General features: G+C 47.5%; 11 protein-coding genes and 1 long non-coding RNA gene across 32 annotated transcripts; 5 read left to right on the top strand and 7 right to left on the bottom strand.

Annotated features, from left to right (window-relative positions):
• Positions 1-331: 331 nt before the first annotated feature.
• nudt17 (nudix (nucleoside diphosphate linked moiety X)-type motif 17) lies at positions 332-3,879 on the bottom strand. 4 transcript variants are annotated; one of them, XM_023964375.2, is made up of 9 exons: positions 3,756-3,879; positions 2,869-2,969; positions 2,356-2,472; positions 2,100-2,283; positions 2,001-2,026; positions 1,836-1,928; positions 1,644-1,742; positions 1,437-1,570; positions 332-864 (listed from the first exon to the last, which is right to left on the bottom strand). In XM_023964375.2, exons 2-9 carry the CDS (start codon positions 2,941-2,943, stop codon positions 699-701), a joined length of 894 nt encoding a protein of 297 aa, XP_023820143.1. In that variant the 5' UTR covers positions 2,944-2,969; positions 3,756-3,879; the 3' UTR covers positions 332-698. The 4 variants fall into 4 exon arrangements, with proteins under 4 accessions (XP_023820143.1, XP_023820142.1, XP_023820141.1 ...); XM_023964374.2 differs by having other exon boundaries at positions 3,595-3,833; XM_023964373.1 differs by lacking the exon at positions 3,756-3,879 and adding an exon at positions 3,531-3,749.
• A 575-nt stretch (positions 3,880-4,454) lies between these two features.
• si:dkey-7j14.6 (membrane-spanning 4-domains subfamily A member 4A) lies at positions 4,455-9,294 on the bottom strand. Of its 2 annotated transcripts, none has more exons than XM_020710532.3 (7): positions 9,154-9,294; positions 7,709-7,939; positions 7,471-7,572; positions 6,482-6,538; positions 6,186-6,368; positions 5,989-6,108; positions 4,455-4,976 (listed from the first exon to the last, which is right to left on the bottom strand). In XM_020710532.3, exons 2-7 carry the CDS (start codon positions 7,910-7,912, stop codon positions 4,899-4,901), a joined length of 744 nt encoding a protein of 247 aa, XP_020566191.1. In that variant the 5' UTR covers positions 7,913-7,939; positions 9,154-9,294; the 3' UTR covers positions 4,455-4,898. The 2 variants fall into 2 exon arrangements, with proteins under 2 accessions (XP_020566191.1, XP_020566192.1); XM_020710533.3 differs by having other exon boundaries at positions 9,147-9,260.
• Positions 9,289-11,746, top strand: LOC144984629 (uncharacterized). The gene is made up of 2 exons (XR_013648443.1): positions 9,289-9,482; positions 10,521-11,746. It is a non-coding gene; the product is annotated as an uncharacterized LOC144984629 (long non-coding RNA).
• Positions 10,699-24,554, bottom strand: LOC105356063 (semaphorin-4A-like). Its single transcript, XM_023964489.2, has 14 exons — positions 24,221-24,554; positions 18,659-18,810; positions 18,523-18,585; positions 17,648-17,746; positions 17,485-17,575; positions 16,393-16,515; positions 15,668-15,795; positions 15,415-15,596; positions 14,870-15,002; positions 14,448-14,637; positions 14,144-14,259; positions 13,753-13,916; positions 12,604-12,674; positions 10,699-12,512 (listed from the first exon to the last, which is right to left on the bottom strand). Exons 1-14 carry the CDS (start codon positions 24,300-24,302, stop codon positions 11,812-11,814), a joined length of 2,295 nt encoding a protein of 764 aa, XP_023820257.1. The 5' UTR covers positions 24,303-24,554; the 3' UTR covers positions 10,699-11,811.
• Positions 24,555-25,181: 627 nt separating this feature from the next.
• Positions 25,182-48,141, bottom strand: adam15 (ADAM metallopeptidase domain 15). Of its 7 annotated transcripts, XM_023964487.2 has the most exons (27): positions 48,025-48,141; positions 47,578-47,661; positions 47,315-47,392; positions 43,361-43,452; positions 38,822-38,898; positions 38,672-38,750; positions 38,532-38,608; positions 35,739-35,967; positions 34,593-34,658; positions 34,180-34,251; positions 33,937-34,106; positions 33,776-33,860; positions 33,437-33,585; positions 33,150-33,327; positions 32,868-32,960; positions 32,589-32,784; positions 32,284-32,392; positions 31,980-32,175; positions 31,679-31,756; positions 31,400-31,511; positions 31,164-31,317; positions 28,335-28,443; positions 28,090-28,158; positions 27,238-27,306; positions 26,988-27,053; positions 26,607-26,755; positions 25,182-25,771 (listed from the first exon to the last, which is right to left on the bottom strand). In XM_023964487.2, the coding sequence occupies exons 2-27, from the start codon at positions 47,651-47,653 to the stop codon at positions 25,711-25,713; spliced, it is 2,889 nt and encodes a 962-aa protein (XP_023820255.1). In that variant the 5' UTR covers positions 47,654-47,661; positions 48,025-48,141; the 3' UTR covers positions 25,182-25,710. The 7 variants fall into 7 exon arrangements, with proteins under 7 accessions (XP_023820255.1, XP_023820254.1, XP_078789787.1 ...); XM_023964486.2 differs by lacking the exons at positions 47,315-47,392; positions 47,578-47,661; positions 48,025-48,141 and adding an exon at positions 45,985-46,541; XM_078933661.1 differs by lacking the exons at positions 27,238-27,306; positions 47,315-47,392; positions 47,578-47,661; positions 48,025-48,141 and adding an exon at positions 45,985-46,541.
• Positions 47,984-65,364, bottom strand: dcst1 (DC-STAMP domain containing 1). 3 transcript variants are annotated; one of them, XM_020710526.2, is made up of 15 exons: positions 65,193-65,364; positions 63,637-63,711; positions 63,434-63,562; positions 54,896-55,035; positions 53,940-54,111; positions 53,702-53,845; positions 52,949-53,070; positions 52,722-52,879; positions 52,544-52,643; positions 52,383-52,472; positions 50,680-50,806; positions 50,480-50,596; positions 49,565-49,707; positions 48,255-48,356; positions 47,984-48,141 (listed from the first exon to the last, which is right to left on the bottom strand). In XM_020710526.2, the coding sequence occupies exons 1-15, from the start codon at positions 65,362-65,364 to the stop codon at positions 48,046-48,048; spliced, it is 1,887 nt and encodes a 628-aa protein (XP_020566185.1). In that variant the 3' UTR covers positions 47,984-48,045. The 3 variants fall into 3 exon arrangements, with proteins under 3 accessions (XP_020566185.1, XP_020566186.1, XP_078789794.1); XM_020710527.2 differs by having other exon boundaries at positions 52,422-52,472; XM_078933668.1 differs by lacking the exon at positions 49,565-49,707.
• Positions 65,365-65,448: 84 nt separating this feature from the next.
• dcst2 (DC-STAMP domain containing 2) lies at positions 65,449-77,376 on the top strand. 5 transcript variants are annotated; one of them, XR_013648442.1, is made up of 16 exons: positions 65,449-65,582; positions 68,080-68,333; positions 69,457-69,627; positions 69,799-69,900; positions 70,169-70,363; positions 70,541-70,606; positions 70,674-70,887; positions 71,270-71,427; positions 71,590-71,754; positions 71,827-71,994; positions 73,635-73,735; positions 75,443-75,621; positions 75,791-76,002; positions 76,728-76,821; positions 76,951-77,118; positions 77,196-77,376. XR_013648442.1 is itself a non-coding variant. In XM_020710523.2 (16 exons), exons 1-16 carry the CDS (start codon positions 65,473-65,475, stop codon positions 77,347-77,349), a joined length of 2,379 nt encoding a protein of 792 aa, XP_020566182.1. In that variant the 5' UTR covers positions 65,449-65,472; the 3' UTR covers positions 77,350-77,376. The 5 variants fall into 5 exon arrangements, 3 of the variants coding, with proteins under 3 accessions (XP_020566182.1, XP_078789793.1, XP_020566184.1); XR_013648441.1 differs by having other exon boundaries at positions 75,782-76,002; XM_020710523.2 differs by having other exon boundaries at positions 75,443-75,573; positions 75,875-76,002.
• A 999-nt stretch (positions 77,377-78,375) lies between these two features.
• s100v1 (S100 calcium binding protein V1) lies at positions 78,376-84,232 on the top strand. The gene is made up of 3 exons (XM_004078428.5): positions 78,376-78,646; positions 82,448-82,576; positions 83,340-84,232. Exons 1-3 carry the CDS (start codon positions 78,635-78,637, stop codon positions 83,508-83,510), a joined length of 312 nt encoding a protein of 103 aa, XP_004078476.1. The 5' UTR covers positions 78,376-78,634; the 3' UTR covers positions 83,511-84,232.
• A 793-nt stretch (positions 84,233-85,025) lies between these two features.
• On the bottom strand, positions 85,026-87,377 carry LOC105356061 (macrophage mannose receptor 1-like). The gene is made up of 6 exons (XM_020710531.3): positions 87,320-87,377; positions 86,739-86,803; positions 86,293-86,661; positions 85,721-86,122; positions 85,556-85,653; positions 85,026-85,275 (listed from the first exon to the last, which is right to left on the bottom strand). The coding sequence occupies exons 2-6, from the start codon at positions 86,776-86,778 to the stop codon at positions 85,132-85,134; spliced, it is 1,053 nt and encodes a 350-aa protein (XP_020566190.1). The 5' UTR covers positions 86,779-86,803; positions 87,320-87,377; the 3' UTR covers positions 85,026-85,131.
• Positions 87,378-88,314: 937 nt separating this feature from the next.
• trim33l (tripartite motif containing 33, like) lies at positions 88,315-97,834 on the top strand. 4 transcript variants are annotated; one of them, XM_078933659.1, is made up of 14 exons: positions 88,315-88,479; positions 88,736-88,789; positions 89,223-89,358; positions 89,633-89,759; positions 89,832-89,948; positions 90,033-90,147; positions 90,356-90,502; positions 90,609-90,720; positions 90,833-92,973; positions 93,052-93,260; positions 93,841-93,949; positions 94,032-94,088; positions 94,417-94,539; positions 96,431-97,834. In XM_078933659.1, exons 2-14 carry the CDS (start codon positions 88,739-88,741, stop codon positions 96,728-96,730), a joined length of 3,744 nt encoding a protein of 1,247 aa, XP_078789785.1. In that variant the 5' UTR covers positions 88,315-88,479; positions 88,736-88,738; the 3' UTR covers positions 96,731-97,834. The 4 variants fall into 4 exon arrangements, with proteins under 4 accessions (XP_078789785.1, XP_023820245.1, XP_023820249.1 ...); XM_023964477.2 differs by having other exon boundaries at positions 88,317-88,479; positions 90,833-93,260; XM_023964481.2 differs by lacking the exon at positions 88,315-88,479 and having other exon boundaries at positions 88,590-88,789; positions 90,833-93,005; positions 93,084-93,260.
• Positions 97,835-99,584: 1,750 nt separating this feature from the next.
• On the top strand, positions 99,585-101,571 carry LOC101164589 (ras-like protein family member 11B). The gene is made up of 4 exons (XM_004078427.5): positions 99,585-99,827; positions 99,947-100,000; positions 100,079-100,146; positions 100,515-101,571. Exons 1-4 carry the CDS (start codon positions 99,725-99,727, stop codon positions 100,923-100,925), a joined length of 636 nt encoding a protein of 211 aa, XP_004078475.1. The 5' UTR covers positions 99,585-99,724; the 3' UTR covers positions 100,926-101,571.
• A 2-nt stretch (positions 101,572-101,573) lies between these two features.
• Positions 101,574-115,322, bottom strand: plin6 (perilipin 6). Of its 2 annotated transcripts, none has more exons than XM_011485857.4 (8): positions 115,113-115,322; positions 112,550-112,582; positions 110,380-110,578; positions 110,189-110,271; positions 109,719-109,956; positions 108,054-108,235; positions 103,785-104,051; positions 101,574-103,469 (listed from the first exon to the last, which is right to left on the bottom strand). In XM_011485857.4, the coding sequence occupies exons 2-8, from the start codon at positions 112,571-112,573 to the stop codon at positions 103,086-103,088; spliced, it is 1,377 nt and encodes a 458-aa protein (XP_011484159.1). In that variant the 5' UTR covers positions 112,574-112,582; positions 115,113-115,322; the 3' UTR covers positions 101,574-103,085. The 2 variants fall into 2 exon arrangements, with proteins under 2 accessions (XP_011484159.1, XP_011484160.1); XM_011485858.4 differs by having other exon boundaries at positions 103,785-103,970.
• Between the last annotated feature and the right edge of the window lie 643 nt (positions 115,323-115,965).

Below are 115,965 nucleotides of genomic sequence, written 5' to 3'. Positions count from 1 at the left end.
CTCTGAGAGCCTCGACTTTCTGAACTTCTTCCCTTCAGGATGACTGAAGGCTCAAGGCCCTGAGATCCACCACCTGCCTGTTTTCCTGCTCTCCCTGCACTGCTTGCTGCTGATTACCTGGAGCAGGTGAGTTCCTTCAGTCAGTCTGTCAGTCAGACCACACAGCTTGGCGGTCTGCTGGATCTAGGGGAACCAGGACTGAGCAGCCCTGCTCTGGACCCTCCTCCAGTCCATCGCTGGGCGTCTGTAAAGAGGCTGTGATGTCATAAACGTCGCCATCTTGGTGGCGTTTCTGCTGTGTCCTTACAGAAAGGAGGGGCTGAGACGAAAAGCAGGTTAAAGTATAGATTTAATGTCATGACAGAATCCAGGAACTCAATCCAATCTGTGTGATTTCTGTTCTAGAAGTACATAAAGTGATGAAGACGAGGCCGCCTCCACTGGACTGATGGATGAAGAAGAGGGTTCTGGACCTGACATGAAAATGCTGGAGCTGATCAGAGGTCTCTGCTGCCACCTGTTGGCGGCCTAAGGTACTGCACGCGGTTCTGGGACGGGCTGAGGTCACACCGGGTCACTCAGACGCCATTCCTCTGCTTTTACCGCTTTAGAAAGCCCAACGCATTCTTGACATCACTGTCTCCTGATTTATTTTTCAATTGTATTTTAGGTGGGGGTGGGGGTGGGGGGGGGTCTGCTCAGGGTGTGCTGGCGTCCAGGCTCCTCAGCCACAGGTCCAAAGCGTATTTGGTTCCGGTGCTGACCCGCTCCACATCTGGACCGCTGGAAGGGACTCGACCGATGAAGACGGACGGCGGCAGCAGAGACTCGCTGAGAGATCCGTCTGCAGACACCTCCATCACCCTGGAAGCATGGGGGGAGGGGGTCACAAAGGTAAAAGCAGAGGAAACCGGACCGCCTGACCCGCCTGACCCGGATTCTGACTGAAAGGTCGGGTTTTTTTAAATCATCTTTCCTTTCTTCAAAGCTGCTCCACCATCAGGTTTCTGCGAGGATCTTCTAACATCAAACGTTCTCCTCCAACAGGAGAGACAGATCCTCTGAGATCCAGGAGGATTTAGATCCTCTGAGATCCAGGAGGATTTAGATCCTCTGAGATCCAGGAGGATTTAGATCCTCTGAGATGCAGGAGGATTTAGATCCTCTGAGATCCAGGAGGATTTAGATCCTCTGAGATCCAGGAGGATTTAGATCCTCTGAGATCCAGGAGGATTTAGATCCTCGGAGATCCAGGAGGATTTAGATCCTCGGAGATCCAGGAGGTTTCAGCTCCTCATGTGCAGCCTGAAGTTCCTGTTTGGTTTTTGCTTCGTACCCGCCTCCTTAAAGCAGAGCCTCTCTTTCGGTCGGTTCTTTAGAACCTGTACCGTTTCGGATGTTCTCATCCCGGTTCTCCGGTGAGGAGAGAACCGTACCTGAAGCTGCTGGGCAGCTGGTCCACGGGAACCTCGCCGTCTTCTCCGTCCACGGCGGCCACGATGGCCCGGGCGAGCCGGCTGTCGACCCACACGCAGGCGCTGACCTCGGCGGGGGAGGGGCTCAGAGACGACTGCATGGGGGGGAGAAGAGCGGCTGACGACGGGAGCTGGAGGTGAGATGAGCAGCCAGAGAGCAGGTCTCACCTGGAGCTGCAGGTGTGAGTGGGGGGAGAGCAGCAGCAGGTAGACCACCACATGGTGTCTGTGAGGAAGACCTCTGGACAGCAGGGGGGGGAACACCGACTGAGACAGAACACCAACAGCAGCGTCAGAGGGGGGTTCCTGGATCCGGACTCTCCTCCGTCAAAACGTGTGGGGACAGAACGTCCCGCGTACCTCCCACAGTCCCAGGACTCGAGAGGACACCCCCTCTGGATCCAGCCGGAGTCCGGTTTCCTCCTGGAGCTCCCTCAGACCCGCTTCCAGCATCTGCACACAAACAGCAGCAGCCCGTGAGGCGCCGCGCCGTCACGCCTTGCCGCAGGGCGGGACGCGGCTCACCGTCTCCTCAGGCTCGACGTGTCCTCCTGAAAAGCGACAACAGTCCATCAGAGTTTGGCTTTGACCACAGGAAACGATGCTCCTGCGGGGAACGCAGACCTGGAGGAACCCACACGTTGGGAAAGATCCGCAGCTCCTTCGCCCGCCGCGTCAGCAGCAGCCTGCGGTCGGCCGTCTGCAGCACGACGGACACGCCCACGTCCACCCCACGCTGCCGAACGTCCGGCGGGACGGCGGCCGCCTCGGCGGGCGACAGGTGCTTGATGGGACAGAAGGACGCCCGCTGATGGAGGGGGCAGAGGTCAGGGAGCAGCAAACCCAAAACGGGAGAAGGTGAACATTTTCAGGGTCCCACCTTCAGAGGAACGCGGCGTCCTTCATCTCCTCGGGACAGGAGAAACTGGTTTCTCTGCAGAGAGCAGCTCACCTGCACCTCCTCATCCTCGCCGTCAGAGAAGTGAGCCGTCAAACTCTGAGGAGCAGAACGCCAGACGAGAACGCGTCAACTCCAGAAACGGAGGGATGAGGTCATCATGAAGTCTTCAGATTAGGTCAGCGGGTTAGTGTGTGGGTGAAGGTTCTGGAGGCCGGCCCGGTCCGGTCCGCACACATCTCTAGTGTTGCCCGCCTGAGGCTGCTCTGGTTCAGTCGTCCTTTTCATGGACGTCAGCCTGAACGGGTTTGGTTTTAATCCCATAATCTGAGGCTCCGTCTACAAACATCCTCTGACCACAGAGACCGTCTTCCAGGAAAAGTTTGAATGTCAGCTGCTCTGAGGAAATGTATGGACCCCCCCCCCCCCCCCCCAGTGTGTTTGGTTAAAAACAAACACACTGGCACCTGGGGGGCTCTGTAGAAACGTCCTGACCTGCAGGAACGGGGCCTGCTGGGGGGCCCCGCGCTCCTTCCACACGTAGACCAGGACCCTCCGGACCTTATCCATGCCGCCCCCCCACGTCCTCCTGCTACCTGAAACCACAAATCATCAAAAAGCTTTATTTAGAGAACAGATCTTAATGGAAGAACTTCTGCTCTCAGCAGAAACGAATCCAGTTTGCATGTAAGAAAACATATTTCACCAAATTCTGACGTAATTAAATGAAAAGTAAAATTCTGTTTTCATTTTTAAAACTTGTTTCACTAAAACCTACAAATAAATATGACAAAAATACATATACTAAAATACACTAAATCAACACAAATTCAATGCTGCAGCGAAATATTAATTAGTTCTTTTGTTTTATGTAACAAAGGAGTTTATAACGTTTAAGTTTAGTGCAAAGGCCTAAATTCATAAAAATCGTATAGAACTGAACGTAGAGCGTTTGGTTATAACATCAGCATCAAAGCCACAAACGTCTTTTTACTCATTTTCAACTAAAAATGCAAATGTTAACAATGAACGTGTCAATAAAGTTATAGCAAAAAACAGCCTAAACACAGCTAGCAGGCTTTAGCTAGCTCTATGGGCTTTAAAAGCGGAATATATTCAACATGATCGTAACAGAAGTATTCTTTAAACACACAAACGTTGACAGCTGCTGCTATAGTTCGAACAGATCATATGGACCGGGTCGGAACCGGGAAAACGTACGAAGCTTGAAACCACAGCTGCTAACATCCGATCCTCATATCAGCAGAGGGAACTTCACTATAAAAGCCGCCGCACTTCCGGTTTCCGTAAAAGTTTTTTTTGTTTTCTGTCAATTAAAAGAATGTTCAGGTCGCATTCATGCTGATCTTTCAGGTCCGCACCAGTTTGTTTTTACTTTTTGTGGCTCCGTCCTGCCTCACAATATAGAAAGCAAAATGGAGCTGAGCACAGGCGCCTCCAATCCAGCAGGTGGCAGTATTTCCTCTTTCCATCGGTTCATCACCCACGAAAAATAATGAAGGAGGAAGAGCTTTTGGGCTGTAGTGGAGAGTTCTGCATTTTGTCTTTAGAGCCCCTGTTTGCACTTTATTGTGTTTTTTTATGTTTTTGGCAGTGATTTTTTAAATAACTCTGAAGTGTGTCTGAGCACGGAACCAAACAGTTAGTGATGTTCAACCAAACGCTAAACGAACCAACCAACCGTCCATTTGACCTCTGGTCAAATGGACGGTTGGTTGAAAAAGGTCGGTTGAAAAAGGTCAAACAAAACGATGATGTTGAGATGATGTTGAGATGAGCGGCTTTGCCAGCAATGAACGCCGCCACACGTCAGCGTGAAGCGACAAACGCCGCTGACCTCCAACCTCAGACTCAACATCATACCTTTAAGTGTGATGAATAAGTTCCAGTTAAAGCTGTGAGCGGCGCTGGATGGCCCACCCCAACCCTCACACACGCCCCTATTGCTAATGACGCTGGAGCCCACCCAGCTGCTGTCAGGTGTTAGTGAGGGGGGGGGGGGGGCATCGTAATCCAAGTGGACCTTCAGTCACTGAGGCTGAGAAAAGATGAAGTCAGTCTGTGCTTTGTAGTGGATTTAATCACAGAAACAAGTTAGTGACGAGTTTGGACCTCAAACATGGAGGCCAGAGGAGAAATCCAGACACGCAGAGGAGGTCTACATGGATGGTCCCCCCCCCAACCCCCCCACAGAGCGCAGGAGGGCAGGTGATGGATGAGAGGAATAACGAAGCGTCAGAACCGAGGAGGTTCCAGCATTTCCTGCTGACGGTTCTTCTTCACAGCAGATGGACGAGGAAAACGTTTGACCCTCTGATCTTCTCCAAAACCCTCCCAGGGTCTCGTCTCTTGGGGTTCAAACCTTTTCCTGATGGAAAACCTTCAGAAGAGTCTGAGTTCCAATGTGTCAAGCTTTAGACACAACCCAGCTGGATCTAAATTACCCAGAAAGCATTGCAAAACACAGTTAAATGACACAACACAGAGGGGGGGCTCAGGGCCTCTCAGGCTGAGTGGGTGGGGGCGCCGTAGGGCTCAGATCCGTCGGGTATCAGCAAAGCGGCGTCCCCGTTAGGCTCCGCCTGCAGGTCAAAGATCAGAAAACAGATGTGAGCAGCTGTCCGTCAAAACGTTTCTGTTCACGGCGGAGAAAACGCAGGAGAAGCGGTTCCAGCTCTGGACCGTCAGAACTCCGGACAGAACCTCAGCCAGCAGAACAGATCTGGTGGAGGAGGTTCTGTCCCGTCTGGAGCGGCTTCCTGCAGAACTTCTGCTGAGGGAACAGCTTGACCCGCTTGCTCCCGTTCCCAGCGGCGACTAGATAACGAGGTCAGTCGACCCCGCCCGCCGCCACGATCCTCAGTGACGGAATGATCTAGATGGGGGGCGGGGCTTCTAATGAAAATCAGATTTTGTATTATGATTTTAACCCCGCCACTGAACGTTAAACGTTTCAGAAACTAAAGGCTCCATCAGACGCTGCGTGGCGTTCCTTCAAAAGCAGCCGGGTCAAAAATGGAACCACAGAGTGAAACTTTCATGATTAAAATGTTTCTCATGGTTTCCGATCTTCCATCAGTTCCCTTGTTTAGCTCCGCCTTTCCCATGACTGTAAACTCGTCACCCGTCTGTCATAGCTCATCACTTTTAGACACGTCATGCACAACCACCAAATGTTTAAGACTGGTTTGATTTTTGGAATGTTTCTCAGCTCTTCCTGTTGCACAAGGAACAAAATGGTGGCAAAGGCCTTCACTTCCTGTTTAGTATTTGGGCACAGGAAGTGGAAAGAATTTGGATTTCTTTGGATTTGCCTTTTGTTATGATTTGAGTTGTTTGTTTATTCATGTTTGTCTTTATTTGCAGGACTTTAACTGAATGATTTACAAAACATGTCTATCTTGTGTTGTAATTATTTGAAATGTTGGTTCAAAATGGCTTCCTTCCTGGGCGTGGCCAGCCGATTAACTGGATTGCCAAGGTGTGAGACCAGCAGATAAAGACCTGGACCTGAACTGAAGCCACTCTAGTCACATGACGTAACCCTGTCGATCTTCATGTCTACACAGACGGCGCCGCCACAGCTGCTCTTACCGTGATGGAGAGCTTGTGGCGTCTGATGGCTCGTCCAGCGAGAACGCAGACGGTGACGCAGACGCAGACCTGCAGGACCAGCAGAACCAGGACCACGCCCAGAATTCCGTACAGAACCGACTGAAAGGCGTGGAGATCAGAGCGGTTCCCATCAAACAGGAAGTAGTTACGAGGAATCAGCTGAGGGATGAACTCACATCCAGCGTCCTGTGGTAGCTGAGGCACCTGCGGGTCCACTCGTCCCCGCTTTGGGGACCCGTTTGGGACGGGTCACCGCAGGACAAGACCGAAGGAACGGCGGTCAGCAGGAAGCAGTCGTAGATCGCCCCGGCGAGGCCGAGCAGGGCGCTAAAGGAGTTGGTCAGCAGAGACGCCCTGGCCTGCAGGGAGAACGAGAACTACCAGATCAGAACCGCAACGCCGGCAGAGGTCAACTGATGATGTCATCACCCACATCTCAGGGCGCGGTGAGTGTTATGTTCAGGAAACTCACCAGTCTGACTGACGGCCGCCGTCCTGATGCCACGGCCAGAGAGCCGGAGACCACGAACTGCAGCAGAGACACGGGTCAGACACGGCCCCCACGGGTCAGACACGACCCCACGGGTCAAACACGGCCCCCACGGGTCAAATATGGGTCAAATACGGCCCACACGGGTCAGACACGGCCCCCACGGGTCAAATACGGGTCAAATACGGCCAACACAGGTCAAATACGGGTCAAATACGGCCTATACGGGTCAAATACGGCCCACACGGGTCAGATACGGGTCAAATACGGCATACACGGGTCAAACACGGCCCCCACGGGTCAAATACGGCCCCCACGCGTCAGACACGGCCCCCACGGGTCAAATACGGGTCAAATACGGCCCACACGGGTCAGACACGGCCCCCACGGGTCAAATACGGCCCCCACGCGTCAGACACGGCCCCCACGGGTCAAATACGGGTCAAATACGGCCCACACGGGTCAGACACGGCCCCCACGGGTCAAATACGGCCCCCACGCGTCAGACACGGCCCCCACGGGTCAGATACGGGTCAAATACGGCCAACACAGGTCAAATACGGGTCAAATACGGCCTATACGGGTCAAATACGGCCCACACGGGTCAAACACGGCCCACACGCGTCAAACACGGACCACACGGGTCAAACACGGCCCACACGGGTCAGATACGGGTCAAATACGGCATACACGGGTCAAACACGGCCCCCACGGGTCAAATACGGCCCCCACGCGTCAGACACGGCCCCCACGGGTCAAATACGGGTCAAATACGGCCCACACGGGTCAGACACGGCCCCCACGGGTCAAATACGGCCCCCACGCGTCAGACACGGCCCCCACGGGTCAAATACGGGTCAAATACGGCCCACACAGGTCAAATACGGGTCAAAAACGGCCTATACGGGTCAAACACGGCCCACACGTGTCAAATACGGACCACACGGGTCAAGTATTGATGTTCTACGTACAAACAGACCAACGCCAAACGGGGCGTAGTGGATCAGGAGCGGGGAGAGGAGGGGGGTCAGGCTGAAGAGGACGGACAGCAGACCGATGAAGATCTGGACGACCTGGAGACACGATGACACACAAATAATAAAACAAATGAATTTCAAAATAAAGCTTTCCTTAATAATTAGCATTGTCAGCTGTTCTACGATTAGAACCGCTCCGACCCGAGACCCGACCTGAGAATCGGACTCTCACCCCGAGGCCTTGAGGCTCCCTGCGCGCAAATGTGTCCTTCTTGATAGCGGCCTTGAAGGAGGTGGGAGGAGCCTTCACTTCAGGGGGAGGAGCCTGTTGTTCAGTGTTTCCCGGAGTCTGGAGAGAAATGGAGGAGGCATCCCGAGGAATGACTTGAGTGATGACCATGAGCTCACCGATGGTGGTGACAGACGTGGACGCCATGATGAGAGCCTGATCCCGCTGGGAATTCTGGGAAAAAAAGAACAAATGATGACACGCAAAAGCGAGGACGTAACCGTGTTCTGGGTTTAGTTCAGGATTTATTTGGCAGAGTGAGACCTCTTGTTGTTTTGTGAATCTTTGTGTTCTCTTCTGAAAGTGAAGCTGGATTTTTATCCTTAAGAAAATAGAAAACTTCTAAAAAATTGTTCTGATTTTCAGCAAATATTTAAACCCACAACTCCTCCAGACTTAGGATGACTCAGCAGGTTCTGACCTCTTCTTCAGGACCTCCGTTTGGATTTTGGCTGTTGGATCATTTAAACCGGTTTGGTTTGGTTCTTTTTCTTCATAAATCTGAATCCTCAGCACCGACTGTTAGCAGGAAGGTTCCTGGTTCAATCCCTGTAACCCTAGAATTGACTGTCTGAGAACTAGACTGAGTGACTCCGCCCCCCGGCATTCCAAACAGGAAGTGGCTCCAAGAAGCTACAATCCTGTCGACAGAGGCCTCAATGAAAGTAGGTGGAGCCTGCTGGCCCCACGTTCAAAACTTTTTATGAATTTGGTGTAACAAGCCCACTCCTGATTGGTGAGAGTGGTTGCCATAGAAACGATGACTCAGACCAATCACTGCTTGCTGACGACGTCTGGCTCCAACATGGCGGCGTCCGTACAGAAAAAGAAATGGTGACTGATTTGACTTCATGTGTTTGGAGCAGGAAGTGACCCGTTTCTGTGGATGACGTCACACGGTCCGGTTCCCACAGACGGTGAACGGACCCAAACCAGGAGGAAAAGGATGATGAAGACTCTGCTCCTTCAGATCCTCTTCATCGGATTCTGTCACTTTTGTTCCTGTTTTCTATTTTTATTCAGCATCTTCTTATTCAGCCAAATGTTTGTTTTCCTGTTCCAGAGCCACATCCCATGATACCCACCACCCCCCCATCACCTCCATCACCCCCTTCATCTCCTGAAGTCCACAGAAAAACTTCCAGAAACTTCTTTCTTGTTGGAACTAAATCAAACTTTTCTGGGTTTGGGATCAAACTGCAGGTTTACAGTAAATTAGATTCAACAAATAAATAAATGTCGGACTTTTAAATCGGACGTTACGTTCTCACAAACCAATCAGAAAGCAGGTAAAACACCTGGATGAACTTAGCGCGCGCGCCAAAATAAAAGGTAAAAATCTCCACAGACGGAAGTGGAACCTGCGGCTCTTTCTCCGCACCTCTCACCTGGGAAACGTCTCGGAGCGGATCACCTGCCGTGAAAATGACGGGTCCGTTTTTCTTTCAGTCTGTTTGTTTGTCTAAAGTTCAGAGTCCGACTGTGCTGCCTTTACTGACCGGAGAAAAGTCGGAATCCCAACAACCCCACCTGGAGGACCGGAACACAAAAGCTGATGTGGACGAAACATTTGTTGATTCTGGAACAAAGATTTCTTCTTTATGGTGAAATACGTTTGTTAGAAACAGTTTCATAATGACCACAAACCAGTTACGTTGATGGAAATGGTTCCTTTGAACGGACTAGCGTTTGATGATCAAAGCTTTACCTGCATCAGGTGAGTTTTCAGGAATCAGGTTTTCAGGAAAGACAGAGTTTCTCTCCCTTTTCTCCAAAAACATCATTCCCTTTTTACACTATTCTGTCACGTGCCACACTTTAACCTAAAATAAGCTTTGCTGACGTGTTTTAAAGATTTGTTTAAGCATTTCTATTTCTTAATATCCACCTGAAATACTTTTCTTTTCAAGCCAAATCTGTGGAAGTCTGACTGTTCCTGAACGCAGCACCAGGAAGTGGCAGCAGAGTTTTCCGGAAAGTTTATTGACGCCAATAAAAAGAAAAGAGGAAAAATAAACGTAAACTATGTGATATCTGGGCATTTTAAAGAATAATTGTTAATATGATATTTTACTGTAGAAAGTCTGAGCGAGAAAATGATGAAATAAGTTTAAACTTTGCAGAAAACAAAAATGGTAAATTTATGACTTACATGACAAAAGTCCACAAACCAAAGAACCAAAATAAAGTTGTAATTTCGTGAAAATAAAGTTGTACATTTACAAATTAATTTAGAAAAAGCGCGTTTATGTCCTTTACAATGACAACTTTTAGAAACCTAAATGCATTTTTTTTAAATGTGTTTTTTTAAAGTCACCCTTTTCCTCATATTGGGACGACTTTGTTCTGATAAAAATATTTTATTTAATTTTTCTCATAATTTTAGGTAAATGTCTTTTCTTCTTCTATGGTGGCCCTAAACTCCGTTTTAACAATCCAATCATTTGAAGTCATTGAAAACAGCTGAAATGTTGCGTTTGACCAGCAGGGGTCAGTGTTTCCCACAAACACGTTTGGGCTCTTTTCACTCTTTAAGCCTCATAAACTGATAAAGAAGAAAATATTTACCTTCTTATTTTTTTTGAATATTTTGACAGAGTTTTATGTTTTGATTTTTAACATTGTTGACGTGTTTTGATGTCTCCTCTCTCATAAATACATCTATATGAACATTAGTCAGAGGAAGCCGTTTCCTGATGGAACCCTTAGGGGCAAAGGTCAAATCATTAATCCATCATTTTTGCTCCACTTTCAGATTTTCACTCAATGAGCCGATAAACAAGCAGACAGCCGTCAAATCTGACGATTTCGCTCAGAAAACCCGAACAATGGTGTCTCGTCCGGATGGCGTCTTTCTCTGGAGTCGCTGAAATCTGCTCGTCCATCAGGAAACATGGAGGAGCAGTTCTTGAAAGAAGACAGAATCCCAGAAGGAACGTTCTCACCGATTCAACTTTATTCACTCTTTCAGGACTACAGAATTATTTTTCAGTGTAACCTTGGAAATTAAAGTTTCGACATCTTTTCACGGCGCTATCCTCATTGCTGACACTAGGGGGAGACAAAGTGACACGAAATGTGTCAGAGAATTCCTGCCAAATCTTCTGATGATCCAGATGCTCATTTTGCTATTTTGAACTTCTATCGCTGGATTACAAACAAAGTCTTATAATTGAGTTTAGATTTCATCTGATCTACATTCATCTGTTTACAATAAACACAAAAATACACAAACTGTCAAAACAAAAACAGTTGAGGCGGAACTGAGTCTGAGGTCACGTCTGCATAAATAAAACCAAACATCTCAAATGTGCAACAAAAACATTCATGCGTCCATTTTTTAAGGCTGCTGGAGCCTATCCCAGCCACAGCTGCATGTAGGCGAGGTTCACCGTCAGACGTTCACGCCTGAAGGACGATTTAGAGCCGCCAAAGAACCCCGAGGGAGGAAACCCAGGCGGGAACCAGGAGAACACGCAAAGAACACGGCCACGGTGAGAGTGTTAACCACTACACCACAGCGCATAGCAAGAACCTTTATCACTTAAAAGATTCCTAACTCCAAATCCAATCAGATTGAAACTTAAGTGGTCTGCAGACGGACGGGATTTTCTGCTGCTTTAAAGATAAGAATTCACATTTGTCTTGTTGCTTTAACAAACCCAAACTCTCGTTTCACTGACGGCACAGAAATGAAGTTTCATCTCTGAGGAAAACAAAGGGTTTATTTTGTTAAACCGTTTTGGTTCAGAAATGTAACCCGTTAAATAAACAAGCGTGTCGTCTGCAAAGTTTGCTGGAGTCCAAACTCTGGATTCGTTCTGTGTTTCAGGTAAGATTTAGCTCCACCCACTTATTTCCTGATGTGGGAGGATTTCTTTGCTGTAAATGACCCACACATTTGTTAGATTTGTTGAAAAGGTGAATTTTTCTGTAACCTTTAGAAATGGTCTTCAAAATAAAATAAAAATGGTTGAAAGTCTCTTTTTTTTAGACTCTTTTAGCTGCAGAAACGCCTGGAGGAGTGTTTCCCGTCAGCAGGAGCGTCACTCCCCGTCGTTCAGCTCCGTTGACGCCTCCTTCCTGCTCCCCAGAGAGCTGATCTCCATGGAGTTGTCTTTTTTGCTGCCGTCCTTCACGGGGAGCAGATGACAGGATCTGAGGCCGGCCTTCCTCTGCCTCAGCGTGAAAAACGCTCCCATGAAAATCACGCAGATGCAGACGGCCAGCAGCACAGAAACCACCTGCAGCGCGCCGAGGTAACTCCTCTCCGCCTGAGGCGCCTCCAAGGAGATCTGGCTGTCTGTCCTGAAAGACGGGGGGTTGGTTTTGGACTCGGACGCGGTGGGAACATCTGGACTGGCTTTCATCCTGGGAACGGCTGTCGCCGTGGTTTCCGGCGCCGGATGGTCTGGAGTGTTCTCGGATCCCTCGGGCGTGGGGGTTTCAGTTGGGATGTCCTCAAAGTCCTTCTCCACTCCTGGATGCGGGCCGATGGAGCGAGGGGTGGGCTTCAGCAGAACGGTGTAGCTCACAACCACCTCCTTAAGCCCCGCCTCCTCTGCTTCACAGCTGTAGCTCCCCAGGGTTTGAGCCGAGGCGAGGAAGCTGAGGCTGCCGTCAGGTGAGCGGATGAAGAGCGTCTGGGGAAGAGACTCCATCTGGGAGTGGGTCCAGCTGAGGACGGCCAGGTTGGACGGCCGCTCGCACTCCAGCCGCACAGCCTGGTTCAAGCCGACGCTGACCTCTGCAGAGACGGGGAAAGGGGGACGCAGAGGATTCAGGTCCAGGTCTTTGAGGAGAAGATCCACAAACCGTGGATGAAGAAGAGACGCTACCTCTGATTTCACCCGGACTCCTGTCCTCTGGACAGACCTTCTCCTCGTTTCCACTCTCAAGCTTTTGAATCCTGAGGGAAACACATTGACAGAAAGTACTGAAACCACAAGCAAGTCCTCGTCCCGGCGGTCCTGACCGGTGGACACGACGGTCTGCAGGTGAGAAGCAGGCACGCAGGTGACCTGCATGCAGAGAACATGTTCACGCCCCTTCTTCTACCGAACACATGGCACGTGAGAGAGCGGGAACCGTTCAACCGTGTGTGGACGTCCTACAGACACTGGTTTCACGTGCACGCCACAAGCGTGCAGCATTAGTGGGCGGGGAGTCAGGAGCCAGAACTCACACCTGTGCAGGTAGATGTGACTGAGGCTTAGTGTTTTACCTGCCTTAGGGTTTCTCTACTCCATACGGAACTAGAAAAACGTTTCCCGTCACACAAACGATCCGGTTCCTCCTCATTTTCTGATTCTCTGGTTTCACCTGAACCTGTTCTACAAAACCGTGACAGAAGACAAAGTAGAAAACCACGGCGGCGCAGACATTTGTTTTTTCTCATGGCGCCCCATGTGGTTGGACGCCCCGGCCAAGCGCCCGTCCCCGTCGTTGATGTCCCAGATAATAAACCCAGTCCTGTCTAGTTTAGCTGTGTGACGTTCAGCCGTCTGACCTCAAGACAAAGTCTTCTAAAAGCCAACGCTCGCTCGGCTTTGGACGCGGTTCCGGTCCAGATGCTCGTCAAAACTTGGACAAACCCGAAAACTCTGACCCATCCAGAGTAGCAGCTGAGCCCCCCCCCCCCACCTAATGACAGAAATGCCGCCGGCGACGGCAAAATATCCCCATTTTAGAACTCATCTGCCATTTACGCAATAAATTCCAGCAGATTTTGATGCGGAGAAAAAGGGCGGCTTTGCGTCAATATAGACACTTTAGGAAGCCGCTGTTCTGAATCGACTGTGAAAGAAAGTCAACATTGGAGCTGAAGCTGCGGCGTTGAAACAACCAGGAAGTTCCTCACTGGAGGATCCCGCTGGTTTGTTGTTTTGGGACTCGAACGCTTTTCTGGGGCGGGGCCTGTCAGCGTAAACGTTTGGAACAAGTCCAGGGTTTAAAGTCCTTCCTTTACTGTGACGACGGACACTCACACGTCCTCCTCACTGCCGCTCAGAGCCGTGCAGACACTCCTGCTCTGGCTCCACCCACACAGAGGGTCCCGGGACAGGACACACTGGCTGCAGGTTCTGTGGGCGGAGCATGTGGCCAGAGGTACAGCCGTGACCCCCTCAGACGTTCCCACATACAGAATTCCCTGCAGAACCAGAACAACAGACCACTGATCAGCAGAGACCAGCGGGACGGGGAGAAATTACCCAGAATTCCTTTCCAGAGAGAGTTGCAGCTGCTGTGAGGCTCGGAGAAGATTGAATGTCCAGAACCGGCGTCACCGCAAACATCTGTCACTCGTCTGGACTTCAGACATGTGTCGGTCTGGTAAAAGAGGGCGGGGCCTCTGTTTCCTGTCTGTGCAGGAATTACCTTCACGGAGGACAGAACGACGCTCCTGACCAGCTGAGGTTCGGTGAACAGCTGGACTTCCTCAATGATTTGGGGTTCCGGCTCAAACAGAACCACCTTATGGAGGAAACCCGACTCTGAGGAGAAAGACCAACATTTTGATCAAAGAATGACATTTTTCATTTATCTAATGTATATCTATATGCATATATAAACCAAGCGTCTGGAATAACAGAAACATGCAGACAATAACTGGAAACCCAAAGTCAAAATGAGAAACTTTTTCAGAAATGTTCAGAAAGCTCCAGGCGTTGGTCACACCTACCGGCCACCAGGAACAAAAGCGTGAACTCTTCCCCGTTCGCCGCCCTGGTCTTCATCGCCGCCACGTGGCTGTAGCGATGCTCGGCAGAAACCAGAACCGGTCCGTTTCTGACCGGTTTCACGCTGCTGTCAGTGAGGAAACTGGACCTCACCGCCTCCAGGATGGCGTCCGAAGAGCTCGCCAGTCCGCACTGAGGGTGGAGAAGACCGATTCAGCTGCAGGTGGTGACGGCGTACGAAGACCCGACCCTGACCCGACTTGACCCTGACCTGACACTAAACCGAATCCTGACCTTGACCCGACCCTGCCGGATGCAGGTTACCGGCCCTCTAACACTAAACTGTTCCAGACAGTCACATGACACTAAACAGTCAAACAACTCTCTCAATCAAAGGCGCCATCCACGGATCTGAGGCCGCCACCTTTCCCAACTGTCTTCCAGAGGTCGGAATCCACCGCTGGCTGTTCTTGTCCAGCTTCCTGTAATTCCCAGAGAAGACGGTGGTGATGTCCTGCAGCGTGAAGACGCACACGGCCGACTCCGACTGTCCGGACCTGCAACAGGAAACACCTGCTTCACCCTCTGGAACCCTTTCATCTGGATCAGGAACCCGCACGGTGCTCTCGTACGGCGCTCTCGTACGGCGCTCTCGTACGGCGCTCTCGTACGGCGCTCTCGTACGGCGCTCTCGTACGGCGCTCTCGTACGGCGCTCTCGTACGGCGCTCTCGCACGGCGCTCTCGCACGGCGCTCCCTCAGACAAAGAAAGGATCTAAAAACGTTCTCTGATTTTTGAGTTTTTTCTGTAAAAACATAGAAATCTATGACAGAACAGATGAAAATGGTTGGTTCCTGATCCAGAGATGCTTTTGGAAGTGTGGGCGGGGCCTTTCTCTTCAGATCAGCTGTTCTGTGTTTTCTCCTGGTCACCTCTAGGTGGCGTCAAACACGATTCAGCATTCTTACCACTGAGAGGTAAAGACGCCGTAAAACAGCGTCTCAGAGGAGTCGCTGCCCTCTGGCGGCTGGAGGGTGAACATGTCCCGCAGGACGTTGTGAGGAGGCCGGTTGGGGGGCCGGCAGAGCAGGGAGGCTTTGGCGAAGGAGGTCCACTTCTTCTGCAGGATCCTCCGTCCCCCCACGTCGTCCTGTGAAAGCAGCACAGGGTCAACACTCTCCACCTCTCCTGCAGCGCCGCCGCCTTTTGATGGAGCGCCACCTTGCAGACTTGTGCCACCCGGGGAATCCGCAGCTTCTCCTCGAAGCGGAACTCGTTCCCAGACTCCGTGAAGAAATAGTAGATTTTCCCGTTTGCTGAGTCGGCGGATGAGCTCACGAAGGCCGGTTCTGAAACACAGGAGGAGGATCTGAATGTAGGAGGTCTGGAGGAGCAGCGGTGGCAGGAGCGGGAGGGGGAAGTGAGTCATGTGGGCCAGGCGGAGGTCAGAGCGCGTTAGCTGGCATTAATAAGTGAGGATCTGCCGACTTCATGAGGTCAGCATCAGGAACCACAGCTTCCTTCTCCACCGCCTGACGACCTTTCCAGACCTCCTGAAGCTGAAGCCTCTCAGGTTCCTTTGAGTCCTGATTCTTTAAGATAAAGAAGGTTCTAGATTCTACGGCCATGTTCCTACATCAGTTTCACTTTCTTATGTTTGCTTTAAATCTTATTTTAAAGACAGCAGGAAACTTTACAGCTGGAGTTCCTCAGGGTGTCATTTTAGGCCTCCATCTTTTTTCTTTACCAGGTTGTTGTTTTCCTCTGATGTTTAATGAACCTTGAATCTGCTTTCCTTCAGATTTCTCTCAGGAACATCAGCCCACGGAGAAACGATGTGAACGTGGAAACCTGGTTTCCGGTTGAAACCTGGTTCCTCAGAGCCGCCAAATGCTTGTTCAAGGTTCCTCCTGTTCCTCGCTGACCTCGTCTTCTGGATCACTCACCGTCCAGTAAACTGGCGAAGTTGTCCAGGCTGACGTCCGGCCGCCCGTCTCTGCTGAAGTGACGGGAGATTTGGGGCTTGGTTCCTTTAAAGTCGGTGGTGGTGGCGGTGAACAGCTCGCCGTCTGCAAAAAGCAGATTACAGAAGAGTTCAGATGACTGATGACCGTGTCTGGAGAACTGCAGACACGGTCATCAGTCATCTGACTGATAGGTGATGCAGAAGTTAAACCATTTTAACTGCTGCTGAAATCTACCAACAATAAAAGAATCTTGAACTCCTAACATCTGCTGAAAGCTGTCAGAAGACCTGGGCAAAGGCAGCAGCAGGTCTGTGGAATGAGGAGGAGGTGGAGGAGGTCCGCTCCTACCTCCCATCATCACTCACAGATGATGGGAGCCGCTCACACTAGAGAAGAGCTTTTCCTGAGCAGAAACCGTCGGTGACGGATGGGTCGACCTCTGCACTCGTCTTCTCCATTACCTGCTGCTGCAGAGTCCTTCCTTCTTTAGACGTTCCTTCCACTTCCTCAGCAGTAAGACATTTGGGTTTTTTTGTTTTCTAGCAGCTTTAATCTTCTCTCCAAAGGGTGGTGCGTTCAGCTGAGCGCATCATTCATACCGAGCTCCCTGACCTGCACTCAATCTACAGCAGGCGGTGCTGGACCAGGGCCAGGAAGATAACAAAGGACCTCAGCCACCCCGACAATAGACTGTTCTCGCTGTTGCGGTCAGGAAAGCGATTCCGCTCTCTGAAGGCCAACACAGAGAGACTGAGGAGGAGCTTCTTCCCGCAGGCGATACGGTCTCTTAATCAGTTATCATGGACACTATACACACAAGCCACTTTCACATGTCACTTTTAGAGCATATTTGCACAAATTCGGACATTCTGTATTTATATTTTTATATTTCTATATTCCTATATTTTATATCTATTTTCCTATTGATATTCTTTCTTGTTTGAGGTCGCGGGCGGTCGCCTAAGCATTTCACTGCACATTGTACGCTGTATGATTGTGTGTGTGACAAATAAAAATTTGAATTTGATGCCGCGTTTGATCGGGGGGTGACGCCTCACAGGACACACCCACCCAAGGCGAGGGCGGAGCTCCTCTGGAAGGGGCTGTACGGGCAGCGCCGCCAATGACCGTTGGCGTTGACCATGGAGAAGGTTAGCAGGTCCTAAAGAAAGACAACGGAGTCTGTAAGACGGCGTCTGGAGGATCAGACCAGAGGAGGAGGAGGAGGACCTACGATGAAGGCATCTTGAGGGCTGTAGGCGTAGCTGCCGCAGGCGTAGAGATGGGTGGAGTTCAGAGGCAGCAACGCATGGACAAAGTTTGGACAGTCCACCTGAAGACGGAGAGACAGGAATAGTAAACATGAGACAGGCTTGTCTGGATGCATCAGCATCTGTTCTCCTCATGGATCTTCTGCAGGGTTCCAGCCGGATCTTCTGGGCGTTGCTTCCTGTTGGATGCTAACCTTTGTCTTTGCTAGCCGGTGTAGAAAACCGCTGAAGGGACAGAATCAGGTGAGGAGAGAACTCACAGCTGAGAACGTTTACGGGAGATTATATACGAGCTTTGAAGACCAGAAGAACAGGAAGGTGGTGGACGCATCCACCTCCAGTAAAGAGGGCGGAGCCAGACCTGTATGAGGGTCTGAACTTTGGACCAGACCTGAACTTTGGTAGAAGGATGTCTTGATAGTCAAAAACACACAGACTCCTGGTCTTTGTCCCGTCAGTCTGGACTGAAGAAGAGACGTCCTGAAGTTGAGTCATGGAATCCGGACTTATCGTCCTCTATTTGATGGTTTCGTTTGTCGTCACTCAACTTCAAAACATTTTAAATGTGGGATCCAAAATGGCTGAGAAAACAGGAGCAATGGCCATGAAACAGTTAAATGGCGATTGTCTTCAGATGTTGGTGGAGGTCATCATGCTGGTAGGATCCTGTCCACCACCGGAGATGAAGACGGTCTGATGTCTGTGGATCGACCTCTGAGGAACTGAAACTGCTTCCTGAGAGAGTTTAAGCTCAGAAGTTCACCAACATGAAGACATGATGGAGACATGATCACATTTTGGACCACATTGACCCGGTTTGGCTGAAGGGGAAATTTACCTCCCGGTTCTTTCCTTTCATGCTGCAGTCTTCTGTCTCCTTGGCCGTCGGACGCCATGACACCTGAACGGAACAGCAGACAGGTGAGTCTCACAACAGCAGAACCCGGCGGGAGATCCACGGCTGAATGCCTCACTTCCTGTTTCTGGGTCAGGATTTCTGCCTGACTGACGTCCAACGACAAGATGGCGTCTCGAGCTCCGACGTAAAGGGTGGAGCTGTCGCTGCTGAGGAACAGGGTGGTGACGTTCTGAAGCCTGAAGCTCCGGACGGGAATGTGAGATGAGTCTGCAAACAAACATCCATCCGTTAGCGCACACCTGTCATTAGCTCCGCCCACAGGTGTCACAAGGTTAGATTACGACTAATCCTTCAGTGCTCACTGTAATGTGTTCATCGTTCCGTAGTGCCCTATAGGAGTTCTAGAAACCAGTGAGCATCAGTGTTCACTAGACTGACGAATATAGACCACAATGCATTGTGTTACAGCCACTATTGGCATAGAAGCTTTTTTTCCTAGATAGATTGACTAGTTTTTGTAACTTTTTTCCTCAACCTTTATTGATTAGAACATTGAAATGTTTTCAGAAAACATCATTATATTTTGATAAATTCTGTCCAGATCTGCAGGCGACTAAAAGAAAAGCTGCAACCGAGTTCAAGTCTGACTCATCACCAACTGGCGAGAAGACAGTGAGAACACGGCAAGAACATGGAGAAAACATGGGGAAAACATGGGGAGAACACGGGGAGAACATGGGGAGAACACGGGGATAACATGGAGAGAACACGGGGAGAACATGGAGAGAACACGGGGAGAACATGGAGAGAACACGGGGAGAACATGGAGAGAACACGGGGAGAACATGGAGAGAACACGGAGAGAACACGGGGAGAACATGGAGAGAACATGGAGGAAACATGGGGAGAATATGGAGAGAACACGGGGAGAAGACGGAGGAAACATGGAGAGAACATGGAGGAAACACGGGGAGAACATGGGGAGAACACGGAGAGAACACGGAGAGAACACGGGAGAACATGGAGAGAACATGGAGGAAACATGGGGAGAACACGGAGAGAACACGGGAGAACATGGAGAGAACATGGAGGAAACATGGAGAGAACATGGAGGAAACACGGGGAGACCATGGGGAGAACACGGAGAGAACATGGGGAGAACACGGAGAGAACACGGGGAGAACATGGAGAGAACATGGAGGAAACATGGGGAGAACATGGAGAGAACATAGAGGAAACATGGGGAGAACATGGAGAGAACATGGAGGAAACATGGGGAGAACATGGAGGAAACACGGGGAGAACATGGGGAGAACACTGGGAGAACATGGAGAGAACACGGGGAGAACATGGAGAGAACATGGAGGAAACATGGGGAGAACATGGAAAGGACACGGGGAGAACATGGAGAGAACACGGGGAGAACATGGAGAGAACACGGGGAAAACATGGAGAGAACATGGAGGAAACATGGGGAGAACATGGAGGGAACACGGGGAGAACATGGGGAGAACACGGGGAGAACATGGAGAGAACATGGAGAGAACATGGAGGAAACATTGGGAGAACATGGAGGGAACACGGGGAGAACATGGAGAGAACACGGGGAGAACATGGGGAGAACATGGAGGGAACACGGGGAGAACATGGAGAGAACACGGGGAGAACATGGAGAGAACATGGAGGAAACATGGGGAGAACATGGAGAGAACACGGGGAAAACATGGAGAGAACATGGAGGAAACATGGAGAGAACATGGAGGATACACGGGGAGAACATGGAGAGAACACGGGGAAAACATGGAGAGAACATGGAGGAAACATGGGGAGAACATGGGGAGAACACGGGGAGAACATGGAGAGAACACGGGGAAAACATGGAGAGAACATGGAGGAAACATGGGGAGAACATGGAGAGAAAACGGGGAGAACATGGAGAGAACACGGGGAGAACACGGAGAGAACACGGGGAGAACACGGGGAGAACATGGAGGAAACATGGGGAGAACATGGAGGAAACACGGGGAGAACATGGAGAGAACACGGGGAGAACATGGAGAGAACATGGAGGAAACATGGGGACAGACGGACCGCCTTCACCTCCTCAGGAACCGTCTGCGTCCGGTTTGACGGTTGCAGAAATGCTTTTGTGTTTTCAAGACGTTTTTTGTTTTAAATAAAGTTCAATAAAGAAAAGACAGCTTTAAAGGAATGAAGTCAGAAGTGCTCAGCTGTGAGAAACGCTGTGAACAGAGATGTCTCAGTGATCTTTGCTGTGACATTTACTCAATCTGCAGAGGTGTGGGGGGAGGGAGGGGGGCTTTCTGATTGGTGTGGTCACACAGAAGCTCAAAGATAACTTTGATACCTCCGCCCCCTGCAGATTGAGACCCTAAAACATCTGAACCGTTCAGTTCGACCTCATCCTAGAATAGATCAAGAACCTGCAGAACATCAGAGACGGCGCTCTGAGTCCAGGTTCTGGGCGTGGCCTGCGGTTCTGGTCAGGATCTGCCTCCCCGCTGCTGAGCTGACTGCTGGTAAACAGAGATCAAAGGCTGCAGAGATGTGTTTGCATGCAGACGAGTCTTCACAGGAAGTGAGGCTGTGGCGTTCCGCTGCTCGCTGACCCAAAACTCGCTGACGTCTTTGACCTCAGATCATCAGATCACATCAAAGGACAGAAGTCGTGAAGAGAAAGTCTGAGTTTCTCATGAACTCTTCTGCAGTCAGTCGGTTCTCTGTCTGACCTGAACGCCGCTGCAACACGTGGAACCTCAGGAGCCGCCCGTCTCCCGGCAACAGAGATCAAACGGTTGAATTGACTTGATGTGCTTCTAATCAATGAAGTCCATTCAACCGCCATCTTCCTGCCATATATAGACGCCGCCATGTTGGAACCAGAAATCCTCAGTGAAAATCAGAAAACAGAAGTAGACTGAGCCCTGAAAAAGGGGAGGAGCCACAGGGGAGGACCATCGCCCTCCTCATCTGCCTGGCTCAAGGGTCTGGATAACATCACATGAGTCTCAACCTCAGATCTCCTGGTGGACAGAAGGTTTAAAGGAGATCCAGGAGAACATGCATGGGGGGGTCTGAGACATTTCAGACCCGCTGACATCTTTGTCTGTTGTTTAGTCAGTGTAGTTTAGAACTAATTTTATGTTTTTATCATGAAAATGATCCTCTGAAGATCAGAGAAACTTCCTGAGATCCACCCCTAAGGTCCAGAACCCTATGAAGGTCCTGCCGTTCAGACGGGTTCTGTCATCTGGTCTGTGGTTCCTCCAACCTCTGCGGCAGAAGAGCTCCATCTTTCCTGGTCTTTAAGGTTTTTGTGCGGTGTGGACTCTGGTTTTAGTTCAGCTGGTTTCCTCTGTGAAGTGATCAAAAATCCCCAAATGTGAGAAACCAGAAGATAAAAGTTTGCTTCAAAAACCACAATCAGGCTGAGAACTTGATCCACATCTTTAGTTACGGAGAACGTGGTCAGATAAGAACGGGTCTTCCTCTCCGCCATCATGAGGTTCAGGAAGAACTGACTGAACCATCTCTGCTAAGATCCCATCTGGTTACCAGAACGAATCCTTTCCAGAAACAGGAAACGTTCCTCAGCGGCAGCAAACAGAAGGTTTTTCTGCCAGACTTCCACGTTCTGCTTCTGCTTTCCCATCGGAGCCTCATCCCAGACCACAGAGGGTCTCACAGCTTCAGAGGAGTAAAGCTGACCTCAGAGGGTCTCTGGGGTCAGGAGAAACTCCCACTTCCTGTCGTTCATGGTTTCAACCTCTTCCTGTGTGACTGTTGTTGATGAGCGGGTGGCCAGCTGAACGCCAAGTCTGGATTCTGGTCTGCAAACATCTGCAGGTCACTGTCCTTTCTCCCCTGCAGCTTTAAAGACGGATCAGGGCTGAGTGGCCCCGCCCCCCAGGTGTTCCAAACAGGAAGTACCCTAAAAATCCTAGAGGCTGTGTCTGAATTCCCGCCCTAACCCCTAACTACCAAAAAACTAGATAGTGGCTCTTTGTAGTGACCTGAAGTTCAAAAGCAGGTCAGACGCCAAGCGCACGACGTTTTTGAACGGCGGATATGACGTCATCGATTTCATGTCATCGAAGTTAAAATCTAATCAATATGAGCGTTTTGAGACGGTTATTTATGATTCCACTGTCTGCTGAAGATAAAAACGTTGATGCTTTATCAAAAAATACATTTTCTTTTGCAAAAACTATTCAGACGCAATGCATTGTGGTCTATATTCACCAATCTAGTGAGCATCGACGCACACTGGTTTATCGCAGAGACTTCTGGGAAATTTCTAGGACTCTGGATTTTGGAATCGTAGATTCAGAAAAGCTCTAAAAAATGACAAACGCACTAAATGGTGAAGGAATTCAGACACGGCCATAGACTTCAATAGAGAGCAAACAGCTGTCACTCTGTCGTTCTGTTGGTTGGACAACCATTCTTACTATGACGCATTTTTAACATGTTTTTTTCCTGATATATTTTCTGTAAAAGTTATTTAAGTTCTAAACTGACCAATCAGATGCCTCATTAAAAGTAGGCGGAGCCTGCTGGCCCCCTCGTGCAAACTGGAGGAGAAGCGACCAGAGGAGTCCATTCCATCGTTGCTCCCTGAGGTTCTGGGTTTCTAAATCCTGATGTCACTTCTGCTTCCTGGTTGACTCACTTTCAACACAACTTCTCCAAAAAAACAAAGATGACGAAACCAAAAAAAAAAAACACCCAAACGCTCCGGAGAGCAACTGAGTGAAAACAAAAGAGGATCAGGAACCTTCAGGATGCCGGCGCCGTCGTTCACACGTGAGCGGCTGACAGAGGTCAGCGTGGCGGCGAGGAACCAGCCACTGACGGCGGTTCTCCACCAAGTGGGTGAAGGTTCTCACTCATCAAGAGTCACAGGAAACCTTCTGCCGGTTTCAAGATGTTTTCGTCCAAATGCTGTGACTCAACTTCAAGACACAAACAGGTTTAAAAAGAAGGAGATGTTCTTCACACAAAACCCAATAAACTGGAGGGAAACAGCAGCTTGAACATCTCTGCGTCCTCCTACAGCCTTTAGAGGAAAGTTCCTCTGGAAAAACGGTCGAACTTCAGGCTTTCTACTTGTTCTGATCCTGAAAGCGCTGGAAGGACAGACGTTCCAAATCCAAATCCATGGAACTGATGGAATGTGATTCCTGCGATTGTCTGCGTTCAGCTTCTCACAGTTTCTATGAGGAACATTTCAGACAAACTCAGATCTTTAGAGGAAGACTCTGCAGAAACAGACAGATTCTGCTCTGCTGGAGCCGACCGCTCCGCCTGAAAATCTTCTAATCTTCACTGTTTGGATCAAACTCATTAATTTTTTTATTTAAACGTATCTTTTAAACAAAAAAACTATTTGATTTCTCTAGGAGTTTCCTCTTAGGGCCTCACAGACGCTACAGGCGCCAGCCTGTCACCACCAGGAGCAACGTGGGTTCAGTGTCTTTGCCCACGGACACGTTGACGGCGGGCCAGCTGAGAATTTGACCTATGACCTTTAGAAGTACAGCTTGGACCTCCTGTAGATCCACAGACTTTAGTGAACGACTAGAACGAAGATCTTTAAACTTCTTCATCGACATGTTGGTGTTTCCTGGAGTCACAGAAGATCAAAACGACTTACTCAGAAGGAAGGAGCGGCGAGGAGGAGGCAGAGAGCCGGAGGAGCTCAGGAGGAGGCAGAGGAGGAGAACCGACCCAAACATGACGAAGAATATGGAGAAAATGCCGTGTCAGTTGGTGTTCTGCGAGCGGCGACAGTCTGCACGCGTCTGGAGGAAACACTGAGAAGCACCGTTTCCTCTCTGCTGTGGTGTGATGAAGAGGAAGATGGGGGTGTCTCCTGAGCTGGAAGTGCTTCACCGAAGCACTTCCAGCTTCGCTGAAGAGCAGCTAATGGACAGAAGACACTCAACCAGCCAGCTGAACGTTCTCCACGTCTGAGTCCATTAGAGAAGAACGTGCAGCTCTCCGTGCTCTTTAACCGCCTCGGCCGTAAAGGTTTCACATTTCACTGAGCCATGAAGCTGATAGGAAGTGAAAGTCTGAGCGCCGCCGTCGCTTATCTACTGCAAACATCTCAAACATGTTCAATCTACCATCCAGAGCTGAATGTTCAGACATGGGAAAAGTTCCCTTCAATTCAGCCCAGTGGTTCTCCAACCGTGGGGGGCGAGTGTCCCGGTGGGACAGGGCTGGGGGGGGGACTACTGTTTGGACATTGAATTTTTTCCAGGGTAGAATATAAACAAACGGCGTTTCAGGACCTCATATCCACAGGTCTCACGTCACTAACATGAACCTAATCCTAACCGTGACATTTGAAGAGGTAATGTTTGTTGTTTACTGCGGTTTTAACGTCTTCAAAGAACGGTAATGCTGCCCGGACGGATTGGACACCTACAGCTGCCTTTGTCTGCACCTGTGATCAGATTGGCTGAAGAAAGGAGAAGAGCATGTAGAATGGATGTAAAGCCCCCCCAGTCTGAGAACAAACAAAGTGAATGATCCTTTATCTCATTGATTGAAACCTTTTCTCTCGTTTGTCTTCATTTCTTTTATTTTAAATAAACCAAACATTTCAGTTTTAACGTTGAAAGATCGGCTTTATTTGGACTCGTTCCTCCAAACGTCTCGACTTCCTCTCCACCACATTTTTGACTGCGGTGCTAAATGTGACGGGATTCTGATCACATTCCCACCTTCAGGAAGTCTTTTGGTTGGCTGAAGCCTTCCCACAAACCTCTGCTCTGTGAGGACGATGACGCTGCGTTTGCCTGACAGATGCTCCCACAGGACTCTCTCTCCTGCCGCCATCGGGGGCGCCACAGCCCGAACAGGAACCCGAGCTTCGTCTGTAGGCAAGTTTGATTTTGTTCAGGCGTCCTTGAAAAAGGCACTAGGCTGTCAGCAGGGGGCGCACTGGAGCCCCTGGAAGCAGCAATGTGTGCAGTCTCTGCGCAGGAGCTGCTGAGCAAGGCACTGACAGTCTGTTTATTTACAGTCTGACTTGATGAAGGATTCAATCCAACAACTGACTGCAAAACATAGAAAATCCTCCTCTTCCTCTTTGTCTCCATGGCGTCCAGTCCCCAAAAGGGTCCACACTCACCGTCAGACGGGGGACTCGGCTTTGGGAGGGGCCGGGGGTCGACTTGGACGAAGAGGAGGTCGTCTGCAAAGAGAGACAGGTCAGTGGCTCAGTTTCCACGGAAACGCAGTTTCTTAAAAAGGCTTTAATTTTGGAACGAACATACAAAGCATGAATGAACACACAGGACACAGAAAGTGGTTTATTCACAGAGGCGTTTGTTCACTCTGGTGGATGAAAAGTCACTGATCCGAGGGAACGGCGGCCGTTTATCGGTGATTCACTCTTTGACTCAACAACAGGAAGTTCTGCTCTCTGACCGGCTGAGGACTCAGGAACACGAGGCTGAACCGGAACCAAGTCGATCCTGAGAATCCCAGATCATGACCATCGACTGCATCAGAGAACTGGACTGAGTGACCCCTCCCCCCCGGCGGTCCAAACAGGAACAGCATCCATGGTGGCGTGAAAAAACTGACTGAACTGACTTTATTCGGTTGGAGACGGGATAAACCATTTTCATTGGATGACGTCGCTCAGTCCAGCTCTCTAATACAGTCGATGGTCGTGACTGAAGTCAGAAGAACTTCAGCTTCTTCCAGATCACGCGTGAGCTGAAGACGCCGCTGTGAGCACGCTCTTATTCTGGAAAGAACATAAACCGTGCAGAACATAAATTCTTATGCGTTTCAGATGTAAACGGATGTTTTTAAACTTCTCTGATTTACAGCGGCAACATTTGATGTGAAAAAATCCCATGTGTCATGAAACATTTGAAAAATTACAAAAACTAAATAAAATACCAAAGAAAACGGCTAAAAACAATAAAATGGAGAAAACGTTTAGTGCTTTTGTTTTTCTTTAAAAACGATTTTAGTAAACATAGTTATATATTATTTGAAACATTGTTCGGCCATACCTGCTGGGCCCCGGGGCCGGGGCCACAGCTCCATGGGAAGCGTACCCCAGGTGGGGCGGGAGGCCCGGGTGGGCCGGCAGCTGGGGGTTGGTGGGTGGGGCTGGAAGGCGGGGCTTTGGGGGCACAACAGGTTTGAGAGGAACAGAGACCTGCGAGGGACGAGAACATCTGAAGGTTATTCCAGAGGAACAGAGACGATCCGTCAGATCAATACGGCAATCCATCAATAAACAGCTGATCAGCTGGTCTGAAGCCGCTGCTGTCAAACGTTCATCATCATCATCATCATCCTCCTTCTGCCTCCATCACAGATCAATCACACATCTGATCGATCAATACAATCATCTGCTCTGATCCGGCCTCAGCAGCAGGGCGCCATACCTGTTCAGCTGAAACTGGGTCAGGGGGGAGCGGCTTGCTGGGCGGAGCCGGTCGACTTGCCCGCCCCTGAAGGTTAGTGAGGCAGAAGAAGAGGAAGAGGAGCAGCGGTCAGGAGGAAGCAGAGCAGACAGAAGAAGCTTTCATCTGAGCTTTGTGCAGAACAGTGAGACTCAAACAAACGTCTGAACGTTTCCCTCCGGCTGCTACGCCAGAGGACCGCTACAACCACCACACCCAAACACGGCCGTACCTGGTGGCTGGGGGAGGGGGGGTCAGGGGGCAGAGGCTTGCTGGGGGGGGCCGGTCGCGGTTTAACCGACTGATGCATGAATAAGAGTGAGAAAAAGAGCAGTCAGTGAGAAGGAAGAGCAGCCATGTTGTGGTGACGACCATCAAGGTGAAAGGCGCCGTTTAACAGTTGAGGAACGCCTGCAGGAACTGAACACACTATGATCACTGTGATCACTACTATCACCATTATCACTATACAAACTATTATCTCTGTCATCACTGGTATCAGAGTTTCTGATGGATTTTGTTGAGAAGATAAAAATGTTAAAATACTTTGGTTCTGTTGTGCTGCAAAGACATTTTCTTTGTAAAAACACACGTGTTGTTTTGCTTTCGTGAACTTTAAGACAATTAAAACAAATCAAACCCTCTGTGATCCTTCATATGCCAGCAAATGAGGACGGCTGATACCCTAACTATTTAAATCAACATGTTTGTAAATCCTTGAGTAATTCTGGTGTTTATCTTTAGTAGGACAACAGCTCCCCTGCTGGCAACCATTGAGAACTGCACCCTCCCTCAGATTTTTTAGGGATAAAACAGAAAACATCTCCAAGCGTTTATAAAATCTGTCGTACTGATTTGATTAAAATCCAGTTTTTTTAAGTGTGGTCAAAAGATTTGAGTTTACATTTGTCAAAGTTAATGACATGAAGCTCCGCCTCCAGTTTTTTTTTAATGCTGCATGATTGACACACATGATGCACAACAACAACACAACAAACTACAGCACTCAGACATTCAGATGCAGGCGTCCGAACAGCATGAACACAAATGAAAGCTGAGTTTTCAGCTGCTCAGGTGGCGTTACCTTTGATGGAGGGGTTAGAGCGGGGTCAGGAGGGAGGGGCTTATTAGGAGGGGCCGGTCTGTCATTGGCCTGATACAAGACAGGAAGCAGAGGAGTGAGACATGCAGGAGGTGAGTTAATGAGACGGCAGGAAGAGTGGGTTTCTGGGTAACCAACAGCGTCCGATGCCTTCATTCTGCCACTGATCCTCCTCGCTTTCTGTTCAAAGTAGACATTTGGTCGTAACACGCATTGATGGCCGTTACCTCTTTTTGGGGCGGAGTCAGAGGTATGTCAGGCGGCGGGTTCAGGTGGTATCTGAGCGGTCGGACCTGCTCTCCATTCCTGCCATCGGTTCGCTCTGTTACCGGAGTTCTGGAGGAGTTTTTGAAAAGGTCACATCAGTGGGAAAAGAAAACAGGTTTTTGGTCACATGACATGATCCTTGACCTAATTTTAGTCTTTAAAACACAGCAGCTAAAACAGACACTGCACTCACACAATACAACACACACATTGGTGTAGGGCTGGGCACAGTCACATGTTCATTGACATGAAGCTCCCCCGGGTTAAAGGTCAACAACTGCAGAAAAACCCAACAGAAACTACAGCATAGAAACTGATCTGTTGCCCAGTTCTACATCAAACACCTTTGTAAGAAAAACACTGATGATCTGGATTTGAAACTCAGTGGTTGGGACTTAAAGCTGCACCTAAAACTGGATTAGAGACCCTCACTTCTCCCAAACGGAGAAGAACTTCCAGACGTGAGGATGAGAACAAACAGCTGCATCTTTAAGTCCTGAGAGGCTTTTTCCCCACAGGCATGAGCCTCCTCAGGCCCAACCACAGCTCTCTACAGGGACCACAGAGCGGGGAGGTCCAGCAGTACCTGGAGACGTGGGCGGGGTCAAACTCCAAATCCCACATCTCACTGTCAGCAACACTGCATCATTGGTAGAGAAAGGTTTAGTTTGTTCAGGCCTTTAGGAGCTCCAAAAGGCTTCAGGTGTCCCTGAAGTCAGTAAATTGTCACCAGCATCAACTCTGCCCTTTAATGGTTACTTCTGCGTCTTTCTTTTGTGTCCCCTGTCGCCTGGATTAAGGATTAGTCCTGCATCTGTCAAACAAACCATCTGGATCTGGTCCAGATCTGAGGTCACAGATTGAAACATTCCAAACCAGGTTCTGTCCAAACTGTCAAACAGAACCAGGTTCCAATTTTCAGCAAGTCCTCAGCAAATTTGAAAAGGCTATAATTATTGTAACGATATGTCAGATTCCAAGTGGGGCGTCGCTTGCCTTCAGAATCATGGGTCACTGCAGGTCGTCTACAGATCTGGAACACTAAAGTTGAAATCTTTCAAGATCTTCTTAATGTCGCTGTGAGCCAAACGGGTAACATGTTTAGCAAGCATATACAGTAATCCCCCCGTATTTGCGGGGGTTACGTTCCTCGCCCCCCCGCGAATAACGAAAATCCGCAAATAATTGACGCTGTTTTAAAACTCCCAGAGCCAGAGACTCTGCAGAGTCAGAACCTTTGTCTGCCGTTTGGGTTCATTCCCAGAAGCTGGAGATGATGCGGGGCGTTTGGATGGCATCTTAAACGCCTAAACAATTCTTTACAGTAAAGTACAGATTAAATCGTTTTTCAAAATTCGCGGAATGAGCGCTGTTCTGCGCCTCACGCTTGTGACGTCACGTCATCTGCGGCCACCCGTGAATGGGCGGGGCGCGAATATTAAACCGCGAATGGGCGGGGGATTACTGTGTATATAAGAATGTCAGACTAAAGATGTATTATTGAGGGAATATTCAGAAAAGGTGCAGAAATAAAAAAAAAGACTCCTTTGACAAACAATGGAGTTTGCTTCTCTGCGCCCGTTTTAAGGGGTTTAGGTAATTTGTCATTCAAGGAGATTTTTTTTTCCATTTCCAGGCACTTGAACACATTAGTGAGCAGAAACAAAACTAATCATGTCCAATTCTCCACCGAATGGCAGAAATCACTGGAACAGCCACAAAAAAGAACATCAAACCAGAAGAACAAAAATAAAACAGATAAATAATATATACAACAACATGAACATATAATCCTTTTGGGGTCATATTTTTGTTACATTTTTAAAGACACTTTAAAAGGAAATGAAGGACTGACAGACAGCCGAGATCAGTGTTTTTCAACCTTTTTTGAGCCACGGCACACTTTAACCTTGAAAAAAATCCTGCGGCTCACCAGCATCCAAAAATTAAAAAAGGAGAAACTCATAGTCTGTATTGATGGACAGTTTCTCCATGTGATAATTGTGGCAGAAAAAGCTGCAAGTTGCAGCTGTTTTTTCTAAAAGATGTAATAAAAGTTAAGTTAGTTTTCAGTCATAATTTTCAACTAAATTTTTTAACATTTTACCCTGATAGTTGTTTTTCCACATAATGTTCCTGCTAGAACACAACCACTCTGTGATGATCCCAATGGAGTGTCGGAGGAGCCTAGTAACCACCACGAGGAGGAGGAGGCTCTTCCACACCCCGAGGTTTCGCTTTTTGGAGAAAATATGAAGTCTGCAGTTAGTGTAAGAACCTGAAAGTTTTTTCCATTTCTATTTTTTAATTTTCCTTTTGTAATCAAAGAACTTGGAGAAACTGACCAGCTTTTGTTGTTCTGTAACAGAGTTTGGTGTGAATCGCCAAATGTTTCCCCTCCAGGTCAGTGCGTATGCCACATGACCCAAAGATAACATTAAATGAAGCTTGTTATGACTTTATTTTTCCACTAGGTGGCGCTGCTTACCATGAACCAGAACTCTTTCCCAGAATTATCAGCAGGTAAAGCAAGTTAAAAGTTTAAGAGAACTTAATCAGAAGTGTCAAAGAGCATCAGGGTTCACCAGGTGAACCTGCTTCTGCTGCAGGACCAGGTTTTTAGATTTAACCGCTTTCAAATCCCAAACCAGTCTGGATGTTCATAAAAACCTCTTTAAATCCAGACGTCTGAAGTTTGGTCCTGCATAACCAGAAGGTCCCCAAACCATGGTGAGTAATCCAGCTGAGGTCCCCAGAATGACCATAAACAAACACAGTAGGAGTGTTACCGGTTGTGCTGCCGAGCCTTGTGGAAGGGGCTGCTTGGTCCCAGACAGCAGAGCGCCCGGCGGAAACGGGGATAGCGAAGAGCGAGGAAGAGGAGGACCACAGGGAGGATGAAGAAAAAGATGACCAGCAGGGCGACTCGGACTGGATCCGACCCTGAACACAGAAGCAGGAGTTTTTACTCTGAGAGAGAGGGAAGACCACCTGAGAGAAACTGCAGAGTTTAAGATGGAAGCACCTCCAGCAGCTCTGGCGGGACCGCTGTCCACGCTGCCGCCATGACCCGAGTACCTGCAGTCAGGAGGGGCCCAGCCCACATCGCAGTGACAGTTTTTATTACTGTTGCACACCTGAAACACAAAAAGAGGACGTCCAGTCAAATGTCTGACACCTGTGGAACTGTAAAAAACATGAAGAAAAGAAACTTTTTAAAGTCCAACAATATAAAAACCCGCTTTAATTTAAAGTTATAAACAAAGAAACCATGTTTGTTCATACAGAAAAATGCTTCACTAACCCCGTGACCGTTACACTTCCTGCGACATTCGTCCACGCCAAACATGGACACCTCACGACACTTATGGTTTAAGCAAGCCTGTGAGACGAAACAAAAAAATGTAGAAAACCGCTCTAAAAGTCATATTTAAAGTCTAAACTATAGTCTATAGTCTAAACTTTAAGCCCTAATTTTTGTTAAAAAATGTCATTTGAAGAAGCTGCTAAACTCAACAGATTGAATGTGTAATAAAAGGGGGGGTGTAAACTAAAATATTTTATACGTAGGCTCTCCTCCAAGCCTGCAGAGGGCGCTGTCTGACCTTTCCGGGCCCGCAGGCTGTGCCCTGGGCCACAGTGGCGGGGTCGGACACGTCGTCACCCAGGTGGAAGAAGGTCCCTCTGCAGGTCAGGTCGCTGTCGTTGAAGCGCACGGTAGTGGTGAGGATCTGCGCGTTGCTGCCCAGCAGGGGGCGCTCCCTGCCGCCCTGACACTGGATTCTGCCGCAGTGAACGTCTCTGTGGCAACAGCAAGCACAGCGGGAATGAGATGTCTGGTCCGGCAGGACAGAGGGGGCCGTTTGAGCGCAGATCTGCCATTTTGGAGTCTTCGCCAGGCGTACTTACGCGTTTCCACAGGGGATGTAGGAGCCGTTGGCCAGCTGACCACAGTTTCCATATTTGTTCCCCTGTTTGTTCACAGATGAGAAACAAACAGCTGGAGCACTGGTGGCATCTGAGGAATCAAACCCCAACAACAAAAGCTGGTTTTGGCTCAACGTCATTCAAATGTTCACAGCGAGAAAATTGACAACAACTGGAGACAAGAATAACGGAGACCCTCCTGTTAGAATAACTCCGAAAAAATATTCATGATTCGGTAAATAAAATGACAAAAGCAGTAAAAATGCTGAAACAGTCTAAATTCTTACTGGGCCCCCACAGCATCTGGCACTGCGTGTCCATGTTGGCGCAGACTCCTTCGTAGCAGTAGGAGGTGCTGTTCTCGCAGACTTCGCCGTTCTGGAGGAAGACGTTGGGGGGACAGTGGGGGGAGGAGCCTGTGCAAAACTCGGGCAGGTCGCAGTCTCCGAGCGGCCCGCGACACATCGATCCGGCCGGTCGCAGCTGAAGGGAGGAGAGGACTCGGTTCAGGTGTGGACTGACAGGAAACCCGGGTCCAATGTGAGGAGGGAGGGGTTCTGTCTGACCTTACAGTTCTGGCAGCAGATACCATCAGAGGAGCACTGAGCTCCAGGAACCAGCTGACAGGTGGAGGCGTTGCAGCAGGGGTCCTCACACTCCTGACCAATCAGAGCACAGAAGCGTTAACCGCATTAAACAGTTTTTGCTTCTGCTGATCCCAGATTCAGATGTGGTTCAGCATTTTCCTTTCTGCTGCTCCTGTTTCAGGAGGACATCACGACATCCTAGAACCAGCAGCAGATCGGGTGAACGAGTTGTGCCGGTGAACAGGTTACGGTGACGGGTACCTGCAGCAGGCCGCAGTCACACTCCTCCCCTTTCTCCACGTACAGGTTTCCACAGCGAGGTCCTCCCAGCAGCTGGTCCGGCTGCGGGACGTTGAACAGACACATGCCGCCGCCGTGCTGCAGACTGAGGGTCAGGTCTGTGATGCTGCAGCTGCTGAACTGCTGACCGGGCAGGAACCTGAGGTCACAGAGGGGGCGGGGTCAGGTTCTGGAACTGAGGTTTGAACTGACAGCCTGGCTCTGCAAACTGTTGTTGCAGATCCTGGGTGGAACCGTGTGGTACTGACCCGGTAGACGGTTCCATGATGCAGCCCCCCAGGCGCGGCTCATTCTGACAGGAGCAGCGCCGCTCAGCGGTGTCGTGTCTCATTCCCAGATTATGACCGAGCTCATGGGCGATTGTTGAGGCCACGCCCAGAACGCTGACCAGGTGGTCCTAAGAGGGGAGGGGGGTAGAGAGCAGGTTTAGACCCGTCTGTCTTTGATGTTCCACAGAAACTGACAGAGTCTGGATCCGACAGAAGAGGCTCCATGGCACCAGGGGTGGGGGTCAGCTGATCATGTATTTGTAATGGGGGGGTCGTTGTGTGCTCCTCCTCAGGATCCATAGCGAGCTGCTGACTCACCACGTTGACGCCTCCGGAGCGGTCTCTGGAGCACATGGAGGACTGGGACGCCATCCCCACCGTGGTCCCGTCAAAGGACTCCCCCCTGTGAAGCACAGAGAAACCATGGCCCGGCGTCCCAGCGGGTTCGGGCCCGAATGTTTGCTCGATCGAAGGCTCACATGACCAGCTGGGCGTTGTCATGGCGAAGGCGCGGCAGCAGGTCTCGCGTTCTCCAATCCAGGAAGTTGTTGAGCGTGTCCGTGGCGCTCTTCTCCACCCGGATCTTATCCCGGTCACTCCAGATCTCCAGGCCGGTCAGCGCCACCCGCACATTCAGAGGACGGTAGAACTGGAGGAGGAGAGGCTGTTTGGTTCTGCTGGTTGGTTCTGGACCAACAGCTGAAGCTCATCAGAGGTCTCACCCAGTCCACCTGGTTGGCCACGTCCAGCATGCGGTAGATGATGGTTTTGTTGTTCTTCTGGTAATTCAGGAACTGTGGAGCATGATGAGATTCTGCTGAACGTACGGCCTCATTCTAGCGTCCGTCATGGCGTTTCATGGCTGCCATGAATTGAAGGAGCCCAAAGATAACTGAGCGACTGTATTCAGGAGCAGAGTGAGGAACCTTACAAACACGTTAACCAACGGCCAAGAACAAGGTCAGAAATGGCAGCGGGTTTTTTGTGCCCTAAGTTCTTCTCATGTGAAAATCCTCCGGTTTATCAAACCGTGTCTGAGGCCAGAACTGATCGATCACAGCAAACCAACCAACCGGCCTCTGGGCAGACGTACATCCAATGGTGGTTTCAGTCCCGTTTCCTCAGAATTACTGACCTCCTGATGATCGGCCACCAGCACCAGTTCAATGTACTTGGTCTCAGTCAGGATGTCCCTCTTCGTCTGTAGGCGGAGCAAACAAACAAACACAGGGGGGGGTCACCTCTTTACTCGTAGCGAGTGAACGAATCATTTTCTGCTTTTACATTATTTTAGAGTCTAAAGCTGCGTTCACACCAAACGTTTGTCCAAAAACATGTTTAGAAACTAAACGCTGTGTGGGAGGAGCTACTGTCACGAGTCTGCAGCCTCATGGCTGCATGGAAGCATCGACTGTTTTTCTCATTTACAGACATGGATGATGTTTAGAGATCAGGTATTTTTTAAAGAGTTCTACTAAAACACCAGGAATCCCTCCTCTCATGACATCATGCTACGTCTGAATGACGGACGCTTTCAGCCGTACTCCTGTATCTCTGTGACCCAGTTGGACGACCTGCTGTCAATAAAAAGAATAATAAATAATAAAACAATAAAACTAAAGGAATTTTTTATTTTCTTCTCGATAAAATATGAAAAATATCATAAAGTGTAGGAACAGGACGACCAGGTCCTCCTCCATGTTGGTTTTGAACTATCTGCTGATCACATCATCACGCCACGGGCCAAAGCCGAGTGTTTGATTGGTTGACGCGACGCCTTTTCTTCGCCAAAGTTCAGATATTTGAACTTGCGCAGCAAAAGGTTCATGATTCTCTGATTTTGTCAAAAATCATAACTGTTTGCTGTGCAGCCTGAAACCACACAGACAACCACACTGGACCCCCCCCCCCGATCACCCCACCAGACGCTCAAAACGCGCCGCAGGGCCTCTGATCGTTCTGCACAGTGACTTAACGTTGAAACTGGACGCTCGTGCCGCGTAAATCACGTTTGGGGTTAACGCAGCTTTACGTTTTAGAGCATCTATAAGATCCTCCCAATGAGCTCCCATAATGCAACAGTTCCTCTAATAATCTCATTTGCAGCCTTTGAAGTCCAGAACAAACCACACTGGTCTAAGTCCAGAACCTTGAGGAACACCAGAACTGGTGCTGGTATGTTCGTAGAACGTTAAAGAACCAGAGAAAGCTCGTTAACCTTCTCTGTTCTGCAGTCTTTAGGTCATAAGAATGTTGTGTTTCTGAGTGAAGTCTGTCTCACCCGCCGTGTGTGTGGGGGGGTGTGGATGGGGGGGCCAGCAGTGTGAGATACGCCACAAACTCTGGAGCTGGAGGTCTCCAGGAGGTCGGTGGAGAAAAGCAGGTGGACCTCCCCTTCATCGCCTCCTGCACCACTTCCGCTTCCCTCCTCCTTTCCTTTGTCCCCCTGCAGGCGGAGGTCCTGAGGCTCCACCTCAAAGCTCAGGGAGGAGTTCAGAGCGATGACTCCCCTGGAGGAGAAGTCACACAAGAAGATGAGTTTGGATATTCGCCTCCATCTGCACGCTGACAGCGTTTTGGTGGATTCTCAGGTTCCCTGGAGGTTCTGTTGTTTGGTCTGAACTAGACTTTTACACCTGCAGAACCATGAGGACCATCAGAGGAAACCAGCTCTGGATCAAACCAGGATTTAGGGGAGCTTCTGTCAGTTCTTTACTCCAGACCTGAGGGAAAGGATTCCCATCTGCAGAGGCTGAACTGTATCTCCACGTCCAGAGCTGTAACTGGTTTATGGAACTTTATGGTAACTTCACTCTTCAGAGTTGATCTTTTAGATCTCTGGAAACTAAAGCCAAGCTAAGTGATAAAAGCAGTTCAGTAAAACGTTTCTGCACGTGAATTTGATTTGAGCCGTGTTTGTACTGAGGTGAATGTTTCCATTTAACATCCAACAGATGCACAAGACTTGTGTTTTTTAACACCAAACACAGAGGCCACTGGAACGCGCCGTTAGATGTTTTCACATCAGTCACATGCACACGTAAAGGGGGGTTCTGTACAGGTTCTGAGGGTTTTTGGGCTGTCCGGTCCGTGGAGAGAGGAGCGGCGGCATCTTAAGGCGAGGCTCGTACGGCCACCTTAAGGGAAGCCATTAAAATGGAACGTCCCATTGTTGTGAGTGTGGTAAGTGTATCAGGAAGTACTTGTAAGGATTTCGTCCTTCCACCACACCCTAGTGGTAAGGTGTGAGTACTGGAGCACCAATGCTGCACACACACGTGATGCGTAAGGACGTCCACACAAACTACCTTCTGATAGGTTCATTCGTCATTTCTAACAGTGGACCTTCAGCAGAGTTGGTCCCTTTGGAAGGATCTTTCAGATTTGATGATTTCTGCTTTAGGCTTTTCTCATCTGGAGGAGCGGCCCTCAGACGATGTTCGCATGGAACACAGGTTCCTCTCAGAGAGGAGGGGGTTCCTCCCTCCTGAGCCCGTGAGGGGCGGAGGCCTCGTGTGCAAACGTCTAAAAGATCTCCAAGAAGCTCTAAACCGTAAAAAAAACAACCACTGAGCCGAGAATCTCTGCCAAACTCTTGGATTTAGACGCGATTTTCTCATATTTATGGCATATTTATGTCTCGTTCTAGAAATAGACGTCTAAGTTTGAGAAAGGCTGAAATCTAAAGCGTGACCGGCTTGGTTCACAGCCACAGCACCGAATCCAATAATCTCTCAGGGTCACAGGTTGCTCCACATGAATGGGATCAACTGGATCTGCAGAGGAACATTGAAATCGCTCGTGTCATTAGCCTGAAAACCGCTCAGAACCTGTAAACCCTGAACTCTGGACCTGAGCGAGGGCTTCCAGGTCGGCTCCTGACACTGAGGAGGCTGGTTTCTGAAACGCAGCGGTTCCACAGCTGTCAGCAGATGGTAGGAAACGATGACTCAGAACGCATCCGTCGTCTGATTCGGCCCACTGGCTTCAAACTGCAGGCTTGACTGAAAGACGCAACAACAGAGTCTGTATATGAAGTGACTTAAAGGTTCTTCTGTGATCAAACACGGTTTGATCACAGAAGAACCTATAAGTCAGTTCACTGAAAGACGTTTGCTGTGTTCAGGCCTTCTGTCAGAAACAGAATCTGAATCTTGGTCTAAATATTCTCTTCACATCCCAACATAATGTTTCACTGCAGCAGAGGGATTCGGACCGTAAACCCTGGATGTTTGCGGCTTCCTTCAGCTCTTCAGGCCTCGTTCAGCTTCTATGCCACGTTCCTGAACTGAAGCAGAGTTTGGGATTCAGCTGATTTATCTGCTAAAAAGAAGCTGAAGAATCAAAACCGCTCAGGATGCTTCTGAACAAATTCTGCACCAAGAGAACCAAGAAAAACATCGCATTACCTGCTGAACAGTCATTTAGGAGCATAAATATAAAAACATTTAACCGCCGTAGTTGGAAATGACCTAAACAAGCTGTAAGAACAAACATGTTTACGAGAAAACACCAACTTTTTAAAATAAATGTCTAAAAGGGTCTGAGTATTTTGATAAAAAACTAAATAAATCAGAGCCTCCCACCCTAACCCCTACATAGTGCTCTATATATTGCGTTCTCCATGTTCTAGTGTGTCTGAATCTACAATTCTAAAATCCAGAGCCCTAGAAATTTCCCAGAAGTCTCTGAAAAACCAGAGTGCATCCATGCTCACCAGATCGGTGAATATAGACCACAATGCATTGCGTCTGAACAATTGTTGCCAAAAACATGTATTTAAATGTATTTTTTTGATAAACCATCAATGTTTTCATCTTCAGAAGACAGTGGATCATAAATAATCGTTGTTAAACGCTCATACTGATGAGATTTTAACTTTGTGAAGTCGATGACGTCATATCCGCCGTTGTCAGTGAGCGTGGCGTCCAAATGTTTTTAAACTTCAGGTCACTACAAACAGTAGAGCCACTATCTAGTTTTTTAGCAGTTAAGGGTTAGGGCGGGAATTCAGACACAGTACGGGGTCAGAGGTCAAGAGGACTGATGAGGGGTCAGGTGGGGGGGTACTGACCGTAGACCGGAACAGGTGCTCACAGCAACCCTGGACTGCGGGAAACCTCGCACGTTGCCGTGGTAATAGCAGTGAGTCTGCGGAGGACACATGATCAGCCACAGCTGGAAGAGGAGGGGCGCAGGCGTGCAGCGACTCACCACGGGGTCAGCGGGCACCGACACCCCGGTGCCGTTGGGGAGGTAGAGGAAGACGTTGGGGGGTTTGGGGAGCAGGCGACTGTGGAGCGAGAACACAGGTGAGGTCAGTGAAGGTCGCGGCTGCTTCACCTGCTGAGGAGGGAAACTCACTGGTTCTTCTGCAGGTCCAGCAGGAGGACGCGACCTCCGACCTCTAGCGCCCCCTGCAGCATGTCGGGGTGGCCGTCCTGGAAGAGAGCAGGAGTACAGGGTCAACGGGGCAGAACGCCGGTTCCACATGGAGTTCTGCTCTTCCTGATCCGGTATTGGATCCTGCAGGACTGATGTTCTCCTGACGTTCTGCACAAAGTCCTTCACCGAAGGACCTGATGCTTTTCTCACTGTTTCTGTCTGACTGCATCTGTGAGCAAAGATTTCACCCCCTCCTCCCCCTCCCCCCTCCAATGATGATGACATCACAGCGGGAGAAACCATCAAAAAAACGAAAGAGGTCAGAAAGAAAATAATTTTTCAAAATCCATTAACAAAACGAAAACACACGTGTCGGGTATATCCAAGGCAACTTTAAAGTATTATGGGATGGCCACTGGACCTACGGCTTAGAAACTGAGAAATTTGTTGATTTTCACATTTTCCCACAGCATGGGAAAAAGACAACTTTATCAAATTTCACACACACACACACACACACACACACACCACCAAGTTAAGTCTATGACCACAACCAGTTTTGTTGACCTTTCACCTCCCGAAAAGATCTTGAATTTTCAAAAAAAATCTCCTTTGGCGCCTTCTACAGATGTAGACTCCTAGAGACTTGGATCTATCGCCTCCTAACTCCTCGAGCATCGTGGGACGCTCCTCTGGAAAAAGTGTTGCTCTGTAGTTTGTAGATTTTGAACGGCGTTAGAGGGGCGAGCTCTCAAAAGAGGCGTTTCCCAGTTGCTAAATGATAAATGGTTGGCTCACGCTTAACGATACAATATAACATACATTATAACCATGTGCCAAAGTGGTTCACAAAATCTCTGTTGCTAAGGAAATCCAAAAATGTACTTCTGCCCATTCTCCTCAAAACGACATCGACCTGTCTGTCTCGCTCAGGTGACAAGAACATCAAATAGTTGCTATGGCGATAAAACCAACATCAGAGTTTTTTTTCCCATTAATTAGTCACATGCACATCTGAGGGGGGGCAGGGGCAGAAGGGGAGAATGAGGGCATCTGTCTTTGCTGCCCACCCCCTTTGCCCCTTCCTCACTGAGGGCGGGGCAAAGGGGGTGGGCAGCAAAGCCATACGGCGCCTCTCCCAGCTTAAATTTCCTTTGTTCCCACAAATAAAAGGAACAAAATTAGAAAACAATCAGATTATTCACCATGAAACTTAGAAAACTTGTGACTTTTTTCATTTGTAGGTTATGTAGATGAATATATTGGTACCTTTTTTTTGCTTCCATGTAAAATACATTTTTCAAACACCGAATCTTCATGTTTAACTATTTTCTTTACATTTGTCGTCATTTTCTATTCGCTTGTTCTTTTCTTACACTTTTCTGAACATTTCTCAGTAAATTGTAGAAAAACCTACAGACTTAACGCCAAAAACCACAAAACCAGGAAATCTTAGAGATTAAAGACAGGAGAAAAATCTGTGAGGAGTCGTGTGGATGTTTACGTTCAGAGGAAAACTGAAGCTGTGTCTGTCACGTTCAACCCACCATCTAGTCAGAGTTTGAGGTTTGTTTACAGAAAAACAATATTTCCCTCATTTAAGCCTGATTTTCATTCCTGCTGGTGCTTTAAATTGTTGTTTTTAATTTGCAGTTTCTCTTTTCTTCTTGTTGTAAAGCACTTTGACCTCTTGATGGCGTCGTAAAGTTCTCTGTCAATAAAGTTTCATTCAGGATTTAAATGATTCCCGCCTGTCCTCACATCCGATGGACAGGAATCCAGTTCAGGAAGTCGGGTCACACCTCCGAGGCTCTGACTTCCTCCTCTCTGCTTTTTCTGGGTGTGGGCGGAGCTGAGTGCATCCGCCGTCCAATCAACGTGCCTTCCTGTCTGTTAACGGGGCGGTTCTTTGAAGAAGAGACACTTCCTGTCTGACTGTGTCTGGCTTTCTCCTCTGCAGGAGGAGAAGGAAGCAGGATGAGCCAACAGCAGAACTCCCAAAAGAAGTTGAAGGTTTGAAGGACGTCTTGGTTCTCCGGGTTCTTCTGCTAAAGCCCTCCCCTCAGGATTTCACAATGTTACGATCAAACGATGCCACCAATTCCAGCACCAAATTCTAGACACAACTTAGAAGATGTGGAAACAAAAGACTAAAGGCACAGTGTACACAATGATGACGTATTCAGAGGATTTAGGCGTTTAGTCCAGAGGATCTTCCTGAGTGAAACGCCCGTTCTCTAATATTTCTGTGAATTCCATCTCTGAATCAAAGAAAAATGGAAGTTCAAATGAAATATTAACCAAATAAAAGAATGAAAGCTAAGGGACCAACAGACATTTTTGGACCATAAGGCGTACCGTACCAGGTGACAGAGCGCAAACAAAACAGTCAGAAAATTAAATACGACTACCCAGAAGGCCTAGAGGGGCCAAGTGCCACACAACTGGCCAAAGGGGCTGATGGGAAGTAAGTTTTTCTGAGGAACTGTGTCGTTCTTCACATTCTCCTCTTTTAATAATCAACCTTTGATTATTGCAGAACACAGAAAGAACAAAACAACACTCCCGCCGTTTATTCCATTATGTTGAAGTACGCATCAGTACGCTGGGCTCCTGACTACACTACCCACAATGCTCCAACAGTCCATCAAAGGTTTTAGCACAAAGTCGTACTAAAACATTTGTGAATGTTGCAGGTCCAGGTCAGTAAACAGAAAAACGTCTCTGCTTCAGAATTTCTGAAAATGCATCCGGATCCTGGAGGTTCTGGTAAAGTCGGGTGGAGTTCAGAGTCTTCATCCTCCTCCTCCTCCTCATCAGAGGTCAGTGAGGAGCAGAAAGGCGGCGTGCTGGGTGTAAAACCCCCCCCGAGGCGTGTTTGTTTTCTCCACCCTCTGTACTTTGGAGGGGTCACACTATTGTGCAGCAGGGTGGGGGTGTTTGTTGGCTGAGTCATGTTAAACTGGGAGCTGGCTCTGTGGGTGGGGGTGGGGGGTGTTCAGCATAAAGAACCACAGACTGAAGCTTTGAGGATCCGCTGTAGCTTCTCCTTCCTGGATTTTCTGACTTCCAGCTCTATTCCCTCACAGATCCGAGCATCTCCACCCGTCTCTCCTGGTGTTCGGTTCTCTTGGGTTCGGTTCTCTTGGGTTCGGTTCTCCTGCTGAAGCTGCTTCATCTTCTCTACATTCTGGAGGTTTTGCTGCAGATTCTTCTGAAGAAATTCCTCCGTTTTATAGAATTGCTGACTCAGCCTCTTTCAGGATTATCTAATCCTAATCTTGAATGATTTACACCGCAGACACTTTCTCCCCCAGCAGCTCCGCTTCCTCTGGGCTGGGTGGGGTCACCGGGAGGAGGTGGGGGTTTTCAAAAAGGGAAATGATCTCAGAGTTTCTGTCAGCTGCACAGGAAGTCCTCCAACACCAGCGCTCCTGCAGGAAGCTCTGGTGAAAACCTTCCTCTTCCTTCCTCTGCGCCCCCCCTCGTCTGGCCGCCGCGCCTGACAGGAATGTGAGGCGGACCCCCCCACCTTAATGTCCGATAGGACCCAGCAGCCTGGCCTCTTTGTGATAACAGCTCCTGAAGGCTTCAAGTCCCTTTCTTTAGTTTCAGAAAAGATGAAAAATGTTTCTCATTTCCTGCTGAACCAGATTCCTTTAACTGCATCTAAAAAACCAATGGGAGTAAATAAATGGAGTTCTGCACCTGCTGCTTCAGCATCAGGCTGAGAGAAAACAGAAATGATGGGAAAAAGTCCCTCAGAGGACAAACTCCAGCATGAAAACACAAATCCACCCTGCTCTTGTGTTTGCTTCATGTTGATTCTGTTTTGATGGTTGAATACTTCAGGATCATAACAACAGTGATGCTTCATCGATAATAAAAAAACATTTCCATAATCAGATTTGACCAGCATCTGTTTATAGAATATTACTTAATGTTATAGAAAAAACGCCATGTTTTGTTCAGAAATGAAGTACAACCATCGACTGTTTCAGAGAACTGGATAGAAAATCGTTTATTCCGGTCTAAAAGAGACGGATCCTGCTCAGAAAACTGTGAACTAGACCTGATGACAGCAGCTGGAAACATCCCAGGACTGATGGTTTCCTGGCAGCTGCCGGGCGGTGATTGCACCGACAGCCGCCTCCCTTCCTGGAGCAAACATGTCTCCCAGCATCAGTCTGGATTTCTGAGCATCCCAGCTCTGTTCAGAGTAAATGATCTGCCGGGACAAGCAGCCTTCTTAAAGCATACCCCCCCCTTCCTACTCTGCCTCAGAGGAACCGGCGGTTCATCATCGGCTGACAAAGCGAGCGGCTGCCAGACGCCGCTCTGACGACTTCAACCTCATGTGATCACAGATCCAGGAGCCGTCGCTGCTGAAGCCTTCCGGTTTCCCTCTGGGGCCCCCTGTTGGTTGGGGGGCCCCTGCATTGGCCTGGGCAGCATGAAGCCAGGCCCCTTTGGCCGGTATGAGTGTTTCAAAGCGCTGAAGCAGTGTTGACCTCTGACCTGCAGAGCCTGAGCCAGGCTGCGTCTCCGTCCGTCCACCAGGATGAAGGGGCGGGTCTTCGCCAGCAGGGGGCGCCGCCGTCTGTCCGCGCCTGAGGAAACAGGGGCAGTGAGCTGCCGGTTCCACTGGTAGAACGTGGATGACACCAGAACTTCATTCAGATGATCAACCCGTTTCTCAGGGACATCGCTTTTGGTGAAGTTTGCTTTTTCAAAAGTATTTCTTCATTTTTATTCAAGTAACCGTTAAACTTTAAACACATCCAGCCTAGATGTTTAATTTTTGAGGTAGTTCAGTCTTTATGTATGGAAGCAATTCTGTAGCATAATTCAAAATAAAAGTCAAAACCAGAAATGCTTTTTCATTTTCAAAATAAAGCTGCATCAAATGACTCAGAGCAATCCACCAAAATGCTTTTTCCTTTTCTTCTTTAACACTGCCTATTCTGTCACTTAATTAAAATGATACAGAAAATTGTATTTGACATTTCATTTTCAAAAAGGAGACGGCTTTGTGACGGTTGTGAACTTCTGATGATTGTCCACAGCTTTTCAGGACTACGTAGCAGCATTTCCACCTACGGATGCTCTGTCTTTGGACCGGCAGCCGCCTTCGCATAGCGCAGCGCGAAGCTCCGCGATCTGAAGCTCCCCATCCCCGAAGGCGGAAATGCTGCTACGATCTGAGAAACCATCATGAATTTGTGTTTCCAGAGGTGTCCAGAACAAAATAAAGACTGATGGAATTCCCACATATTTCCATCCAAGATGCTCAGAGTTCAGAGTTTTAAGTTCCTCCACAGCTAATGATTGCAGCCAGGAAAAAAGCACTGACCGCACGGATTTAAACAATTATGAGCCCTTAATAATAATCATAACTGTAATAAAGCACATCTAGAATATAGTCTCCTGCAGCTTCCTGCTGATTTTGCTGTTGGATGACAGCTGGAGAGCCATCAACAGCTGTAGCAGGTTTCACCATGCTAAATGTTTGCTGGTTGGACCAACACGCGCTCAGCGGGAAGCTTTTACGAACCGCGGTGCGTCCGGAGGAGGACCGCGGAAGGAAGGCGTAAATGCTGCTACGTAGTCCAGAGAAGCCGTGGACAATCAGCAGAAGTTGACAACCATCACAAAGCCGTCTCCTCTGCCGCTAACACACAGCTGCTGCTAGCATGAGTCTGTTAGCAGCCGGACACACAAAGACAGCAGTGACGTCATCGCCCCCCCTCCCCTCTGGAAATGCTAGGTGGAATTGAATAATGCGACAATGTTCACAGGCTGGATGTTAAAATGACAATGCAATCCCCTCTTTGCATTTTCATTTTAATTATGACACAGAATAAGCTGTTTTAAATAGAAATGAAAAAGCATTTTGAAATATTGATTTTTCCTCTGAATTTTGAGTCATTTGATGCAGCTACATTTAGAAAATGAAAAGCATTTCAGTTATTTTAATTGTCAAATGTCAAGGGGTGTGAATTCGGACACAAAAGCAGGACGGCAGAAGTTCAAATCAAAAGGATATTTTAATCCAAGGAAGGCTTCTTAAGCTCGTAGAGACCGAGGTCAAACAAGTACAACGATCCGGTGACAAGTGAAATCAAAACAGGAGCTTATATACACACACATAAATGAAAACAGGTGGGTAAACAGGTGCCGGTGAAGACCGGGGTAAGTTACCTAAAGAACCAACAGAAGACAGAACATGAGTTAACAAAATAAAAGCCCGAACCCGGAAGTGAGACAAAGATGAACCGCCCTGGCCCCGGCTCCTGACATCAAATTAGACATTTCTAAATGAATTTTGCTACACATTTAGCAGAGAACTTTTTGATAGTGAAATGTCAAAAACCATTTTCATTATTATTTTAATTAAGTGACAGAATAAGCGATGTTGAGGAAGAAAATGAAAAAGCGATCAGCGGATTACTTTTCTTTTTGAGTCAAAAATTGCAGTTTCATTTTGAAAATGAAAAAGCATTTCAGGTTTTGACTTTTATTTTGAATTATGCTACAGAATTGCTTCCATACTTATGAGCCTACAAACACGTTGTTGATCAGGCCTACATTAATGCTGATGCTGTATCCATTGGCCTGGATTTATCTTTTTTTTTTTTACATGACACGACTTTAATGGTAATCTGAGCTTCTTTCTACATTTTCTTGAATCTTTGAAGATTCCTGCAGCTTTTTACTTAAGCCATTCCAGAGTTTAGTGCCACACACAGAAACTGTTCTTTGTGATTCTTGTCCGGTTGATCTTAAAGTTCAGAGAAAATGTGTTAAACCTGAGGAGGAAATGACGATTGAAAGGTGTTTTTTCAGATTAAAACGCAAAAACGTACAGCATCACCTGTGCTCAGAGTAACTTTGATGTTTACCTGAAGCTCAGCGGGTCATGAAGGTCTCATGACTTTCACTGGATTTACTTCATTTGAGGATAAACTCGTTAAAAATGAATCCTGTATGCACGATAATAATAATGACAGTTGTTGTATCTAAATAAAAATGTGTCGTTTTTTACAATCATTTAACAGTAAACAGATACAATAGTTGCATCGTGAAGTTCATGTTTTCCCGGGTTCCTTAAATCTTTTTTCTTCATTTTTAAATCCCGTTACCTGCCGCCGCAGTGGTGAGACCGTCGGTACCGTCCGGAGCGGACACGCGCCGGTCCTGCGCTGCATTCAGGGACCGACAGGCCGTGAAGGCAGCACGGCCGCTGAGCAGCAGCAGCGGCAGCAGCAGCGGCGGCAGCCCGGCGGAGCTCCTCATCTTCTCTGCGCCACCGACCACCGGCAACAGGTAGCTGCCGCACGCGCGCGTGCGTGTGAGGCGGTCCCTTCCGGCTCCCGTTACCTCGCCGTGAGGGAACACCGGGGCAGCCTCCACCGGAACTCCATAGCGCCTCCCTCACCGGACAAACTGCCTTCAAGCAAAATCGCGAGTCGGGACCGCTGCCAAGCCGGACGGGAGCTGGACTCACTGACCGCTAATCGGTTCTAGAAATGCGGCGGGAAGCTCGTGCCGGGAAACACCGGTCAGAACCCGGAGGACCGGTGTGGTTCTGCGCTGGTCCTGTCTGGACACTGCCGGACCCCGTTAGTCCAGTCTTGGGGCGCTGAAAGTAAGCCGTGAGGGGAACACCCGCATTTATAGGACTTCAGGATGACGTCATCTTACCGACCGAAAGTGGCCGAGGCTAACCGAAGACGATTTCCCCGTGATTCCGGTTAGCTACCAAAATAAAAGCCTGGGAATTAGAAAAATCAGGATGTTCCTCTGAATAATAACCGTTTAATAACATCCTCAGATTCTGAGTAAAACCACAAACATGGTTTTTAAATCTATCACTCTTTCTTCAGAGAACTGAAGCTTTGCATTGCAACTATCTTTATCTCTATTTTGTTTTATTTCCACAAAACATATTTGATGTTTGGGGGATGAAAGGAAACAGAAGAATTTATATGAACGAAAATACTCAAAGATGAGCTAAAAAAAACAATCTCTAGGTTACATACCAATGATAATATCTTTATTTGTTCAAACTGAACTTAAAGGTTAAAATAATCTGTAAATGACGAGAATCCCCAAACCTCCTGAAAACAACTGAAGCAATGAATAAAACACAGACTAAACTAAACTACATGATGGCAATCAATAATGCTGAATTAATCAATAAGCATCTGAGTATTTATCAAATATGAACAGGTGAACAGATGCTGAACGATGTGAAAACGAGCATTGTATTGCTAAATGAAGCTTCTGAGGGAACATTGCAGACACACGGGCTCAGGCGTGTTTCCTGTGAATCAGCTGTTCACAGCAGGAAAGCCGGTGGGGTTCAGGCAGCAGGACGCGTGCTGCTTTCAGGAGGATTAGCGGTGTGTGGCGCCTGAATGAAGCGAGCGCTGCACGTGAGCTGCACAGGATTAGCTGCTGCTTGCTCACCTGTGCATCGGGCTAATCGGATGGAGATCGCAGGCCTGGGGGGGGGGATCAACCGTTGCTTCATCAACAGCTGACAGACTATTTTCAAACACAGAGAGAAAATGTTGCTGTAAACTCAAAGCAGCGTCACACAAACAGATTACACCGATACAGCAGTTGTGGTTTGTTATGCTGTCCATTCTTCTTCTGACGAAAGAGCACTGGATGCTCCATTTAAAGGTTATTCTATAAACTCTCCTCTCATCATTTCTGCTTTTTCTTACCAGAAATTGCTCCTCTTTCAGCAGCAAACCTTGGTTTCTGCTTCCACCTCTGTGTCCTGGAGCCGTCAGCTTCCATTAGTTCACCTGAAGAGAGGATTCCACCGTTGTCATGAGGAACCAGGCTGTTAGGATGAGGTTCTTGGTGTTGGTCTTCATGCAGGGATTCTAATGAAATACTGTGGATCTGTGGTTTGATGTTAGGTCTACAACAAATTTTGTTCTTCAAGAGATCGTTCATGTAAAAAATTCTTCCTTTTAGATTTTTCATCTCTCTGAATCTAAAATCCCAGCAGCTTCATCTGAAGCGTTGATGTCGCGGCTGAAAAATCCTTTTAGCATCCCTTTATTTTGGTTTTGGTTTTATATCAGTTTGGACAGTTCTGGAGGAAAGAAACAGAACCAGAACCGCAGTCGTAGTGTCAGATTTTAATGCCATCAGGCGGCTACCAGCCGCTCGTTTCCCGCTCTTCAGCTGCCGGCGTAGTGCGTTTGTTCAGCGTGACTCGCTCTCTGATTGTGGTGAAGGCAAAAACAGCGCCCCCACCTGGTCAGCCGCTGAAACACCTGCGGACAGAAGAAGGGTTGATGGGTGAGATCTGTGGAGGATACGGACCTCAAACCATGTCCAGGTGGAGCCCCAAGCGGACAAAAAGTCAAGAAAATCTGGGAAGGCTCACCGTCCGGCTGTGTCCCGGTCCAGCGGCGTGCGTCCTCTCAGTCGACAGCGTTCGTCTGTGCAGCTGCAGGTTGTAGAGGAACAGCACCCTCTTCTGCTCCCTCTGACAGACACAGCAGTTAGATGGAGCGGTTTACTGCGACTCTAGGACTCACACACAATCCCACCTCCAGCCAAACCTCTCTGTTACCATGGCAACCACTATATCATCCTGCCCAAAACATGTTTAGCCTGAAAGTTAAGAAGCGTTAGACCTGCAGAGCGCGGCTGTTCACAGACACACGTGAACATCCAAACACTGATTTTCACTCACAGCTCCTTCAGAGAGAAAGGCGGAGCTAAACGCCACGTTTGTGGTCATAGATGAAAAATGCGGTCAAATTGCTGCAGGCCGTTCTGTAAACGCTGACGCTAAACGCTGTAGCTTCACCCCCCCTCGTTCAACACCTCCCCCTCTGCCCACCTTTAAGCCCATCAGCTCAGTTGTCATAAAACTCTGAATAATCTGCTTTCAGGTTTACTGCAGCTCAGCTTCAGGCATATAGTGTGAGTGTTTTCATTCTTAGGAGGAAGTGACATCACAGTCCTGGAATCACTGCTGTACCCCCCCCCCCCCCCGTCTCCAGAAGTGCTGGAGTTTTTGTTCATGCAGACCTTCTTATTTCATCCTGGAAATCCTGCTCTCTGGGTGAGGATGTTAAGATAACCTGAGCGATGTGAAAGCTTTCTGTTCACGACATGCATGAAACCACAGCTGCTGGGCTTTAGGAGCATCTGACAAAAACTGGAAGTATTGCTCTTCACAACCTGTCAGCCTAAAGTAGCCCCTCCCTCCCTGGGGGGGGGGGGGGGGGGGGGGGGCTGAGTGTCAATGTCATCATCAGAACTGCAAACAGAAGCTCTTGAATCCAGTAAACATCTGTGAGCAAATCTTTCCTCTCCAGCTTTAAAGTTTTAAATCAAACAGTCTGTAACTTTAAGTTGATGTTCAAAAAGCTGCAGAGAGTTTGGACCAAAGATGAAAACGTCTTTTTGTTTAAATCTGTTTGGATTCAGAAATGAAAAATAACTGTTTTCTTAGTTTGGAGACTAAAAACTGAAAATACATTTTAAGGATATTACTAAACAAGTATGAATGTGTCCTAAGCAGATCAACTGAATTCAAAGCCGTTGCGACTGACGCCGTTGACCGTTTGTTTTCATCGTTTGGGAACCTGTGGCCCAAAATAAGGATGAGGGCGGAGTCAGGCGAGGTTTCACGTCAGCGAATCAGGAAGAGGACAGTACTGAAGGGGGAGGACAGGTTTGTACCTTTGGGTGGTAAAAGGCTGCGATCGCTCGCCGCAGGCGGTTGGTGTAAACCTGCAGGCAGGTGAACAGCGCCGCCAAAAGGACACAACCGGCACAGCTCAAGTACACTTCAGCAGACAGGGGGGAGTGGGGGGCCATGCAGGCTGCAGGGGGGGCAAAAAAAGGTGAGAGACATGTGACTTCAGACAGCAGCGGTGAAAACGGCGATCGCAGCTGAAGATCTGACAGGTTCTGAGCAGCTGGTCAGCTTCACTTCTGCACCTCCTGAGGTTCTAGTGGGTTCTAGCTGAACAGTATAAACTGGCTTTCCTCCACAGACATTCAGATAATCGTCTCCTCTGGACTCTGAATGACAAAATAGAAGACTGTGGTTTGCTCCGCCCACCTCCCCGACCTCCCAAAAGGACAACTGGGTGGGTCAAGTTGACCCACCTGCCAATCACAAACAATCAAAGGCCCTAAAATGCTCACGTTTGTGCTGAAAATGAACCAAAACAGCTGAATTACCTTTTAGTTTGACCCCTAGTGTCACCATGAAAAAGACAAAAATTATAACCTAAAACATTAACAACCTAAAAGCTTTATTTATCATGAGAGTCAATGGCTCCCTACTGTAACCTGCCTCCAGTGGCCTTCAGAGGAACTGCAGCGCTTCCTGGTTTACCTGGTTCTGAACAGACTTCAGACTTCAGAACCACTGAAGAAGTTCCAGACCTGGATTTACTTTGACAGTTTAGGATAGATGTGGATTTTCAGAATTAAACAAGATTTTAATCTTCTGTTTAAATCAAATTGTTGCAAGTTATCACAACCAAACATTGAAGGAGGCCCAGGTTTCTGAACCATACTCAGAGGCTGCCTTAAGCCCCCTCCCTTCCAGGAGGTGCCATGTGACCTCTGGGACCTTTGACCCACCTTGGTTGTCAGTCTGAATGTTCAGGTTGGATGAACTGTTGAAGGCGGAGATTGTTGTCCTCAGAAGGCGGGCTATCATGGAGTCTCCGCCCACTCTGATGTCCACCTGGTGATGACCTGCAGAGAGTGGGCGGAGTTATAGATTAAGGAGGATCCAAAACTGCGTTTAGTGTGTGCGTGGAACGTGTGTGTGTGTTTACTGATCAGGTTAAACTGGGTGACGGTGTGTCTGCTGACGATGTCCATGACGTGGAAAAGAGCAAAGTCAAAGGAGAGCAGGATGAAGACCAGCAGGGTCAGGGACGCCACCTGGAAGGCTCCCGCCATCTGCAAACGGGCGACACAAACGTTTTCAGGCGAGGCCTTTGCTGTCCCGCTGTGAGAGACGTGGGCATGAAATGAATGTCATCAACGCCTGCTTTAGTTTCATACATCGATGGTCGTGGGAGGAACAAATCTCTTCGTCTTAGGAGAAAACGCCATGTTTGTGGTTCTGACCTAATGTCCGGGTCACAGACGGTAAACGCAGCCGCGAGGGTCTCATGGTCATTGCAGGAATGAAGCACTGATGCTGGCAGAAGAGGCACTGCATCAGGCAGCAGTGGATGCAGTTTATTTTTTCACTGATAGACTGGATGCAGCTTCTGGATATCACCAGAACTTTACAAACATCCAGTGTTCTTTAAATTACCGTAACACTTTAGCCCTTCAGGAAATTCATGTAATTTCATCAGATTCTGAATTAATTCCACTATTTGCGTAAATGGTTCAGGATTTACGGTGCATCAAAGAGCGTGTGTTATTGAGGCGTCTCCTGCGATAGCGACGGTCTTGTCCTACCTTCAACCGGGCTCGGAAACGCCTATTCAAGCGACCACTTCCAGCATTAAGGCTACGGCCGTGTCCCAATTCCCACCCGGACCCCTAACAACTAGAAAACTATATAGTGGGACTTTGAAGTGCCCTAAATTTAAAAGAATCTTAAAAAAGCCATTTGGACGCCACGCTCACTACTTTTTTTTTTTTTAACGGCGGATATGACGTCATTGATTTCACACAGTTAAAATCTAATTAATATGAGCATTCTGAGACGATTATTTATGATCCACTGTCTTCTGAAGATTAAAACGTTGATGATTTATTAAAAAAATACATTTAAATTCCTTTTTTTGGGTAAAAATTGCTCTGACGCAATGCATTGTGGTCTATATTCGCCGATCTACTGAGCATGGATGCACACTGGTTTTTACCAGAGACTTCTGGGAAATTTCTGGGGCTCTATATTTGGGAATTGTAGATTCTACAGCACTAGAAAATGGAGAACGCACTATAGAAGAAAGTAGGACACAACCTATGAAAACACGCGATGCTACGCAAGTACGTTTTTCTGAACTATTGAGCGCGCCTTACAAAGTGAAACTGGTTGAACTTTGACCAATCAGTGACGAATGGGTAGCGTACTTTTCAAACCGTTTGAAAATTGATGATGAAGGAGAGACGGATGATTGATTCTATCTTTCAAATATGGGAATAGAGCTGTGACAGAAAAGGCCCAGAACAAGATTCACCAGATCTGCACCGCTTTGGCATCTCACACTAGTTGTGAGTACATGCGCTAGTATCGGGTAGCGACATTGCAGTGTGAACACCGTATGCTAAAAGCACGTTCTCGTGCCCGTGCTTCTGAACGCCCACCACATAGGTGGCATCAAAGGGTGAAAGCAGGAAGTGTTCTGATTGGCCTGCTTTCCTCTCCATCAAACCTCGGTGGGAACAGGGGGAAAACTTTCTCGTTATTCCTAAACTCAGAAAACAAAAGTTGACTTTTCTCCCTCAAAGTCAACTTCATGTTGACCTCTAACTGCTGATGAAAGCTGCATTAACCGAGCTGTTTTGAACGCACCACTTGTCCCAGCTCCTCCTGATGGATTCTTGGACTCACGGGGTCGATGAACTTCTCCGATTTTTTCAGAGGCAGCAGGAATGGCTTCCCCTAAATGCAGCACTGTAGTTAGACTCTTCATCACGATGGGCTGCAGTTACTGATGATGAGGAGGATCCTACAGCCTTCCTCCTGCGGGCGTCGACCCATCTGAAGTAGGAGGTGATGTAAACGTTGTCAAAACAAATGTCGCTCCTGTAACATCTGACGTAATCAAAGGCCCTGCAGAGAGAGAGGAACAGAGAAGAGGAAGACAACGTGGTGATGAAGGGCAGCTGAATATCTGAGTGGGAAACTTACTGGATGAAGATGGTGATGAAGGTGAGGGACAGCAGGATCTGCAGGACACTGAGGATCTGTGTAGTGGTCTTCATCAGTCCCAGGAAGGACTCTTTGATGGCCTGAGTGAAGTTCTGGTCCAGCTGAGCTCCATCCAGCAGGGACTGCTGCTGCTCCTCCTGCAGAAGGTCACGTTAGAACTCCACTGGGCCTCAGGACCAACGGCAGGAGGCGCACGGGCTTCTGACCTGAACCACCAGCTTGGTGCTGAACTCTCTGGACAGGAGGTCCACAGACACGTTGAGCTGATCGAACAGCTGACCAAAGTTTCCCTCCACAGGAATCTTGTCCCGGCACCACGGGGTCATGACTGCCGGCGAGAACGGAGAGGACGCCCGTCAGCTCTGACCTCCGTCTGCAGGACTTTCCTTCTGCGGTCGCGCGTTTCTCACGTGTCCTTCAACTCTTCTTTTGTTTCTATTCATAGAACTTCAGGTTTGTTTTTCTCAGCAGTTCTGGAGCCTGAACCTCATCATTTGTCTGAATATCACATGGACGTTCAAAGTGTTATTTTTTACGAAACAGTTTAGGGGTTCGAGGTTCCTTCACATTTCTGATTGAGGATGTAAAAAGAAAAAAGTCTGAATCTGAAGGAAATGATCCAAACAAACCAACAGAAATCTTTAGAGGAGACGCTGAAGGAGGAACACAGATGAACAGAAGAAGAAAGAAGGCCCCCCTGCTCTATAGCTTTAACCCTTTATAGTCTTTTTCTCAGACATAGTTTCTGCAGGAGTTCATCAGAAATTCACCTCAGAGTTGTGGGCGGGACAGTTGGCGTGGAGTGAGCTTGCCCTCATTTCCCATCATGCCTTTGATTACACTCTCTCCCACCAGTTTACAGCCGCACCATAACCCCAAGCTAACATTAGCGGTGCAACAAAAAATGGCGAGCAATATTGGAGCTACGACGTCTGGGAGGACCGGTGCAGTTGACTCGCCTTTCATGATGTCACACAGGAAGTGGAACTTCATGGAGACGCAGAGGATGTGGTTGATGACGGGGACGGGGATCACCGCCATGCACTCCTTCCACCTGCTGTCGAACCATCCGGCACATCGCTGCACGCCTTCATTCACCAGGCCTCACACACAGACACACACAAAAACACACACAGAACGTTGTTGGACAGTTTTTCTAGAACGGTGGTGTTTGTGATACAAATGGCTGGACCTTACTGTCGCACTGCATCTTGGTCCTGATGCTGAACTGTTCCTGTGTGCTGTTGGCGCCCCCGCCTGCTGGCGGCTTGAATCGCTCATATCCGTACTGAAGGACCATTTCGTCTCTGATGTTCTGGAACTTCTGGCTGATGCTCCTGGTTTCGGACTCAAACTCCACCTGATCGCCCTACAGCAGCAGCAGAAAGACGGACCTTTGCTTCCAACAACAGCATCGCCTGCGTCTTCGTATAGAGATCCACATCAGGAAGACCCGAGTGCACAGAAACGGACAGCTACTGAGGTGTTTTTAGAAAAAAACATACAGATTTAAAAATGTTCTGAAGTAGTAAAGAAACTCATAAATATAAGAACATGAACTTAAGAAAAAAACAATAAACCAATCAGACAGAACAGTTGGCTGATTTTCACGCAGAAAAGCCTGATTTGAAAGAAGGTCATCCTCAGTGTCTTTCTGCTCCAAATGCTGAGGGAAATCTAAAGTCTACAGGAAATAAACCAGCAAAACAGCAGAAAAACGAGAGTCAAATCAAGAAAAGAACAGACCGCTAAAAAGGTGTTAAGTGTTGAAAATATTAATGTATTTAGGTTAAGTTGAGGAAACTGCCTTTAAGATTAGAAAACTGTTCATAAACATCTTTATGCTAAGCTTAACATAGTGAAATTAGAAATACTGAAAGTGTTTTAATTGTTTCTAATTTTTCATTAAATTTCTTTCAAAGTTCTGTATTTCTGAAAAAGCTTCTTATAGAAAAAGTAAAACAACTTCAAAAATAACAGCTAAACTCAACGGTATTTTTAGCTCCAGCTTTGATAGTTTGGTTTTAAATATATTCACCTTATTTCTGTGAAATCAGCAAAAAGGCAAGTTAGAGAATAATGACACGTTTCTCTATAATTTTACATAATCATACTGCAGCATTTCATCCACATGAGGTTTTCATGAGACTGACCGTGAGCTCCTCCGTGACCAGGATGAATGGCCTGATGGCGTGTTTCCATAGCAACTTGCCGTTACGAACCTGTAGGTCCAGGTTGCAGCTCAGAGAAAACGCTGCCGCCTCAACGTTTTTCTGGATGTTTGAGATTGGGCCTGCAAGGCATGATGGGACATGATGTCATCACTTGATTTGATCCATGCTGAAGAAAGAGTTTTTAAGGTGTGATTGAGGCAGTTGAAGCCGTGAACAACAGTGACACCATGTGGTCAGTCATAACACCTGCAGGTCTGACTCCTGCAGTTGAAACTGAAGTCCTGCTTTCGCCTTTATACAGTTCAGAAATGTTTGGCTTTCAACAAAGATGGCTGTGGGAAAACGAGAAGTCAATGTGCTTCTTATCTCCTCAGTTGTTCTTTTTTCTATTTATTCATCTGTATTGACCGTCCACTTTGAAGAGAACTGTACCTGAATTTCATATTACCAGGTAAAATGGCAATAAAGGCTTTCTATTTCCCATTTTCACTGATCTGAAAATATTTTCCATCCTCAGGATATCAGCTCTGTGTTCATCCAAACATCCTGACAAAACACTGAGTAGTTAGGAATATGAAAGATCATAAAATACTTTTTTCTTTGTGTTTATTTGATTCTATTAAAGACATTTTGATAAGAATGAGGGTGCCGCGATTTAGCCTCAGCTTCAGCTGTTTTCAGGAAAGTCCCGCCCCTTTAACTGTCTCCACCAATAGTTCTTGGAGGCTTAATCACATGTCATCAGTCTGACCAATCAGAAGTGGTTAAAGTCTTCACTTCCTTGTTCTGATTCTGTTGATAAAGTCTCTCAGTTCCAACATAAATACCAGCTAAAGCTCTTCTTTATCGCTGTACCTTTCCACAGAATCCGGTGTCAGACTGGAACAAGTGAACAAAACCATGAAGCTCAGACAAGAGAGTCTGTCTGCCATCACTACATCTCCCATGATGCATTGGGTTAAAGTGACAGCGTCTCAGCGTAAAATGAGTCTGTTAAAAGTCTTAAACGGGGGGTCGGCCAAGATGGCGTCTCGGTAAGACACTCGCGCTGGGTGTCCTGTCGGCTGCGGGAGGGGTCGGGCATGCGGCGCTGGGGGTCGGCCGGCTGGGGGGGGGGTTGCTGCTTGGCGGCGGGGGTAGGGAGGGTAACCAGATGATTGTGAGTATGTGTGTGTGAGTGCATGGGTAGGACCGACCTGGGGGCTGGCTCGCTGGGACCCTCTGGGGCTTTCCCTCCCCATCACAGAGAGGGGAGGGCACTGAGAGGGTTGGGGAGGGGGGGTCAGATATTATGGCGGGGGGGGTGGTAGTGCGTAGGGTTTTAGGGGGGTGGCTGTGGCTGTGGGTGCGTGGCGATCCCTGGGTTGCTAAGGTCGCGGGCCTGGGCTGGCTTGCGGGGACGGGGCGCCGGTCGGGTGGTGGCCGGCTCTTGGGTTCCGGGGGCCCTGGCTTCGTCCCTGGCCTTTGTCTCGGTGTCCGGCGCCCGGTGGCCCCCATGGCTGCCGCCTGGTACGGCTAAGCGCTCCTGTCTTGTGGCCTGGGGGCCGGACACTGGGTTCGCTTGTGCCTCTGGGCATTGGGGGGGCCCCTGTAGGGGGGCCCTCTCTGTGCCTGGCTGGTGGGGTGGGCGGTCCCCTCCTCCTCCCCTCCCGGGCTGCCTGGGTCCGGATGCTGGGGGGGCTTCTGGCCTGGGGGGCTCTCCTCCCCTCTCCTGGTCTGGCTGGGTAGGATCTGGTTCCCCTTATGAACACACGGTTCACGTCGGCAGCATGCATGTATCACCACCCCCACGTGCACGTGCACACTGCCACACTGCTCCCTGTCTGCTTCATCCCTCCTCCTTACCTACAGTGTATTGATGGACAGTTTTTTTTTCTCGCTCATCTTAGTGTCAGATTTTCACCTTTGATGTAACATTCGTCTTTCCAGCAGATCTGGTATAATTGTTACAGCTTAAATTAATAACTTAGTCAAATCAGTGCTTGTATCCCCCACCTTTTCACCTTTTTTCCTTTTACTCTCTTCCACCCTCCCCTCACATTCTTCCCCTCTCCCTCCCCACACACACTAAATGTAACAAATAAATAAGACACTCGCGCTCGAGCTCCGCTTAAAAAGCCTTGTTAAAGCCAAAATTAAAAAGACTGTGACAACAACAACCGTATATTAATATCACCACCATGCCAAAACCCGAAAATAAACGGAAAGAGCAAGAAAGTCTGCCCACAAAAGGCTGTGTTGTAGACGCACACAACTATGCTAACCAAGCGGCTGCAACAGACTCAATGGAAGCTGACGATTTCACTTTGACCCCCCTCCCTGATACGCCACTGAAGTCCCCACTTCTGAAAAAAGGTAAAGCTTCTGAAATCGAAGACCCTGAAGGCATTGTTTCCAAACTCTCTTGCCTCATTAACTCAAGATCTGACTCCATTGAAAAGATGGTGGGGGAGAACTGTATGAAAATTGAGGGTCTGAAAAAAACTATTGATTTCCTTTCGGAGGAACTGAAGGAAATGAAAACTAAAATGAAGGAGATGGACACAAAAGTTAAAATGGGGGAACAGCGCATGGGGTCCTGTGAAAGTCGCATTGAAGAGCTGGAGCGTTATTCTCGACGGTGGAACCTGCGGCTGGCCGGGGTTCCAGAAAACAACGCCGAAGATGTGAAAGCTAAAGTCATCAGCATCTGCCAGAAAACCCTACTGGATGAAAACATCAAGGTAAATGAAGGACTCGACATCGTGCACAGACTTGGAAGGAGGGACATTAATAAGACCACGCCACGGAACATCATTCTCCAATTTTCCTCCCGCGCCCTGAGAGATGCTCTCTGGAAAGCAGCCAAAAAGTCCAGATACCTGAAAGAAAACAACATGCGATTCTCTGAAGACCTCATCGCTTCTGACCGGGAGAAACGACGCCTCCTTTGGCCGCTGGTGAGAGATGCTCGGGCTGAAGGCAAAACGGCTTACTTTGTTGCTGGACGCGCCTTCGCCAACGGCACCGAGTTATTCCTGCCCCCATCCACCTAACTGTCAGCATGTTACCATCCTGAGGATGATGTGGGACACCACTCTGACTCCTTTCTGGTAGAAAACTTAACTTCAAGGTGTCTGCCAAACTTAGTTAAAATCTTTCTGTTTTGATCTTGGTTGTTAAAATGTGACTATTCACGTCACTTAGTTTTTAATGACATTATTAGGCTTTAAACATGTTAATATTCTGAGTAAGTGAAGCTCGAGTTCTAACGTGTTTCTTTAAGTAAGAAGCACTCTTCTGAAGTTCATATTTCTCCTTATTGTTCTCTGTTGAGAATTTGTTCTACTGTTCATGTCTTTATCGTTTCTTTCTTTTAATGCCAGGGGTTTAAGAAATATTTTGAAACGCAAAGCAGTTTTTTTTATTCATCAAACAATTTAAATGTGATTTTTGTTTTATTCAGGAGTCTCATAGCACAAAGGAAGATTTAAACTTTTGGAAAAGTCAGTGGGGTAAAGAAATATGGGGAGCTCATGGTTCTAAAAAAATGGCTGGTGTTTTGATTTTAAAGGATAAATTTCTTGGGGAAATCATCCATCACTACAGTGACCCTAATGGGCATTTGATTATTATGGTGCTGTTAATCTCCCACAATGTGGTGATCATTTCTAATGTATATGGCTACAACTCTCCTTTGGAAAACAGTCAGTTATTTGATTTATGGGATGGAAAAATTAGTTTGTGGCTTAAAAAATATCCTGAGGCCTTTTTGATTTTTGGTGGCGATTTCAATGTTGTTAATGACAAAACCTTAGATAGACACCCTCCTAAAAAAACGAATCCAAACAATAAGTATTTAGAAAATTTCATGGATAAATTTGAAATTGTGGATGCCTTTAGAGCAAAATTCCCTTCGTTAAAATCATTTACTTGGCACACCAAAGATTATTCTAAACAATCTCGGATTGATTACTGGCTGACGTCAAAAAGAATTAATGTCACTAATATTGATGTGAATTCTCATCCAGCTCCCTTTTCTGACCATATGATAGTCACCCTAAAGTTAACTCTCTCCCCAATGTCCAACATTCCCAGGGCTGTTTGCTGGAAAATAAATAACAGTCTTCTGTCTCACAACACTGTAATAGAAATGACAAAAAAAATAATCCAATCATACTGGGAAGAAGCTACTGAATTAAAAATATTCAGCCCTAAATGGGAATTATTAAAATTTGATATTGGGAAATTTATGAGATCTTATAGTAGTAACTTAGCAAAACTTAGAAGGAAAGAGGAAAATGAACTTTGCTCTAAAATTGTTGCCTTGTCTAATAAAAGCAGTGAGAACATCACTGAAAATGAGCTGATAGAACTTGGTGAATATCAGAACAAGCTGGAAGAGATGTATAAAAGGAAAACACAAGGTGCATTTATAAGATCTAGAGCAAAGTGGATGGAAGAAGGGGAACAATGTTCTTCCTATTTTTTTGGACTAGAAAATTCTAATTTCAGCAATAACTCTCTGGATTCTCTTCAAATTAACAACAAAATTGAAACAGATCATAAAATTCTTGGCTCATTTTGCTCTGACTTTTACAACAAACTTTACTCTTCTAATTACTCAGAAATTAAAACGCGTGAGCTACTAGATTCTATTAAACATTGTAAGATTATCAGTGAAACACATAAAAAACTCTGTGATGCCAGCATAACCTTAGAGGAAGTGCAAGATGCTATAATGATTCTTAAAAAGAACAAATCTCCCGGTAATGATGGATTGTCAAGTGAATTTTACAAAAACTTTTCAACAGAACTTAGTCCCTTTATCCTGGAGACGCTCACTGAAAGTATCAATCTGGGAAAACTACCCCCTACTCTAACACAAGGTGTTATATCACTAATACCCAAACCTAATAAAAATAAACTACAAATTGATAACTGGAGACCTATCTCGTTACTTAATAATGACTATAAAATATTAGCTCTAATTTTAGCCAAACGAATTAAACAAACCTTAACATCTATTATAGACGAATCCCAATCAGGATTCATGTCTAATAGACACATTACTAATAACTTCAGATTAGTTTTGGATTTATTGGATTATTCCGAACTAATAAATGAGAATAGTTTTATTCTGTTTTTGGACTTTTATAAAGCCTTTGATTGCCTAGAACATGAATTCATTTATCGATCTCTAGAAAAATTTGGGTTTGGACCATTTTTTATAAAAGCTATTAAAACTCTCTACAATAATTCTAACAGTACAATAAAACTTAAATATGGTACGTCTCCAAGATTTCAGGTGGGTAGGGGGGTACGCCAAGGCTGTCCAGTGAGCCCTTATTTATTTCTGCTAGCAGCACAACTGCTGGCAGCTTTCATCCAGGAAAATAACATCCATGGCATTTCAGTCGCTGATAAACACATTCTTATAAGTCAAGTTGCTGACGACACCACTCTTTTTCTGAAAAATTCAGATCAAATTCCCGTTGTTATCAACCTTATTCATAAATTCTCAGAAGCTTCTGGCCTTAAACTTAATATAAATAAATGTGAACTTTTACCTATTTCAGAATGCGATCACTCAGTTTTACATGGTATACCTGTAAAATCACAAATTACTTATCTTGGAATTATGATTTCTAAAAACACAGAGGATAGATGCAACCTAAATTTTAATCCCATAATTGAAAAGACCAAAAAGAGATTTAACCGCTGGCTTCAGAGAGACATCACTTTAAGAGGAAGAACTTTATTATCCAAAGCTGAAGGAATCTCCAGATTGACATATCCAGCACTTGCCCTAAATGTTAACGCATCCACATGTAAAACTGTTGATAAAATGCTTTACAAATTTATTTGGAAAAATAAAACTCACTACATTAAAGATAAAGTGCTTTTGAACACAATAGACGCAGGAGGACTTAATGTTTTAGATTTCACCACCTTAAACTACACCTTTAAAATCAATTGGATTAAGAAATTTCTTAGCAACCCAGATTCCTTATGGAATTTTATTCCAAACTATTTATTTTCTAAACTCGGTGGACTCCCTTTTCTTCTCCAATCTAACTATAACATTCAAAAGTTGCCCATTAAATTAGCAAATTTTCACAAACAAATGCTTCTGGCCTGGTCTCTAATCTATAAACATTCATTTTCTCCTCACAGATTTTATATCTGGAATAATACTAATATTTTGTACAAAAATAAATCTTTATTCTTCCCTTACTGGTTTCAAAATAATATACTCTATGTAAATCAACTTTTTAACTCAGGAGGGTGTTTAATGTCATATAATCAATTTTTGACCACTTATAATATTCCAGTTACCCCCAAAGAGTTTGCAATAGTCATGGATGCTTTTCCTGAAGGTGTTATAATGTTATTTAAAGGTCTTGTTCACCCTTTACCCTCACATTCAGTCTCTTTATTTGAAACAAATATTGGTAAGACCTGCTTTACAAGAACATCTACAAGAAATAAAAAAATAAGATCACTGTTTCAGAAAGATATTGCAGTTGTACCATATGTGACCCACTATTGGAGAAAATTTGCCCCAGATATTGAATGGAAGAAAGTTTGGACTCTGTCCTCTAAATATTTTATTTCAAATAAACCCCGGGATGTTTGTTTTAAACTTCTTCACAGATGCTACCCAGCCAAATCCTCATTACACATAGACATTGATAAAAACTGCTCCTTCTGTAAATTAGACACTGAAACAATTATACATCTTTTCTGGAAATGCCCCCCAACAGCAATTTTTTGGAAAGACTTCACCTCCTTCGTTCGATGTAAAGTTTATGAAAAATTTGATTTGATATACAAGGATGTATTATTTGGTTTTTATAGTGTTAATAATTCACTAAGAAGGGAATACTATTTAATTAACCTTTTGATAATACTAGCCAAATTCCACATACATAAATGCAAATTTTCTGAAAAAAAGCCCTTATTCAAACTTTTCATGATTGAGTTAAACCAATATATCAAAGCAATAAAATATTCTTCCAACCCCAAAGCTATAAGAACGTTTGACACCCTGGAATTTTTTAAATGTACAGAATAGCAACTTGCTGCTTTTTCTTCTCTTGTTTATAATTTTTTTTTTTTTTTTTTTTTTTTCTTTCTCTTTTGTTCTTTATGCTCCCCTGGCACATTTTGTTACTCTTTGTTTTGTCTGTGTACTTAAAATTGACTTGAATTTGTATCTTGTATATCTTCAATAAAGTTATATAAAAAAAAAAAAAAAAAAAAGTCTTAAACCACAACAAACACACACAAACAGTTTTTAAATCTCCTTGATGAAATCAGAGGTCAACAGTTTAGTTCTCCTTCCAGGTTTGTGTTTCTTCACATCCAAACATCCCAGAGTTTGGTCCAAGTCATCTTTCTAACTGAAACACTTTTCTAAGAACGTCTGGATTATTTTAAGATGTTAAACTAAAGAAGAAGTAATAACAACATTTAAGGAACAGCTTTAAGGTGAAACAGACACAATTAAACTAAATTCAAACAATTTAATCATCTAAAAAGAAATAAAACATTCATGTTAAAGTTTTCAAAGACTTCATCTTTGATTAAGACAAAAGAAAAACTAATAAAACTTCAACATGTTCACTTTTAGGGTAGCTGCAAAAAACATAAATATGTTAGTCTTTTTAATGTAATTTTATAAAACACATTGTGATCATATAATTGTTCAAAAATTACAGTTGCCTTTGCACTAACATTGAAATAAATGTAAAAAAAAAACACTATTTAGAAAGAATATTTGTTTTTTTGTGAGGTTACATAATATTACATGTTAATAAACTGAAGGGAAAACCAACTACCAGGGTAAAATGTTAAATAACTTAGTTGAAAATTATGACTGAAAAAACAGCTGCAACTTCCAGCTTTTTCTGCCACAATCATCACAAACATGCAGGTGAGATCATGGAGGGACTGTCCATCAATACAGACTACAGAGTTTCTCCTTTTTTAATTTTGGATGCTGGTGAGCCGCGGGTTTTTTGTCAAGGAGAAAAGTGTGCCTTGGCTCAAAAAAGGTTGAAAAACACTGGTGTGGAGGACAGAACATCATCAGATTATCAGAATCATTTTTTGTGTTTACAATTGAAAATTGTTACAAGACTCAAGAAGCTGAAAAACAGACAGAAAACATCCTTTGTGCAGAAATGAGAGGTAGTCAGTGTGTGAATATGCATTTGTGAACCGATGAAATTACTGACAATAGAACAGAAATCAAAGCATTTTAGTTTGGCTATTAAAAAATGGTGACTCAGAGGTTCCCTGTGAGAACGTAGCATCAGAACCAACTCAGCATATGAAGGGTTACAAACAAAAGTGATGCAAAGAAAAAAACACAATGAATGACATTTACATCATCAGATAAACCAGAGTTGTTGTCCTTTCTAAGTCTGGATTTTCTATAACCAGATTTGAAAAAGTCACAGAAAAACTGCATATATATAAAAGGTGTTTTCCTGCAGAAGCTTTTGTTTGTTTGTTTGTTTGTTTGTTTACCTTGAAACAGCACTGACAGCACCAGGATCATCAGGTAGGAGCGACCCCGAGAACCAAGCATGCTGGGAAACACAAGGAGGATGGAACACCTGAAGCATGAAGACAGAGCTGCCCCGGCCACGCACAAACCTGCAGCACACACACGGGTTACTCTGTGTGGGTGTGTGTGTGTGTCAGGCCCAAACATGAGCGTAAATCCTCACCAACAAAACCAAACCCTGCAGCCAGCTTCAGGTCAAAGGTCAAAGGGAGGCTGTGTGCGAACCCCAGGAACAGAACTGCGGACAGACGACAGAAAGGTCAAAGACTACAGATCCCAGAGTCTGAAGATCAGAACAGCCTCTTCCCCTAAACCAGTGCTTCTCAAATAGTGGGGCGCGCCCCCAGGGGGGGGCACGAAGCGATGCCAGGGGGGGCGCGCGGTGGTGGCGGTTTTAGGCACAGGTTTGTCCGGTGCGCAAATTTAACGTGGGGGCAGCGGTGACAGCGGCTCAGTGCTTGGAAAATAATCTGGTCCACTATTCGGTTCCTATTGTCTGTTCTGTCTGTCCGCGGCTGCGCGAGTGAGAACGAAAGGGGAGGGGTGGTGTGGGCCCTGTCTGCCAGGGGAATCGGGGCACGCGGACCACTGCTACCGCTGCCTGTTGCCCAAGATCACCGCTGCCCTTAGATTCCTAAGCTCATGCTAACAATGTCATTCTTTATGAACTATTGTAGACATTTTGATGACGTGTCTTTATTTTCCATCCATGTTTTCTTTGTCTGCCTGTGGTTTAGTTGGTGTCAGACAGACATAAAGACAGCAGGTAATGCAGGAAAACAGCTGCACTTTTATGAGATCAGAAATAAACAATCCGTCATTTAGAAAAAAAAAATCAGCACGTTTTTACCTATTTCTTCAGACTAAAAACGTTAAATATATTGGTGCTGCTGTGTTAATGTTTCAGATCAATTTAGATTTAATATTATTTATTGATTGAATTATTTTTTTCAGCATCAAATGGTTCAGTTGGTCAAAATGTTTCTAGTTTAAATAAGGAATGACAGATTTTTTTTATTTCAGGTACTTTCAGCTTCTTTTCTGTTTTAGACTAGAACAGGGTTTCTGTGGCTAAATAAAGTTAATATTTGTTGAAAGTGGATTTATTTTGCTTTTTTCTTTTGTTAGTGTTAAAAGATACAATTTTAGGTATACAAATTTTATAGATACTGACCTGATGTATTGTCACCGCGCGAGTGTGTCTGTGTGTGTGGGGGGGGGGGTATGGGGGGGGGGGTCAGGGGGGGCGCGAAACATTTTCTTTTCCTAGGGGGGGCCTGGCAAAAAATAATTGAGAAGCACTGCCCTAAACCGAGAGGCCTATGTCAAAACAAAGAAAGATCGAGTTGGATTTATGCTGTTGTTGTATTTTACTTTGTTCTTATTACTGAAAATTGCTTGAAATCAATCAATCACGTTCAAAAATCACAAGTAACATGTTATGGTTAATGTGGTAACTACTATCTGACCAATCTTCTGATTAAAAATAAAATAAAAATATTACCTCATAAAAATCATTAAAATGTATTTCCTTCTTAATTACTTCAATCTGCTGACATTTAATAAAGTTTGTGGATCACCATGGTAACCAGTGGTGCCTGTTGAAGCAGCATCTCCGAGAAGCAGATCCTGTTTGTAATCCAAAATCCGATTGAATGCTTTTCTAAAGGAAAAACCACAACCTCGGTTTTCAGTGGGATCCAGGTGTAACCGGGTTACCTGCGCCGCTCAGCCCTCCGAACAGGCCTCTGAGCACCAGGCGGGCCGCGGGAAACGCCGCCAACAGACCGAGGAGGACCCCGCGCACGCGCAGGAACAACCTACGAAGCGCCGCCGGAGCCAACGCCAGTGTCTGGACCAGAGCCGACCCGGGACGGCCGTCCTCCGACATTTTCCTGCGTGTCCGTGGAAACGGCCTCACTGGGATGGAGAAGGAGGTTCACGAAGGTTCCTGCCGTTGACTTGGTGAGCTCTGGAGAACGACGCTTTCGGTTCGCAAATGGACACGATGAGCAGCGGGGAGGAGGAGAGGCCCTCGCTGAGGAGAGAAGTTCGAATCCCGGTGGAGAGAGGCGGGAATACCAGGACCTTCAGGGGACTTTTGAAGAGGTAAAGACCCGGATGCGAAAAGGCGGCAGTTCGCGGAGCGCGTGCCGTTTGTGATTAACGGTTAGCTAGTTTTTCTGTAGTTTCGATGCATTTTTTGAGTGTTACTGCAGAAAAAACTCAAATGCGACCGTTTTTCTTAAAAGTTGCGATGAAATGCCATTTTATTTTAAATAATAGCAGTATTTTTCCTTAATTTTAAACTATTATCATAACCAGCATAATATGTTGAAAAGTAGAATTTTAAAGAAATTCTAAAAGTCTGAATCATTTTTCCGTTTAATAATAACAATAATCTGTTTAGGTAATAGTTAAATGTGTCTGTTGGTCACTTTGTCTTATTATGTTTCTTTTATTTTGTTAATTAACTTCCATTTTTCTCTGAAGTCCTTCAATTCTGAAATCGGAGTTAGAAAGGTCACTTTAACACTTGGATCTCTGTTAAAAGAATCATTTGAACACTTTGTAATTGTATAATAATTTATTGGTTGTGCTTCCATTTCTTTGTCAACAAATCGTTAGATCTTTCTATGTGATAACTTTAAATGAGCTCATATTTCACTGACAGAACTTAAACACTAGATTATTACTTTAAACCTATGCATGGTAAAGTCTTTGGGGTAAGATGACTGTCAATAAGAAACGTATGCAAAAATACAAATTTGTGCACAAACTAATACTTTGTGCACTAGTTAAAATATGAATTAAACATTTAGTTTTACGTTTGGCAAGTCTGTTTTGAATATGACTCTTGTTTGTCTTAAATCTGAAATTTCACAAAGGTTCTCCAACAAACTCAGAGGCATTTACATCGAGTCCAAAAACATCCCATTCCACTGAACGTTCACTTCATTTATTAAACTAAAACAGAATTAAACTGTTTAGAACAGGGGTCACCAACCCTGTGCCCGCGGGCGCCAGTGCGCCCGCGAGCACCCCTTGTGGCGCCCGCAGGGAATGCACCCAAAACAAATCTTTTTTTTTTTATTGAAGCAAATATTCAACAAACAACCACGGCATGTCTGTCAATGACAACAATATCAATTCTGAGATAAAGGTAGACAAAGAAAACCCAAATATGTAAACAAATATAACTTAAAAAATAATCACTAAAAGTAAGGGTCTATTACAAAAGTTTAAATAGATCAAATAAATTACACAATTTCTGGACATTCTTATGATTCATGTAATGTAAAGATTTTGAGAATAGGTTGAGGTGGTTGAGTAATCCATTAATGTGAGGATTAATATTCCTGTCTGTTTTAATTTACATTTATGTTTAAAAAGTTAAAATTAAGTTAAAGTTACAAAGGTTTAAAAGTTTAGCTTTAGTGTGTTCAATAAATATTTATCTTGTTCGGCTGCAACCTAAAGTCTGTTTTGAAATTAGGCTCCCTCTGCAACTGAGTTTGACCCCCCCCCTGTAATACGAGTCTAGAAAATTCATGCATGTTTTTGTGTGTAAAATGAGCAAATAAAAATAGGGCACACAAAAGGAAGTCCTCAAATTGTGTTTTTTTTTTTTTTTTTTTTTTGGGGGGGGGGGTGCTAGGAGGTTTTTAGTGGCGCCCTTCATACCACTTGGTGCCCATGAAATAGCCCTCGGTCTCAAAAAGGTTGGTAAACCCTGGTTTAGAAGAATAATGATGTTTCTGGACTTGATGAATATGCCTGTGAAGGATTTTTGTTAACAGGGGAAATTTCGTATTCGAAACAAAGACAAATCGTATTCACAACAGATACGTAAAAAGTAAAACTAAATGTTGGATTCATATTTTATGTTTTGCACAAAGTATTAATTTGTGTATATATAAACACACAATGGATATACACGAATAGTTAAATTCACACACAGAACATTTACAGAATTTGTTTAATTCACACATGGTAAATTCTCACATGCATACATGTAAATACATTTTGTGTAAATGTAATGGTTAAATTAATACAGTTGGTAAATTCAAACAGTGTTGAAGGAGAACATAACTGTTTACCTCCAGTTTTATAAAAAGTATTTCTCTTTTTGAGCAAGATCTTTAGATGTGATTTTTTTTTATGGTAAACAAGGGACTTTATCCCCATGTCAGCATCATCGTCACAAGGAAGCGCCGACGCTAAAATCGCGATGTGGCGACATGTTTGATTGGTTAGACTGGTGATTTCTGGCTGAGCTGCTTGATTTGCGGCTTGGTTACGCTGTTAAGAAAATATCTGGGAATTGGTTGAATTGCACCTTCACACATTCTAAAGGGACTTCTTTTAGAACGTGTACAGCGGAACAGTGAGAACAAACTAAACTGTATTAGAGATTTCACACACTCAGGTATGTGGGCGGGACTTTACCTTTATGACAGCCATTTAACTTCTATATTTACTGTTTTTCCAGTTAGTATCCAGATGTCTACGATGTTTAATAATTGTGAAGCTTTGCACACGACACTGCGCTGCTTTGAGCACATCAGCCTGCAGGTCGTCTCACTCTGTGGCCTCCTGTCTCCAGGTCGACTGGGCGCCTCCGCAGAGGGAGGGAGGTGCAGGCTCACCTAGTGGAGGGGGGAAAGAACCTGGCGGCGTTTTCCTCTGGGCTGCTGCTGGCCTCTCTGTACGGACTCATGGCCGTCTTCCTACAGAAGCAGTCTTTGTGGTTTTGCGTCTACACCACGGTGGTGCTGGCTGGCCTGGCGGCGTTCAGCATGGGACTGTCGGCAGGTGCCCGCGCCAACATTACAGTGATGCTACCATCAATGTGTTCAGGTCAGTCTGAGGCCAGCGTTCGGACCAGGCTGACATTTTCCCCAAGTAACAAAGGCTACGTTCACACTGCAGGGCTTAATGCTCAATTCAGATTTTTTGAAAAATTTAGATTTTTTTTTCCAAGACCGTTTACATTTCCAATGAAACATGAACTTTTGTGATCTCCTTGCGGGGCGCATGCGGGTCACCGTGAAGTGACCCGCATGCGCAGAAGAGTCCTCAACGGTGAACGACGTCACTGTTGTTTGTGGAAGTAGCTAACGTTAGCAATGGATGTCAACAACAGTGTTGTCAACTGCGGAGCTCTTTTTGCATTAATACATTTATTTTCTCAAAGGAGCAGCACAATTACAATCTTCTCATTTTAAGAAGGCATTGGAGCCAGGGTCATCTGGACCCACTGTTGTGGAATGGGGATGTTTATGTGCTGCAGCCGCGAGCAAGTGTGTGTAAGAGAGAGGGGGGCAGTGGGGGCGCGCATTCATGTTGTGTGTTAGGGAGGAAGGAGAACGATGATAAAAGAAGGCTCCCCCCAGCAGAACTGCTATTGACTCTTTATTAACCCGCTCTGGAGAATCTGAGGGTCCGAACTGGGAAGTGAACCCCCAAGGAGGATCCGCCTTCGGTCCCCCGAGCTTCTGACCACGGTGGGAAAGGGGAAAAAAAGTAATAGTGGGAAAGGTTCAACACCACGCTCGGACATTTAGCTGGAAATGTTTCCAAAAACCGTCCGGTTGCGATCAGAGTCCTGGAGTTTGGCCTGAATAGAGCTGTCACCCCAAATATGAATCCAATCGGTGACCTGGCTTCCCTTCCACTGACTGGTCTCAGCAGCATCGTCCGCCATGGTTGATGTTTATGTTCTAGTTCCCGCCTACTTCAATGCAGAATGATGACGTTTGTAGTGTATCGATGACGTACGGGTCGGATTCATGTGGCCTGACCGGTCAGACGGAGGTCGCATTTGAAAAGATCAGATACAGGTCACATAGGGGCAAAAAAAAAGGAATTGGGTGGTTTCAGCCTGCAGTGTGAACGTAGCCAAAGACTCGTGAAGGGCACACCCCCCAAACAGCTTCTGTGTGGGCGGAGCCTGGAATGATGCTGTCCTCCACTTTTTCAGCTCGAGGCCGGAGTTTCATCCTGCTTCTGTTTATGTCGCTGCTGCTGTCCGGACCACTGGACAACACATTAGAGAACACGGAGCGGGCCGCCTCCAGCCTGCTGTGTGGAGCCGAGGTGGCGGCCAATCAGACAAAAGAACTGATGCAGAAAGCAGCCACACCCCTTTTTTGTAAGACACGCCCAGCTTCATCAAATCCTGCAGCCGGTTCTGTGACCAGCAGAGTCAAATTGATCTGAATCTTTACTGATCCAGGGAGTTTATATTTCAGTAGCTTTCAGTTCAGGAAGTTCTCCCTGAACTATTTTACGATCCGATTCCAGCCTCAGCTTGTCGTTGCAGCCGTGATGGACGACATCAGAGAGATCAGCAGCAACGCTCGCGCCGTCGCAGGACGAGTCCAGGACTTCATCAACGCGCTGACCGACAGCGTTCGGCACGTCGGTGAGCTGCTCCTCACTTTCAGTCGGGTTTGACACCACTGAAGAAGAAGTTTACAGACTTTATTTTTGAGATGATTATTTCAAAGAAAAACAGCCTACTTCTAAAGTGTCACAGTAACTTAAAACTGTACCAGCTCCTTTACCTCAGTACACGCTCTAAGTTCTCCTTCCCCCTGTGGGTGACTAGGTCCTAAAGTCTGTTCTATGAAGCTTTAAAAACTTTAAAAGTCTCAAACTTATAGGAACCCTGTCTGAAACCTGACCTGCAGCTCGCACTCTGAGGAACGTGCTCCACTTCCTGGTGGACATCGGGGACATCTGCAACGACAACCTCGGCGTTCCTCACAGGAAGTGTCGGGAGCTGTTTGCCGGGGCCCGCAGCGACTGCGCTGACCTGCTGGGGGACTTCAACTTCCTGTGTGACATCTTGGACACCTTCTTGCCGCTCTGCAACATTGCTCGTGGTGCGTTCACTTACATCAGGCGAAGCATTGACGCAGCAGACGTCCTCAGAGTCTTCAGTTGTAACGTAAAGAATCTATGGAGTCAAAGACCCAAACATCTCTTTATTTCTCTGGGAATGCTGTGGTGACCTAGAGTGACCTTTGCACTACAAACGTTGAAGGTGTTTGTCTCTGCAGCCGGTGAGTTCTTCTGCATCATCCCCTCCTACCTGGCCGCTCACCTGAAGCAGCGGTTGGCAGAGCGTGAGTTTTAAAGAGCATCCTTGGTCTTAACTCAGCCTCAGCTGATTGGTCCGTCTCCCTCTTCCAGCCACAGTCGCAGCTTTCAGGAAGATGATGCGAGAATTCGACTTCAACATCTCTGCGTCCGTGAAGCTGGACCTGGACGTGAACAGCAGCCGCTCCGTGCAGCAGGTCTCTCAGGACATCATGAACGAGATCTCATCCGACCTGCGAGTGTTTGAGAAGCTGAGGGAGCCGCTGGTGTACTGCAGCCTCCTCCTGCTCGCCTGCTCCTTCCTGAGGTCTGACCGCCGCCCTCAGATCTGCCCCACCCTCATCTAAGATGCCCGCCGCCGAACATCCGACCCGCACAACACTGTCACTACTTAACCAGAACAGCAGCACTTTGGTCAGAACTGGGAGGTCCCACTTCCCAAGGAGGAAGCTCTGCTTCCTTTACAGATAAAAATGTATTATTTTAGTTCATATTTGGAACAAAAAGATATTTTTACACAAATGTTTATGAAAGAAGATTTGAAGAGCCTCAAAGTGGTAAAGTATATTTTATTTTTTCACAAGAATGCGTCTCACGGGCTGTCAAACTGAAGGGGGCGGTACAGAAAACCGGCACGCCTTCATTTGGTTCACACTCCAACCCCTGATCGTTGTGTTGTTGTTGTGCAGGGCTGTGCGGTACAGGCGCAGGTATCTGCGTGATCTCAACTTCGACAACATTTACATCACGGCTCAGTTCAGAGAGCTCGACGAGCTTCTGAGCTCAGGGGGCGGAGCTTCAGTGCTACCACTGACACGGAGGGAGGCCAACACCTACATCACCCCACGTCAGTGCACGTGTGTGTGTGTGCATTTTGTATGTGTGAAAAAGTGTGTGAGGGAGGGGTTGATTATGTGTGCCCACACGTGTGTGTGCATGTTTGAATGTGTGTGTGTGTGACAGGGATGTGCGTATTTGTGCGTGACTGTCAGTCTTGTCTGTCCTGCAGGGTCCTTGCAGCTGTCCTTCAGGGAGCGGCATGCTGTCCTGGTGGGCGTGGCCTCTGTCCTCAGACACACGCTGATGGGCGGCCTGCTGGTGGTTCTGGACTACCTGGTGTTCTGGATTCTGGATCAGGTTCACCTGCAGGTCAAGGGGGACGTGATCGCCCGAGGTGAGACGTGACCTGCGACGGGATTTGAACTGGTATTCGAGCTGAGTGGTAACCATGACAACGCTTCATCAGCTCCGGTCAGGGTGGCGGTGCAGGTGAACGGGTCGGGTTACGCCTCGGACATCTTCAGAGATCTAGTGGCTTCGTTTGACATCCTGCAGGGAGGAAACGTCACCGTCATCAGCAGGAAGTGCCTTCTGGAGCCGCTGCAGCCCGACGCCTCCACCTGCTGTCTCCTCGGTACAAGATCACACAGGAAGTGACATCACACACGAAGCAGTGCCTTTGGAGCAGAGTGCTCTTGGTCTGTTTGTGTCACTGCAGAGTTTAAATCCTCTTAGAAGGTGGTGGAGAAATGTCAACATTCAAAACAAACAGGAAACAGTCAAAGGCACGATCCGTGCTGCGTTTGAGGTCACCACAAAGGGTCAGAAAAAGCAGCTTCTTAACCTAAAATGAGAGAAGACTGGCCAGTAGCAAAAACCAGACAGGATCTGTCTCCACCAACCACCACAGAAAAGTATCAGTCGACAAAGGAGCAGCGATGTAGAAGAAATGCAGCATCTGTGAAGCATTTAGTGTGGAAGAAGAAGAAGGAAATGATTCACTCAGCACACAGTAATGAGAATAAATCCATAAAAAACATCAATATTAAAATCTGTTTGTTAAAAAAGTCAACATATTATTTAAAAAATACAATAAATCCATAAAATATTCAGAAATTAAAATTCAATGAGGTTCTGAACGTGTGATGCTCAGTTTTCCTGTCTTCTACCTCGAGGGACCAAAGACGTCCTCAGTCTGTCTGTGGAGCAGCGTCTGCCTCTGAACAGGCTCCTCCTCCTCACCACGGCCCTGAACTAGAACAAAGTCCTCTGCTCCCCCGGGGCCAGTTTCAGTCCAGCCACGGGCCTGGCCTGATGGAGACGTTCCTCTTACCACCGGCACACCGCCCGCCGCACAGGGGAGGGAACTCGCCGCCATGACTGATGACTGGCTCTTCCTGTAAAGGTGGTCTGTATTGGTGGTCCAGTCCAGCTTGTTATCCAACACCCCCCTCCCCCCAGGTACTGGTAGGACTGTACCATCTCCACGCTGTCGCTCTGATGTATGTGGGCCGAGGTGCTGGAGGCTTTCTCCTAAAGTCCAGGACCATCATCACACTCAGGGGTCCTGCACCCCCCGTCAGTTAGGCTGGATAAAGCACAACTGATGTTCCTTCATCACTTGTAGCGAGCACAGGAGATGAGGAGATGAAGTCGTGTCTCAAATATGAATCCATAAACGTTCATAGTTTTAGACAATGCTGCGTTCAGGAGCTCCAAAAAAACACTAGGAATTCAGAAGATCTGTGGAGCTGACAGTGTTTTTGTATTCCCTGTGCTTAATAAAGTTAAGAACATTTTTAGAAGAACACATCCCCTTGATGTTCTCCACAGGAGATGATTTCAACATGATTCCTCTGTACTCACTCATGGAAAACACCGGAGCTTGTTGTGTAAAGCATGCATGAAGGAGGGACGGGGCCGGAGAACCTTCAGGAACGTGGGAACCTTTGGTTTGTGGATTTCACCTCCAGGCTGCGACGACAGACAGACGTGTCTGATCATGACCCGACCCTCCACGAAACCAAACATGAAGGAGGACTGACGCTGCAGAGCCTGAAACCTGGGAACAATCACACCAAAGATCAGCTTTTCCTCAATGAGTTTCCTTCAGGTTTTGTTCAACACTGAAATGATGAGGAAGTTCTGCTAAAGCAGCAGGATTGATGTTTTGGGAAATGGTTCTCTGACTTTCCTTCACATGGAACTGTCAGAATGTTGTAGCTGTGATGTTCTGCAGATGTTCTGTTGACCCTGGTTCTCCTGGGTCTGCAGGGTTCCTGCTGGCTCTGGCCCTGTGTGCGTCTCTGACCGGGGGCTTCGTGCAGCGCTGCAGGCGGCTGGTTTGCGCCTCCTACCATCCGGAGCGAGAGCAGGTGAGACGGATCAGCTGCTGGAGCTTTGTGTGTCTCTTTGTCCTGACGGGCGTGTCTGTTTGCAGGAATCCAGTCTGTGTGTGTGCACGTGTGCGAGGAAATGAGTCTGATGAATGACCATGGCGTACATGTTTGCAGCCAGACCAAGAAACAGAACATTCCACACAAAACCAGACACCGGGTTTGTTCAGAACCGTCATGTAGCTCAGAGCGCAGAAGTTCATTCATTAGCTTCCTCTGGTGGTTTGGGTGAGAGCTCCGCTGAGGTAACATCACACCAGGGAAATGTGTTTGCTGCAGCGTTCACGCCTCGTTTTCATGAGCAGCCGTTCTCTGCCATGGAAATGTGTTTCTTACGGCTTCCTGTAGCCTTTTTCTGATGGTAAAGAGAGAAAATTCAGCTTAAAACTGCATTTCTGATTTATTCAAAACGTTTTGAATCACGGACTGATGAAAAAGATTCTATTTGTGACGTAGAAAATACCTAAAAAGATCGATCAAAAGATAACCAGAGTGAGACTTTAAGGCAGTCTGTTCTGCAGAAACCTGAGAGACTTGAGGAGGAAGGTCTTTCATTCTCCTGTCCAGCAGTTTTACCAACATGACGTCATCAGTCAGGTTTTTTCTGCAGAAGCCTCATGTTGTGGTTGACGTTTCTCTGTGTGAATGATCATGAATTCTGCACGGCGCCACTCGCAGGTCTCACCTGGAATAATCGTACTTCACACATCCTGATCTCCGGTTCACCGATCAGGAGGAGAAGATCCTCTGGAATCAGTTCAGGTTGAAGCCAACATCAGAACAAAGGTGTGAACTCCTGTCTGGAACTCAAGTCTGCGTCATTTTCTAACTAAAAACCCTGGAGTGCCGTTGCTATAGCAACAGACATGATGGACAGCTTCACTAAGGTTGGGGGAAGGAGACGGTCATGTGTCAGTCTGCTGTATTTCAAACACGGGCTCTGTGAGTGGAGTTTGATCTCATTCAGTGATCATACCTGCAGTCTCACCTGGACAGACTCACCTTTGCAGGTGCAGCAGAACAAGCCGCCTCTTCTCCTCTTTTGGGTCTCGTTTGCCTCAGAAAACGTTCTGCTGGTTCCAATCTTTGCTGCCTGACTCCAGCTCCTGTCTTCTCCGATGGACTCCGCCCCCCTTGTGTTTCTGTAGACCCCTCCCTGCCCATCAGCCTCTTCTCAGGTGGTCAACCATGAACCCCGCATGAGAGGCGATTGGAGGTTTCCCTTCTTTTGTGGAGCTGCAGACGCACCTACGCTCCAGAGAACCCTGAAGGCAGAGTTCCTGGTTTTAAGCCCCGCCCTCACCTGCTTTCTTAGAACGATGGGTTTTCAGGGGCAGCTGCTGTGGGTGAAAGGTCACACTCAGGCATGACAAGGATGGCATGGAATGAGACGGGTCAGAACCTGCCCACACTCAGACCTGAACCAGGGCGGAGCTTAGGCGTCTTCGTCTCGGGGGCAGTCCGGGGGAGTCACTGGAATGAGCAGGACCGCTGATAAATGCCCCGCCCACCCTTCAGCTGGATTGGTTGGCTTTCACACACGGTGCTTTCTGTAGAGAACCTGTTTTCATCTCCATCTTCATCAGCTCCATCATGGCGTCACTCTGTCAGCAGCTGATGGTCAAATGACCTCAGAGCTGCGGCGCCGCCGAAACATGGAGTCTGAGGTTTTCCTCTGTGCATCAGGAGAGGATCCTCTTCCTCCACAAGAAGATCCTGGATCAGAGGAGAGCGGCCGGCTCGGCTCTGAGGAGGGCGGCGGTGCGGTCCCGAGGTCACCGGGAGCGAGGAGGTCGTCTTCGGGCTCTGCTGATGCGGTACAAACGCACTTCCTGTTGGACTGCTCAAAGGCTGATCATTTTAAAGTGAGGAAGAGTTTGTGAACTCTGCAGTTTGATCTGTTTGTGTCTGATGACTTTTTGTCAGATCTAATTTGTTCATTCAGACTTTTTTAATCTTGATTTTCATTCTGCCTGTGTGTCAAACACATTTATTTAAACCCAGTGAAAAACCTCCTCCTTCGAGCACCAACAGGTGTGTCAGGATTCAAACCTGAAGCTGCTGCCGTTTGTTGGTTTCTGTCGGGTCTGGAGGATCTTCATCTGCTTGCTGACTCAGGTTACCTGGAGGAGCTTACCTGGTGCAGGTGTTGGGCCTGGCGTCCTCAGTCACCTGTTTGTCATGTGGTGAAACCGTAAAGGTGAGGGAGCCCGACACGGTGACCTGCAGCACGCCGCAATGTTCAGGTAAAGCCCTGATGCCAAAACTATGAGCAATAGAGTACCTGAGGCCAGGTGTGTGTCTGTGTGTGTTCATGTGTTCATGCATGTGTGTGTGTTCATGCGTGCATGTGTGTGTCTGTGTGTGTTCATGTGTGCATGTGTGTGTCTGTGTGTGTTCATGCATGCATTTGTGTGTCTGTGTTCATGCATGCATGTGTGTGTCTGTGTGTGTTCATGTGTGTGTCTGTTTGTGTCTGTGTGCGTGCATGTGTGTGTCTGTGTGTGTTCATGTGTGTGTCTGTTTGTGTCTGTGTGCGTGCATGTGTGTGTCTGTGTGTGTTCATGCCTGCATGTGTGTGTCTGTGTGTGTTCATACGTGCATGTGTGTGTCTGTGTGCGTGCAAGTGTGTGTCTGTTTGTGTCTGTGTGCGTGCATGTGTGTGTCTGTGTGTGGTCATGCGTGCATGTGTGTGTCTGTGTGTGTTCGTGCGTGCATGTGTGTGTCTGTGTTTGTGTGTGTGTGAGTGTGTGTGTCTGTGTGTTTTTGAGTGAGTTGAACAGAGGGAGTTTTCTGTTGACTGTAGGATTTACAGTAACTGTGGTCAGAGGCCACGCCCCCTCCGGCCTTCAGGAGCTGTGTTCTCTGCACGGTTCCGTTTCAGGTCTTCTGTGGACCAGCTGGTCCTCAGGAGAACTGCTCACGTTTCCGTCTTTCACGCCTTTCTGCACAGCTCTGTCTGTTTCTGCAGGCGTGTTCTGTCGGCCGTGTTTCCAAAGTTTGGGAGGCGTGTGCTTCATCTGCCAACGACCTCCGACCTTCCAGGAAGACGAGGAGGAGGAGCTGTGAGTGTTTGTGCACGTGAAACACGCACAAACACACCACACAACACAGACACACAAACTACAAAGAGCCACAAATAATCTGCACAACAAACAGACGTTGAGTTCTGATCCGTTCAAACTCTGTTTCAGAGACTCCAGTGATGAAGAACCGCTGTCCCTGAACGCAACACTCAGCACCGACACGAGGAGGAGGAAGATCTCCATGGCAACACGTGGCCCCACACCCGGAGGAGGCGAGGAAGATGAGTCGGAGCGCAGAGACAGCAGCGTCCACATCCTGGTCGGGTCGGAGCTCAGGTAGGACCGTCTGTGAAGGTCTTGGGTTTCATCTGCTCGTCTGGAAGGAAGCCTATCAGAAACCTCTGTTTTCCCAGTTTGGCTGCTGTCAGTGAAGCAGACATGGACTACCAGAACTTATCCGGGTCCGACGACTCTGACAGCGACGATTCTTTTCATCTGGCTCTGTCTCCAGAAGCCTTCATCCTCCAGAACCGATCTCCTGCTCCACATCAGGACCACGAGTCCTGAAGCTCCATTAAAGAGATGAAACCCAAAGAGGTTCTGAATGTGCTGGTCAGCAGGCATGAGCAGCTTTCAGGTCTCCAGGGAAAGCGTGAGATTGTCTGCACAACGTCTGCGCAGCTGACACTCAGCCATCAGAACCCAAGAACTGGAGAGGCAGAACTCAGCAGCTTATCCTGAATCTTTGCTTGTTTTAAACTGGTTCTGATCCCTTTTGGATGGAACAATCCTTTCTGATCATCCATCCATCTGCTTTTCCGGTTCTGGGTCATCAAGGAACCTGAGTAAAGCAGAAACTTCCTCCAGTTCTGCTGGGAACTCCAGTAGCAGCAGCTGCACCACCTCTCCACCTGTCAATCTCCCGCTCCATCCTTTTCTCACTCGTGAAGAAAACTCCAACCTACTTCTCCTCCTCGACTTGGGAGGGGAGCCCCCACCACCCCAATCTGCAGGTCCAGAGACACCGTCCCGGACCTCCACACCATGGATGATTCTGCTTGATGGTAAATATTCTGCTCTGTTCTCCAACAGGAGATCCTCATGAACTAGAGACGTCCTGCTCGACTTGGACTCGTGACTTGTTAGTCTGGACCTGTTGGCTGCAGAGCAGAAACTTCACATTTAGAAAAAGTTGAAACATCTGAGCATAAAACCAGAAAAAAGCCTGCTAAACCAGCATCAGCGAGTCCTACAGGAATTATGGGATGTCGCCTTTAGAACTTCATGGATCCACAGGGGAAACTTCTCAGCCACCGTAGCTTCATTATTGTAGAAAAGCCACAACACGCAAATACCGCAATGATATTCCAGCTGACAGGAAGCAGCTAAACCTTTCAGAATAAAGGCATTTTCACCAGAGAGTGCCTTGTTGTGTGTGGGGGGAAGGGGGCTCTGCTTTTGACATGCCTCGCTGTCTGGGGCGGGGTTAGGAAATGACCATATTTGGTCTCAACATGGCTTTTTTTTATGTCTAACTGATCAATAACAAAAAAGGAAGTGAGTTGTCTCACCTGCGCAGGTGTGTCTGCGCAGAACCCTGATGACGGAACGGCGGCAGCTCTGGACTTCAGGTCCAGAAAGTTTGAAGAAGAGCTGATTCTGGAGAACCGGTCGGACGGGTCAGCCCCCTGTCTGTCAGGGCGGGGCCGATAAGGGGTAACGGCCGCGTGCGTGCACGCGCGTGCAGTGGGAGGACTCAGCAGGAAGCGATTCGTCTCTCCGAGTCCCGGTTTCGGTGCTCTATTTGTGTTCCGTTTTTGTCTGGTTCTGCTCGGGGATCGAACCTGCACAGATGGAGAGCAAGGTAAGCGATCGGGGGATCTAATACCGAGAGGCGACCGTCTGCGGGGCGGCGGTGGGTCCGGGAGGCGCGCGCGCCCCTCCTGATCTCCACGGTCAAAGTTGCTTCATGAAAAAAAAAAGTTTTCAAAGTGATTGTGATCGGTTCCGAAGAACTCCGAGTCTGGTTCCGACAGAAACCGGGCCTTCGGAGCCTCCACATTCCATGTCTGTTTACAGCTTAACGGAACCGCAGAGACTCGGTCCGGTTCTGTGAGGCCGCAGAACCGTCTGAGGGGACGTCCCCACATACCGCAGCGGGTCCACGCGCGTTTGTGCACGCGCAGACCCTGGAAATCATACGATTTCCTAAAGATCCTGATCCAAAAGGTCCAGCTGGGTTTGTTACAAACCCCGGACTTTGTAAAAGCTCCTACGGGAGTTTCCGTGTCCCTACCTGCGCTCACCTCACAGGTAGCCCCACCCACTTTCCCCGTGGATTTCCTGCGTGTCTCAGGAACAAACTCTGGTAAAGGAAGGAGTCCTGGTTAAAAACGCGGTCTGACGTCATCAGTGCTGATGATGAATGTCAGAGATTTATTCTCTTTATTTCTTTGAGCAAAAATAAAAGATCAAAGCCTCCGAACGTTCAGAAATATTTTTCAAAATAAGAGCTGACCGGATACTGGCTCCTGTTCACAGCAATAAAGTTTGTATGTTGTATCTTTATTAATACTGTAGGAATGATCAGGTAACCATGGAAACGAGGACAGGGATGAGAGGTCAACCCCATTCTGTTTCTGACCTAAGTCTTCCAGTAGAGTCTGCATCAGTGCTGGCCGGTTTCTGCTGATCCACAGCCGGACTCGAACCTTCTGGTCGCTTAGCTAGAGCTGGAGGTCAAACTGAGACGTTCTTGGCTTGTTTCAGGAAGGAAGACGTTTCACGTAAACCTTTTCTGGGGTTTCAAAGAACCTCCGTGGTCAGGATGCTGGGCTCACTGTGGTTCAGACTAAAGCCTGCTGGTTTCCAGGAAATAGTCAAACCCATGTCAACCATTAAAACGTCTGTGGTTGCTGTCAGAAGGAACACGCAGAGTTTGGATCAACAGCAGGATCCAACCAGAACCTTCTCCAGACGATCCTGTTTCCAGACCCGGTTGGTCCTTTAGCCAAACTTCAAAGACCAACACTCCCACCCCCCCATTCTGACCGGACTACAGCTCCTCCCCCCTGAGACCCTCAGGTGGGCTTTCACAGAAAAACCCAGACTAACGTGGCAGAGGAGATCTTCTGAGTCTGAGCCTCCTTTGTTTAAACAAAAGGATTATCTTGGAATTCCTTTTTAATCTCGTCTGAAGATCGTCTGTTGACGAACGCAGCGACACAAAGCTGAAAAACCACGAATTCTTCAGTCTACAGATGAGATCTGCTTCCTGTCATTCCTTCATTTTCAAAATCACTCAAACAAATTAAAAACCTCAAGGTTTTAGGGTGGGTGGGACGAAGAAAGCAGCCTTTTAGATCCAGATCATCTGGGAACCGGAGAAGGAACGTGCTTTCTGGGACGCCAGGCAGATTTGTCTGGCCGCCGCCCTCCTTCACAAGCAGAGCGGCGGGCTGATGTCATCCAGCTGTTCCTGCATCAGCCTGAGGCGCCGCACAGCCGCCTCCCCCGGCCTCGGGGTTCACCGACCCCGGCTTTCAACCTGCAAGACACAGTGATGGGAAAATCCGTTAGACTTTGTAACCTGAAACCTGTGGTTTCATGGGCTGCTGCCGACACATAAACCGTTCACATAAAATACCTGCAGTCGCCTCTGATTGGCTCACAGAGACACCAGAAAGAGGCAAACGCAAGCTGGGACTTCCTGTTTCTGGAAATCTGCCCGTTTCCTGGTTGAACCAAGAAGCTGCGGCTCAGATTGCAAACGAGGAGTTATGAGGAAGTTTGACATTCCTGACATTCCAGCGCCGCAGCGCCGTCTCAGATTCCTCGTCTCCTGAACGCCGCCTCCAACGCCGCCTCCAACGCCGCCTTCAGCTCCATCAGAAGCTAAACTTTAGCGTCCGTTTCTAAACGCAGAGAGCAGAAGTGAAAGTCTGAGGCCTTCATGGAGAAGTGGTTCTTTCAGAACCTGAGCGGGCCTCCTGTCTGTGAGACACCGAGAGAGCAGAACACGAGACTGGATTCTTTCCATTAGACTCTGTTCTGAAGAACCGTCTCTGCTCCTTTAGAACCTTCTCTGGTTCTGCAGAACCTTCTCTGCTCCTTTAGAACCGTCTCTGATCTGCAGAACCGTCTCTGTTCTGCAGAACCATCTCTGCTCCTTTAGAACCGTCTCTGTTCTGCAGAACCTTCTCTGCTCCTTTAGAACCGTCTCTGATCTGCAGAACTGTCTCTGTTCTGCAGAACCGTCTCTGTTCTGCAGAACCATCTCTGCTCCTTTAGAACCGTCTCTGTTCTGCAGAACCATCTCTGCTCCTTTAGAACCGTCTCTGTTCTGCAGAACCATCTCTGCTCCTTTAGAACCGTCTCTGTTCTGCAGAACCTTCTCTGCTCCTTTAGAACCGTCTCTGATCTGCAGAACTGTCTCTGTTCTGCAGAACCGTCTCTGTTCTGCAGAACCATCTCTGCTCCTTTAGAACCGTCTCTGTTCTGCAGAACCATCTCTGCTCCTTTAGAACCGTCTCTGTTCTGCAGAACCATCTCTGCTCCTTTAGAACCGTCTCTGTTCTGCAGAACCATCTCTGCTCCTTTAGAACCGTCTCTGTTCTGCAGAACCTTCTCTGCTCCTTTAGAACCGTCTCTGATCTGCAGAACTGTCTCTGTTCTGCAGAACCGTCTCTGTTCTGCAGAACCATCTCTGCTCCTTTAGAACCGTCTCTGTTCTGCAGAACCTTCTCTGCTCCTTTTAGAACCGTCTCTGCTCCTTTAGAACCTTCGTCTGTGTTCTGCAGAACCGTCTGTGTTCTGCAGAACCGTCTGTGTTCTGCAGAACTGTCTCTGCTCCTGCATGAGGAACGTTCCACAGCTTTAAACGTGGGGTTCTGGCTCTGCTCACAGTGACCCGAAGAGTCTCTTTGGACTCCAGCGTCTACAGAACCGTCGTTCTGGTCTCCGTGTGCCTGTGTTTGCTTTAAAGCTTCAGGCTCCGCCCCTTTCTTCCCTGCCGTTGCCGTCCAGCAGCTTTTCTTTTTTCCACTTCCAGGTTCATCCGTTTTATCAAAACCACGAGGAGTTTTCCGGTTCTGTCAGAGGACCGTGATGTGAAGAACCTTCTAGTTTTGTTTTTCTGTCTATGCAGCTCTTCTGCAGTCAGAGACTCGGCCCCTCCCACAGCCAGCGTTGGCGTTGGGGTTTCTGCGAGCGGCCTGCTAGCGGGCTTTCATCAGCTCCACAAACCCAACAGGCTGACTTACAGAAGTCCGCCGTGACGGCTGAAGCTGAAGTTCTCAGACGTACATTTTGCACCTGATGTTGCGTTCACACCGCGCTCGGAAATGTGCGTGTTCACATGTAGCTGTGCCCGTTTGTTCCATGTCTGGAGTGATTCGGACCGAACCGCCTGCGGTTCCAGCAGCTGCTCTTCTGATCATTTCATATGTTACGACTATTTTACCCAGAATGCTCGGATCTGTGTCTCTTTTGATCAAGCCTGCAGTCTCAGATCAGGGTTTAGTAACACACAGCTTTTCCAAACCACCAAATCTTCAGGTTTTTTTCATTTTTTATTCGTGGTTCCTCCCAGACAAACGCCGTCCTGCAGGGGATTCTCAGATGGTTGATCCTAACGTCAGACGCTTCCCGGGTTTTTCTCTTCCAGTTGTCGGATCTGGAGAACGCCATCAACTCTGTGGTGACGAAGTTCCACAGCGCTGCGGACGGCGGGTCCACCTTGAACCCCTCCCAGTTTAAGAGCATGATCTCCAAGGAAATGCCTTTGCTGGCCAAGGTACTGCTGACATCACCCCGCCCGTCCAATCACGCTGCTGACTTGAGGCTCCTCAGGCGTACAGTAAAACACACAGTCTGAGGGTAACCGCCAACGTTACAAGTAAAGGCAGAACTACAGTTGTAGAGAAAAATAATTAACCGTGTCAGCAGCAACATTTACGCCTCATTCAGGTTTAGTCAAGTGTTTGACGTCATTGTCGTCACACTAGAAAATGTGCATCTCTGAGGACAAACCCTGTTCTTCATCCCTCGACTCCTCTTCTTCAGATGGGTTTGGACCTTTTCTGTCCATTTCTGGCGTTCTGGAGCTTGACAGTAAACCTCCCCACTGAGGGCGTGGACTAAACCAATGTTCACCTCGGTGACCTCATGGTTTTTTGTTTGTCCATTTCACACATAAATGCAGAAATACCTGTTATATAAATATTTAACAAAGTAGATTCTACTACACCCAACATAAGCGATATTAGAAAAGCATTGCGTTGAAGACTCTTTTTTTCCCTCTCCAAGCGTTTAACAGGCACCCCTTTTGAATTGGCGCCCCGGGCTACTGCCCGTACTGCCCGTACCTACGATTGTTACTGCTAATCCATAGAATGACTATCAGCTGTTTTATTTTTCAATAGAAGTCTTTGGGATTTTGGCTTCTCTGAGCCACTTCCTGTTTGGAACGGGGGGGGACTCGGTCCAGTTCTCGGGTTCGGTCAAAGGTTCTGAGCAGTGGCGTGCGATCTGAGTGCCTTTCTGCTTCCTGTCGGCAGACGATGGAGAACGAGGACGGCATGGCGAAGGTCTTGCAGCAGATGGAGGTCCAGAAAGGCCAGAACATCTCCTTCGACGCCTTCTGGAAGCTCTTCAACAACCAGGCCATCGAGCTCTTCAAGACCATGCACAAGGAAAAGGGCGCCAAGTGCAACTGCCTGCTGCAGTGACCCGCCTCGCCACGCCCCGTCCTGGACGCCAAACCGGTCCTGGCCACCAGGAGGTGCTACTTGGGGAGCCAGTCATAAATGATTTTAGTTCCAGACAAAAATGCAGGTGGAAGGAGGAGGAGCCAAAAATGACTTTAAAGAGGAAGTACAATCTAATCAGTTCAGTCAGAAAGGTCAAAGTGGTTTTATTGAAATTTACATTCATAAAGAAATCCCAATATTTAACAATCTCAATGTCCGATTAGTGGAAAAACGTCCTTTTAAGGCAAGAAAAACGTTTTAAGCATAAAAAGATTTTAATGAATAAAACCATTTTCACACAGTAATCTGCATCATTATTTGTACGACAATAATAAAGTTTAGCATCACAGTGACGTCTTTTCAGACCGTTTTAAATCATGTTTCAGGAAAACTACAAGGACAAACTTCATCTTCATGAGTAGAACTGCTTACGATCAGAATTCACGTCTTCACTTTGCAGTAAATAAACTGTTTGGACGCTTTTGCTCTTCTGTCTGGTAAACTTTAAGATGCTAGACTAAAACGGGAGGATCTGCAGACGACAGAAACCTCAAACGTTTGTTCCTTCATCATCCGAGCGGCTCGTTAACCCGATGTTCTCCTGCTAACGTTTGCCTTTTTTACTCTGGGAAGGTTGCTGACGTGTTTTCCATCCCGGCCTCGTCGTCTGTGTCTATGTGAATAAAGTTTCTGCTTTTGAATGGAGGCGTGGGCTCTGCATTGATTCATGGAGGTTCTTCTCGGAGCTCCATCTGGAACCGTTCTCCTGGAATCTCCAAAACATGTGAAGCTCAGAAGCTTTTCTGACTTTAAAGGATGTTTGTCTTCAGTTTATTAAAAACAGCTTAAAGCTTTTCAGCCAATCGGAAATGTTTTTATTTATGGTCAGAAGTTTCCGTCAGACACTTTTAGATATAATTAAAAGGTAAAATTATTAAAATTGTTAAGGTGTTTTGTTTTTTTAATCAGAAAGTGCATCAAGTGCAAAACCAAACACAAAAACCAGCTTTGAAGGCCTGAAATGGATCACGTTAATAACATGTAGAATCTTAAATTCATTTAAAATGTGACGGTGATGAAGTATTTATTGATCCAGAATTATCACGGCCTCTCAAATGGCTTTGGGTACGTTTGTCTAGTCAGAGACCAAAGGAAGTGAAATAATTCGACACGGCTCTGTAGATCATAAAAGCGTTTCTGTTCTTAAACTTTAGGAAATGTCTGCTCCAACATTTATTTCTTTACAGAATAAAACTTTTCCAAATGAGGCAGTTTGGGGTAAAAACAGCTCGAATTTGTCAAAACAGGATTAAAAAAAGGGACGGACTTCCAACAGTCTGGCCTCCTTCAAGCTGCTGATGTGGAGGAGCCCCTACAGGACACTCATGGAACTGCACTCTAACCATCTCCAATGCATTCTAGTTAAGTCAAATCCTATTTATATGGTAAATATATTTTCTAAGAATTAAATAAATTCTAGATTCATAGAAGATCTCGTTTGTTTGACCATCTTTCAGGAATTCTGTCAGCCTAATTTATTAGTATTTAGAAGCAAACTGACTAAAATGTGACAAAAACAGAGCGTGGGGTCTTCCTGATGCTAAACCGTCCCACAGGCGTCTTCCTGCTGGCAGACAGGAGGGGGCGCTGTGTCCTCTTCCCGGCGAAAAACCTGTCCATCAGGCTGCATCCTCCAGTTCAGCCTCACCTCCCTCCCTTCTTCATCCTCTATCCTCTTCTTCAGCTGAAACAGAGGGGTCACATCATCAGTGATGGTTGAAGCTGCAGGAACTCATCCTGACCACCAGAGGGCAGCAGAGTTGACAGTTGACAGAGTTGACTGCTCACCCCTGACTTTAGGGAAGCTTTTAATTCATGCACTGCCTATTTTAGTCTGAAGTTAACAGTTTTATTTCAAAAACATTTGGAGATCTGGGGGTTTGGGTGTGATTCCAGCGTCTGATCGTTACGTCAGAAGGTGATCACCTGATCTCCTTTCTAACACGTTTTTCTGAGAACCTGACCTGCTCCAACACCAAGTTCTGCACCACAGGATCGCCAAGGTCCGCCGACGCCGAACTCATCCGGACCTTCACCGTCCGCATCATCATGGGTCTGACGTCTGCGGGCAAACAGGAAAACCGGGTCAGACCTGCAGCACCGGGTCCCGATCAGAACCCGAGGCTCACCTGTGTTGCAGAGGAAGGGGTGGTACTCGGTGCAGGGGCGCCAGAACCAGGTGGATGACGAGGAGTCCATCAAGACGCAGTCGTCTCTGCCGTTGGACTGCACCAAGCCGAACTGCCTGAAGGCGGCGCCGCTGCCATCTGACCACGCCCACAGCGATCTGTGCAGGCCAATCCAGGCAGACGTGGGGGAAGTAGAAGTAGAAGTAGAAAAGCTCCCCCCCAGCAGATTACCAAACAGGGATCCGATGTTCATCTGGGTCTGGGCCGGCAGCACTGCAGAGACCTGAGCGTTCTCCACCAGGCTCCTGATGCTGCTCAGGTCCGTGTGCTGCGACCTGCAGTGGGCCTGGGCGTCCAACCAGCTCTTCTGCTGGTCCACCAGGACGTGCTGGCCCGTTTCAGCTGCAGGAACACAGGATCAGCAAACAGAATCGACACCGGACAGGTTCCCCGGACCGGCACACATCCAGAACCGCACAGCCTAGCTGGAAGTTCTCCTACATTTCAGACACAGATTCTCTGAAACTCCCTCCTATATCTGAGCAGAACCGCATGGGGGGGGGGGGACTCACCGCTGAAGCAGACGAAGGCGTTCAGGGCGCTGCAGTCTTTGGCGAACCACATGCCGGCTTTGTTGATGCTCACGCACGACCCGCTCCCAGGCTCACCGGTGTTCCAGTTCTTGAACCAGGTGCTGGGGTTGCTGTCCCGCTCCTCCTCCTGGGACCACCTCCAGGTCCCGTTGAAGAGCCCGATCCAGAACTGGGAGCGTCCACCTGCCTGCTGAGCCTCGGTGTTGTTGTTGAGGTTCTGGATGGTGGCGAGGTCTTTGAACGTCTCCCTGCAGTAAGTCTGGGCTTCGCTCCAGGTCTTCTGCAGGCCCACGTACCGGAAACGCCTGACGAGGAGGTCAGGCTGGAGGTCACAGACCTGCAGGCATCCTGAAAGAGACGGAGGAGACGAAGCTGAACCCGGACCGCAGGAGGGAGGCCGCAGGTGGATCTGGACCGCAACTGACCTGAGATCAGCAGCAGGACGCTCAGTCTGGATCCCGCCATGACGGAGAGCTGAAGACGTTTGGACCTGAGAAGATGCAGCAGAGACAACGCTGAAACCCAAGCGAGCGTCCGCACAGCAGGAGGAGGTCTTCCTCTGTGGGACTCCCATGGGAGGGGGGGTGGTGTGGAAAACAGGAGGAGCGGGAAGGAGGTGGCTGTGCTGAAAGGGAGGAGTGAGAAGAAACTGCCCACCACCCTGGATCATGAAAGCAGCGGGTCAACAAGCCGAGCGGAATCTTCCTGAACCGACCCCTGTTGACCCGAGAAGAACCCAGAGCTCAGAACCTCCTGTGGGCTGAAGAAACTGCTGAGTCACCCATCGACCCGCGTGCTTTTGTTCCAGAACCACAAATGTGCAGAACATGAGGAACTGATGGAGAAACGGACAAATGTTTGAGGTTCTGCACTCACTAAAGAAAAGCTGTTTCCAGCTGAAAAACCATGGCGGCCCTCCGTCAGACTCTCCTAAACTCTTCTTCTCTTCAGAAAGTGGATGAAGATCTGAAATCTAGTAAAATATACCAAAGGAGGCGTGACCCACCTGAACGAGGAGATCCGTTTGGTCCGAGTGAGGAGAAACCAGGGCGGCCCAGGTTTTATAGACCATGACCCCCCCCCCCCGTTTTTTAAAGCAGTCAAAGGTTCTGGAACTGGGCGACTTCAGGCAGCAAAGATTTGTTTGGATGCAAACCCAGAAAACTGAAAACGACTTATTCAAATCCATCGGACATGCAAACAGCCTCAAAGCAGAACCCAGCAGAACCAGCAATGATGATGTCACAGCAGAACCCACCAGAACCAGCACTGACGAGGTCAAAGCATGTCAGCAGATATCTGTTGAGCCGGGCTTGAACCTGTGCGGTTTCACATGTGGGTCCGTCTTTTTACCGGGATATCTGCCCCCCACCTCCACCCCGCTGGGGGGGTTTGCATGAAATTGTCGTCCTCAGATGATTTGATTAATCGGGTCGTTCTGATGGTTCAGATAAAGGAGCGTTCCACCTCGCCGCCTCCTCTACGCAAATCCACACATTTCACATGGAAATCTGGTCCATTAGGAAGATTGTCTGTTCCACATGCAGATGCACCACCGCAGACGCTGCTGCAACGTCTGCGCAGACATTGCTGACCACCCAACGTCCAGAATCTTGTCAGACTTCTGAACTTCAGCTGCTGCAGATGACGGACCGACCCAGAACCGACCTGGAGGGGATGAACTGGACCAACATTTATGTATTTGTTTGTTTGAACCTGAAGTATTGCAGTTTGATCAATAATTAAAGAGCCGTTTTCATAGAACATTTAGGAAAACTCAAGATAATCTGATTCTCTGCAGAAGTCTGAACAGATTTTATGTTATTTTTGAGAAAAACTAAGGTTCTTGAAGTACAGAAAATGAATCTGTCAGAACAAACGCAGCATGTAGAATTAAATGTACAGATCCCAGTATGGAAACTCTGTGTCTGTGTGTCATCTCACTCCAGACCAGGCGGTGGCGCTGTCGGCACCAACCAGCTGGACCGACATAAGAAAGAAAAGAAAGATAAGAGACACGAAGAAGAAGACAGATCTGCGCGTGCGTATCAGGACTTCAGATAAGACCCACAAGAGAGGTCCAAACTATCGTTTTCGGTACCAAACTCTTTAAATGTTAGAACCTTACCTTCCGGTTCCGGTTTGGCGGCACGGATACAGCTGGCGGTGAGTCCGGTCAGAATCTGGGTTTTTGTTTTGGGGCCGAACCTTGAACCCACCCTGGCCTGTGATGTCCCGCCTTACTCGGGACAAAAACCACCATCCGAACCGAGCCAGCAGCGGGTCAGGACCGGTCGGGTCCTGCGCCGCGGTGGTTCTGTCTGTGCTGGTTCTCTGTAGACTGGAAGCTGTTCAGTTCTGACCCAGAGGTTCTGCTACTGAGGTTCTGAAGTGTCCCCCCCCCCCCCCCTCACACACACAGAAGATGACGTCTGTGGACCTCACGGAACCGGCAGAGGACTCCCCAGCCCAGAAGGTGAGCTTGGGTCTGCACAGATCTCAGGTTCTGGTTCTGACCTGGAAAAGCTGTTCAACCATAAACTAAACTAAAAGAGGAAGCTCTGAGGTCACAGAACCGGTTCACAGGAACCCCAGAGTTCTGATCCGAGTCAGATTGGTGGTTTAATCTGAAGGCCTCCATCAGATGATGCCAGTCATCTGTTTGAAAGGAATCAGATTACTCCAGGAATCTGATTCTTGCTCAGAGTGAACGCTGGATCTGGTTTAGTCGGAAAGACAAGAACCTGTTTTGGTCTCAGGTCCAGAACCGAACAACAGAACCCTGGAACCAGTTTGACTCCAGAATAGATCAGTGTGAACTGCAGCATCCTTTTGTGGGCGGGGCTAACCCGCCATGTTTAGCAGATCCGTGGTGTTCTGTCCCCTCACGTCTGTCTCTCCCCCCTCAGTGCGGGAGCTGCGGCGGCGCCCCGGTCTGGTGTTGGTGCGTGGACTGTAATGAGGCTCTGTGCCACGACTGCGTTTCGGCTCATCGGCGGGTCACCGTGACCCGGAGGCACAAACTCCTCGACCAAGCGCCACCAGGTCAGAGCCCCCACCCCTCCCTCTGCCCTGACGCCCCCCGCCGACGGGGGTCTTTCCGTCAGAACAGGTTACCTGCCTCCAAACGGGGAGGAGCTTCATCACTCTCGTTCTTTGTTAGTTCTGTTGTAAACACGCCCACACCATCAGCCCTCCGCCGCCGTGCTTGACAGCAGGTGTCAGATTCAGCACTCCGGTGGGGGGGGGGGGGGGGGGGGGTCTGAGGTGCTCCTGACTCCTCCTCCTCCTCATTTAACCTCCTCTCTGTCGTCCTAAGAGGTCCGCTCCATCGCTCCCACCAAGTTCTGCAGCCTCCACCCGTCCGAGACGCTGCAGCTCTTCTGCTTCAGGTGCAACCAGATGACCTGCAGGGACTGTCAGCTGGTGGCCCACAAGAACCACAGGTCCGTGCGCCGCAGCAGAACCGGCTCCTGAAGGTCCGCTCCGCCTGACGACGGTTCTGCTTCTTCCTGCAGCTTTGAGTTCATCAGCAAAGCGGTGGAGTGTCTGAAGAAGCAGCTGGGTTCTTCCATCGACCCGCTCCAGGAGCAGATGCAGGCCTCCAGGAGGAGCATCGTGGAGATGGAGGAGAGGTGAGGCGGGGCGGGACAAATGTCCGGTACCGACCCGCTGACGGAACGGGCTGGTTCTCCGCTGATGTTCTGCTGTCCTTCCAGACTGGTGGTTCTGTCTCAGCATGAGACCTTCATCAAGACCAAGCTGCAGAAGAACTTCTCCGCCCTCGCAGAGTTCCTGTCCAGGAGGCTGGAGAAGGTCCTGCAGGAGGTGCAGGTGAGTCCATCTCCAGGAGGAAACAGTGTGTGAGTGTGTGTGTGAAGGTGGGTGTGTGCATGTGTGTGGGGCGCGGTTGTCTGTGAAGAACGCTGGTGATGAAGAACGTCTGGACCAGAAGCTCCGGTCCAGACGTGGTCCTGGCGCCTCCTGGCCTCCTCAGAGGAGGTGCTGGGCTGCTGTTCATGCGCCTCCTGTCTTTGAACAGAAGGTCCACGACTGGGAGCGGCAGAAGATCCGCCGCCGGATGCTGAAGGTGAAGCAGCTGCAGCAGAGCTGCATGGCGGTGACGGCCGCCGCCGTCCAGGCTCAGAACCTCAGCGACCTGCTGGAGCTGCTGGGCTGCATGGCGCAGGTGACAGTCTCCGCCCACACCTGTCCTCCAGTTTGGGGGAGGGGGGGTTCCGACGGGTCCAACCAGAAGAAGATCCGTCTGACCTTTGACCTTTGTCCTTCCTCAGATTAAACCCCAGGTGAAGGACCTCATCAGCCAGGACTCTGCCCCCCCCAAGACCATGGCCTGTCTGAAGGTCATCAGCGACCAGCAGTCCATGGACAGCATCCTGCAGTTCGGTAATTTCCTCCTGTGACCGCTGCTCCTCAGGCCATAGTCTGCTCCTCATCTTCACCTCCTGAAGATGAGGAGCAGACCTTTCTTAAGATTTGTCTGACTTTGTCTTCGCAGGAAAGATCGAGGTGTCCTGGGTTCCCTTCTCCGCGTACCAAGCCCCCAAAAAGGATACCTCATGTCTCCATGAAGTTGCTCCTCCCACCTCCTCTTCACTTAGTGGTGTTGCTCCTCCCACCTCCTCCTCATCCATCAGTGACGTTGCTCCTCCCACCTCCTCATCCCTTAGTGGCGTTGCTCCTCCCACCTCCTCCTCATCCATCAGTGGCATTGCTCCTCCCACCTCCTCATCCCTTAGTGGCGTTGCTCCTCCCACCTCCTCCTCATCCATCAGTGGCATTGCTCCTCCCACCTCCTTCTCATTCTTTAATGGGATTGCTCCTCCCACCTCCTCCTCATCCATCAGTGACATTGCTCCTCCCACCTCCTTCTCATTCTTTAATGGGATTGCTCCTCCCACTTCCTCTTCATCCATCAGTGGCGTTGCTCCTCCCACCTCCTCCTCATCCCTTAGTGGTATTGCTCCTCCCACCTCCTCATCCCTTAGTGGCATTGCTCCTCCCACCTCCTTCTCATTCTTTAATGGGATTGCTCCTCCCACCTTCTCCTTTAAAGGGATTGCTCCTCCCACCTCCTCATCCCTTAGTGGCATTGCTCCTCCCACCTCCTCTTTATCCTTCAACGGCATTACACCTCCCACCTTCTCATCCCTTAGTGGCATTGCTCCTCCCCCCTCCTCCTCATCCTTCAATGGCATTGCTCCTCCCACCTCCTCATCCCTTAGTGGCATTGCTCCTCCCACCTCCTACTCATTCTTTAATGGGATTGCTCCTCCCACCTTCTCCTTTAAAAGGATTGCTCCTCCCAACTCCTCCTCATCCATCAGTGGCATTGCTCCTCCCACCTCCTCAACCTGCAGCAGCTTCTCCTCTGAGACTCCACCTCCTTTGGTTAGCCACAGCTCCGCCCCTTCTTTACTGTCATTGTCGTCATGGCGTCACTCCACATATGCTCCCCCTGTTCACACCGCTGACGCTCCTCCTACACCTCCACCCGCCCCCCCAGACCCTAAAAAAGCCAAACAAGCCGACAGCGTCTGCTCCTCTCAGCTGGCACCTCCGTTTGCTCCTCTTCCTGCGCATATTCACCCCACCCCCATCTTATCGGTTAATTGTCCTGCTCCTCCTCCCACCTCCCTGGACACCCTCGGTGTTACCCCCCCACAGTACTCACCTGCAGCCGCCTCAAAAGTCCGGATCAACGTCATCAGCAGGTCAGAGGTCGCGGCGTTGAGCCGGCTCTTAGAGTGGCCACAAAAACACCACAACCCCCCCAAGAAGAAGCCAGCAAGGTCGTCTGACCCGCAGGGGGGGCGGTCCGCTGCCTTTCGGAAACACCCCCCCAAAAAGACAAAGTCCTCTGGGGGCGCCTCCACGCTGCTTTTTCACTCCTTAGCCCCCCAGAGCAAAAATCTCACCACATCCTCCTCGCCCCCCTGCTCCCTCCCCATCACACCTGCTGTCACCCCAGAGCCCCCCTCTCAACAGCAGCCATCGGTGTTTGCTCCTGGGGGGCTCGCAGCATCCAAGCCGACTACTCCATCGCTGCCGAGCCCCCCCCCATCAACACCGCCGTCCAGGTCAGCCCTCGCCCCCACCCCACCCTACCCTCACATCCCACTCAAAGACCAAGAGCCCCCCCACACACTTCAGAGGGAGAGGGCCAGCTTGCAGCCTGGTTCTTTTGTGAGCCCCCTCAGACCCAAGACCCCTCCACTCCCCCATCCAAGTCTCAGAGACCGCCACCCCTCCCAGGAAGAGCCGAGTCCACATCCTGGTTCTTGCAGGGGGGGTCCCGGCTCATCTGCATCCGAACCTTCAGAACCGGAGGCTGAGCCCGCCCCCGCCTTCCCTGTGGAACCCGAACCTCCAGAGAAACCCGCGCCTCCTCCAGCCACAGAGGAGCCCACCTCCGCCCCGTGTGGAGGTCTGGATCCAGACGGGACGCCTGTCAGGAAGCTGGCGGCAGGAACGGGAGGGGGAGGAGCTCCGCTGAGCCGGGACTCCCGGCTGCTGCAGCCCAGAGTGTCTCTGTTCAGACTTCCTGTGAGCTGGTCCGGACCGGACCGTCCTCTTCCTCGGTTCCAGCTGATCATCGGAGACGCCGAAGATGAGATCTACATGCAGGAGATCTCTCAGGTGGAGACGTCCCGACCGAAGGATTCCTGCAGGTCTGTGAGCCTGAAGCCGTTAAACCGACAACCGTTCTGGTTTCAGACTCCTGCTGAGTCTCTGGACTTCACCGGCAGCTCTTCAACCGATGACGGCGCTCTGAACGACCAGAACCCGGACTTCACCCAGCCGCTGTCCCTGGAGATCCTCTCCTGCTCCACCTGCGGCGCCTCCGACGCCTCCAAGATCTGCGTCTCCTGCGGTCGAGGATACCACCGGGACTGCCACGTTCCTCCGGTCAGGCCGGACATCTGGTACAGCCTTCCTGTCTAACTTCTAATCAAAGCTGTCCTGGTGGGAGCGTTTGTCTCCTCCCTGAGGGGCGGGGCAAACTGATGCTGGACCTCATAGGGTCTCAGAACTGGGTTCTGTTCAGCTGATCCTGCTGCGTACTCAGATCCGTGGTTCAGGTTGAGGTCAGGCTTTTGCAAGTGGGAGTTGGTAAACGAAAGCACGCATGTGACGATCACTGCTCCCATTGGCCAGAAGTCAAGGGGGCGGGGCATAGGGAGCGGTTTTGTTCTGTCAGGTTTTGATGTTGTTAACTAAATAAACTTCAGGCCTTTTTTCAAATTAAAAGCCAAAACTCTGCAGCCACAAAACTCTTCCAGGTTTTCTTCTCAAGGAGAGCAGAGCGCCCTCTGGTGGTGTGGAGGACTTTGTAACGAGGATTGAAGGGGTTTCATGCTGCAAGAACTCCTGATCCAGATTAAGACCTGCTTCCTCTTGAAGCAACAGAACCACAGCTTTACGTTATGAATCCGGTTTTAATATTTTACCCAGAATGCCCTTCTGCCTGATGCGTTTCCTTCTCTGCTGCTTTGCACCCTGCAGGTCGGCATTGACCTGCTCGCTGTGTCAGGACCTGTCGGACCCCGCAGACCCGTTCAGCTCAGACCGACCCGCCTGTCAGACGTCTGGACTCGGCCTGCTGGACCAGAGGGTCAGAGTTTCTCCAGGAGCAGAGCTTCTCCAGAGGTTTTGTTGGGGATGTTGTGAGTCAGCTGAAAACTTTTGTGTTTCAGAAGTGTGAGACTCTGGTGCTGCACCTGCTGGTGGAGGGCTGCGGTCGCCTGTCTGAGGTCGGTTCCGCCCACCGGCACGTATGCCGTTTCTGTGTTTCCTTCATCTCTGTTTCACCTCCAAATCATCTGACCTTTGACCTTCCGTCCACGAACCATTAAGACCAGTGTCCGTCACCCACAGCGCCCCCATGAGGCTTGCTTGGGTTATTCTGGTCCTTGAAAGGCCCTGATTGAAAGCTGGTCACCTGGATCAGGTGATGCTGGCGTCACCTGATCCAGGTGACCAGTAGTGGGTGGGGCAAGATGGAGATGGAGCAGGGAGGGGCGGATCAGGACCTGGGTCTTATGTGACCCGTCTTCCATCATTGTCCTCTTTTTATTCCAGTCTGGTTTTCTGTTGGACCTGACGCGGATCTCGGAGCGCCTGACCTGCCAGCGCCTTCCTGGTTTCCAGAGGGCAGAAGACCTGGTCTCTGAGCTGTGGACCCTGATGGAGGAAACCTCACAGGTACCACAGAACCACGGGTCTTCCTGCTGTTTGGGTCGAGCTTTTATTTCTGTTTGTCTTGTCTGAATTTCCATCCGTTTGCTTTAGGACTTTTATTTTAGGACTTTCAAGTTTCTGGTTCCGCGTTACAGCCTGTGGCTCACGGCGGCTACACAACTATCATCAAGTGACTTAAAAGTTAATTTTCTCCAAAAAAAGAGAGCTGACCATGGCCCCTAAGAAAAACCAACCGACAGGTGACCACAAAGACCTTAAAAAGACTCTTGATGAAATCAAAGCTGCGTTGTATCCTTTTATGGAGCAAGTGACCGCTAAGCTAGCTCCTCTCTTGGAGCTAATGGAAGACTTCCGAAGACTCCGAGCTCTAAATGAGCAAAAAGAAAACGGGTCGACATTCTGGAGAAAAGACTGGACGATGTGGAACAACAAGTAAGGATGAATAATGTCATTCTCACTGGATTATCGATCAAACCTCGGGCAAAGCTAAATGCAGCTGGAGTTAGCATTGCGAATGCTAATAGCACTACCATTGCTAGCGGTTCTTCTAAATCGTGGAGCGATGGAGAATCTCTGGAACACCAAGTGGAATCATTTCTCACGTCTAAAGGGATTTCCCTGGATCTAAATAGCATGGAGACCTCCAAGCCGCTCCCCAGGAGAAAGGAGACGGATAAACCAGCGATCCTCATCAGGTTTCTGGATCAAAAACACAAGCTAGCTCTGATGAACCAAAGGAGGAATCTGAAGGGATCTGCTGCTTATCTTAACGACCATCTGACCAGAAGGAATGCTGAAATCTCAAAACATGCACGGCTTCTCAGGAAGCGTAAGCAGATTGAGAACACTTGGGTTAAAGGCTGCAGGATTTATGTCAAACCACTCGGTCCACCGGACCGGTCCAAGGTTCTGGTTGTGAACAACATGAAGGACTTTGAGAAGTGCTTGATCACGGACGTCTGAAACAACATGCAGTAATAAATCAAAGAGCCAAATAATTTCAAGAAATATGGCGCCTGGATTCATCTCTTTCTCCAAAAGTCTGAAAGACCCTGATTCTCAACAGAGTTCTGACCTGCAGACAACTTGACCTCGCCGCTGATATCAGCTGAAGAAGGACATGGACCTGAATCTAATGTCTGCAGACATAACAGTGAAGAGAACTATAAACTCTGTTAAACCCAGAAGAACGGCTGTTAATCAGCAGAAGACTGAATAATACCAATCTTGGTCAATCGACAGATTATGGAGCCTTATTTATTTCACTTCATAGCATTACCTTATTACAAAAAATAAAAAATAAAATAAACGATTAATCAATTATTGAAAATGGTTAAATTGATTGATTTCTAATGATATTTCTTCACTTGCTCCAAACATTGATTAATCATTTTTCCTAATAAAACATAATTTGCAAATATTTTTAACTTTGATACTTGATTAATTTTTGCTATGAAGATTTTTGAAACAGTGTTATGTCTATTTTAATAATATAGTATTTTTTAATCATATTCACGATTTTTATTATTAACATAATCTGCATATATTTTAGATAACTGATCTGCGTTTGCTATGTTGATTTCTAAAATATGTCTATTTTTTTACATAATAACTAAGTAATTCATCTTTGTCATGTGATTTATTGATACTTAAGGATTCTTAATTCTGTCTGATAAAAGTTCCAGATAATGATTAATCATGTAGAACAGTGGTGGATTATATATGCTACCTTCCTTCCAGTCCCTTTAAGCAATATTTAATTTAATGTTTCATTATCTTAAGTTTGATCCGTCTTTGAATGATTGTATAACTGACGATTGTGTTGTTTTTGTGTGTAATTCTTGAAATAAACCATTTCAAATCAACTCAAAATCAAACTTTATTCTGCTTCCAGAACGACGCCTTAAAAGACCTCCAAGAGAGTTTCCAGAACAAGGTGAAGGAGATGTTTGGATCAGAACTTCTTCCTTTGCTCCGGAGAACTTCAAACTCAAAGGCGCCACCTGCTGGTGGAAGCAGCTCGCCGAAATGCGCCGCTTCAGGTCCTAAAGGAGTCGACTCTGAGCTGCCGAAGGTCAGAAGGGACGGGGAGCGGACGGGAAGGGGGTCCAAACTGGAGGTTGTGAGGAGGAGGCTGAGGGACTTCCTGGACATGAAGCAGCTTCCTCCAGGAAAAAGGATGAAGACTGACTAGATGAGGGGGGGGGGGGGGGGGGGGGGGATTTTCCTCTGACTCTGGATTCGACCCGATCAGATCAGATCAATCCAGCTTTTCTTTCTGCTTCAGATCAATTTTCATCGACTCTTTTTATCAGAACATCTGCTGGACCTTCAGGGAGACGACCCCCCCACCCAGTCCCAGTGAAATCAGTCTGAAGGCAGCAGCTCTGAGAAATGCACTCTGGGAAATGAAGTGAAACTAGTGTTTGTTTGTCCTGCTGGATCGGGACCGGTGGAACATCTCTGATTCCCTTCAGGGGTTCCTTTGGAGCCAAAACCTAAAGACTGAGGGATTTTCATGAATTCTTCATAAAAGTTCTTCAGAGGCTTTAAAGAAAAATGGTTTTTGTTAAGTTGCAGCAAAAAATGTGAAAGTTTAGAAACTTCAAAAGGTCAAAGTTACGAGATATAAGCCACAAAGAAACCAAAATGTTTGTTACTTCCCCAGTTTGGGAGGAGAAACTTCTTCACTGATTTAGGTTTAGAAGCAGAAAAGTTGTTTGTTGCTGTTTTGTTGAAGAGAAAAATGAAGCGACAGAATAAAAATGGTCTGTTACAGAAGCGCGGTTTTACAAAGTTTGTGTTCAAGAATTCACAATAAAACTTCTCCTGTGTGGGATGGAAACGTAGAGCTGCCGTAAGCTACGCTGAGGGCGCCGTGAGCGTGGCTTCAGTCTTCATCAAACATGGTGTCCTCAGAGCTCAAACTCGGGTCCCATCCTCTTTTTCTAGTGAGGTGCTCCAGTGGAAGAAGACCAATCAGGAGCTGTTTAGCTTGGAGGTTAGCTGGAGCTTCTTCCTTTTTATTATTCAGGAAGTTGAGGGGCTTTCCTGGTTTGAATCTCAGTCACTTCCTGTTTGCTTGATCCATTTGGTCCAAACTCGGTTCTGCTGTTTAAGAGTAAAACCGTCTCAGGAGCTGGCCAACGAGGCGGAGCTCCTCTCTACTGATGGAAGCGATGTTAGCAACGGGAGACAGAAAAGCTTCTCTTTATGTACTCCTCTGGAAATCTCAACTGCTGCCAAATGTTTCATTTTTGATTAATGATTGAATAAATATTGATACATTTCTAAAATATTCAATTGAAATTGAGTTTGTTCGGTTTTGAAGAACAGGTTTTCAGCTAAATTCAGATTTAAACTGAGCAATTTTGTAAAATGAAACTTTTTAAATTAAAACCAAACAAAAGATGATTTTGCTGTAAAGGAAAATGATTCCATGTTTTAGTGAAACAATTCAGGGTCACATCTTTAAAGTTTTGTAGTCCTATATTTTTTATACCCCGTCCCGCCCACAACTCTACTCAAAGGTGGGTTTAGTGTCAAAAAAAACTTCAAGCAACAACAAAAATCAACAATTTTTATAAAAGTCTTTTTGTCTTCATCTACAGGAACAGATTTTCTGCAGTTGACAAATGTTTGTGTTTTATCTGTGAATGACTGACAGTCCGTCACAGAAAAATCAATGTTGGATGGTTGAACCCTCTGTGACCTCTGAACCCTCACAATTCTGTATGTCCAGACTCTATCTTTACAAGGTTTTCATGTTCTTTAAATCAACAAAAATATGTTTTACAAATGAATTCCGGAACAGCAAAAATGATTTCAAAGGATGAACAGAGAGCAGGACAGGCTGACATAAAAAAATGTAACATTTTGAGAGAATAAAGAGGTCAATCTGGGTCTGCAGAGACCACGCCATGATCTGGTGATCTCTGCAGGGTGATCCATCCATTCATCAGTGAATAGATGGATGAACGGATACATGGATGGATGGAGCTGCAGAGACTTTAAACCACCAGGGGGCAGTGCAGCACCGCTTCGTCTCCACATCCAATCCGGCAGTTTCTCCGTTTGAAGCAGAAAGTCATCTTCAGCAGTTGGAACGACTTTATTCAAAAGCCTCTGATGAAATACAGTGATAATCATGGCGTCACTGGGACGGGTGTGCAATACAATCTGTGAGTTTCAAACATAGCAAACGTGAAGGTTTTTCTCATTTTCTTTTGCGCTGCTTCAAACAGAAAGTTAAACGCTTTAATTATAAATGCTTTGATTTGACAGGCAGTGATTTCAGATTCATGGCTTCATACCTGGAAAACCTTTGGACCTAAATCTGTCAAATTCACATTTACCTCATTGTGACTTTACAAAACTCATCTGATCCATTAAAGTAAATCGATCCTGTTACTTTGATAAAAAACAAAAAGTTATTTTAAGACGTAATTTTGACCAACAATGATCCTGATGGAACAAAGTCTTTTGTTCTGTCTCTGAGGCCAAAGTCTGCTGGGATCATTCGGTTCTGTATTTGGACACAGTACCTGCGGATCTGCTCTGAGTGCTAAACATGCTGGTTCCCCAAAGCTCTGACGTCAGTTAGGCAACATCTCTGTACTGAAAACATAAAACTGGCAAAAACTATCTGTGCTAAAGACGAAGAAAATATTAAATAGACTTTTGCAAATCTAAATCCTCTTTGCGCTTACAATCCCGTCAGGTCACGTGTCACACTGCAACTTGCTGCATGGGGGTGGTGAACATTCAGGCCCAGATCATTTGGGGGAAACCAAACCAGGACTTTATCAATGAAGTAGAGTTAACGGCTCCCGAAAAAACATGATTAAACAATCAGCAAAGTCCCTGAAGTCTAAAAAGTCCTGATTGAGTTACATAATGTTTGTGTAAACCTGACATCTTTGCATGCGTGGACATTCAAAGTTATTCCATCGTGCTATTAAATGTGTTCCCGCCACTCCGGACTGTCCTCGGTGATGAAGACCAAAGCTGGATGTGGTCCCCACAAAACCAGATAAACAAACACACACATCCACACACCAGCACTCAGATCAAATCTCTCCACCAACCAAGAGCTTCAGTCTGTCTGAAGCCCCGCCCCCACGGAGTATATAAGGAGCAGGACCAACAGACTGTTGATCTACAGCAGCAAAACAAGAAGTAAGTCCTGATGGTGGTGGAGGAGAAAAGCCGTGTGGAGGCGATGGAGGGAAACCAGCAGAGGATGGAAGTAAACATCCTGCTGATGGGAGCACATAATGTTGGCAAGACTGGTAAGAAGAATTATTTCAAAAACAATTTACATTTTGGTATAGTTTTAGATGAAACAGAAAAATGAAACAGAATTCTGGTTCTGAGACTCACATTGTGAACATTTTGTGTGTCTCTGCAGCTCTGACCGTCCGTTTCCTCACCAGGAGATTCATCGGAGAGTACGGAGACATGGGTGAGTCCCTCGTCTGTCGGCCCCACATGGAGTCCATCAGTGGTCCACAGATGTTTGAATCGGTTTCTGTGTTTGCAGAGTCAGTTTACAGTCGGATGGAGAGAATCCACGGTCAGGAAATATGCATCAACATCTGGGACTCACAGGTAAACTCACCTGACATACACACACACACAGTGCATATTTAACATGAAAAGTGTGAATGTTCTTGTTTATGTGATATTCTGGGGCCTTCTACGTTTTTTGTCCCTTTATGGGACAAATTTTTCCCGCTGTGCTAAATGGAAACAACACGTAACTATTTTTGTGTACCATGATGCTATTTGAGGTGAAATGCTGTTGCTTTTTGAACTCTGTGGACTCCTCTTTGCAATTGTCTTTTAAATATCAGAATAACTGTTGTAAAATCTCCAAACCAAAAATACACTTTAGATTGTATGGAAACAGAATTCTGCAGACAGAATCAGTGATTTGTTGATTATTTGGCTGATATAAACCAGTTTCTTCTCTTCAGGTCGGTGAGAAAAGCTGCTGGGTCAGCGAAAAGCAGCTTCAGTGGGCGGATGGGATGATCCTGGTCTATGACATTTGCGACCGCGGCAGCTTTGATGCGGTTCGGCAGCAGCTGCAGCTCGTCCGGCGCAGCAGGAAGCCGGCGTCCTGCCCGGTCGTCATTGTGGCAAACAAGCGAGACCTGCAGCATCACCGTAGGGTCTCCGGCGAGGAGGGCCGGTTGCTGGCTCTGACACAGGGCTGCTGCTTCTTCGAAGTGTCGGCCGCAGAGACGTACCACAGCGTCCTGCTGGTATTCCACCGGCTGGTGGACCTGGTGAGGGAGACTCGAGCGCTCAGGAAGAGCTCAGCCGGCGTCAGGGGCATCGTCAGGAGCATGTCTGCAGTGTTCGGGAAGAAACGAGCTGAATGAGTCTGACAGCCATTTCACGGAATCAAAGAACATTAGACCAACTGCTGAGACTTTCTGAGATAATCTGAGGACGAGAAGAACTAAAGAAAGTTGAAGAAGGTGTTTTTTTGTGGTTTAAATGTTTGGAAAGTTGGTAAAAGCTGCACAAATGTGTGTCGTTGCTTCAGGGACAATGACTGAAAAACAGAGGAAGAAATGATTGATGGAGTTCAGGACAACTTCACAGGTGGAACCAGCAGGTCTGAATCCACAGCTTAAACCAGAGGAAAGGATGAACAGAAACCCGACTGACTGTTTTCTAGTTTGTAACAATAATCTGTTGTTTTCATTTCTATGAATTGTTGACTGTTTTCTTGGTGTGTTTTTATCTCATTTTTTTGCTGATTGAGATTTGGAATGTATTAGTTCCTTTCTCAAAAGATTTAGTTCAGTCGTGACAAAACTTGTTAAAGTTAACATTTTAACTTTAAGAACATTAACACTTAGCTATGAAGAAGCCATGTGCTCTGGGATAAACCTGCTGTTTCACCATAAATGTGACGTGTCATATATGTTTGTGTGTGGTTCATGTTGTACATGTGTATGTCAGATAAATGCAGAAACGAAACGTTATTATAAAAATAAATAAGAACAATGACAGTAACAATGCAAGCTTTAACAAAGTTTTATTTCATTTTCAATGATAAAATATTTTTTGTCTCAAGAAGTAAAGTCTATTGACCCAAATATTTATCAAAGTTGATAAAATAACTTTCACATAATCACTTCCTCTTGACTTTCACATTGAAGTTCCTCATCCAAACATCTTCAAACAAAAAGCTTCCACATCTAGTAAGATTGATCGCGTCACGCTGAGAGAACATGCGTTTGACTTTGGTGTCTTAAATTACTGCTGAAAAAAAAACGTGTTAACTGCCAGTTTAGAACTAAAGGGGAAACTGGGTGGATTTTCTATTTATTATTAATGTCTAACAGTCTATCATTTCTGTTTTACGCTATCTGGAATACTCCTACTTAAGAAAAATCGGAGCTGTTACAAAAACAATCCACGGAGATCAAGTTCTGACAAAGGATCTTTATTTCACTGTCCGTAAGTCCCCTCGATGCTGCAGTATGCAGACGATTCTTGATTCCATCTCATCAAGCCCAACCCTTTCACTCTGAATGTTCACTGAACATCTACCTATAATACTCACCACTAGGAACTACTACTTAGCCTGAACTGTTGAGTTTTGGGGACCAAAGATTAACTTTGAATCATCAGAGTGAGAATTCTAATTTTTAGAATGTATTAATGGCTCTGCATCAAATCAGCCTTAAAACCTCCATATTGAGACATCTCTGGAGAACGGTATCTATCCAATAGCTCAACAAAAAATATGTCAACTGCTCCAACAAAGTTCTGCTTCCTGAGGTGATGTCAATGATGCTCTTGGCATGTTGTTACTTTAACTCCAACCACAATGATGTTCTGATACAGGAGTCTTGGAATGAAGCCCGATATCAAACCTTCATGTTTAGAACAACCAACGTTTGTCATTGTAACCATGCATTCCATTGGTGAGTCTTATTAATGACCCCTCAAAATTTAGAACAAAAATATGAAAAGGAACTTTTGGGTTCCTGTGACACATTTTCAGCTCCTTTATTCTGGTGGAGAAGGCCTGACCTTACACTACTAAGTACAAAGGTACAGCCGCTGTTTGTATTCTTGACTTGGATGGATCAACCATGCTGAGGTCTGAGAGGTAAAATATATTTTTGTTTTAAATTGAATGCTAACTGCCAATTTTAGTAATTGATTAAACTCTACTTTCAGAAACATTTCAGATAAACAAATATTCATCAGAGGACATATTTTGTTAAAAGAAAATGTCTGGTTTTATATTTTACAATTGCGTAAACAGAACAAAAAAGGATATTTGCCTCTGACCCACATTGATCAACAAAACAAGACAAAATGCCTCACTGCCATACTGCATTACCCATAATTCTTCTTCCCCTTGTTACAGCAGACCTCCAGCCCAGATGACTGAGTTGAAATTTGAAAAATGTGTTCAATTTTAACATGAAGAAACAAACCAGCAGCAGCTCAGGCAGAAAAACCCAATATCAGAGGCGGAGACTGGAGGTGGGCGGGGTCACAGACCAAATCAGAGTTTAAGAGTCGACCTCTTCAGCTGAGGCAGTGGTGTTGTCCATGGAGTTGGGGCTCAGGTATTCGAAAGCTTTCTGGCTCTGGGAGACGAACTGTTTGAGGGGCGCGAGCAGCAGGTCGGTGGCGGACGGTCGTCGGAGGGCGTTTCCCTCAGATGGTGGGGGGACATCTAAGCTGGAGCCATCCTTCAGACTGGAGCGACGACCGTTGGGGGACTCTCCAGGACTCTGGTTGATGCGGGAGTAGAGACTACGGCGACGACGAGGACGGCCGTCCATCGCCTTCAGGAAGAGACTATTAGCTGAACTGCGGCGAGATGAGCTGTCCAACGCTACGTCCTCCTGGTTCAGAAAGTCCTGCACCTCCTGATGGGACGGCTGATCCAGCTGACAAACACATAAAATGAACATCTCATCTAATTAGAAAATCTAAACTAAGTCGTGATGGTTCATCGGCCATAGACCAACTAAACTCATTGGACAGAATTAACAAACTGCAATTCTTGACACTGGAGAGCCAGTGACCTAATCAGTGAAGAACTACAAATGCATTTTTGTTGTTTTGGATCTAGGAATTCTCAAATGTCAATTGATGCCAGATCAGTTTGGGCAATGTGTGACCTAGCCTTTCTGTTCTTCTTCTTGTGCAGATGATCAGTCCTGCTTCAGAGGGGCTTTGTCTGTACTCCTCTCCGGACTCACCAGCTTGTAGAGCGGGGTGGTGTTGATCACCAGTTGCAGGAGGATCTTGGAAAGCTCCTGCAGTTCTTTCAGAGCTTGCTGGATCTGGTCCGGCAGCTCCCGGATCTGTTGAAGCGGTCTCATCTCTGCCAGGGCAGTGGCCCGATCCTTGATTCTCCTCGTTGTGGTCTCTCTGAGACTCTCTGCCTGGTACAACAGCGCCACCAAGAGGTTCTGAATGTACTGCAGCATATCACCAGTCAGTTCCAAGACAACGGTCAGACCCACCTGTAGAAATGGACGATTGAAAAGTAGAATAATTGAGGAAAACAGAACCAGGGGCCAAAAGAACCCTCACCACCCGGGAGCAAAGGGACGCTGGACTGCAGACCTCAAAAGCCCCACTAAGGCGCAACCTGCATGTATGAGGCCCATTCATTAACCCCCAGATCCTAAAGCCCCACCAGCCCTAGCTCGGCCTTACTCGCAAAAGCCCTTAGTTGATTTGCGCTGTCTAAGGGCGAAACTTGAATGGGGCACACAGGTTGTTGACTATCCGGGCATCACATAAGTGTGTGTAACTTCCTATCAGCTTTACAAATACTTCACAACTGCTTCACCTATTGACGTGAGCCGGACCAATCAGGAAGAGGAGAGATGGTCAGTGGAATGACATAGCACAGAGCTGATGCTAGAAAAAAGAAGGCCTGGAGGTGCTGGGGTTGGGAAACATTCAGAATTTTGGCTTCACCTGAAGATTTCCCCCACAGGGGTTGAAAACCACTGAATCAGAAGCCTGCAGGCCACTTTTACCCCCCCCCCCCCCTCCTTGTGCAGTGTCAGCCATGTAAAGATGGAGGCACTAGGGCAACCCAGCTGGGCTATTGAAACATAAGCATCTGGAAGTAACCCCCTACCTCCACCCCCCTCAGCCTTAGCTGCCAAAACCCTTCAGAAGCTGAACACTTTGTGATGCTCAAATAAATCTGACCAATTGGAGCAGAGAGTTGGTTGTGGCCCCCATCTCCAATATTTTAAAGGTCAGCATGATGAGATTTTCTACAGGGGTCATTTTATGTGCACGTGACTCCATTAATGGGCCTCCGTACTGGCACTCCGTTTGGGCCTTCAGCTTCTTCTTCCTCATCTCCTCATAAAAATGTGTTTTTATTTTTACGATCCTGTTTTCTGAAGATGGTTACTCTGATTCTGCAGTTTCGCCCTTCCTGGTCTTTCCAGAGCAGCTGTAACTGAGGAGCGCTGAACCCAGATCAGAACTTCTTCTGTTGTTCTGGTGATCTGAACCGAGTATGAGTCCATCTGGCAGATGCTGAGGTTTCCCAGGAGAGGATCTGGACCTGGACCAAGGCCAAGCTGGCAGCAGAGAGCAGCACGTGAGGACACCGCAGAGCAGAAGATCATGGGGGGAGGGGGTCTGGAATGGGGTCAGGTCCAGTTTGGGACAAACCCCAGAGGAGGAGACCGGTCCTGACTGACAGGAAGGCAGAATCGAGTAAACAATCAGAAATAAACCGAAACATTTGGTCGGCTCTTACTTTTGGATCTTCAGAAGTTCCTACGATTCTTCTCCTGGTTCCAAATGTGTTTTTAATTTTGATTGATGGACTCAGTCGACCAATCAGAGAAGAACTAACCGATTGCTTTAATGGCCTGGTGGGAGTTTCCTGCAGAAACAGAGTCCTCTGAAACTCATGGATTGATTTGGGTCAAAAAGAGACCCCTGAAAGTCTGCTACGGCGCCAGTGTTACACGTGCGCACACACGTGCACACACGGAGGAACAAGCTGCTGATAGTCCTCATTAGTGTGAAGAAGAACAACAAGTGAGAAGCAAACAGGAGTTTGTTGTTTTCACACAGAAACCTGCAAACAGATTTCTGTTGATCTGGACAAACAACAACAACAACAAGTCTGTTTTCAGGCTGTGCATGCTGGGGGATGGGATGGGGGGGCAGGCCATCATTGCACCCCCAACACTGACCTCTTAGACGTCTTTGATGGGAGTAAAGACTCCTGTTATCTCACCTACTTCACCCGTACGTATTGTGTTAGTGTTCACTACGACCTGCCGCCCGCAGCATGAACGTAAAAAAATATGTGCATGAACGTTTTGCCTCCTGGGTTCACTGAGCCGTCTATCACCTTCCTGCTTTGTCCGGGTCGGTTGCTACTACATGTAAAGGTAGAGACAACAATCGAGACAACAGCTGAAGCACTGCCAATAACACGTGACCAAAAGATTTGTGAAGCTCTCACATCTACAGGCCAATGGACTTAAGCACGACGAGTGTGAGACCAGAGTCTGTTCCTTCAGGCGAGAATCAGGGAAAAGTCCAAAACCTGAACAAAGGGCCAACAAGACAGAGACAAAGGCTGAAGACTGACGGTGTGTTTGTGTTCAGGTTATCTGGAGGGTTCATGGATGCTAAACAGCCACCAGCAGATGACACATCAGTGGGTAAGTTACTAAAAAGCATCACAGTCTGCTGACAGCAGGTTTTTAACCCCGCCCCTCCGTCATTTCTGTCAGCAGCTGTAAGCTCAGGCGGCGCTGAGGGGAACGTGACGACGTGCAGAACGCACGCCGCCTGGCTCTTATCGCAGCATCAGAAGGATGCTGCAGGCGGCACGTAGTCCAGCTCGGCTTTAGCAGCGAGGCCTGCAGAGAGGAAGCAGGCCTCGCTGCTAAAGCCCTGCTAAAGATGACACTTTCAGCCCTGAGACACTTTCAACCCTCATTTTGAAGATCCAGCTGTATTTTCCTGAAGCTTTTCTTTTGTTTGTTTGTCGTCAGTTTGGATTTAAAGTATGGGACGGATTCAAATGTCCTCAAATAGTTTAAACTCGTTAATTTTATTCCTTTAAACCGTCTCAGTGGTGTTGATAGACTCCTTCTTTTTTGTTGGTTGCCTGGTTTTGTGTTAGACCTCAGCAGAGAAGGTCTGTTCCTGCAGACTGACTCAGACTCCCATGAGGCCTGGGGGCGCCTGAAGCAGCAGCTGCATCACGTCTGCACGGGCGTTTCCGGATAATCACATCAGATCTCTATCAGCGACACGCTCGGCCCTTTCAGGGCGCAACCTCCGTCCCTCAACACGACCATCATCACAGTCTGTGTGGAACCTGAAGATCTCTAAATCTCCTCAAATTAGGACTCTGCAGCCTAAAAATAAAAACATTTAAAGGAGGAACGTGCACCTCTGATGTTCCACGTCTGACACCAGAACTGCAGCCTGAACCAAACTGGAGATCGTCTGGTTTAGTGTCTGCTGTTTCACTGAACATCTCCAAAGACAATTTGTCAGATGTTTGGGGAATTAACATTTTTTAAACGTTCATCTGCTTTCAACCTCGTGGTTCTGGTTCAGGTGTTTTTCCAGGTGTGGACCTGAACATTCTCTACAGGACAAATCTCCAGCTTCACCAAAGCTGAGTTTCGGGATTTTGCCTAAAACGTCTGACCCTAGAAATAGTTTTCTTTTAAGGATTTGCTTCATCGTTTTCTCTCTTAAACTTAGTTTTCAAAGCTGCGCCGGTTTGTCTCCATTTGAGCTTCACTGTCAGCTGAAGAAAGTCGGACTCCTCCAGCCTTTGAGGAACCTTCTGCTCTGAACTTCCAGGAAACGCCGCCTCCGTCTGAAGATGACGGCAGCAGCGCCGCTGCCATCTGGAGGACAGAACGTGTAAAGACGCCACAGATGGACGCGCGAGGAAGAGAGAGAACAGAAGGGCAGTGGAGGTCAGAATGAAGGATGAAGAGATCCTCCTCTTCCTCAGGTCCTTTCATGCTAATTTACAAAAGGAAGATTCAGCTGCTGTTTCTGCTATCGAGTAATCTGCTGCAGATGAAGGTCTCCAGGAGGGCCGGTGAAAGAGATCACAGAGGTCAGAGGTCAGAGGAACAGAAAAATTCTGGACCAGAAGAAACTGAAGCTGAGAAACATTAGGGAAAACTAACAGAAAGTTGAAGCTCAGAGGAACCAACAAGAGAAAATGGAAGTTAAAGTTTTCTAAGAATGAAGCTGGTTTCTTTGGTAGAACAGTTTAAATACATTACACTTAAATATTGATGTGTTTTTACTGGTATTTCAAATAAGAAGAGGAGGCGGAGCTTTGAGGAACATCACCTTTGTTAAACATTCACTTCAAAGATGGCAGACCAGTGCAATGAGAATCCTGGAGGTTCTGGTTCCACCGGTCCAAGTCTCCGTGCCTGCTGTCACTGAGCTCCTCGTGACTGACATGACAGGAGACCTGAATCGGTTCTCACCTTGTTGGCAGCGCCCTCCAGGGTCCGGACGGCCCTCTGCAGCTGCTCCCTGACTTTGCTGAGTCGGTGGTAAAGCTGGAGGCTCAGCGTCAGCAGGAGGCTGCGCACACGCGTCCACAGGCCCGGCTCCTCATCCTCATCTTCATCCTCGTACTCCTGGACCCTCATTTCCCACTCCCGCCCTAAAGGACACGCCAACACATCCCACCGTTAAACCCGAAGAACCCAGGAGGTCCGGGGGCCTCAGGGGCTGAAGGGCGGGGCGGCTGGAAAAGGGGCAGGTGTGGACTCACTGTCATCACACCTGAACTGTGCTGCGTTCAGGGACCAGTGAAGATCACGGCTGCTTTTCAGAACCTTTTCTTGTTTTTATACCGTGAAAAAGTCAGTGCAGGCTTCGCTAAAAATAATTCCGATTCTGACTGAACTCTGAAGATCCGACAGCAAAACAAAAACAAAGTTATTTTTGAACTTTTTACAGCCACTAATAAATGAACAGAAATGAAATAGTTTCAAAAGATTAAAGAATCAAAACAGAACAAATTGGCAGATTTAGAGATCCTGGTTTACTTCATTTAAATGTTTGACATGAGCTTTTGTTCATTTGTTAGGAATATTTTTCTGCAATTGTCGCTCTTCCTCTGAAGTTTGAAAAGGAAAAACTGGATTATTTTGCTTTCAGCCAAAACGCATCTTCATGCGAGGACCTTTCTTAATTGGTGTTCAGATCTCCTGCATGAATCAGGAGAAACCCTGAGGAGACAGAGGAGACCCGAACGTTCTCCTCTGTCTCCTCAGCTGCTCTCCATGAAGCTGCTTTCTGCAGCCTTCGCAGGCCTCCTGCTCCTCTTCCTCACTGCGATCATTTCACCTTCTGTGTGACTGACGTCATGGTGTGGGACGTTCAGCAACAACAGAAGAAGCTGGTCGTGACCTTAATGAGACTCAACAGTTTCATTTTCACCAAACAAATCAATTTGATCCGGAATGTTTTTTAATGTCAGATTTCTCTTAATGTGAGTTAAAGTTTGGTATTTAGATTTTTTAACAAATGTGTTATTTATTGTGAAATTTAACCTGTCAAGTCTGAGTGTCTCATCAGTTTCTTTTAGGAAATTGAGATAACTTTGGTGAGATTTATCGCTTTTGAAATGTGAGACTGAAGCTTTTTCTCAAATGAGGCCAAAGTTTGGAAGCAGAAGTTTTAATTCTTCAAAACACATCAGCCTAAATCAAAATGTTTGATTGAGTAATTATTTTTTCATACATTATCAAATCCGTTTTTCTAAAACAGTCTGACTCCGCCCACTGTCTGGGACGGTCATGAGGATCCATGAGATCACGAGAAGCCGCCGTTTGGTTTTCAGGACAGATGCAGATCCTCCATTTGATGGCGTCTCAGCGCTAAGCATTGTGGGAATCCACAGCGAGAAAGTTGATCAAAACAAACGTTTAACTATTTAACATTTTAAGCATCTTTTGTGTTGAAAAAGATTGATCTACTTCAAAACGATTTAATCTGTTTCTTTGTAGCATCATTCAGCCTTAAACCCGTTTGTCTCAACAAGTTTGTGTATTTTTGTAAATTTCAGTAAAGTCCCAAGAACAGAAGCATCTAGAAACCTGCGTTTTTTCTGTTTGTTCCTTCAGGGCTTCTGTACTCACGCATGGTGGGTGGGAGGGGCAGGTAGTAGGCGGTGGCGTCTTCCATGCGGCTCAGGATGTTGTCCAGTCCCAGGGCTGCCGCCTGTCCCACCGGAGTCTCCTGCAGCTGCCGACCCGTCTGCCGGACCCCCTCCGCCAAACGCTCCACCTGATTCAGAGCTCCGTCCAGCCCGTCCACCACCCACATCTGCAGGTCGTCCAGTGTCAGGAAGAAGGCGTCCTTCAGGTGCTTCAGCATCTGAGAAGCAGCAGAGTTAGGAGGTCGGATGACATCCAAGTAACCGCCGACCAGCTGGTCCAGTGAGTTCTTCAGGGGTTCCTGATGTTTTCCTGGACCTCAGTTTTGGTTCTGCTGGACCTGATCAGGTTCTTATTTCTCCTTTTCTCTTCACTTTCAGATTGGAGAAGCTCCATTTGTGAACGGATGAGATCTAGAGTGTTGCTGTGACCGGGTGGAGAGCAGAACCCACCTCCTCTGGCGACTGGTTCAGGAAGGGGAAGTTTTTTTCCAGATTGTCGAGTCCGACGAGGGCAAAACTATTTGCAGCTTCAACTGTGGAGAAGAAGTTTGAGCAGGTGAGTCTCTGAGGAAAAAGACGATTGGCCTAAAATGTGACCAACAGCGGGGTGGGGGGTGTCAGCAGGGGGGGTGAGCACGCACTCTGGGGCTCCAGACTCTCCAGCAGGGGCGTGGCTCGTCTCATGGCCTCTTCAGAAATGTTCCGAACACCAACCTCCGCCACTCCGCCCATCAGGCCCAGCAGGGGGTATCGATCTTTGGCGCCCGAGTACGCTGACGTGACGGACTGTACCATCGAGCGCACCAGAGGCAGGTGAGACACTCTGAGCAAGGCACTGGTCTGAAACACAGGTGAGACGGGTCACTGAAGGTCCACCAACCACCAGGTGAGCAGTTTAACCCAACAGCTGAGCCATCCGTAACCCCCCCCCAACCACAGACAACCAACAAAACACACAACTAGACAAATTACCCACAAGTCCCACCAATCGATCATCAACCGAGGATGGATCCTTTGCTTCAAACCAAACAAAAACAAACAGGTCTGAACATTTAGCCACTAAACCAGCAACGAAACAGCCATCTAACCAGAACTCACCCTGTCAACTATTTATTCAACAGCGTCAGACTGATACCGACCGGCCCACCAGATCTAACATCAAACAGGTTTGTTTTCAAAGTAGTAAATCTGAAAACTAAGCAGAACTAAAAACTACCAATTTGTTTCACCAAACTACAATTTTAATGATCCAATAATGAAAAGACAACAACTAAACCAAATAAGCAAGACAACCTGTAAAAACACCAATCAATCAATTTACTCAGTGAATTCTACCAACAAACGGTTCTACTTTTGCTAATCAGTAAAACAAACCAAACAAAAATCCAGCAGTTAAATAGTCCAGCTCCAACAATTAATCCATTTGGAGAAACGTATCTAGCCTGTAAAACTAACCAACTAACCAACCATTCCACTAACCATCTTCCAAGACACCTCCTAGCTTTTTTCCTGGCTGCTAGCATTTAAAAAGTAAACCCAGATAATCAACAAACTGAAGAGGTTCAAACCAACTAACCAGTTCTAGCAAAACCGCTCCTCAGGTAAAAAAAAAGACAACTTTTTAATTCATAAAAACCTGAAGATCTCCACACGGATCAGAAGCTTCTGTTCCTGACTTCAACCCCATTTTCTAAGCAGAAAGGGACCTTTTATGGATCGATTAAACTGTTTTTGTTCGATTGAACAGTTTTCCAGAACATAAATGTCAGTGGCTCCTGTTTGAACGACTCAACTCATCATCACCTCTCTGCTTAGAATCCAAGATTTAGCATTTGTTATCAGGCGGCTGTCACATTTTTGCACGGCATCCGCAGAGGTTTTAGGAAAAAGTCCAAATTTTATGGTCAGTGGACGATTTCTTGACATTGGTCAGTGGCCGTCGGGCAGGTTTTTGGAAATCGCGCGGTGGCAGGCGGGTGGCAGAAAGGCAACAGCGCGATAATTAACTGATAGGAGCGTCTCCATAGTCATCTGATGATCGGCCAATTTTAGACTGCCACCCTCCAGCCACACCCCTGCCTCCGTATCACAATCGTACGGTAGCACGAGCACTGGAGTAGGGGTGTTGACAAGGGCCTGGGAATCCCGGCCACCGTGGGTCCACATGGGGAGACGGCACTGATGCTGCACAAAAGTCATCATGGCGTGGATGGTACCACAATGACTCCCAGACCAGCGTCTTGGCGATTTGCACCTGATGCTGAGAAGAACATGAAGAACACAGAATGTTGTGCTTTCTGCAATAGTGACAGAAGAAGAGCAACATGGACACAGAGGGCGACACTGGGTGACGTTGTGGTTTCAGTGCAGTGTTGCTCAGACAGTATGTAGAGAGCTTACATACCCCTGGGCTGCCGGGTGGCTGGCGGCCGGTGGCACATGATACGGATGACCAACATCCGGTGACATTTACACATCGTCCAATCAGAGCTGCTGCTGGTCTGAAATCCGGTTGTGGCTGCCTGATTTCGTCCTCCTCGACTGACTGCCGCCGTCTATATTCATGACTACGCCGACATTTTTCAAAACAGCGGGCAAGAGCAACTAATCTGGGTAATTCTGCTTATGCCTCCCCATCGCGCGTTGACAGTTGTAAATGTGACCATACCGCCAGCTTCGTTGAAGATCGTCCAGATCTCAAAGAGCTGTCAGCAACTTTTTCAGTTCATCCAGCTTCTACTCTTCAAACTTTGTTTTTCCCCCCAACTGTTTGGACGAATGGGTGTGGGGTTCATTCCAGGATTTTCTCACCTCATGATCTTCTCGAGCTGCCATCGTCCCGATCTGCAGGGAAACACAGAAAAACAGAGACGAGGTTCGTCATCGTGACTCCAGACTTCAGCCTTTGGTTCAGCATGAGGCAGTCAGCTGCTGCTGCCCACAAAGCCGGTCGCTGTTCAGCTGCAGCCAGCATGAAATTCAGCTTTTTCTGCATCGGACCACGAAGCCGCAGTGTCACCACTTCTCCCAAATGGGCCGTGAAGATCTCCTCAAACATGGAACTGCTTTTATAACTGCTAATCAGCTGAACCAGAGTTTGGGTGCCCCTCAGTAAACAGTGTTTGAAAATGTAACATCATTTTCAGGATTATTTGGTTCCATTTTAGAACAATCTAGATACCAGTGTGGAGGAATGTGGAGCGGCCGCCTTTGGTTCTTGAGAAACTCCTTGATGTTGATGTTTTTGCACCATTTGAAGTAGAATGGGAACAGATATGCTTACAACAGTAAAAAAGGTCATACAATTATCTAAATGAGGACAAAAAGCAGAGACCTGTTGCCAGGTGACACTGGTGCATTTGTTCTATAAAAAGAAAGACCAAACTACTGAGGCTAAACATGGTTGATGATTTGTCTGTGAAAGTTCTCATTTATCCAGGTGACACTGTCTTATAATTGATCCATGGCATGTGGACTTCAGAGAGGATCTGAAGTCCACATGCCATGGATCAACATCAAGACTTGGTAGATGATTGACTTTCCTTTCAAAAAGAGCAAAAAAGTTTTTAACAGGAATTAAATCTGTAGTTTTTCAGAACTTCAGGAAAAATCCCTTCAAAAAGAATATCGTCTGCAAAGAAATGCTATATAACTTATATATAAAATGGACTAAACAGTAAACCCTGATGAACCCCCATACAACAAAGGGGGTTCTAACATCAACATAGAATAACTGGAGGATCTATTTTCTTTATGATAGTTAAATGACTGAAGTTATGTCACAGGAAGACAAACCAGGTCCTTCGTTTGGTTCATGAATGAGCTGAAAGGCTTTCTAACATCAAAGGTTTGCTAGAGTGTGAGTCATCTTTCCAGAACCAGCAGTCTGACAGCAGATCCGGTCTGGACCTCAACCACAAATAATGGGTTCTCTGACAACATTTTTGCCTCTGAACAACGTAAAGGCAGCGACAAAAGAAAAGTGGTTCATCAGGTGATCTCTGTGATGAATCGAATGAAACTAAATTGGGCAAACATCTCCAACTGGGTTATCACTTTTGATGAAACGTATCATTTTATCCAGCATTGTGAAAATGACCTTTGAGGCAAAGCTGCATCTTTACTGAGTAAACGTATGCAAACTCGTCCTTTACTGAACCTCATCCTGAGACGAGGAGCTGCTTTAGTTGCAAACGTTGGCGGAAGAAGAACCAAGATTCACAAAACTGGAGAACCTTGAGGGGGTGAGACGGGTGAGTTCAAACCCTTCATGTTCGTCTTCTCTGATCAACAGAGACACAATGATATGTATTTTTGATGAGGGAGGGGCTCAGAGTGACTCAGTTAATCATGAAAACTAGTTGGTGTCAAAAGAACTGCTCGGTTCTCATGGATCTAATACCTGCAGAGGTGGTTCCTTTTCAGAACGATCAAACGTTTTTTTGCCCGTGGATTCCATCATTACTGCAAACGCCAGCAGGGAGGAAAATGACTGACAGCCAAACATCCATCCATCTGGATGCTGGAGCCTATCCTACCCACTGTCTGGTGAAGATGGAGTTCACCTGTCCCTCACAGGGCCACTCACCCACGTTCACACCTAAGAGACTATTTAGAATCACTGCTGAACCTCAGACAGTGTTTCTGGACTGGAGACCGGAGAAAACCCACCAGGCTCTTCTCGCTGCCGGGGGGGGTTCCAGTCACTACGCCACCGTGCAGCCCTCAACAGCCATCCCTCCATCCCGCCTTCCCGCCTTCCCTCCCTCCCTCCCTCCATTGAGAATGCACTGAATCCCTTTCGGGGTGATGGGGTTGCTGGAGCTTATCCCACTGTTCAGTTAGGGAATGAGTGGGCAATTCCAGGCCTCGTGGGCCGGTGTGTCTGCATGATCTCCAGATAGTCTTGCCCTCCTCATGGCTGATTACCTGGTTCAGGTGTGTCCAGCCAATCAGGACGACACGACGACTGTTTAGAATTATCAGTGACCCGACAATACATGTTTTGGGATTTTGGGAGGAACGTGGAGATCCAGGGAATCTCACACATGAACGAGGAGAACTTGCACACTCCACACAGAAAAAAACAGCCGGGATTTGAACCTTCTCCCTGGAACACCAGAGTGCTAACCACTGCACCACTGTGCAACCCACAACAAAGCATAACATAGTAGTTTCATCTGATGACCAGCCTTTATTTCATAAATCTATCATGTGTTCTTGATGGGTCACATTTAGAATTCTCATTAAATTCCAAAGGCTGAGAGTTCAACCCCCCCCCCCCCCCCACTGAACATAAACACCAAACAACTTTAGTCAAAAATGTTTTAACATTAAATCAATAAAACCATTAAAGCGCCGAAACGTCTCTTACCTTCAGAGAAGCTCCACGGATGAGGAAGCAGTGATGAAGAAGAGCCAACAGCCGACTTTATAACCTGATCACAAAGAATGTGGCCGCGGTTGGAAGGAGGCTCCTGATTGGCCGAGGTGTTCGAGGATCGTAAAAACTGGGTTTGACTTTTTGGAGAGAAGCTGACGAACCGCCGTTTACTGCTGTGACCAATCAATGACGAGTAAATGAAAGACGACATTCAACAGGAGACTAGAGACACAAAGAAACACACACCCAAACACACACACACACAGAAACACACACACTGCACCCAATTGAGGTAAAGTTTTCTGACTTCTGATGGTCAGACCCGGTTTCTGCTGTTGGAGGAAACCATTGGACTGCTGATGTAACAGAGGGACGGTAAAGATGTTGAAGGTAATCAGTGGACAGCAGAAAGTCAGGACAGCAGACGGTCAGAACAGCAGACAGTCAGAACAGCAGACGGTCAGGACAATAGACGGTCCGGACAACAGACGGTCAGAACAGCGGGCGGTCAGGACAGCAGACAGTCAGAACAGCAGACGGTCAGAACAGCAGACAGTCAGAACAGCAGACGGTCCGGACAACAGACGGTCCGGACAACAGACGGTCAGGACAGCAGACAGTCAGAACAGCAGGCGGTCAGGACAGCAGACGGTCAGGACAGCAGACAGTCAGAACAGCAAACAGTCAGAACAGCAGGCGGTCAGGACAGGAGACGGTCAGGACAGCAGACAGTCAGAACAGCAAACAGTCAGAACAGCAGACGGTCCGGACAACAGACGGTCAGGACAACAGACGGTCAGAACAGCAGACGGTCCGGACAACAGACGGTCAGGACAACAGACGG

The sequence above is a fragment of the Oryzias latipes genome, chromosome 16, assembly GCF_053564925.1.
Source record: "Oryzias latipes strain Hd-rR chromosome 16, Olatipes_Hd-rR_3.1".
Lineage (NCBI taxonomy): Eukaryota > Metazoa > Chordata > Actinopteri > Beloniformes > Adrianichthyidae > Oryzias > Oryzias latipes.
This window is presented reverse-complemented; position numbering and strand designations above follow the sequence as displayed.

What these genes read in the sequence shown, in the direction of transcription:
- nudt17 (XM_023964373.1), bottom strand. Translation starts at nt 3,621, where the DNA reads ATGTTAGCAGCTGTGGTTTCAAGCTTCGTACGTTTTCCCGGTTCCGAC. An exon ending in CTATAGCAGCAGCTGTCAAC is followed by an intron (nt 2,970 to 3,530) that starts GTTTGTGTGTTT and finishes TTGTGGTTTCAG; the next exon opens with GTAGCAGGAGGACGTGGGGG. An exon ending in CAACGTGTGGGTTCCTCCAG is followed by an intron (nt 2,027 to 2,099) that starts GTCTGCGTTCCC and finishes GTCGCTTTTCAG; the next exon opens with GAGGACACGTCGAGCCTGAG.
- si:dkey-7j14.6 (XM_020710532.3), bottom strand. Translation starts at nt 7,912, where the DNA reads ATGGCGTCCACGTCTGTCACCACCATCGGTGAGCTCATGGTCATCACT. An exon ending in GGCGGCCGTCAGTCAGACTG is followed by an intron (nt 6,369 to 6,481) that starts GTGAGTTTCCTG and finishes TTCTCCCTGCAG; the next exon opens with GCCAGGGCGTCTCTGCTGAC. An exon ending in GCCACAAGCTCTCCATCACG is followed by an intron (nt 4,977 to 5,988) that starts GTAAGAGCAGCT and finishes TTTGACCTGCAG; the next exon opens with GCGGAGCCTAACGGGGACGC.
- LOC105356063 (XM_023964489.2), bottom strand. Translation starts at nt 24,302, where the DNA reads ATGTTTGGGTCGGTTCTCCTCCTCTGCCTCCTCCTGAGCTCCTCCGGC. An exon ending in GCCCTCAAGATGCCTTCATC is followed by an intron (nt 17,576 to 17,647) that starts GTAGGTCCTCCT and finishes GTCTTTCTTTAG; the next exon opens with GACCTGCTAACCTTCTCCAT. An exon ending in TCGTTCTGTCCTCCGTGAAG is followed by an intron (nt 13,917 to 14,143) that starts GTAATTCCTGCA and finishes CTGGTTCTGCAG; the next exon opens with GGAATTCTGTATGTGGGAAC.
- adam15 (XM_023964487.2), bottom strand. Translation starts at nt 47,653, where the DNA reads ATGGAAGCTGACGGCTCCAGGACACAGAGGTGGAAGCAGAAACCAAGG. An exon ending in AGCACCTGTTCCGGTCTACG is followed by an intron (nt 35,968 to 38,531) that starts GTCAGTACCCCC and finishes CTTCTCCTCCAG; the next exon opens with GGGAGTCATCGCTCTGAACT. An exon ending in TACATCCCCTGTGGAAACGC is followed by an intron (nt 32,176 to 32,283) that starts GTAAGTACGCCT and finishes CTGTTGCCACAG; the next exon opens with AGACGTTCACTGCGGCAGAA.
- dcst1 (XM_020710526.2), bottom strand. Translation starts at nt 65,364, where the DNA reads ATGTCGGAGGACGGCCGTCCCGGGTCGGCTCTGGTCCAGACACTGGCG. An exon ending in GCTGTCAGTGCTGTTTCAAG is followed by an intron (nt 55,036 to 63,433) that starts GTAAACAAACAA and finishes CATGCCTTGCAG; the next exon opens with GCCCAATCTCAAACATCCAG. An exon ending in GACCGGGACACAGCCGGACG is followed by an intron (nt 48,142 to 48,254) that starts GTGAGCCTTCCC and finishes TTCTGTCCGCAG; the next exon opens with GTGTTTCAGCGGCTGACCAG.
- dcst2 (XM_020710523.2), top strand. Translation starts at nt 65,473, where the DNA reads ATGGACACGATGAGCAGCGGGGAGGAGGAGAGGCCCTCGCTGAGGAGA. An exon ending in GGGGGACGTGATCGCCCGAG is followed by an intron (nt 71,755 to 71,826) that starts GTGAGACGTGAC and finishes ACGCTTCATCAG; the next exon opens with CTCCGGTCAGGGTGGCGGTG. An exon ending in CAGCACGCCGCAATGTTCAG is followed by an intron (nt 76,003 to 76,727) that starts GTAAAGCCCTGA and finishes CTGTTTCTGCAG; the next exon opens with GCGTGTTCTGTCGGCCGTGT.
- s100v1 (XM_004078428.5), top strand. An exon ending in AAATGCCTTTGCTGGCCAAG is followed by an intron (nt 82,577 to 83,339) that starts GTACTGCTGACA and finishes TCCTGTCGGCAG; the next exon opens with ACGATGGAGAACGAGGACGG.
- LOC105356061 (XM_020710531.3), bottom strand. Translation starts at nt 86,778, where the DNA reads ATGGCGGGATCCAGACTGAGCGTCCTGCTGCTGATCTCAG. An exon ending in CGCCTTCGTCTGCTTCAGCG is followed by an intron (nt 86,123 to 86,292) that starts GTGAGTCCCCCC and finishes GTGTTCCTGCAG; the next exon opens with CTGAAACGGGCCAGCACGTC. An exon ending in AGAACTTGGTGTTGGAGCAG is followed by an intron (nt 85,276 to 85,555) that starts GTCAGGTTCTCA and finishes CCTCTGTTTCAG; the next exon opens with CTGAAGAAGAGGATAGAGGA.
- trim33l (XM_023964477.2), top strand. Translation starts at nt 88,739, where the DNA reads ATGACGTCTGTGGACCTCACGGAACCGGCAGAGGACTCCCCAGCCCAG. An exon ending in TGCTGGGCTGCATGGCGCAG is followed by an intron (nt 90,503 to 90,608) that starts GTGACAGTCTCC and finishes GTCCTTCCTCAG; the next exon opens with ATTAAACCCCAGGTGAAGGA. An exon ending in TCGGCCTGCTGGACCAGAGG is followed by an intron (nt 93,950 to 94,031) that starts GTCAGAGTTTCT and finishes TTTGTGTTTCAG; the next exon opens with AAGTGTGAGACTCTGGTGCT.
- LOC101164589 (XM_004078427.5), top strand. Translation starts at nt 99,725, where the DNA reads ATGGTGGTGGAGGAGAAAAGCCGTGTGGAGGCGATGGAGGGAAACCAG. An exon ending in ACATAATGTTGGCAAGACTG is followed by an intron (nt 99,828 to 99,946) that starts GTAAGAAGAATT and finishes GTGTCTCTGCAG; the next exon opens with CTCTGACCGTCCGTTTCCTC. An exon ending in TCAACATCTGGGACTCACAG is followed by an intron (nt 100,147 to 100,514) that starts GTAAACTCACCT and finishes TCTTCTCTTCAG; the next exon opens with GTCGGTGAGAAAAGCTGCTG.
- plin6 (XM_011485857.4), bottom strand. Translation starts at nt 112,573, where the DNA reads ATGGCAGCTCGAGAAGATCATGAG. An exon ending in CAGCTCGAGAAGATCATGAG is followed by an intron (nt 110,579 to 112,549) that starts GTGAGAAAATCC and finishes CCTGTGTTTCAG; the next exon opens with ACCAGTGCCTTGCTCAGAGT. An exon ending in GCCCCTCCCACCCACCATGC is followed by an intron (nt 108,236 to 109,718) that starts GTGAGTACAGAA and finishes CGTGTCCTTTAG; the next exon opens with GGCGGGAGTGGGAAATGAGG.